Consider the following 144,179-nt stretch of genomic DNA (forward strand, 5'->3'; position numbering starts at 1 on the left):
AACAATTACACTACAGCAAAGTGTAAAATTAGTGCTCACTGTCTCCTAGAAATGATAAATATACATTCATACATATATATTTAGAAACAAACATAACGCTGTCTGCATTTATTTTTGTTTTTAATGATTCTTGCTGGACTATTACTATTATTTATTTAGGGACCAACCTGGCAGCAAAGCCCTTATATGCTTACGTTTTTTTCTGCACTGCTGCTCCACCTCTGCTGTCAACTTAGGCTACCTCAGCATTTCCATCACATACTGTTTGTATATACTGCAGTCTATAAGTCCAATAAAGTCTATCAAGTCAATCCCTAGAGTTCAATGTGGCCATAATGCAGCAGTATCCTGCAGGCTTATCAGATTTGTCCTGAAACCTACTGCAGACTCTGCTCAGCCTTCACTGTTGTGACCTTCCAATTCTTCTCTTAATCTTCTCTCCTGCAGGGACAAAGCGGTTGATTAGTTTTACTTTGTGACTGTTGACAAATGGACTTCTGACTCCTCCTTTTCCTGTACAGTATCTACTTGAGCAGCGGGGAAGTTGCCAGGTGTATCGGCCTATTGCTCTTGGATCAAGCTCCTTCGTGTGAGGGACAGATGTGGTGCCAGTTCTTTAACATTTCAATCCGCCTCTTTTTCATTAAAGTTTATTTTATAAACATAGGCTCAGTTGAAACAACAGGTGTTGCCACAATATGAAAGAAATGAATACAAATGACAACTTTAATATCAGACTCTTCAACAGTAAAGAACAAGTAAAGCTGTGTCCACACCAAACGTGAAGTGAATTTACACGTTGCATTACTCGCAGTACTTGCACAAGCAACGCGAGTAAACAACCTGCAAATATTTGCTTTCTGCTTTCGAAAATATAAGTAAGGACTACTGGCTGAATTAAATGCTCTGTTGTACCTGTTGTGGAAACAACAGAAAGCCTATTGGATGAATATCATCCATTGTTAATTTGTCATGGTCAGTCTCCCTGAAAATGAATTCAACTGTGTAAATGATAAACATAGGAACTGACACTTATTATACATTATATTATATATATACATTCATTCATTTAGTCCATCCTCTGCTCACTGACTTTTGTTCTTCTATATCTTTTGCCGCACTACACTTTTGCAAAGACGAACAATTATTTCACTTAGGTCTTTCAATTTGCTGGATTTTAAGACAAAATAATCCCAAATAGGCAATTTTGTATTCTTCTTTGCAACAAGCTCTTCCATGCATTCCCTGACATGCATGGAATGTGCGGCGCACCTGTGCGATACACACACACCATCATTAACACAAACCTGCCCGAATTTATCGTCACCCAAAAGTTGTTGGCCTGACGGTGACCGATTGGAATATTTTAGCCTATGGCCCAACCCTAGATCATCTGGACACGCACACAACCAAGAGAATGTCACCGTCTTCTCCAGGAGCTGCTTCTAGATTACTGCAGTTTCCATTGGTACCTGAAGCTGACTTTTAGGTAAATACACTTTTTGTGGGTGTCATTCTTAATGCTGATTGGCTTTCTCAACATCACATCCCAAAATTTAGTTTTGCTTGAGTTCAAATGATGCAAATTTTTCATCAATAGCGTTCATTCAGTTTGTGTCGCTTGGTGCGAGTGATGCGAAATGTGTGTCTATTCACATCTTTGCATTGACTTTGTATATAATCTCATTGCACCAAACATTTGCTTTGGGTTTGGTGTGAACGCACCATACAACACCCGAATTCTCTCAAGCCAAGTTTCTTCCTCTCTACACCTCCCTTCTTCGTCTTGTGAGCTGGTTTCACCAGACAGCCTTGGTGCCTCTGACCGTGTCCTCCTGCTCATGGATTTGCTGCACAGCCATCTTTCTTTTCCCCGATGGAGCTGCCCTACCCCATTAAGTTTCTTTGCACTCAGCTCTGTGCCCTGCTGACTTTGTTGACCTTTGCTTTCGTCTGTGTGCTGTGTGTGACTCTGACTACTGAACTACTTGTGTATTATGTACACATAAGCATGTATTATATATCATCTGTATTGATTCTCTCGAATATAAAAACAATGCTTGACAGATTTTAGCTTTTTTAGTTACATAAACCAGTTTCATACTTGGTTGTCTAAAACTTCGATCCTTGTCGTCCTCCTTAAGAAAGTAATTTTACTTCATATCCTGATGTAACCTTTCTTGGAGTCCAGGAGGAGGAAGGTGCAAATCCTTAACTAAACAATCTGCATTAGAAGAATTCTACTGCAATATGGGCAATGTACAATGGCATTTATTGGATGTGAACTGGCTCTGTAGATGTACTCCGACCTAATCTTAAACTAATATGTTGTAAAATGGATGCATTTCTGCTCTTTCATGAAGGGCAGCTGACTCCGATTTTTTCTTGTGATCATTTTACCACAGGCAGTTACATTTTGAAGCAGTAATTCTATGGTATCAATGAAAGGCAAATCCAAAATGCTTCCATACATTAGTTCCCAGATAGTTAGGTGTCCTTATCATCTGTTTCTCCATTCAGCCTTAATGAAGAGAACAAACACCTAATTAGCTCAGAGCAGCTGGACATGCTCAGTGTACCACAGTGGGTGACAAGGCCTGTTGCAAACAACAACAACAAAAAAAACATGTGTTTTTAGAGGTCACCTTTGACCTTGGATTACCAAATTCTAATCAGGTCATCCACGAGTCCAAGTGAATGTTTGTTCCAGATGTAATGAAATTCCCTGGGGCATTCCTGATTTATCTCATTCACAACAATGTGAGGTTGACCTTCGACCCCCGATATCTAATCAGTTCATCTTTGAGTCCAAGTGAATGTTTGTACGACATTTAAAGAAAATTTTCTCAAGCTGATCTTAGGATATCACATCAACAAAAACATAAATATACTTTACCTTGAATGTACATTACCTTTTGCTACCAAAATTGAATCAGTTAATCCTTACGTCCAAGTAAATCCTTGCGTCCAAGTATGAAAGAATTCCCTCTAGGCATTCTGGAAATAATGCATTCACAATGCAAAAAACGTGTTTTGAAAAGTAACAACAATGTCATCCTTGAGTCCAAGTAAATTTTTGTAGCGAATTTGAAGAAATTCCCTCAAGGCGTTCTTGAGATATCGCGTTCACAAGAATGGGACAGACGGACTACCTGAAAACAGTATGCCTCCAGCTAGTGGCTGTCTCCGGCACGGAGCATCAAAACTGATCAACATTCAGTCATGAAAACTGGAATGTCTGTATAACAATCTGACAAATAATGTAGAGCTACAACTGGATAGTGCAGATGAATGAAGGAATTAGCCTATTGCTGTTATCATCACCTCTAAAATAACAACACCTAGTGGAAAATGCTTTATATATGTTTCATAAAGACAAGAGTCCTTTTAAGACTTATGATTGGGGGTCGATTTGCAGCCCCATCTGTGGTTCTCCCAGTGTTTCTGTTTGGACGAATGCTCTGGACAATTAACAGTCAAGTCCCATGCAACGTGAGGGGAATGGCTCACTGAGGATAATGACAGATTTCTTCATCCTCTCAGCAAACAGGCTATTAACCCCTTTCTGCCAGGGCCCTCATCTCTGAGATCCACCTGTACATCAGCCAGGATTCATGAAGCACGACTAAAACAAGAGCTCAGGGGAAGACAACGTTTCTGAGGCTCTGCTACTAGTTACTGCATGCAAATGAGATCAGCTATCCTTATCTTTAATATATCTACCGAGCAACAGTAAATACAGGTTCTTTTCTTTCAATGTATTGATTTTTCTTCTTGATACACGTTGAAAGAAAGTGTACAAAGGTCTTATGAAAGTAATTAGGTGGGCCTGGGCCCTTTCAGTGTGGATGGGTAATTATTACCTGAGAAACGAAGCACTGTGCACAGGAAATCAATGATCATAAGCTCTGGAACTTAATTACAGGCAGTACAGATATTAGAGTCTAAGTTGTGTCTTGTTGAAGCTTAAATCTGCAAGAACTCTATGCAGACTTGACTCATATCAGTCACTGTGGATCTGCTCTGCCTCAGCTACAAAGAGTGGAACATCAAGGGTCTGTAGAAAGAGACTCGAAGCACTGACGACCTGATGAGATTCAAGACTCCATGTTAATCTGTTTTTTCCCCTCAGGAGGAGCACAGCTTGTCTCTATTTACAGCACAAGATCGAACAGATAACAGAAGCAATAAGGTGACGTCGACGCCTCAGGTTAGCCTCATAGTACATGTGCTATCAGATGGTATTGAGTTTTAAATAAAGGCAGGATCAGGGTTCAGTGTGGGGAACAGTCCCAGATGACCAACAAAGCTATTGTGGAATTTAAATGAAAACAACAGTTCATTACAACTTGGGTTTTGTTTTCATAGCTTTGGAAAAATGGTATCAGGCATGATAACATCAAACTCACCATAGTAACCAATTAAATTATAAACTACAGATACATTGATAAAAAAAAATAGCTCAAAGGGGGCAGCAAACTCATTGTGACAGTGGGAAGAGCTCAGGTGGGAATAATGAAATGAATGATGGCTGAATTCCATTTAGCTGCTGAAACTGTTGCACATTGGTTTTCTGCAGATGTAACCAACAGGGCGATCACAACAAGCCACTGGTCATTGTCGATCCCCTTAATGCTCAGGACACACTGGCTGCAGTTGCGCCACGGAACAGCTGCGTGGTTTTTATTTTGCCCACACCAGCATCTATTATAGGCACTATCAAGGGGAACAAGTGGGGGCTCTTGCGTTCAGGGGCAGGGGAGAGCGGGGCTGTTTAGCACCAAGGTGCAGATACATGATGAAATCACGCTAACTGTGTATCAGTGCAGGCTCAGGAGAAATTAGCACACAGCACCAGCATTCGTCCATCTCCACGGAAAGCATGAGGAAGTCAGAGACAGTGACATAATAGAATAACCCAAAGGTCTGGGTTGACGTGCTTTATCAAATGGCTCACCAATACTCCGTGAAAGGTTATTATTATTATTATCATTATTATTAATAAAACATTGCGACAATATTTTTCTAAATTGTAACCTGTAATTCAGACTTTATGCTGCACTTCAATTCTCTCTCTCTATCTCAATATAATTCAAAGGCATGAAAGTTTTCCAAAGCATCAAATATATTGAATCTATAATCGCTCTCCCTCAAGGTGGCAGGCGTAGATGGCCCGTTTTATAAAATCAAAGCTAACGCAGTAACTTCTCCTTTTCTTGACTTATGTGATTTACAAATGACACACTTTTTTTTATCCAAATAACAAGGCAAGTCATTTTAACACCATTCAGACTGACACACTGGTGCAGGTTAAACCCATGTTGGGGATCCATCTAAACAGGTCAACCCGTGTCAGCTGACACACTTTCAGGAACGTCCTCACTGGAGTTGGACAATAGTTGGATGCAGTCTGGTTTTGGTGAGTTGACGTGAACTATCCTGGACCAACAACATAGGCAAGACATTTTGGATGAGTCTACTGTCACTATCGTGATCACGCAAAAAGTTGCAGCGGGACCATCACAACATAGTTTCTCTTCAAGTTCCGTCTCTGACTTTACTTCAAATCAACAATATGTTGTCCCAGCTATTCAAGTGCTTAAATGACTTTTGCAAATATAGCATTCAATTCTACAGAGGCACAAAACACCACTGTCCATATACAAATTCTGCATGTGCCGTAAAAGTACAATAATGAGATTTAATTTAAAAACAAAAACTATATCTGTTTATATTAGCATTTCAGTTAGTGTCAGAAACAATACTAACACATCTGAGAAATGCATATGATTGGACCAATCCCATATACTGAACATGCAAGTGCCCACAGAATTTGTCAGCACTAAACTTCTAAACTTAAACAATATCTTGTCTCCTGTGTATGAAGACATACATGTATGTAACATTTTACTTGTCCATTGTTTGGCCTCCATTTGAAAGCAGGTTTACTGGAGAGTTTCTAAGCAATTACAAACATACAGAAAATCATAACCGTTGAAAGAGCTAATGTGTATTGTGTTCAGAATGCTTTCACATGTTCTGCTCATGGTTCCACATAGATTTCAATAGACCATGATGCATTACAGCCACAATCATGTAGCATTTTAAATGGTGTTGCTAAGATTAGGGAAAATGTCCTTTGTCCTCATATTCATCAAGATGTCTCATGGGTTTTGTTAAAGGGCATTCTGGGAAAGCTCAAACAGAAGAGGGTGGTTAAAGGCAGATTTTAAGAAACCAAGGGCTTTGAAAACTCACATTATGACACTTGAGTGCAAAGTAACTCCTAAAGAGCAGAGGCTCAAAAGTGTTTGGGTTTGCAGTGGAGGCATCTTTTGCGAGCTGTTTTAAATTCGACTATGTGCATACCATAATGACAAGTAGGATGTAGCCCGGGATGAAGAGGGTGATCAGCATGCTCCCGTCTCCTGGAGGAACGGACATCAAGCAGGTGGGAGAAAGGGCACGTCTTCCCACATGATTGAGGTGAGGCAGAGCGGCCATTGGACGTGAAAGTCATGTATGAGAGATCAATGGAGTGACAGGAGCCAGTGGAGAGGCACTGCATGCTGTCAGCCACGCCATGAATATTTACAGCTTCGCCTTTCTCTGTGTCCGCAGGAGCCCAGCGCACCCGCTCCTCCCCGAGTTTGACACATACAGCCTGTCATGTATGTGGAAGTCAATATGTGTCTTTGCTGAACTGACTTTAAAAAGGATGGAGAAAAAGCCTTGAACTAACTATAGTTCTCTCCTCATATCCCAGATTTAAGTTTTGAGTTGTGTTTGGGGGGACTTTTTGAAACTTGTGGGAACTATTTGATACCCTTACAAATTTAGGGGATTGTACCTTTAAAGCAGGACTGTGTAAATGTTGCTTAACAGTGGCCTACATGGCCCGAAAGTCACACATTACAGAAGTATTTATTATTTTAGAATCTTGTCAGGTACCTTAAACACAACCCAGAATATTGTAAGGTACAATGTAAAGTGCCATATATTGCGATTTGCTATATAAATAAAAGTGACTTGGTCTACATTGTACTTAGCTGGGGGCATTATGTTGCGACTCGTAGGCAACACTGTAGAATTCACTCTTCATAATCTTTGGAGTTGGTCTCCAGGTTCCAACATGTCCGCCTGAATTACTCGTATATTACATATATTTTGGGGGCCGCTGTGGCTCAGGGGATCAAGCGGGTTGTCCTCTAACCAGAATGTCGGCAGTCTACCCCGTTCGGCATAAATAAGTGTCCTTGGGCAAGATACTGAACCCCAAATTTACCTGACAGGTCTCATTGAGAAAGTGCTTCACATAGATGCACTGAATGAAAGTGTTTGTGAACAAGTGACTAGAAAAGTGCCATATAAATACAAACCATTTACCATTGTGTAGTGTGCACAGTGTACAGAAATGTGTTGCTCGTCGGAGAGAGAAGAGAGGGAGCAGAGAGAGATCTATGAGCGGGAGTGGTGGGTCAAGACAGAGGTGGGGCCCATTTTTAAAGGCCATGAATTTTTTTGTTTAATCAATTCCAAGAGAAAAACTGATTTTTTTTGTAAAAACTGTGCTTCTTACATAATCAAATAATAAATACAATTATTATAACAATTTTAAATCTTGTTTTTCAAGTCACTGCAGGTTCTTTCTGTAATAAGCCAACGTAATGGTTTTAAATCAAACTTAATCAAGGGTTGTCAGTACCCAGAAAATAACCAAAAATGTTACAATGTTGGGTTCACAATGAGTGGATGTTGAACTGAAAGACCGGATACTTTGGCTGAAGACATCTCAGTATCAACATGTTTGTGACTTTTGGGCTCAAATAGGGACCTATAATTATATAGGTGTAAATGTTACCAGGTCCAAATAATGTCTAGATCAAAGGGGCTAAAATAACGTTTAAAAAAATTCAGTTGTTGATGTATTATCATAATAACTAATCATGCATCCATCCATTATCTATAACGCTTGTTCTTTGAGGGTCGTTGGGGGAAGCTGGAGCTAATCCCAGTTGACATTGGGCAAGAGGTGGGGTACGCTGTGTGGACAGGTCGCCAGCGTATCGCCGCCCCCACATACAGAGACCAGAAACCATTCACTCTCACAATCATACCTACAGTCAATTGAGAGCCTTTGGGAGAAAACTCATGCAGACATGAGGAGAACAGCATTAATCAACTAATCCAGTTTCTATCAGAAAATGTGGAACGTTGCCTTCCTTGATTCTTTAAATTTCACATTCGACTATCATACAGCAGGTTTCAGACCAAACGGGCTCTGTCTTATACCTGGCACAGAGCAGCACCAAGCATGTGGCATGTGTTTAAATAGCAAATGCACTTGGAAAGCCTCATTGTTGGTGCATTGCTATCTTGAGGCAGCAGAATGGGATTGTGCTCTTGACCAACAACAACCTGGTCTGAAGTTAGTGTTCCAGTATTTCACTGTTATTTAAAGGCTCATTATCAAGTGAGTCATATTTATTTATACACATTACACGACACTCTGCTATCACACACACAGATGGTCTTCTCATGATTGATTAAGAAACTAAGTACAATTCTACTGAGCCATGAGCCTGGTGCAGCAAACTTTTTTCTCGAGTTAATGAAAGTGGATTTGGATGTTTCCTATCTGCACCACAAGCTTAGATTGTGTAAACAGAGCCTGCTGTTTGGAATCGACATGCACTGTGGATGTGCACATATAAATTAGTCGAATGCAATTAGCTGACACTTGCAGTCAAGACCAAGTGCAATTACCCAGTAAGGATCTCAGATTGGTTACATGCTCTTCACAGAGGTAGTTTTGTGGAGAACATAACCACCTTGTTTTCCTCTTGAAAAGAGGCCCTCATGTGAAATTGGACCTCTTGCTCAAAATGAGCCTCGTGTCTAAGCTGTGTACGAGTGGGACGGGCCTCTCGACTGAAGAGGTGATATTAACCCATTTCACATAAGAAGCCTCCTTCCTAATTTTGAGCATTTCTTAGCGGAGGAGGTGAGATCGACAGCTTCGCTGTATCGCCACTCAACCACAGATCAAAGCACCAACCCCCAACTGGATTAATGGGCCACTCTCAGGATGATTACAGCACACACACTCAGGTATACACACAGCACGCTCCATGTGAAGTGGATTTCTTCATCTTGTTTTGAAAGGATTAGCTCCTCCAGCACCCAACCAACCCACACTGTGACGGCAAACAAAAATACAGACGACACCACATCCGTGACGCTCAGTTCAGATCATCTCAACCTTGACAACATCTCAGCCTTGCACAGCTGGTGTAAGTTGGAAGCAAATGAGGGAGATATGAGGAGAAATTGAAATGTGGAACATACATCATCCCTAATGTGGAGATATATTATACAGCAGTATTTGGTAATGGCGTGTATTTATAGTGTCAATGGCTGTGTTAAAGTGACGGGAGTTATCCTGCTAAATTATGGTTCTAATCATGACCCCTGCCATCAGTAAAGCTTCACTCTAATATCACTAATGGCCAGTGTGGGTAATTGAAGCACATTAAACATCTAAGGATCCACATGATGTCTTTCAGAAAATTTATGACAATGTTTTGTTTTATGGCTTTCCACCGGTTCTTGTCCAACTTCAGTCATTTCCATAATTGTGTCTGACACACTCTTAGTTAATGTGATGCATTTGAGAACGGCACAGACGGACGCTGTGTATCTATTAAAAAGCTTAACTGCTTGTTTCTGGATGTGCCAGCGCTGCTGTAAGCTTAGCATTCACACATAAAAGCTGGATCAGGTGAATAATTTATGATTCTCATCCCTCTCTGTGAAAGCATAACACACTCTGAATCTGCTCTGAAAAAGAAATCATTCCATCGCTGCAGTAAATTGTGAGCGAGGCCTAAATTGTGCATTAGAGAAATTTCAATATGGCGTTGCATAACTTGGTAGCATCTCTGCAGCAGCTGCACTCGCTCATCTGCCGGTGTTCCCCGGCACAGGAAGAGGCCGGCCAAGTTGTCTTACACATGACAGCTTCAATCTGCTGTGGGACGGCTGAATAATTTAAAGTTCTTACGCAGGACCATCTGGTCCTACGCAGGCGTGCAAAGACACACAGCCTTCCTCAGATACCTTCAGTGACGTGAGGGTGGGATGAAGCAGCAGGACCCCTGCACAGGCAGATTGAGCTGCTTACCAGCAAAGTGAAATGCTGTGTCAGACTGACAGCTTATCTGGGAGGATACAGGCAATCAGAGCGCAAGCTCACATACTGTTGATATGACATGAAATCCATTTTTATTCCACACTCAAGTTATATGTAAGCTGAAATGCTGAATCTCTTCCTGTCTCTTACACACACACACACACACACACACACACACACACACACACACACACACACACACACACACACACACACACACACACACACACACACACACACGCTTCTGTTTGATCAGGAGATTGCAGACTAAGAGAAACATGATATAACATCATCTCCACATCGCAGGAAATGTGAGGGGGGAAAATAAGGGAAAACAAAAATGCTGTATCTGCAGAAAGCACACACACACACACAAACACACTCGTGTAAAAATGCACATACATTTTCTGAAGATAATGTTTATTCCCACACAGAAAACAAGTGCGGTGGTTGAACTTCTCACCTCACTGCAGTGATGTATATTCCAGGATGTCACAGTACGCAGAACACACCCGATGTACATCGACCTGCAACGTTTCACCTGCTGTGAAGCCCATCTTTAAAAAATAGCAGTCAGGAAAAGAATATTTAAAATTTCAGGGATCAAAAAATATATGAAAATGATTTACCCATGGGAGGCGGCATGGCTTCATAATGGATGGGTGGAGATGAGGTGTTTGGGTTCCTTTAAAGCTTATAGACCACTACACCTCCATGTCAGACTACTATATTCAACTTTTTCATTTGTCAGAATATATTCTAACCCTCTTTTCATCAGAACAGAATCATGTTCATGTAGCAAACTCAAAATAATATCATTTTTAGCTCAACCCTGGACTGTCGAATAAACGTGACCCTGTTAGAAATGTGGAAACCAAATGACTCCCGGCTGCTCTTATAGAAACTTTTAACCAATCTCCACAATGAGCTGAGCATCTTTGGCGCATCCGCCCTCCTCCCTTCTCCTCCTCCCTTCTCCTCCTCCCTTCTCCTCCTCCCGCCCTCCAGGAACCCGCCCCGGTTCTCCCAGCGCAGCCTCCTCCAGTCAGTCCGCGGTCCACAACAGCGCACCACACTGGTCCGCGGGGTGCAGGAGGACGGCGCTCCGGTACGCGTGGACTTGAGAGGAACTCCTGTTATGTTTTCCTCCACCGCGCACTGAAACCAGCGCGCACGACGGGACGCGCACTGAGTCCTTTCTGCATGTTGTTGTTGTTGCTGCTTTTTGTGCGCACCTGGCTGCTCCTGCGCGAGAGGAACCACAGACTTGGAGCCCCTTGACTTCCACACCGCCGACACTTGTCCCGCACGACCTGGACGCACAAGCCTCCGCGGGAGATGTGGAGAAGCGGCCCGACCTCCGCTGCATCCCGGCTCTTCCTTCTGACTGCAAGGGGATAGGCGCCGTGTCCCGCTGAGGATGCTGCACAGGTAAACTTCTCTTTTTTTTTTTAAAATGAAGAATTACTATTAGCCAAAATATGCTCTTTGTGTACAAGAGGCAGGATGAAACGCAGTTCAAAGATCCCTTCACATCCACACAGTGTTCAGCCAGTGTCCATGGTTAGTTTACAGTGCTCTCCATACTGCTGTGTATAATATTCATACTGAAACAACAGCCTCGCATTGTCAAGATGGAAACAATCTTCTAAACAAGAAACTTGAGTGAGCCTCCTTGCAGGGTTTGTTCTTTTGCTGCTGCAGCTCATTGATCAAACATGTAATTTCTGAAGACAATAAAAATAAATCTTAACGTGCACTCAGCAGAGTGTGACACAGCTCAAACTTACACATTGTTAAACTATTTTTCTGTGTATTTCTCTCTGTCATGAATCTCCCTCCACATCCATTGTCTGATGTTGGTTCCAGCCCTGTCACAGTGTCTGTGCAACGTTGCCACTTTCATCCTCAGATCCTCCACCTTGGTATTTCCAGAGGTGGAGCGCTGAGAAGTCCGGTGCAACACGTTTCCTGCCTCAGTGTCTAACATGCATTTCTTCCCTTGTCCCTTGTGTTGGTTTTGGTGCACTGTCTCTGGGGATTTACGATTGTCCCAGGCGACAGGTGCTATTTCCAGTGCTGCTTCCTGTCACCATTACTCTGCATTAACTATCTAAGATGGCTTTTGTAATTAGTTAACTGCCCAGAGCTCTCTCACAGAGAAAGGAGCGGAGCAATGAGCTCTGTGAGGTGTAGCTGCATGTTACAGTGCACCGGTGTAACACCTACACCATGATGGTGCTGCTTATTCCTGGAGTCTCTTCTCTCTTCCAGTTGTGCACTGTATCTGCAGAAGGATCGATAGCAGTTTGTCTTTGTGCTATAATATTGTGTAGTATAATTTATTTTACCTGATACAATCACTTTGTAATCCGAGACTGTTCTCGCCAACAAATAAATGAACAAATAAACCAGTCAATGTAAGAATCAACCAATTATCAACCCTGCAGATTATTGAAGTAGATATTAAGCAATGTCATGATTTCATGAAAAATCGGATTGTCGATAAATTCGATAAATTTTGAAATGTCTGATTCCGTCTGTTACAGTGTGGTCATATACTATCATCATTATATATGATAAAAGGATACCAGGTAGCATATACACTGTTCCTATGTGAGAACCACATACGGCTGATAAATACAAATATACACTTGTTAGATTTAAGTTTAAAGTACCAAGGTGTGATACCACAGCCTTCATGAAAGTTAGAAAATCAGTTTTTATTAAAACCTTTTTTTACAGTTGTGTTGCCGTTCTTTAGTTACTTAATGACATTTATTGATACAATTCGGGTGGAAAAAATACTGCAGCTATGTGTGTAGACCTTATGAAGCACTAGTTTTGTGTTGGATTTTGTGTTATTCTTAATGTACAGTATATCTGTTCCAAGTATCGATTACCAGTATCGGCACTGATAAAACCATATCAGTCGACCTGTTTGGTCACAAACCTGACCTGTGGATAAGGACCTTGTGACAAACATGCTGTTCTGGTAGCAGGAGTATTGCTGCCCACTTGTCCTGGAGTTGGTAGATCAGAAAATGCTCATATGAAGCATTGTTTGAACTGAGAAAAGTTTCTGAAATTCTATCATTTCTCTGGTGTGGAAAGGTTGCAGGGCGTTCACCACAGACAGCAGCGCATTTAATCACTGCTCTGTGACATTCTGTATCCTGACTCATTTGTCCTTTTGCTGTGAGGGAAAATATTCCATAACTTCAGCTTGTCACTTTCTACTGCTCTGTCCATTGTCTATAATTTATTTTGGGGGGGGGGGCGATTTTTGGGGCAATTTTGTCCTTTTATTTTCCTCATATAATGGTATTCCTCCTCAAGCTTTAACGTAGGAATTTACACTTATTTATGTCATATATAATATATATATTCATAAATGAATTCAGTCCATCCTGACAAGTCTGACACCTTTCTCTCTCTCTCTCTTTTTCTCTGGAGCTGGCACGCTGACACACACAGACTCAGCTGACGTCTCTGATCTGCTAGATATTTTTAGCTTGTCAGTGTCCATATGTTAACTTGTTTGTAGCCACAATATCAGCACTGATCACCGTCTACTGATTGTTACTTTTCTCTCTCTTTCTCTCACGCTCGCGCCAACACACACACACACACACACCGACAAACATCGTCACACACGCACAAACACAGCGTCATTGGTCACATCTGTAAACTCACACTGGGTAAAAACAACATCATTTGGTCTTCACGGACACAAATGACACACTTGATTTTTTGAATATAGAGCTGGGAAATGTCTGTGAGAATCTTTTGGCGCACTACATATTTGCAAAGACAACAAGGTACATACGTTGTGTTCTTCGACTTACTGGTTTTGTACAATGTAAAATAGAAAATAGATGATTTTGTATTCTTCTTTGCAACACGCTCTTCCATGTATTCGCTGATACTGGCGTGTACTCCTGTTCCAGTCGTCAATATTTGATCGTGTGGAACAATTTATAAAACACCTGTGGAACATCAGTAAGCTTCATTCTGCACTTCCTGTAATCTGGTGAAAACCAGAATGAGTCAATGTCTGAGCATCAAATTTAAAACTTCCCCTCTGTGAAACTTCACCTTCACCTCCTAGCATATGTGTGTCATAGAGAGTCCTGCTGCTCTGGCTGCTGTAACAGTTCCTTTTCATAACGGCTATCATCGGCTCAATTAGCTCATGAGATAAGAGCAGTTTAAAGCTGAAATAATGTAGTTTTTCTATTATTTCTAAATTGATTAAGTCAATATTATTAGATAGACATTAGGGATTCTGACAGCACAGAGTCAATTCAGCCTATCGTAGTAGTGTGAGTGTGTAAATTTGACTGACTTATGACTCTAGACATGTCGGTAGAACCTGTGTGTTCAGAGCAAACAATAATAATATATAATCATAATAATAATCACAATCATAATCATTATAGAATATCGATAGAAAAAAATGTCTGTGGTTTCATATGATCCTTTATTTCATTCTCACAGTCACTTTGCGTTCACCCATGCAACATGGATGCAGGCAGGAAATTAGCATTAAGGCGACATGGAGGAGAGTGAATGTGACAGAATAGGAGACTCTGACCGAGACAAAACAAGGAGCTCAAGAAGAGCTACTTGGTCTAAACATATATGAGAAAACTATTACTTTGAAAATGATGCTGCAGATGAGAGACACTAAAGGACAGTTGGGAGCTCATTAAAACCAGACGATTTTACCTGTGACACAACACACAATTCATGAAATAAGGATTATCCAGATGGAAGAAGACAATTAACATGAGAAAAGGTTTGAGTGACAAGTAACAATATTTATCGTCATCTGGATATGAAGCAATCTATATCAGGATATGAGATATTCATGTTGCACAGACCTAGTTAAAGGTAGGGTTGGTAATCCTGGAAAAGCTGGAAAGAAACTAGAAAATGCAAAAAACCCACCGGATGCATCCCACCCCCCCATCAGCACTCTTTTTGAAGCTACACTCCCATTCGGAACCAAATTAAATGATTGGTCATGTTGCAGTGGTGCAAGGCTTTTTTTCCCAGAAGACTTTTTTTATTGATGGCTATCTGGATGTGAAGAGGATTATAAACAAATAAGATAAAAAGTAAAATCAGAAACAACTACACTTTTTAGAGTGTTTTGTCTGTGCATAGGTGTCAGTTTGAATGTGAGATTCAAGTTTAGAAAATGTGACTCTATATATTTATTTATTTATTAATTTGTATATTCTAAACATGAATACCAACAGTTTACATGCGGATGTTATTGATTCTATTTGGTTATGTTGACTTTAGTTATTTAGCTATTTTGACTTGGTTACGTTGAGGCTAAAACCTGGTAATTACTAGAAAAGAAAACTGAGGTCACGACCTCAAGGTCCTCAACAGTAACTACACTGCTCCCACTGACTGATCACATGTACTCCCAGTTATCTGCCATCTTTCACCTCAACCCAAAGACAACTTCTGCATCACCTCGGTGTGACACCCATGCATCACAGTCTTCGCGTATTGCTCTCATCAGACGATAGCAGTAGATGAGTTCCTGACGCTCTAATTTGAGCTACCAGAGGTCACGACGGCACACACACACACACACGCCTAGCTGCAGCAGCCAGGAAGCCATATTGTCCTATTCATCTTAATGACTCCTGTGGGCAGGGCGGAAGCGGACATTGAGGAAGGGCCTGAAAACGCTCTTCAGTGACCTTCTGGGAGTAACAAATGGAGTGCCTCATGCCTCGTGCCTCGTGCCTGGCAGACGGTCCGGCCCAGCTCGGCCCGGGAGGCTGCCAACTCCAGTGAAACTGTGAAAAGAAAGGAGCGAAGGAGAGAGTAAGTCTATCAGTCGGATTTTACAGCAGCCTCTCCAGAGCATCAGTCCGGCCCCTTCCTCATGTCCGGGCCAGTTATTGCATTTCACTCACGTTCGCCTTTGCAGAGGCACTAATTGAATTCATCCAGTATTCAGGCCCACCTATACTGCACCCACACGACCTTGGTTACAGCTTCCTGGTAACTTCAGCGAGCAGGGCACATCAGTGAGAAGTGAGGCCCTGTGACGTGCTGTGTCATCACTCTAAGACTCACTAGGGTCAACCTGCTATCTCCAATTTACAAAGACGTGTTTGGGTGCCTTCAACGTGGATTAATTTCTTTCTTAGCAAGCAATTATGGAGGCGGGGGGGGGGGGGGGGGGGGGGGGGGATGCAAAGAGGAGGAGGAGGGTGGCTCTGTGGGACTGAAATCTGAGGTGGTGCAGAAATTTGTCAGGCCTCTGTGCTGACAGACACCCTTATCCAAGTCATCTTCTCGCCGATGGTGATATATTACTAAGGTGACCGTAATCATTATTCACAGACGGGTCTTCCTCTCCCTGGCACCCCTTCCTCCTGCGTCTGATCAAGTGGGTTCTATTATCCCGCCGTAATGATTTGTGGAGGTCTGTGATGCTGTAGCAGCTGAAGGACGGCGTGTTGCAGAGCCTTCCAAAACAATGCCATAACCCACATCCATTAACCATATGGGTTCCATTCCCTAGATTTGCTTGATGCAATTTCGGCGTCCTCCCACAGCGGAGCCACACTGGTGTCCTGGGATTCATTTAATTAGATGTTTTTCCTCCTCTGCTTTCTACAGCTCAGCTAACTGAAAAACACTTCTTTCAATTGAATTTCTTCTGTGGTTCAAATAAAGGCCACAGTTTAGTGTTATTTACATAAGTGATTATGAGTTTTCTTTTTGAAGAATTCAGTCGGTAAAATGTTAGAACATTGTACGTTATGATTTCCCCTGTTTGTTCAGGACAACAGCCAAACACAGAAGAATATTCAAGTTGCTTTAACATAAAACTGAAAAAAGCTTCACATTGTAGAGGCTGTTGCTAAATACTGTTGAGCTTGATTTAAAGGATTGATCATCAAAGATAATTTTCACTTGACTAATTACTAATCAAACATACTAATACTAACCTTTCCAGGATTACCAACCTTTAAAACAGGATTTGGGGCCTTTGACATTCGATCATAATTGCTCAGAGATAAACTGCAAAATGACAGAATGAAGCTGAGGCACATTGTCCTCATATGAAAGAGACATGGTACTGTGACTATTTTGTTCTCTAGTGTGTGTTTACAATGTGTCTTAGAGATGCTCTGCTGTAAGAAGCACAATGTACATAAAGCTCATTCATGTATTCATCCCTTAAGCCTTTCAATGGACTTTCTCTTCTGTGTTGTTGTCAGCTCGGTGCCAGAGGCCGCCCAATGAGGACGTCATTTTTAATGTTTTTAATGTGACTAATATTAGTGAGGACAAAACCTTTGAGCTGGACACACACACACACACACACACACACACACACACACACACACACACACACACACACACACACACACACACACACACACACACACACACACACACACACACACACACACACACACACACACACACACACACACACACACACACACACACACACACACACACACACAGAGCATATGCATTTTACAAGCATGTGGTTGTAAAATGTACATGGTGAATCACTACTTGCTAATCAAAACTCTTTAATTAGAATCAAAAATTAATCTAACAAAGTGACCAGCTGGACTCACATGAGTCGGCGGCTGATGGAAAGCTCTAAAAGGACACGTCCATGATTTATTTATTAATTCATATTTCTTTATAACTTATATTGGCTTCAGAAATTATTCAGACCTTTTCACTTTGTGCAAGCTTTGTGTTTTAGACATAGTTTTGTGGAGATTTGGGTGAAAATGGGCTTTTAAAAATTAGCTTGGAAGACACACACTGTATCAAATGATCTTAAGAGGGACTAAAAAGAAAAAAACATGAATTTTTCTTTCAAATCATGTGATGACCTGGATGCGGAGCTGCTCATGTTTTATGTTTTGTTTTCTTTGCCCTCAGTTCTCTTCCCTCTGCAGTGAATGCATTTTACAGCCTTTGACTGAAGCTGCGCTGGAGCTTTGCATGGATCCATATTTATTACTGCTGCTGTGTTTGCTCTGTAATTGACTTCTGAACACATAAATAATGACCGTGGATATCGCTCTCCTTCTCGTCCTTCTTCTCGCTGGGCCTCTCCCTCTGACTGTCCAGCCTCTCTCCTCTGTTTCACCTCTACCTCCTGTCCCTGCTGCTGCAGCCCTACACAGAGCAATACGTTTGAAACAGAGGAGTAAGCAAAGCCACAGTCCAGGTGGATGAGGTGTCTGGAAATAAAGCATCATCTCTCATCTCGCCGTGAACCTTGTTTATGGGCCCGTGCTGCTCAGTGGATGGAGGAAAGTGCAGATGTGGCCAGGCTCAGGGCTTTTATTCCCCAGGGGGCGCAGTCGTGCTGAGGATGTAAACAGTCGAGTGCTTGTGTTCAGTTTGCACGGTTAAACTCAGAAAGAGGATGAGAGTAGAGCATAAGACATACTGCGTTTTAAGACTGAGACAGATATCTGAGAGTTTCAATAATGTGATGGGACATTTTCAATAAGTGTTCACATAAGCACATAAGCACAAAGTATGAAAAAAACAATGTAGCATACAGGACATTTTATTTTAAGCATGAAAGATTGAGTTGAGTACATTTTATTTTGAAATAAATAAATTGATAACTGAAGGGCCATTTGTATTTTCCAGACGCATCTTTCTGTCCCCAGTCTAGAGCGGATGGAGTTCAATCATTTTTTTGTTGATAAATTTGTGTTAACACAAATAACGTCTTGAACTTCAAGTGTTTTGCACCATTGCCTCATTGAAGAGTTCTCAAACACACACACACACACACACACACACACACACACACACACACACATTGACTTGTCTGTCACGGTCGGACTGACCATTGGCAGCACTGGTCGGTGGCCTGGTGAACCATCTAAACCTACTTTTTCCCGCCCTCAGTAGGCAGGCAGACCTCGGACAGACACCCACCCTCTCTTGTCACTCTGCCGTGCAAGAAGTTGAATTCAACATAAATAAAAACATTTCCTGCATTGATTATTCTGTAAAATGAATGTTCATATTGTAGCATATCTGCAATCATAAATGCAAAACTGATATGTGTATGTTTGACAGGCTCATATTTATTGGTCTGGTTCTAAAAGAAAATGTGCTTGAAGAATATATATATACACTTTGGGTTGCGATATGTGGTAAGGACTGTTATATGGCCTGTGTACACAGCCCTATTGATTAAATTGGGTGCGAATCTGCTCCATACTTTGAACGTATTACTTAGAAATTCAGCTGAAAACCCTCCTGTGTGCACAGGCTTTTAGGCTTTAGATGCCCTGGGGTCCTTAGGTCTTAGAACATTTTGGCCAGTTGGTAATCCAGCTTTGTATTGTCAAATGTCTCTGATAAGCTCAAATCCACCAATATTACAGCGCCCTCATTTCTTCCTCTGGATTTCTCTTCACTCTGAGCTCAGTGTTGCATCAAATCTTGGACTGTATTCTGAATTATTTCATCCCCATTGTCGCTCTGACTCTTTCATTTCTGCCTGTACGTCTGCCACGTCTGTTACAAACCCAGTCAAGAGTGAAGAAAACTAAGACAAAAACCCTGCGGTCCTCCTGTCCTGTCTGTGCGAGTGTTTTCACCCAGCACTGTGTGTTGACCAAAAAGCTGCTGTCTGTCCGCCCCAGCTGTCTGCAGACAGACTGCGAGGCTGTGGGACCGTTCTCCCTTCCAGCTTTGGCTTCTGTTGTACCATGGCTCCCTCTCTCAAGCCATTCTCTCCAGAGAATGCTTCCTCTCTCAGTGTCAGCCCCACTGCAACCTGCTGAAACACAGCCATTAAAAAGACCTACCATTCAGGTTTTATTGACATGCCTGGACATAATGCTGCCGTGCTAAATGCAAAAATCATTCAGAATTATATTTCCAGCAGCGAGCTGATTTACTCCAAGTCATTTCAGCAGAGTAATGCGATGTCTGACTAAATGAGAGGCAGCCCCATCAAATGTTCTGTGAAGTGGGGTAATTTAGAATTGGTGGAAAAAAGACAGAATGGGACTTTTGTCTGATGGAAATTACAATCTGAAGGACAAGATCATTGGAAATAACGTTATCTGACATAAATGTGTCATACAAATTTAATCAAATCTACTAAAAGTTATATTTTCAATGGGTGAGCTTGAGGTCAAACCTTTTTAGATTGTCTCATGGTTTGTCCCAGCTGAGCTACCGTATATCTGAAGCTTTGACTGGCACACATGGTTGTGCGAATGCCGAACGTCTGGCCGTCTGTCGGTTTGTCTGCACACAGCACCATTGATCTGGGTCTGATGCTTAATTTTCTGCTGCTATCAATTAAAGCCTTTATGGGGAGGGGCTGTCGGCGTTACCATGGCCACCAATGTCTTTGGCAGTACATTGCATCCCCTGCAGGGCTGTGGATTGAGGGCTAGTATCACTGCATAGAACATTTTAAAGATTCAAAGTCTTCAGCACCTGGGGACAGTAACAATAAGCATGAAATACTTAGCAGTGTTGGCAAACGTGGACCCACCTTCTCCTCAGCTTCTTGCCTGTGTGTGAGTTTCTGAGGCTATAATGATTCTTAACGGATAGAACTGACAATCTTAGGAAGGTCCAAAAGTGTCTAGCAGGCAGGAGTAGTAATTTACTGGAGGCAAGCCCAGAGTTGTACAGTATATACTTACAAGTTATCTGCTCACACACGTTTACAAGTGGCTTTAGGATCCTGTCAAATAAAAAAACGTCTGCGTTAACAGGTTACTTCTCTTCTATTTCACACTTTATGACCAGTCATGACCTGATTTAGTGGAGAGTTTTACATTAGTGCTAAACTGAAATATTATGTAGAGATGGATCTGAGCCACTGGAAATGCATGTGCTATGCTTCCAGTAGACTCTGGAGTTTATTTAAATTTAACTCAGGCTATACAGTATGTACAACAGAAACAACCTATGGTCTATGATCTGACACAGGTCCATTTTTTACAGTACACTCCACTTTAAGTGTATTTGATTTGGCAGTGATTATACATGTGATTTGCTTAAATTCAGTCGCATTTCTGATTACTTGTTCATTAAAATGTATTCTTAAGAAGTAGTTCAAGAAATAAGGTAAAAGGTAAATGTTCTGTATTTATATAGCGTTTTCTAGACGACTCACACAATTTACAGTACAGTTTTACATTCACCCAATCACACAAGTGTTTTTATTTCAAGAACTAAATCAAAAGGAAAATATCTACTGCTAGTGGAAGGAATGTAGCCAATTACAAATGCAATGCAGATAACTGTATTCAAGATTTTGTATACACATGTACAGATACATACATATTTACAGATGTAACTCTCTTATAGATTTTTCTGCACATTTACAGATGAATGAACACATTTATTCACTTGTGTACACTTTCACATCTATGTCCACAATAAACTTGGAAAATCTATTTGATCATATTGAGAGGGGAAATGTTACAATGTGAAATGTTAAGCTGGACTCAAGGATTAGATTTTGGCGTCAAAGGTCAAGGTTGCTGTGACCTCACAAAGCACATTTTTGCCTTGTGAATGCAATATCTCAGAAACACCTCCGGGGAATCATTTCAAAGTTGGTGCAAACTTTCACTTTGACTCACGGATGAACTGATTAGAATTTGGTGGGTGAAGATCAAATATATAAGAAAAGACAACTCTGACTTTCTTTTGGTGGCTAAAATCCTAGATGAGGCCCTGTCAGGTGTCAGCTGATAAACAGTGGTCAACCTCACCCATCCTGTTGGAGGAAGGAAGCATTTGGAGTGTGTGGCTTTGTGTCTGTGGGGAGTGAAGCTGATGAGTGGTAATCTGAACCGTCTTTTGAGTGAGAAAAAACGGCTGCAGCCTCCTTCTCTCCCACCACTGAGTTATAGCTCTCCTTTATCTGATGGAGCACTTAGTCTCCAGCCCAGCCGTGTTTTCAAGTATTCTTTTCACTTATGCCAGATCGATCGCTGTGTTAATGATGAGTCATATTATTAAATGTGATGACCCGCGGCTGTATTCTATTACCTTGCTTTCATGCACGGGTCCTGTGATGGAGGTTCAAGTAGCTGCATAGAAACAGGCAGGAGCCACAGCTCAATTAAAAGAAATGTTTGCATGCATTGCTGTCAAAGAGGAGATGTTGAGCACGGTGGAAAGAGTTAATGCCACTTGAGGTGATTAATGTTTGCTTTAAACTGATGCTAAGATAAAAAACTGCTATAAGAGTGGCAAGATAATATATTTACTGAAATTAACAGTGTGCACTCGCCTTTTTAATTCATACTGATCTCATTGAGTCTATCGGGAATGGGTGGGGGGGGGGCAGTCTCTGTTCTGACCGAGGGTTTTTTATCCTCATTCATAATGTGCTGTGACAAAGCAGGATGTGACAGCACATTATAAATAGGCTCTCAGTGCTATAAGTGGTCTGTTTTTAAATTGTCAAAAATGAGATGGAGCAGATAAGCTCAACTTTCATCAGCTAAAGGTCAAAGGTCAGTGAATTTATTCACACTGACTGCCACGGGGGACAATAAAACCACAGGATGGAGACGTCTCTGCTGCTCATATGTGGACGTCTCAGATGATGCCGGAGTGGCTTTCATTTATTACCAGGCTGAATTATTCACACTATAAGAGAGAATCAAACACTTTTATTAGAGTTAGTAGTGTCAGGCTGTTATTGCTGTGGGTTCTCTTTTGATGCATGCTTGCCCTATAAACCTGAATATGGTTTAAGATTTGCTTAATTATAGATTCATTACCTTGTGTTACAATGGACTCTATGGGCCTGATCTACTAAAGGTTTGCGTGTGTAAAAACGTGTGCAAACTTGATTTCACCCGCAAAAAAACATGCAAGCTGATCTACTAACGGTGCGCACTGAGGATTGCGTGCAGAATAACACGCGCTGTCCATTTAGTACGTTTGCCTTAATGAATATGCAGTGTCGGGCGTTTCTACCCGAGTGCGCAAAATATTTGGAGGAGTAGATGCAAACACTTTAATTTAGCACAAACATTGTGATTTACAAAGCCTGGAAATAATTGCTGGGATTATGACTGTGTCTATATTTAATACTTTTGAAAGGTAGGTGCTAATCGGCACAGTGTTGCGCACAGATGGCTGCAGCCAAACAAAACTGAGCATTCACAGCCACTACAGAACAGAAAACTTACCTCAAGCCTAAAGAAAGATTTACATTGACATTCATTATGTTTTCCTATTTCCTATTACATTTTTTTTGCAAAAGCCTGCATTACAATGGCCCGAGTGTCGCGCCTGAGTGCTCGTGCCACAGAAAGTGAACTGCAGCTGCTCAATATTGGTCAGAGGCATCTCTTCCACCGGCCCCCCACCTGTTTTATTCTTTGAGTTATATTAATATTTCTTTGCTGTAGCTCCACTTCCACTAACACCTCCAATTCCATGGCATAAAAATTCGCTTTGCGCTTGCGGTCACTCTGCCCTCCGTAATGCTCCATGGCGGAAACCAGTAACGCACATTTAAATACTACTTTCAATTTAGAACTCTTTATTTGGGATCTTAGTAGAACAGGCCCCAAGAGATCAGGAAGAGAGATTAAACAGACAGAAACAGACAGTTTCAAATTTAGAGGATTTAGAGAGCTGGGAAATGGAAAAGGTCCCAGGCCAGATGTGAACCTTGAATATTGTGGTTCATGGTGAGAACTTCAAACTACGGTGGCCCTAAGGGTCAAGTTTCCTCACACAGTTCAAAGACATGCAGATTGGAGGCATCAAATTGAGTGTATATTTGAATGTGTGTTGGTTGAGTTCTGCACCAAAACTACTTATAGATGTTGCCTCATTTATTTCTATGGAGGTTGCTCAGTGAGTTTATAGGTGTGTTGAAAAAACCTTTGTGGGCATCAGCGTGCATCATGTGATCCACACAGAAGTCGTACTCGCCTACATTTTCAGTCCAGATCCTTTTCTTGTTTCGGTCCAGGTTGTACTTCAGCCTCTATGAGGAAAAGGTTCAACAAGCTCTGGCTGCTGCTCACAAAGCTTGTTTCGTATTGCTTATACGATAGTAATTGCACAGTAATGATCAGTTTGTCATTCAGATCTGTATGAATCTGTGGGTGAATGGCAAAAACTGTACTGTAAAGCACTTTGAGTGGTCATCAAGACTCAAAAGGTGCCATATAAATACAGACCATTTACCATTTTGTTTTAGCTACCCCATAACAACTTGTTATTAGCCTGACCAGCTGTGGTTGTAACATGCTGCCTGGAGATTGTGAAGCAGTTAAACAGTTAAAACTCACTTTTCTACATGTTGAAGAAATGGTTTGATAAAGTTATTAATTGATCTTTTACTTTTTACTGCACAAAAGCTGATTTACTATGTCGCAACGCCTCTGCTCTGATCACTCTGTGTGTGTGTGTGTGTGTGCGTTCGTGTATGCATGCTTACTTCTGCGTGTGTGTGTGTGTGTGTGTGTGTGTGTGTGTGTGTGTGTGTGTGTGTGTGCGTGTGCATGTGCAACCCCGTAGCAGGATGAGAGGACAGAGAATCAGGGCAAAAGTGAGCAGATGAAAATGAGGCTTTGTAATGAAATATGGCCGATTATGCAGCAACCAGGTTGGCCCAAATCAACCCTGGCACCTTCTGCAGTTGTGATAAATAAAGACCCAGGTCGTTATTGAAGCTGATAAAGTCACTTGCTAGACTCCAATGAATAGTCAGCTATATTGCCGACAGACAGACTTTATTTACCATTCCATTGATGCAGACTTTCCTTTGCTGCTGGATTTATATCTCGGCGCCAGCTCTTCCCAAAAGAAGGCAGCAGTCCTCACAGGTTTATTGCAGTCTCAGGTCAGTTCTCCAACTCTGCATTCAAGTCAGCTTTTAAACGCTCTGGGGGATTTAATAAAGGAAGTGTCAAAGGCCATGAAGGCAGAAAAGCTGGAAATATTCTGCAGTGAAAATATGAAAAACCTATTAATGTTTAATGTGTTCCACTGTGTATAGGCTTGGTGGAAACAGGCTTCCCCCTTTTTTTGTCAATTAGCTGTGTCAATAGTGATCTTGTGCAGACCTTCCTGCTTTGTCAGAATGATGGTAGATTCTAGAGGCAACAAAACTCTGAGGACTGCTTTTGGTTTTGTTAACCAGACAATGTCCTATTGGTGATGTGTATGTGCATGCAGTTCAGCACACAGAATAAAGGAGGGAAAGATATCAGCACATCATTGTGCTGTAGACTTCTCGCTGTGATATATACTTTGTGATATATATCATCTCTCACCAGTCAAGTTGCAGATGTCTGTCTACACTCATATAATACATGTAGTTAAAGCCTTTGAGGGAGTTGGATATGGACATTATTAATGATGATAGTTTTGTATGATTCTATTTGTATGTGTTTTTTATAGTTGAACAATTAATCAGACTCAGATAAACCACACAGTTGTAGCCATGACAGTGGATGATGCTTATAATATGGAGGTTTTGGCAAATTGTTAAAAATGTGTCTGCTTCACTTACGTCTTCAACCCAGCAGCACAGAGTCTATGCAGTCACCCCAGTTTCAAAATGGGAAAGTGTCTCCAAATCAAATCTGACGGTCGAAAACCAGACGCCAGACGTAGTTTATGTTGTGGTCCAGCAGAGGGCCATGTTAAAATTCAATATTAGCAATTTTTTTATCATTATTATTATTATTATTAATAAACAAATCGAGCATGTGGAGTGATGTCAACCGTACCATGCTGCAGCATCTGTGCTGTCTGACTGAGGTGGCCAGGTGACTTTGTCAAAAGAAAAAAAAGCTCTGTCCTTGGACTATGGAATTATTATTCAGCCCACCTCCATCGCCATAGTGGTGAGTAGATAATAAGTGCATTTTCATTTTTTGGTGAACTATCCCTTTAATTACACATTTTGAAGTAGAAGTAAATAATTGTTAAGAGAAGAGGATAAATATGAGATTTTTTCTGCATATTATTCAGAAATGTATTCCTGAACATATACAGTGATTGATTATGCTTCACATACAGACCTGTTTTTCCTAAGTGCAATTCAGACAACTTAGCATTTTCAATATTGCTTCTTTTCCTGTGTACTCTTGGAAAAAAAGACAGAATTGTTCAAATGTTATCCTCTTTTAAAAAATACAGCCAACTCGAGCTGGATTCCAAAATCAAAGAAAATACGATTCTTGGGTCTGCTGTCAGTTCCCCCCTTAACAAGCTGCCACTTTCCACCATATCTCCATGAAACCTTCAGTAGGGAAAAAAAATATTCAACATTATGCAACCTGTTACAATTCAGAATAGAGAAACAGGTGGGAAATGGTTCTGTGTCCCCTCAGGGCAAGACATTCTCCTCAGAATCACATACAGTGCATCACAGTACATCTATGAGTTTCTGTCACAGGATAGAATGAGGTGGAAATGTGTTTCAAGTCAGGGTACAGAACATCCTCTGGGATGTAACCTAGATGTTTTATCTGCACAGTTCAGCTCTGCTGCCATATCTCTGACTCAATACCGTTGCTCTGTTGACCTTGGGGGGGAACAGGGGAAGATGGGACACATATTAACCTGCAGAGAGAAATCCCATAAGCTCGGAGCCAGTTTGTTTCAGGTTGTATTTGCTCACACACGGGGAGAACATTTGAACGAGCACCTTGAGACTCTCTGTCCGGACGATGCTCCTCTTGGGGAAGCTCTGGTTGTATGCTAGATAGTGTAAAACCTCTGAGACTGCAATTATAAGTGCTGAAGGAAACATAGCCGGGCCAGAGTCCTCATTCTTCAGCGCTGTTCTGCTGAGTCTCTGCTTTCACTTTGCTCTCACCTGCACTAAGAGCCCTCGCTTCAGTTTTGCTTAATTCAGCAAATATATCGTGTTTTATCACCTTGCTGTAATTTACCACTTAATATGTCTAAGACATATCAATGCACGTGCTTTGTATTAGTATCATTACTCGTTGTGTGTCAAACCTTCAGCATCTCAGTAGACGGTTCTCCTTGTGAGTCAGCCCAGCACACACGCAAACAAAGTCAGTGGACTTCAGTGTTCCACATTTATGCTTCATCGTTAATACATATATTAATTAAGTATTGCTGTCGCCCTAAACGTCCCACCAAATCCCATTCAAAAATCTGGCAGCTCAATAAAGTGTTGGTTGATTCACTCCACTTTATTTCAGTTAGATTAAAATAAAGTGGAGTAAATCCTCCAATATTCACATTGAACAACCAAATCAGATTCCGCAGACTAAATTCTTAGCCGGGTTGACGGTGAGTTGGGATGTATTATTGTTGTATTTAGTTGCAGCTGGACAAGTACGCAACATCCGGTTGGTGACTCTTCCCGCTCAGCTCGCTCTCATTGGCTATAGCGGGTTTCTGTCGGAGCCGTCAATATCAATGTTTGATATTAGCGATTTGAGATCGGGGAGGCTCTGACTCAATCTGTAACATTAAGATTATTTTGTAAACTCCTCACACCTCAGGATTATTTGGGCAGATAATCGGCACCAATTTACCTCCGGTCGGGAGCACCCTGCGATTGTGTGAAGGGGCGAATCAGGTCCTAAATCTGCCCGATTATGCGTTACATCCTGTCACTATACCAGGCAGAGCTACAACTGTGCTGACATGGACACACTGCAGGAGAGCCTGTCAGAGGAGGGGCTCAAGCCTAGCCTCCACACAAGGGCACTCCAGCCTCCATGTCCCTTGGAGGCAGAGGTTTCGAGCAGAATGTGCTCTTGACCTTAACCACAGTCTTTCTTTGGCCTTATCCAAATTGTTTTAGTGCATTTATGTAGCTATACCAGCTATCCTCTGTGGAGCGATTCCCAGCTGACATTGGGTGATAGGCGGGGTACGCCCTCGACAGCGTGTCTGTCAAAGTGCTGACATTTGGAGACAAACATTTATTCATGCTGTGGGCAATTCTTAATCAACTGGCAAGTCTTTGGTCTGTGAGAGGAATCCAGTGCACCAGGAGAAAACCCACTCGGACACAGGGAGAACGTGCAGACACCACACAGGGTATTAACCCAGAACCTTTATGAGCCATGTTGTAAGTATTAGACCTATAGTAACTATGGTGCTGGAGGAAGAGTCAGCATGACAATCCTCTGGGTTAATGATTATTCATAATACATTCCATGTCGCAGTGAGATTTTGCCCTGTAAGTGTTAGACTGGAGACAAGAGACAATCCCAGTTTTTAACAAAATTACGTTTATGATAATTTTTCTTTTTTTCTTTGAAAGCAGAGCAGCATCTCTTTAATTTATAATATATGTCTTTTTTTGCAGAGTGATAAATGTGCTGCACAGCGAACGCCTGCAGTCCCAGTGGTATGATTATTTTCCACTCCACCGATCTGACTTGGGTTTAATGAGGCTGACACCTTCACGCTCCACATAATGAACCCACCTGTGACTTCACTCACTCATGCAGTTTCGATCTTAACGCGTCGGCGGGAAATACGTGCCACCGCATTGCCTCATGGACATTGATCGCGCCATGCTCTCGCTAGACACTTGAGACCTGGGACTTCAACTCTGTCAGGGGAAGGTTGGTTCTGTGAGTGGGTTTCCATCTGTCTTTCTTTCAACACATCTGTTTCTCTCTATGAAATTAGATGAAAAACCCTCTAGTTGAGTGGATTGGCCCACAGTCCGCTCATGACAAGATAGTCCTCAAAAGGTTTTATAAACAGGACTGTGAAGTGTCTCCCTGCTCATATATCTTCAGCTGAGCTCAATATTGATGTAATCATTTCTGACATCTTTATATGTCTTTCTTTGAATGTTTGCTTTGCATCCTCCCTATAACTATAGCTGATAGAGCTCATGAGATATTGGAAGAAGTGTTAACACACAAGAAAAGCTTTAACATTCATGTTAGCAGTGCCACAAGGATTTGACAAAAAGAGAAAGAAAACGTCTTCTGACAGACTGGAGGTCGCATTGTGTGACTTAGTGTTTGGAATTAATAGAATAAAAATTACCTCTGGGAAGTGCTGTATAAAGTCTGCTCAACTGTAAGCTGTGAGTGATTCTAATCACGATTCTTTAGGAATTGTTTATGAATAATTTGATCTCATTTTCGTTGTTACTACCATCATTCCTCATCTGAGAACTTTGTTTTCTTATGTGAAAAGGTAGGGAAGGTCTTCCAATTTGGTTCAAACTTTCACTTAAACCCAAAGATGAACTGTTTAGATTTTGGTGGAAAAAAAGCATATATAGAAATATGTTTAGAGAAACTGCACTGGTTGTCTGAGGCATACAACCACAGTGTGGTAATTCTAGTTTTATTGAACATTACATTACTCTCCAAACACTTCCTTTTTTCCATCCGGCTGCCGAAATCCAGCTGAGAGTAGGTGATGAAAATGTCTGTATGCGCATGCACACACAGCAGTGAATGAGTGCTTAACAAACTTTAGTCTTTCATGCCCCTATTAGAGTCTGACCTACCGTATTGTTGCACTACAGGGATGGAAGTGGTACTTCTACAGAGACACTGGAATTGACCATAAATTCTAACTTTATTTAGTAATGGAGAGTTTTGCTTGTAGTCAATGGTCTGTATTTATATAGATGCTGACACAGACTTTTCCAACACAAAGCATCACATCGAGGAACAATTTGATTATAACCCAAACTGTCCATTGCAAATGTTGTGTGCTGATATAGAGCCATGCATGAATAACTGCATTCACTGAGGAAGACTGTGAGATGAGGCTAAAATCACTGAAAGAGCTCCTCAGTGGACCCTGAGTTTCTGGGCCCCGTTTGACATAACTGCACTGATGCATGATGTCAGAGCTACAATGATAAGTCTGTTTTAATATAATTAAATTCATCATCAAAATAGTTGTGGATGGTTTCTTTTACCATTCTAATTATTTTTCAAGCAAAAATGGAGGAAGCATTTGCTGCTTTCATTTTCTCAAATGAAGAAATTAAATGTGTTTCTGGTTTTGCAATGAAGTTAATTGAATGTTTTTGGCGGTCAGACAAAATAAGACACCTGAGCTGTAGACAATTGTGACTTTTTATTGTTTTCCTGTTATTTTAAAGACCCAATGATTAGTCTAATGAGGCAATTATTTATTATTGATCATAATCACTAATTTAATGTTAACCTTAGTATATCTCTGTATGTTTTAATTCATTGGAATTATCCTTCAAGATAAAAATGAGCCTGTGATAGTATGAAACAACTAATTGCTCAATTTAATTAGAGAAAAGTCTAAACAGTCTAAACAGGACACAAGATGAGGGGAAAAGGACGAAGGTTGGTGTAAAAGCTGATTTCTGTAGCAGTAGAATATGAGTCATGTCAGGCAGAGCTGCTGTCCGTGGTGCTGAATCAGCCTCTTCAGGATCACGCTGCAGGCCACAGACACACAATGACAGGATAAGAGCTGAGGGCAGCGCGCTCAACGACTGCAATGGTTTTCTTTGCTTATCACCGTTGACAGGCAGGTATTTGTACAGTCTTTAAAAAATATTCCTAATCCAAACATGGCAGCTCATTAGCATTGTTGGTCAAATTGCTGTTACTGTGCAGAGAATGTAACATATAGCAGGCTTTGTTTAATGAAAAGACTATAGTGGGAAGGATTCTGGGGCCAACCAGCACTGCTGCACTTCCTCTCAGGCTTTTTTGTGCTCTGTACCCTAAGGCAAGGCAGTTTTATTTATCAAGCACATTTCATACACAGAGGTAGATTCAAGTTTCTGCACAGGGACATTAAAAACAAAACACAGACAAAATTTAAAGGAATCTATTAAACAACAGAAAGCAGAGTTTAACTGTATTTTGAAGCAAAATGAGACAAATTAAAAACTGTAGAATAAAAGGGGTAAAGAGAAGGTAAAATAAATAAAAATTCTAAATCTTTATAAAACATTAAAAATAAGTTTAGGTAGAAAAATAATATAAATAAAGTAGATAGAAATGTGTAAAATAATAAATAAAAATATAATAAAATACAATGATGGCATTACCTTGTACTAATAAAAAAGGTGTCAATCTGGTTTTAAAACCAATGGATAGAGCCTTTCTATAAGTAAGGCAGTCGGTTCCAAAAGCAACTGAAAGTGGCTTCTCCATGCAGACTCTACCCTCAGTATTCCTAAAAGACCACTCTCCAGTTATCTATTGGACTTTCATGTTTGTCATGTATTTAGAGGCAGCTCCATTAAGAGATTCCAACTGAGCAGTGTTCACTAAGCATGAAGATCGATGGATGAGCCTCCATTTTGTAACAAAAGTCACCATATTTTATGAAGCCAACTTGATTTTGTGTTAGTTTCATGATCTGGAATGTGATTAAAGCAGGATCCCTTTTTAATGTGTGTAGCAGTGGTGTGTCCTGTACAATAACAAACCACCGATCATGTAGGGCCCACACACACAGGTTTCCTCTGTGATATCACAGAGCATATGAGATGTGTTTTTGTTGATGATGAAGCTGTTTAACATATGGCAGAGAAGTATCTGTTTTGACAGTGAGGTGACAGGAGAAATTTCAAATTAATGTTCGTGTGCTGTTGTATGCAGCTGGAGTCACTATGTGGTTAACCAAGCTTAACACAAGAACTGTAAGCAGGAATCAGCCGATCCAAGACGGATCCATAAAGCTCCCATGAATCTAATCTACATGCAAACAGAAGACTCCTTTTAGGGTTTGACTTGTGTGGAGGAACTATTTCTTGGTAAACAGTTTCCTTCCCAGAGCCTAAGGGCCAAACTGAGCCTTGTGACGACAGGAGCAAGTCACTGTCATAATCACCGATATAATCAATATTTTCCATTTTTCTGAAATAATGTGGTTTGAGTTTCATTTTGTGCTATAATTCCATTTTAGGTCTCAAGCTTAGATAGAAGTGCATATGGTTAAGTTTCAAAAGCTTAATCCAAGTTGCTATTATTCAATAAACTCAATTCAGGTCCAAAAACATACCATCAAATTAAAGACTCAAATACACTTAGTCAAATTCAATTGCTAAAATTCAAGATATAAAAACAGATGTGAACAATGAACATGCAGAAGTTAATCTAAAATGGCTCCTGACTCCAGCTCTGTAGTTAACCTGGAGACATGACACGTATCATTCTTTTATAAAGAGAGCAAAGTCAACATATTTAAAAAAATGTCAACCTACACCTTTAAAAGCATCATGATTTTTAACATCAGGAAGTTATGTGTGTGTGTGTGTGTAGTTGTCACTGCAGGCGGTGAGGTGGAGCACACACAGATCACACAGGCGGCCGTCAGTGCATCGGTAACTTGATGTGTGGCTGTGATTTACACTCACCGCCCCCCCCCCCCCCCCCCCCCCCCCCAGCCCACAGCCGATACCCTCCACATTTATTTGTCAACACAGCAGAGCAGTACTTGATGAGTTAATCATGCCTTATTAAACCTACGGTCATAACACCGGGAGGCACTGTCCTCACATGGTGAAAAATATCCCTTTAAGCTGAAACCTCAAGTTGCTTATTTCTCATTTTTACTTAGTTTTGCTCACAGGAAGAGACCTGGTGAGAAAGTTGGAACAAACTTTCAGGCGGGGGGTTATTGCCAACGGTCTTTTGGCCAGATGTGTGCTGGCCATCTTAGACTGTATTACTTAATAGGTTTGCATCAGTCAGGCGTCAACTTTGGCTCGCATACACGCCTGATGATTTCAGCAATCTGACGTTATCACCACCTCACCAGCGAGTGCAGTTATGCCAAACGCGCCTGGCGCCTGCCAACTGGACTTCAGCTTCTCCTGCCACTTGTTATCGTTAGGCGCCGCTGTTTGCATCAGCGCATAGCAGCACAACAGATGTGATCTCTGTTCAGTGTGCGCGTTTAACGGCAGACACGGGAGATAAGAGCGTCACCTGAGTGTGGCGTGATGTTGCACCATCTCAGTTTGGATGATCAAAGACAAGAAAAACAAGATAATTGGCACTCTCCGGAGAGTCGGAGCTGCAGGGTAGATCCAGCCTGTTTCAAAACAGTAAAAATATTCTCTTTGAAATTATGCAATGCTTGAGTTTGCAATGCTGTACAGTGTGCCGCTTAAGAATGAAGCCAGAGAAACAATAGTAAAGTACTCAAAGTTTTCCCTGCACTGTAGAATAAGATGCCAGCGTTATGGAATTAAAGTGGCAAAAATACATCAGTCTTGTTAGAATCTGCTGCTTTCCTGTGTCCAAATGGAACTTTAGTTTCTGTTGTTGTGACTCGTCAGCCAACAGGAACTGCTGGATCCAGACTAATAGGACCGTACCACTTGCTTTACGTGTTTCCCCACTAACTGTACGCTCCCTCAACTCGACAGTAGTGCTGACTATTTTTCAAACTATTTCATGTTTTTACTTCTTTTCCAGTCATTGAACTACATTACAAAAAAAATTGCTAAAACTTTATGCTTGCAGAAAAACTGATCTGCTGGGCCCCTATTAAGCCTCAGTTCCTCCCCCTCTCTGTGCACAGTGTGGAGCGTTTCCTATGCTGGAATATTCTGTGCCCGCAGCTTGGCTGAGTAATTTGTAACACAAATGAATTGAGGAATATGCAGAAAGTAAGCATAATATCACCTCGTAAAACATGAAAAGTCTCCCGCTACATTTTTACACAGCCGCCTACATGCTCTCAAGAGGGCCAGCGTATTTATTATATTTATTAATGTGGTATTCATTTATTTTTCTACCCATAATATATACCGCACACACCTACAGTCAATTTACCTCCACTGCAGGATTCCAACCAAGAATGTGGTGGCAACAGTGCTAACCACTGCACCACACATGCCAGCTAATGAACACTGTGCAAATCTAGAATATCTCGTCATATCTACGATCTAATGACTACAACATCATTATGAGTTACAGACAGTCCATTTAGTGTTTAAATACAATGTACAGCCAGGTAAATTACTGCTAGCTGCCACGCAGGAAAACAGAGGCTTTTCTTCCCCGTTCTCATCAATCACAAAAAAGATTGAGTTTGAGTTCCTTATGTATATATTTTGAATCACTGTGTGTGGTCTGCAGCCTCTTAAAACAAGAAGTGACCCAGTTAGCATGGACCTTTTCTCAGAGCCCGGATTTTGATTAAAGGTCTGAAAGGCAAACTTCCCATGAAGCATTTCGCTACACAGATACTGTAACTAATGTACGTCGACACCAGCAGATGGACATAATCGCTGTTTAACAATACAAATCTTTTTGTGTAGAATTATGTTTGATTTTGCTTCCATTAGCTCACTGAGGTGAAGTAAAGTGAAGCCTGTTGGTTGAGCTGCCTTGGGCAAAGAGGAATTAGAATAAATGCATAATTTTTTTCGTTCTAAAAATCAAAACCAAAATGTTCAGCAATATTATAAATGCTTGTAGTTTTTTTCTCAGTTAATAGGGTGAAATATGCAGATGTACAGATGGGGACTGTTGTGAGCAAAACAAAAACTATCCTTAAAAAGGTAGCTTTAAAAAAAAAAAAAGATTGAATCCCATACTTTATTCCGCAGGGCCTCATCACCTCTGTTGTTGCTTTGATAACAAGCAGAGTTGAGTGGATGTGCTGCAAATCCCTGTCTTCACAAAGAATTCCTGTTCCAACATCAGACCTGGTGTGACAGCAGAAAGTCATTTACATATTCCTATGGGGACTACAGAGTTAACAAAGTGTTCTGATCCCACACTTAAAAGTTAACAGGCCCAACACTTCTGTCTCCGAGTCTGACTTCCCCACAGCTCACAGTTAATAATCGTCAGGTCTCTGGCAGGAAAATTGGTTTTAAATCGATGATGCATCTGATTATGAACTCGAGTTTTATATTTGAACAGAACTGATGCACAGTTTCTTTGTTCTCAAGCGCGCAGCCGCCTGGCTGGTCACACGGGACGTGCATTTCTCCGCTGGTCAGCCCCATAGACTGTATATATAAGGTCAGCCCGCGATTCTGCTTTCTCCGCTTGTTGTTGTACCCGTTGAATGTCGGGGTTCGGGGGTAAATGATGGTCTTCATAGCCCCCCCCCCACCCCCCACCCCTCTCTTTCTCTCTCTGTCTGTCTGCTTGTGTGCTTGTAGTGGATGGGCAGAGGGGGACATTTAATTATGTGATTGGGAAAATTAAAACTCCAGGACAACAGAAGGGGAATACAAAGTATGGGATGCATATTTGATAATTTATATCATATAAAATATGTAATTTATATCGTTTAAAATCATGGGGGGAGAGGGGGAGGGGGGAGCTGGCTCATTAGCATTTAAAGGAACAGGCACTCAAAACAGGTCACTCTGTGGAGGGCTGTTTTAGACAGGGTAAAAAGGGTGCTGTTTTATATGATCCTTGTGGTATTTTGACCAAAGTATGTTACAGACATTTCATTAAGACCCCAAGGAACCATATCAACTTGTGGTAAAATGGGCATGCTATGTCCCCTTTAAAACAAAAACACGTTAGTTTTGGACCGGACAGAGCCCCTCTCTCTGAAGGGTCTTGGTGCAATTCTTTAGTCCGACTGGCAAGTGGGATTATTGTGTTCCCTCCCGCTGACGCACCATGGGGGCCGGTTTGAAAACACCCTAAAATGTGTTTACAAGTAGAACAATTTGATACATAGTCATGTCTCCCTGTGGGCTGTCAATTGTGTCGGTTTATTCAAGCTGCAAAGATTTCCCATCTCACCCTTGCCATGTGTCAGTATCGCTGCCTGTCGATTCAGCCCCTCCAACACTTCAGCATCCACCTGCCGGCTTCGAAGGGGTTTAAAGGTCACTCCTATTATATGAATGTATTCATATCTGGGGCAAGGGATGAACACGCCAAGCTCTGATTATGTTTTGCTCCTGCAATAAACATTTTCAACGTGAGTCATCTGAATGAAATGCTATTTTCAAATTTCACATGGGTTGTTCTACAGAGGGTTAGTGATTCTGATCAACGACCAAAACTGATATGAAATATCCACAGTCAGTCAGTAAAGTGATATAAGTTGGCAGAATAGTGATATCCTGTATTCATAAGCTGTACATATGTAAATATAACACACAACACCCATATTATTGTCTGTCAAATGCATGTAAATGATAAATGGTCTGTATTTTTATAGTGATTTTCTAGTCTTGATGACCACTCAGAGCGCTTTACAGGACAGGTTTTTGCCCATTCACACACATTCATACAGTTTATGTATGGGCAGCACAGCACAGCCGGCAACAGGGGCAACTTGGGGTTTAGTATCTTGCCCAAGGACACTTCAGAATGCGGAATGGGGAAGACTCTTCCCTCTGAGCCACAGGCGCCCCAATCAGCTCCAATCATGATGGAGTAGTCAGGGCTGTGGGAGAGGTTAGGCTAGTCTAATTAGCTGAAGATGGATAGTAACCCTGGGACTACAGGCCCCTGTGAAGACTGTCAGCAGTGTGACTAGCTGCTATTAGAGTGCTGGTGTTAGCATTTAGCCTGAAGTACAGCCTCACAGAACTGTGTGCATGCCTGGAAACTATTAGTTTAGTTGTTTTCATTCATCTCAGTGTTAATGCACTTTGAATCACCTTGCATATGAAATGCTCTGTATAGATATTGTTGACTTGCTCTGCAGTGATCTCCATCAATCACCATCCTGCAGTTTACAGATGTTATGCATTTTCAAACCCTTCCCTCTCCTTGTGCTGTGGAATAGCCACTGTGAGAAGTGAACTTTGTTGATACAGGCATACTCAGAAGCAGTGCAAGTGCCTCCAGGCCCCTGCCACTCCAGACTTGCCTCGAGACACAAACCACAGCTAAGCACAGGTTAAGGAAGCTCTTTTAAGTTGCCACACATTAATCTTCTGTGCGAGCAAAGCAGACAAGCACAAAAGGGGGCTGGCTTCTCAGTTCTAATGGGCCTAAATGGGTCTAAATGTCAGGATACAAGAGCGTGTGCTGGAGCACGGCAGGCTGCTGTCATACTGGTAATAGTTGATTGGCAGGTACTGTCTGCCACAGGAGCCGGGCAATTACGTGGGCAGACTATCTCTAATGAACACTTGCAGTCGCTGTTAAAGCTTCCACGCGTGTCCTGGCAGGGGAGGGTGGCAGCGGATGCTCGTCGTCTCTGTAGATGGTTACTGTGGAGGAGTTATGAGAGGTGGTGAATAAAGTTGGTTCACAAGTTGTTCGACAAATAAAGGGCTGTAAATTAGATTATCTTGGATTGTTTAAAATCAGCCCTACCCCTCCCATTACCGTACCAACAGAACAGTTTCTTATACAGATCAACTTCTGTCAAAAATATAGCAGATTGTATTATTGTATGACACAAACCAATGATTATATTATTAATAACTACACCAAACATAATATAATCCTGCATCTCTAATTCATTTTAATGCAAGGAGTTACTTTTCCATTATTGCATGCCCCAACGTAAGCCATGCGGAGAATGAAACTCATTCGGAACAGAGCCGGATAAAATATTGAATATTGCAGATTTTAAATCTGAGAAAATGAAACCAAAAGGATCAGAAAGACCAAAACCCACCAAAGATAAGTGAGAAATATTGTCTCTCTGGGTGAACTGACTCTTTAAAGAGCGAACCTGTAATCAACACATATTCACATTATAATCAGGCTGCCAGACTTATCATCTGCACGGTAGATGAGCGATTGATTACTGACAACACTGTCCAATGTTCATTTATTCATCCGTTGCATCCCGATTATGCTTTCCCTTGCACCCTTTAAACCTCAAACCCTATTAGCAAACAAGACAATTGAGAATAGACCTGTGCTTTGACTGGTCCCGTCTACATGCCAAACAAATTACATCAGCCAAGATCATTACCATGCATTAAGTGTGGAAATCTCACACAGCTCAGACAGAGGAAGACAGAAATGCTGGATGGTTATGTGGAATCTCAGAGCAGGCCTATCTCAGACACACACACACACACACACACACACACACACACACACACACACACACACACACACACACACACACACACACACACACACACACACACACACACACACACACGAGCAGGGGGAGCATGGAGATGATGAGGAGACAGAGCAGTTGGGCTTTATCCTCAGCGAAGGCGGTGCAGTCCGACTGAAGGCTGCTGCAGGTGACAGTGTGATTGACTGCATGCCCTGTGGAAATTGTCACTGGGGGCTGAGGAATAAAGCAGAATAAGCCTGGTGCTATCGCGCGTCACCATCCCCTGTGCGGAGGAATACGCATGGCAGCCGAGTCTGACAGACGTTTTCAGCAAATGTAATGGTGCCGTCTGAGATAGTGTGGGATTACATTTTTCATTAAAGCCTGGAATGTTAGCAGCTCAGCACATCAGCGAGAGGTCACATCATGTAGTGTGATGTCAGTAAACTACACACAGCACAGGCAGGTACGGAAGGCCAGATGTTGGTCACTAGAGAAACATTGTATGGGATTTCTTTAGGGTTCTATCCAACTGCTATCACTTTGTTGTTTAGGCTTTTTTTGTATCATTTCAAATAAGCACATAAGACTGATCAGGAGGGCCAGCTCAGTCCTGGGATACCCCCTTGACCCAGTGGAGGTGGTGGGACAGGGGGGTTTGATGGCGAGGCTGGGTCTCAGGGGTTAGAACGGTCTAACATCTAACCAGCAGCTCGGCGGTTTGATCCCAGTCTTCCCCATTCCGAATGCCGAAGTGTCCTTGGGCAAGATACTGAACCCCAAATTGCACCTTCTCATAGAGAAAAGTGCTGCACATAGATGCACTGCATGAATGTGAATGTAAAACTGTTGTGTAAAGCACTTTGAGTCGTCATCAAGACTAGAAAAGCTCTATATAAATACAGACCTGACCATTTAACGTTTTTCTGATGGACAACCAGTCTCACCCTGCAGGACAGCACCACAGCAGTCTCTGCAATACATTGGTTCATGTGCAATTCATTCACTGCACATATATTCTTCTTTTTTTACACTGTATATATTAGTTTAATATTTATTTTAAGTATTATTATTCTTACACTTATGTATTGCATTATCCTATCTATCTTATCTTATCTTAAGCAGCATGCCTAAGCATGCCATATTTTGTTATATCTCAAAGCAGAATCCCAAGATGTGTTCAGACAGACATCATCAGTGTTGCTCTGTATTTGTGTTCAATTTATCCTCAACTCATCTCAGAACTCACCAGTGAGAGTCTCTCCTTTTCCCTCTTTCCTCCATAAATCTCATACATTCATAAAACTCCTTTGCATCACTTGTGCAAATCTGTGTCTAATCACTCTGTTGATATGCAACTAATGGATGCAAAAGAATTTGCAACACACTGTGTTTGTGCTGGTGCAGGCTCAGTGAGATCGCTGGAGCAAACACAGATGTTGTTGTGGTAGGATCAGATCAGATTGTTGAGTATTCCTTGTAAAGGTGTTGAATCAGAAAAAACATTGTTATAACTTTTAAAGATTTGCTTGGATATCGTTATTCATAATCATTGTTCTACAATGGACTATAACAAAATAGAAGCATAACTAGAATGGTACTCAGTAGAGTGCATACCTCCGTCTAGACACAACAGTCCCTCAATGAAACTACGTCTTTTTTGGGGTAGTTTTTCCTTACTCTTGTTGAGGGTTAAAGGCAAAGGATGTTGATCCTTGTTAAGCCCTATGAGACAAGGTTGAATTCACTTGATCCTGAGTTTTATTTCAATCTACTTATCTCTGTGAAATCAATGGAAATGTAGCAAAATGCCCTATTTTGCAATGTTAAAGAAAGTGTGAAAAAAATGGAACTGCACCAAAATGTAATGGGTTCCTCCCTGACCCATACTGCATTCGTCCACCCAGTAGTTTTTGCGCAACCCTGCCAGCTAACATATAAAGAGACAAACAAACAAACACAGAGGTATGGCAGAGGTGTAAATCTCAGATGTAAAATGAGATATCAAGCATACATTTTACTATGAGGCTAATCAATGATATGAGTTATAAGAAAAGAGAAGACAATGGTTTGGAAAGCTAGTTCCAGAGTCAGTGTGCCATGACAGCCAGGCCTACAGGTAAACAGCCAGCAGGTTCATGTCTGAGGACTTAAAGCAGCACACAGGTGAAATCTGGAGACCGACCATGAAGAGTCATAAAAGTACTCAGCAAAATCTTAAAAATCTTAGCCCTGCACTTACTCAAGAGGTAAAAAAAATAAACTCACCACTGGCTTTATAAATCTAGATCAATCTAAATTAATCTAGATGTATAAATGTAGCTGTGGTTTATAATTTTAGCTTTCCTCTGCCTCTGCTCTTCAGAGACTTCCATCTCGCCTCAGGCAGCTGATCCATCACAGATCACCGTAACTCACTGCTACTGCTGTAAAAGAAATTTACATTTACTGAAAGAAGCACTGGGTCATGGAAAGATTCATTTGAACTTGTCAGTTTTTAGGAAGGCGGCAGATGTTAGCGTATCCTCAGATATACAGTAAGGGTCCATGCCCCCATGAAACTGAAATGATTTCCCATCCATGTCAGACACTCTGTAAGTTACTGTGAAATGGAAGTGGTGAAATGAACTGAAAACCAGTAGAACAATAAATGGAAGGTAGGAAATGTATGCATGTACCTAAGCATTGCACACATGTATCTAGTTCAAATTTATAAAATGAACCTTGTTTTAGTGAATGATTTGTCAATGCATAAATAAAACTACTACTTAGACTTCCAATTTCTAGTATGAAAAGTACAGCATCACACTGTATTCATTTACTCAACTAGAGCAGTGAGAAGCAATGTAAAAGCTAAGCAGCCCTGGCCTCTCTTCTCACTTTCCAATCGGAAGTCCCTGTAGCATCCAGTCTGCCCTGAAGGAGCAGCACTGCTCAGAGGGACATTCATAATTTATCGTCTCATAAATGCAAAAATTAGCTGATGTTCTTTACAAATGTGACCGAGTGTTCACCACCCGATCCTGGCAAGAAACCACACCCTAGTAGAGAAACACACATATCGCACCTTTCAGCATTTGACAGTGCAGCGTGATTCCTCCAGTGTGTTCTCATGTTGCCAACAAATTTGTTCTTAAAAAAAAAATCTAAATTGAAATGGATTGTCTTTGCAACACCTTTACAGTAAATGGCCTGTGAGCTCATAAGGGATCAGTAAACCAGGCGCCACCTTTCACTTAGTGCCAGACAAGAGCAAATTAATCAGTTCAACCTTTTAAGTCTTTATGGAGGCTGCCAAGTAATTGTCTGCCCTCAGTTGTAAGTCTTCTACTAGTCTGGATGAGACCAACCATCTTTTATTGGCCCAAATTTAAAAGGCCGTCACATGGGACTGGGTTCATGCTCCCTCCTCAGCTGGCCGTAGGAGGGACAGCCACTGGGAGACAGATAAAGTTGGACGGTGCTTTCTTGATGAATCCCGGGCTGATGGTGGCAGACCGGGCGTTGCTCGTAGGCTGTCACTTTTACAGCTGACCTTGAGCATAGGTCCTCTCTGTAATTTATGACAAATAATGTTCTAAAGAGTCCCATTTCCAAGATTCACTGTCACTTTGCATTCAGCCCTTCCTCTGCCTCAAAAGACAATCTGCACTCCTGACAGGGCAGTCCCATAAGAAATATTACTTGGCACCTCGGTATTCTATCCAATTATGTGAAGAGGGAATTAATGCTGTAAAAAGCTGCTGTTTTTGAACAGTTATTGAAATTCTTGTACCTACGACACATTACGACTGACTGACTTGATGCAACAATACTGTCTGTGTGGAAGCCAGCATGACAGTTAAATGATGTAATCCTTGCTGAATATTCAAACCCTTCTCCAACCCAAGCATATTACGGTCACTTATATCTGTTCAAATACAAAAATACCTTTCTGATCGATTTGGGACTTTTTTATGAATGATGACAGTGCAGTACCAGTTATGCTATAGAGAGAAATTACCCTGATGGCAAAGCCTTTGATCCCCAAGCAGATACAAGCAGCCAAAATGAGTTTCCTTCACAGCTGGCTGGGCACTGACGTTTTTGATCAGTCATGATTAATGTGAGGCTTCTGATTAACTAGTTGATCTGATTCCAGCACCCATGGGAGTGGCCCATAGAGTTATATGTTGGAAGTTCAAGCGTGTGCCAAATGTGTCATTCAGATACAAGTAGTCCGAGAGCTGTGGACAGGATGTGTTGATGTGGGGGGGCAAATACAGTCCAGCTGTTTGGAAGAGTTGATGTCAACGCCACGAAGCAGCGGTTTGTCCTGATGAATCAAGGCACCACCTGAGTGTGAGCTTACATATTGAATAATGGTTGTGTGTCTTTTGCTTGTTTCGATAACTGATACCTGCCAATAACTGTGATGGACTTAATAATTATCCAACACCAGACATCCAGCTATGGACATCCAGATGGTTAGGTGCTGACGTTTTTGGGCATTTAATAAGAATGCTTCCTGTTTGCCTTGGATTTTAGAGACTTTCCAACTTGAAGGCGAGCAAGAGCAAACCAAGAGCAAAAAAAGCTGTTGGTGGACTGCATCGAAAAATGTTTTGTAATTTCCCAGGAGGAGTTACTATCACTTTAAAGATGAATTATACCTGCATTGAATCAAAGTTGTAGGTACATTATAGACATGGCATAGCCACGTATCCGATCCAGTATCTTGAAATGCATTTCCTGAGAAATGTAACTAGTGAGGTGGTCTCACACATCGTCTGCTGCTACGTCTTCTCTCTTTTCTGTGTCTGCGTTCTCAGTAAACTGTTCCGTTAATTCATTGGTTTCAACTCCAACATGATCCATTCTGTTTCAGTCGATATTGTTTAGAGTACACACGCATTGACACAGAAACTGAAATCAACTCTTTCAAACCTTGCCTTGTTGCTCATCTTGATTATCTGTCTGTCTCCAAATGGCATCTAGACAGAAGAGGGAGACATCTCTAATGACGCCACAGGTGTATTTGAATATGTACACTGAGGCTCACTGTGTTTTGACGATTATTTATTTCTGACATTTCCATCTATATTTGTTCTTCCTTTCACTTTCTTACTGCATGATTGCTGAATGCAGGCTTTTACTGAGGTCAAGGTTGTGAGCTATATTATCAAAAATATATACACAATAAATTGTCATGTTGTAACTTTATTACTTCAGCTAACTTCGGATCTGTTTATCCAGATGCACTAAAATGGAACACATCTACTATGTTCTATATAAAAGGGGTGGAAAGAAAATTTTAAAAACCCGTCGGTAGAACGGGTTTTACTATTCAATTCAATTCATCACAAACTGCAGCTTCCAAAATTAAGTTCCATTAAGTCAAATCAACACCTCTCAAACTATTTCAGTATAAAATTACAAGTGTAATTGTGACAGCATTAGTTTTAGCTCAAGGTGTATTTTCTATCATATATCATTCGATTTTTGAAGGTTCGCTCTCGTCAAAACTAAAGTGGCAAGCTCACATGCTTTTTCAGAAGGGCTTGAATGATGGAAGCAGTCAGGACAGACGCCATGCAGTTGTGTTACATGTCACATCTCAGGAGTCAGGAACACTCGCTCACTATCTAACATCACACAACAGCGGCATCATGCCAGCGTCTTTTAGGTTTAGCATCAGCGAGCACAGTGGTCATAATCAGGGGTCTTAAGTAGCAAGATGGCGGAAATCTCTGATTAATATCTATTTCTGTTTAATCTCAAGTTGCCATGTAGACTCCTCCCTTCACTAACTGAGATATCAAACTCCTGCACATGGCGCCACACAGCTCCGGCTTTGATGAATCTAGCGAGTCTCATCCATTAATAAACAATTCGTCCCGCACGGACTTCTGCTTCCCAGGGCTGCATCAGCGCATACACAGTAACTTGATGCAAGAGGGCTAAAAGTGGACTCATGTGCTGACACTGCAATTTTTCACACAACCAACCTCTCTCTCTCTCTCTCTCTCTCTCTCTCATGCTTTCTCTCTCTCAGCTGGATGCCAGGTCATGTTCTAAATTAATGCATTAGCGGTTTTGGTTTGGCTCCCATGGCCTGATGAAAACTGGTTGCAGAAGAGCGAGATCCCCACAGCTGTGGAGGAGGGATAAGAGCCAGTGGACACGAATGTTATTTGTCATTGTTAATTATTTTACTGCTCCAGCCCCACAAACAACATCCAAACTAATTAACAAACACAACTCGGAGAGCAGCTGGGGATGTCATGGACGCACTGACACAGGGGATTGTCTCTGACGTTCTTGGGAAAGAGTTTGACTCCAGAAAGCTGAATGACTTTATAAAGTAAACTTTAGTTTGGGAACAAAATTTCCCTCCTTATAATCCTGTTTTGTTTTGTTTTTTAATCTCAAGGGTGTAATTCTTTCAGTGGAAACAAGTAACTGTCTTTGTTTTGCTTGTTCTTTGCTCTATTTTTAAATGATGCTTCTCTGTGTGAAAGTTGTCTGTTAATATTATTATTATATTATTTATATTGTAACAGTTTGAATCCACAGATGCAGAACCACATTCACTGAACCCAGTGCAAGTATAATCACACACCTCATGTCTCTGGTGTCACCTGTTAGTGGCCTCCTTGATCTGTGGTGCAGGGGTTTTGATTTAGTCCTCACAGTCAGATAATCATCGATCGAAATCATGTCTGTTTTCTTCAGAAAAGGAGAGTCTCTGGAGTTCAACTCAAAAGAGAAGTCACTAAGAACAACTCAGATGATCTAAGTGGGCTTAACTTGAAATAAGAAGTTGGGAGTAACTTTGTGGTTAACTGGTTCTACGAAAGGAGGTCAGGTTTAACCCGTGGCCTGCTGCCATGGCAACTAACGCTGCAGCTCAACCCTGAGTGTTAGCTCTAACTCTGTGTGTTAGTCTCTATAAGCACCACCCTCCTCACACTATCCAGCTGAAGAAATTGCTGCACGACGTCGGAGCGGGGATTGTGGGATTTGTGGGAATTCTCCATGTTTGACAACGTCTCACGTATGATTACAGTTTTCTGCCAGAGAAAGGTGAACAAACATATATCACAGCTTGAACTATATTTTTATTTTCCTCCTGAGAGTTTACAAGAGATATAACCCTGCTGCATCCGCACCTGCACTTTTAACACAGTTTTAGATGCTCTGTTTAAAGACAGTAAAGAAGAGTGTGACTTCCCAATTCAAATGTAGATAGAATGTGTTTACATTTCATCCTGATTTGCTGCAGGTGAACTTTCCTTTGTGGTTTCAGCTCAAATTAATGTTAAAAGCAAGTAAATACATTATCATCCTCAGACAGTCTAAGTGCCTCAGTGCTTTAGAAAGAATTTCTAATAGAATCTAGGGTCAATTTCACAAATTGAGTGCATGTAGACTTTAATTCAAGTGTGTTCACTTATTATTGGGCACTTACATGTCATTCACATTACAAATGAAGATTCTAGAGAACATATGACAAAACAATCCCGTCTCTTGTGAATGTATTTTGTCAGTAATGTGTTTTGATTAACCTCCTGACTTTGTTCGCTGTAACAGTTTCACATTTCACCGTTCAACTTTCTTTAATCTCTTTGTATCCGCTCACAATTAACATGCACTCATCCTTTGTGTAATAAGTACAATAATAGGGAGTTTTTGTCTGAAAACGGTTTTAGCGTTGGCTGTTTTCATCAGTAATAACCTTGTAGTCAACAAGTAACTGTTGAGATTGGGGAAAGCGAGTCCTTCAAACTAAACAACAAAATAAAGTGTGCCGTTTTCTTGTTGCCTTTCAACACAACCCATGTCGACATTTTTCATCTAACATCCTGACGTCTCACTGCACATACTGTACTTGTTACAACCCTTAGCTCGTGTGGCGAAGGGGAACATAAAACCTGGTGTAACTGGTTCAAATAAGTTATTTATTTCACAAAAAATAAGAGTGAGGAAAACTACAAAGGAAAAAGAGGACTGTTAACCTAGAGTTAATAATTAACAACAAAAAACAGTAAGCAGAATATCTCAAGAAAACAAAAATACAAATGTACAGCACCAGTAAACCTAGTGTGAGTAACACATCAACACACCCACCCAGTTTCCAGCAGTGTAAGGTGGGGATAGTTCGACGAATGCTTGATCTTATACAAAATTCATAGAACCATTTAACAGAAACTCACAAGAAGCATGACTGGCAAGCCCAGTACAGCTACCATGGCTGGCAGGCGGTCTGGGTTTATATACACCTCAGGTTCCTGTCATCTCAGGGTTTGGTGGACTGGACCGGCCAATCAGGGAGCAGGAACTGGAGAGGAGCAGCTGGTGAAGATGAGGGAATGCCACGCCTTCCGAGCTGCAGCCAACCGTGGAGCAGGAAGGGCACACCTTTATTTACATAGACAAAACTCCACAGAAAAAGGGTTGGACACCAGAGGTGGCCTTAACTCTCGTCGAGGCAGGATGAGCACAATAACATAAAGGATGACTCTGACAGAATGACAGTGAAGACAGGGATTCACTTGGTGTGTACAATCACAGATGATGATAAAGAATAGGATCTGTCTTTGCAACAGAGGGGGAGTTCAAGATGGAGAAAGAGACAGTGTGAGGGACAAAGAATGACAGGCGGGCAGGAGAAAAAACAGGAGAGCGATCAGAAATAAAGACTGAAAAAAATCAGTCCTTTGGACTCCCAATGTGTCCCAGCCACGGGGAAACGCTTCTGTTCTGTTTCACCCATGTACAACGTTGCTGTTAATAATTAGACAGGACATGTATGCAGCCGATTCACCAGCTGAACAATCTGTTGCACACAGAGCGGTCTCGTTTTAATAATTAAAATGAATCTACTCTTGTGCATATTTGCATAAATTAAATGAATATTTGTTCTGCAAGGCTTGGCAAACACATGCCCGTCGCCGCAGCGTGTAAGCATGGACATGATTGGCAGAGTCTGATGTCCTCCAGGAGCAGTCATTTCAACACTGCGGCAGTAACACAGCACAGTTTCACTGCTGTGTGTGTGTGTGTGTGTGTGTGACCCTATCATGTGTGATTTACTGGATTTCCTCTACATGCAGCCACTTTTTTATGTGATTAAAGTGGTGCACATTGCTTTTGGGCACGCGGGCCTGTGGGGTTTGACCCCGCAGCCCCTGACCTCTGGGTTCAGCCTTCAGCGCTGTAATCACAACATATCCTGGGCGCCATCTCTACCTCTGCCTCACGGTCCCCCTTTGAGGCCAGAGCCAATGAACTGAAGCACGATATAATTCTTATTGATTGCTCGGTGCTCTGACTTCAAAATTGATGTTATCATATTCTCATAAATGGGTGTTGCTGCACTACATAACTCTGCGTGAGATAATTTATAGTCTGAAATGAAGCAGACAATCAAAAAGAAGTGGCCTGTGAATAATTGATGTGTCCAGTTTTAGAGTAATATTTTTTTCTCAGAGGCACAATTATTGCTGTGTCCATACCAGGTGGGACTCTTACTACATACATACTTACATACATAAGTATATAGTTTTAGAACAACCAATATTCTAATTTTAAACCAAGCAGTTCAAGTCCAGTAATTGACTAAATGTCTTTAAATGGCATTGTGAACTACTGGGGGAGGTTTATGGTATCGAAAATCTGAATTAGCTGTACTGACCATGTATGGGTTCACATACAAGGAATTTGACTCCGGTTTTTCATTTGCTCTCAACGGACAGAAATAGACAAATATACAAAAAATACAAGGACAACAAAAATGAAAGAATAATATAATGTTTGTGTGAAACAAGGCTTTTTCTGGGATTAAGACACTTTAACCTAAGGTGTTCCTGCAGCAGTGGATGTCGAGGAATCTTAAAAGTGGCAAACAATAGTTATTTTACTGGTTGGTCAATTAAATCGCAATTATTGTAAATTATTCACAATCATAACGAATTGACAGGAATAGTTATAATATATTATAAAGTATTTTTTTTAATTCTTTTTATATGAAAATTAAAAAAACAATTTGCCTTAATTAAAACCTTTCATGCGAACAGATTTGTACGAAGATGAACTTGCTGCATTCACCAATTTCCTCAAATATAGGGTAATTCTGATAATCTGGGACATTGTGTAATGTGGGACACCTAAGTTCCAGTCTGTTTATTTCCTGTTCTAACAATATCTAGTACTTTAATACTCTAATACTTTCAACAAACGTTACTTTACTTTACTTCACTTTATTCAATTCAATTTAATTGAAACTTACTTAACTGTAAGTTAGCATGGACATCATGTAACTGAAACCACTTCTTGTGGCTGCCAGAGATGGCTTGTCAGTTTATTTTAACAGGCTGCAAGTTGTATAATATAACAATGGACGAACGTTCTTTGCATGTATTTTTTCATCCATGTCATCAATCACCTTATTGTCACGGGACATTTTTTAAGCTATTTGAATTTCGTCCTTATTTCAGTGACACAGCACTAACAGCGTTAGCAGCAGTGCTTTAGTCGGTCACTTAATTCCATTGCTGACACTGCTAAAAATTCTAGACATTCCTCTCTGCATCTATGATCAGGACTTCAATCTGAGAACTCGTAAAGTTGTTCTCTTTACTCTTTGATGTCTTTTTCATGAATGAACACGTCCTGGGCAGGAAGCATAGCCTTATTTAGTATTAATGGAGTGAGAATTATGCAAATTCATTTACACACTTTGATGAGGTAAAAAGCCTTTGTTAAATCTGACCTGTAGTGTTTGTACAAACTTACCGTATGAACAAATGTAATGAAATGTAGGAAACGAAAACGAAAATGTTCTTTCATGAGGCCCAATGTTTTTGTCAAAATATTACAAAGGTGGTGGCCTGTGCCTGTGTTACGCTCATGGCACAGTTTGCAGATTCAGTGTGATTTGACAGTTTGTAAAGAAGTCCCTCAGCTACGAAAGACAGATATTCTAATGGCACTATGATAGATGAATACAAAGATACAGGGATCAATCATGACAATGAGTGTAAGTTTCTCTCCTCAGGTCCTTTTTCTTAGAGGAGAAAAAGGGATGTTTGATTTACAGAGCACATGCTGCAGCATAAACAACATGCTGTTTGATCTCGGTTGAACTACAGAATTTTGACCATTGTACTAAGGTGCACATTTAGTTGGGCATAAACCAAATTACTGGAGAAATTAAATTTGACCTGATGGTTAGAAAGTCATGGCATTACCAAAAATACTCAAATCTATCCACCTTCAATATCTATATTAGTCCATATAAAAATTGTCAATCACAAAATATCAACCTCACATTGTTAAAAAGAGAAACCTTAATTTTTTCAATTGTTAAAGGACACATAATATAAAATGCCGGTATGTAGTGCATGTGTACTGCAAGACAACTTAAAACACAATTTTTAATTTCAGTTGAACTTTGAAGAAATGTGTCCAACAATGAAAACACATCTTTACAAATGTCTTCGATTCAAAGTGTGGACTTCAAATACAAAACCTTCTTGTAAAAGAAATACACAACATATTCCTTGTGCATCATGCTTCAGACAGATACACAGCATGTCTTATTGAAAAATATCATGCGACTTTTGGCACAATCAGAGCAGAGCAAGTTGAAAAGCTGAAGATGACGGCGTAACAGCTGAATATAGGACAGCGGTAAATTTAGGTCCAGATTTTTGCATCTTGACCTAGATTTTGGCTGCAGGGAGATTTCACTTCAATTGGGCCTTTGTCATTGAATGTATATTACCATGCAAGAAATCTTGGGGTTTTCTTTGATTCTGGTTTAAGGTTGGATTCAGACTTCTTCTGTGTCTGATCATATACACAATTATTTCATCCTTATCTCACATGCTGCTGCTTCTAAATGCAGCTGGAAGATTCCTCTGTGGCACCAGGAAGAGCGACCTCATCTGTCCTGGGCTGGCCTATGGTCATCTGTTACCAGTGAAGTTAAGATGATTTCAAGATTCTTTTATTTGTACTACTCCACATCAGGACCCCTCTGATCTGATGACCAATAACTTCTTCCATTGTTGGCCTGAAACTGTGGAATAGTTTCCCACTCACCATTAGAATGCCCTCGCCCAGTATTCCCAAACTGATTTAAAGACGATTTTCTTTTCTTTATGGCTAATCTACCTACTAAACCCAGAAAAGTCTGTCTTTCTGTCCGTGGAATGCATATCTTGGGAACTGTTCTTCTTATCGGCCTCACACTTGGCAGGTCTTTTGTAAATGTCGCAGGGAAGTAAAGCGATTTAGACACACGACACCTTCAACATTGATAAAAAGGAGAACAGACAGGTGACTAGCACTCAGGAGCTGTCAGTGGGGGTGGAACAGTGTGCTAACGGTCCGTCTGTGGACCGAGTTCAATATCAAATAAGATCATTTTGACAACGTGATTTATTAAATTTCACCATGATGGACTGACTCAGACATTCATGGGAGTTGTTGGTGCTGATCTCCATCATGGCAACATTCAGAGCATCATTTCCTCTTTAGCAATTTGTCTTCAAAGTCAAAACACATTTGTTTTGTTGCTGCATTACATTATATTGAGCTGAATTACAGAGGTTTTATTTTGAAAACTTGTTGACTTGGGTTTGAAGATTATCTGGAGACCTCTAAAATGAAAAAAATTACAGCAGTTGAGTAAATCATTCAACTTTTATATGAGCCACACACGTGAAGAGTAATAAAGCAAATTCAGTTTCATTTTATGAAAAACATAATATACTATAATATAAACTATATCTATATCTATATCTTGATTGAGGATAAACTAGGAAGGATGAACGCAAAGTTTTCTAACTTCACTCTACACCATAGACTGTTTATGAAAAGCTGTGCACACAACGTCCAGCACACAAACCATGAAAAGTGAAAGTATATTGTAGAACTGTTTGAGGAGGACTCAGTGATAAGTAGGAGCATTAACACAGGACAAACAAACAGCCTAAACTGTCAGGTTTAGAACAGCTACTGGACTAGTTTATTCAGAATTATGCATTGTGCACTTATGTTTTCTCAAATCTATGAATGTTTATTTGATGGTAATCATTAAAAGATAATATCATAATCATATCTCTCTGTAAAGTGCTTTAACACAACATTTGTTGTTTTTACTTTTTATATTCGTTGACATTGTTTGAGTTGACAATGCTGATATTTCTATGGTAAGCTATCAGCCAATAGCATTTACCCACTCACTTATTATTAGATGGTGGATTCTTTCCTCCAGTGTGTTCACAGTACTAGGACGGACCCTCAGCCCAGTGGGGCACTGACCTCCTGATCTTTGCAGTATTAGTGCATTGCTCCCGCAAGCAGCACAATTAAGATCAACTCCACTCTCACACTTTGTACCACAGGAGGACAAGCTCTGTCTCCAGACCTGAAGGAGACCACGTTCTGTGAGACAGTTATTTGAGGACAGAGTTCCTCATGTGCAGCTTTGGCTCAGCGGTGGTCACTGTTTACACAACCGGGGTTCTGACTTTCAGATTTAAGACTCCTCTCTATCCAGGCGTCCACACACTCAGTGGGCTGGTTTTAATTAACTGAGGAGAGGAGCAATTTCACACCGACGAGTTGTGTTTTATTCTCATCTGTGGGTACATTTCAACTTAGCACGCAGTTTCCCCACTGGATGCCAGCCTCCGCGGCCCATTTGTCATGCAAACTAGAAACTGAATGAACCTTTCCCTGGGCTGAGAGCTGAATCAGTCAGTGGGTTTGTTCAGACATTTTCATGGTGTGATAGTTTGTAATTCAGGATGGGTGGAGGCACTCCATTTTTCCATTTCATTTTCTGCTCTGTGTAATCCTAATCATTTTTTTTCTTTGTACAATAGATCTAACATTTGCGATTGGCCGTTTGGTTTTAGTCTGAATTTCTCTTTCTGCATTACAGACACGGGATCTGCACATGTGCATAAAGAAGTATCCAGGTGCTAAACACCACCTCTGGCAGTCATGAGGAATAGAGGGTATGTATTGAAATCTCATTCACACGATACCACATCCGTGTCCGGCTTGGAGCCAGACAAATGTAGTGTTGCCGACATAAGAAGATTTTTATTGTATGGATCTAGGCTTTTTAGTATCTTGTATTCCAGACACTGTCCAGATGCACATGGTAGCACTTTATAAAGGTCAACTCATCTTAGTTCTCTGCGCACTGAGCAGAAGCTTCACAACACACCATGTACACAATCATGTGCAGGAATGCTGTATTTTTATAGCGATTTCTAGTCTTGATGACCACTCAGAGTGGAGCAGTTTTGCCATTCACGCTTTCGCACATATTGCATCTATGAGCATATTGCTCATAGATGCAATATGAGTATATGTCACTTCATATTCTGAAATGAAGTGACAGTTCCACTCTGCTAGTTATGCTTGCAACATGACGAGGGATGTTCGACCCCATCCAAGTCTACCTTCTTTTTACCCTGTTAAAAGGTTTTTTAGTAGTTTTCCTTACTCTTGTTGAGGGTTAAAGGACAGAGGATGTCACACCTTGTTAAAGCCCTATGAGACAAATTGTGATTTGTGAATATGGGCTATACAAAGAAAACTTGATTGATTGATGATTGATGAGCAGCACTTTGTCTATCACATAACACACTGGCAGCACAGCCATCTGGGGCAAATTGGGGTTCAGTATCTTGCCCAAGGACACTCCAGCATTCGGAATGGGTCAGACTTGGATTGAACTGCCAACCTTCTGGTTCATGGATGAACCATTCTATCTCCTGAGCCAAAGGAGTGCACAAAAGTTCTTTATCTGTGCTGACATGACTAGTCCTTGATAAAATCCTTTCCATTTACAATCCTTATACTTGCTCTGGAGGTTTTCGAATTTTCATCAGCAGTTGAAGTTTGCTTAGTTGTTATGGAAGTGACCCCTTTCAATCTTTTCTTTCTAAATACGTTTCAGATTTTTTGGCTAAAAGGCCTTAAAAAATATAAGTTTAATAATAGATTGGTTGTGTCCTTGGTGATTATTGTTAATTTGTGGAATATTCAGGAACAGTCTTTACAAGTTGTATGGTGAGGGTGGACCAACCTTGGCTTTTAACTTCTGTTTAACTGTCTTGCCTTCGATGACTTGACCTGCTGCTGCCTCGCCAGCCTGTTCTGTTAGTTTAGTTCTACCCTCAGCTAGGTGGGGGTGGAGCTGAGTGTAGGTAGACAAAGCAGTAAATCCACACCATGCTCATCCATCAATGTATGTGTGTGAGTGTCTTTGCTCTCTCGCTCCCTCCCTCTACCTCTTTCCCTCCAGCTTAGCTGAGCTATGTCCCTACTTATACACGTTCTGTGGCACATGATTAATCCTACCTCTCATATCTCTTCTCATGTGTCAGCACCTTTGCTGCTTTATAGGCTTATTCTGAAATGAAGTGACAGTTCCACTCTGAAATATCATCAAATTAAGACTGCTGGCATGTGTAAACAACACAAATATACACTGAAAGCCATAAATCAAGTGTAAGGGCAATGCCTAATTCTCACATTAAAAGTTTGTTGACCCTGTAATTTTGAGACGTTGTCTTGTGTGCTTGGGCATTTTTAGCTGATTCCACGTTAGTTATATCTCAGCTTCTCTCAGCTGACTAGTCATAGTTGATGGCATTGGTGATGCTGTATGCATTTCTTCCTGAAAAGCTGTTTTCATAAATCCCACAGGGATTTATTAGTTGTGTAGGTCACAAATAATGCCTGGCATTTGGGAAACAGTAGATGTTAACTGTAAAGATTACATATATGGGCAGAAGAATATTATATACCTAGTAACAAATGTGTCCATTTAAAATACAGTTAGCATACAAATTAAAACTATGAAAACATAAAAGAGACCATACTCAAAAATGTAATATTATATTTGTTCTGCATGCAGTACTTTAGCCTATATTACTACTTTATATTCACACATACATTCAAGTTATCTTCTAAAAGAACACAAAAACACAATATTTTGTGGGAACATTGACTGAGCCAATGACGAACCCTCTGTAGCCTACAGAGTTTGAGACAAAGTATTCTCCTGCCTTTTTTAACGAACCCATTTGTTATGTAACTTTAGCATTTTCAGACGTCTGTCCTTTCACAACATTTTAACATGGAAGATGATCCCTTGTGCTTTAACTTTGTACTGTGACCATTCTGCCCCAGTTCTTAACTATTGAGAGACTTTTTGTATTTGGACTGTTTGAGGGTTTTTTCTGTTTACTTTTGTGAATCGCTCTCTTTGGTATTTGGACTTTGCCTTTGAGTCCATCGTCTGTTATTTTGTTTGTGGGATTGTGTGGGCAATGTTTTCATATATTTAGGTAATTTGATGGTTGGTCTCCTGGAGAATTCATTCAACTCTATAAATTAATAACCCAGAAACTGAAAGTTATCATATATTATATTATATATATATATATTAATTCAGTCCATCCTGACTCTGTTCTCTCTCTCTCTCTCTCTCTCTCTCTCTCTCTCTCTCTCTCTCTCTCTCTCTCTCTCTCTCTCTCGCTGACGTGCAGACACACTCAGACACTGACTCAGCTGCTACAGTTCAAATGTATATTTAGCTTCTCAATGACCAGACATTGATTTGTTTGTAGCAACAATATCCGCACCGATCACCACATCATGATCAATACTTTTAACTAAGTCAAATCTTTCTTCATCTCTGCGCGTTCATTCATTCACTCATCCCCTCCGTACTTGCTTGACACACACACACGCAAAAAGTGTCATCGGTCACATCTGTAAACTCAGACTGGGTAAAAACAACATAATATTGTCTCCAGGAACACAAATGACGGTCTTGATTATCTGCATATAGAGTAGGGGGAAATTATTTTTCCATAATTTGCCAAGCTACTTGTTAGCAAAGTCAACAACTTAATTCACTTAGGTCCATCAACTTGCTGCTTCTGATTTAAAACCAAATAATAATCCCAAATAGGTGATTTTATATTGTTCTTTGCATCAATGGGCCCCTGTTCATGCATGCACCGTGTTTGCATGTCCATACAGACACACACATTAATACTTTGCACTTCGAGTTCTTTATTTCCTGATTTACTTTGAAGGGTTTTTCCTTGTATGTCCCTCCACTTTACTTCCTGTCCTTGTCTGGTTTCCCTCCGTTATTAAACACCTGCCCTATTAGTTTCACCCCTGTCTTGTTATCTGACATATTTAAACCCTGTGTTTGTAACTAGTTTTATATCAGAAAAATGAGGTTCCATTCTCTGATTGGAGGTCAGCATTGATACCCTCTAGAGATTATTTCATGCATGTCATTTCAGTGTTTGCTAAGTCATTGAGAATCTCCACACGCTCAGTGTTATGTCTCTCCCTCATTATACAGCGATGGGGATCTTGCAGAGCAGTAAATCCACTCTCCCTCTGTCAGCCTCTTTCCCTCCAGCGAAAGCAGCTGTCTCTCTTCCATTGATCCAGCTTCGTCTATGGCAACTGTTGCATGTTAAGTTATTGGTACTGAAACAATGAATTATTTATAGTGCCCAACCGCACAGATGTTCCATCAATCAAATAACAGTACTGACAGCATCAGTCGAAAACCAGAAAGTCAAGCTAAGTACCGGAATCACAACAAACACGAAGGATGTGTATAGATGCTAAAGAAAAACTATATTTTACTGTAATTTTGACTTTAAAGGTACTATAAGTAGGTAATCACTTTTTTTTATGACAGATGTGAGCGGAATGTAATGTCACTTTTAAAAAATCCCATCCCAAATTTCTTGGCTGCTTGTGGACTGAGTTCTATGCAGAAGGACTCTGTATATTTTCCAGGAAAATCCAATGTTGTCTTCTAACTGGGTCGTGTTTTGTTCACGAGACCAGTCCATTGGAACGCTCCCTTGTTGTGGGATGCACGACCTTGGTATGTCATGTTCATTCATGTGTATGTCATGTCACTGTTTTTATAGCTTTTATTGTTTATAGCTTTTATTGTTTTGCCCGGGATGCTTGCTTGTGCATACCTACTGAGTGCAAACACAAACGATTGCAAGCAACAGAATACATACATTATCAAGGTTTTTGTGAAGGTTACCTTTAACACCAGTCGCACAGTATTAGTGTATATCTCTGTATAGCTTTTGTCAGGCGTGTGTCACTTGAATGGTGAGGAAGGAGAGGAAAACTATCTCTGGAGCTGTGGAGATCTATGTGGGCAGCCTGCTAGAAATAAGTGAGCTGAAGACCAACCGGTGGAGGCAGATGGTAGAATCTGGTTATGCGAGAGGTTTCTTAGAGTTAATGAGTTTTTTCTCTCTACAGTCGCCAAAGTGCTGCTTATTGTAGGAACTGTTGAGATAATGTATATTATGATTTGGCGTTAAAAATTGTTCTCTGAAAACCTCATGAAGTCAAACACAGTGGATGAAATATGTTTTAACTCTCATCATACAAGCATGCACATATGGGCTCAAGATAATGCAGGTGTACACACAGGCAGGCACACATCTACTAAAATGAGGGGTGCACCTCTGAAATCAGCTATTGCACTGTGTTTAATTTATCACCTGTCAGCACAAATTTAGGCTGCCTCTGAAGGGGCTGGAATTTACATTTTCAGATTTGCCATATAAATCTCCTGCCCTCGACCCCTCCCCTGTCATCCATTATAAAGTACAGAAAATTGAGGCCTAGCTATCAATTTTCCTCATTTCCTTTTTTAAATTACTGAGATTTAGTTCAGTCTGTGTGAGGCAGCAGTGACTGAATGGCGGAGTAGGACGAGTAAAAGATTTATAGACACAGAGGTTCCTTTCAGCTAGAAAATATACAACTGGACACATCAGTGTCATAGGGTGTTAAATTTACACAGGTTGAATGAAGATTTTCTTTGTTTAGGTGAGGACACTCACTACCCTCACACCTTGTTTTGGTGTGAGAGCACATATGCTGCAACACGTTTTTGGTGTTACCTAGTGACATCACCCAAACCATATTGTACCCATCCTCCAATGCAGTGGAACCTAACCAAGATCCCTTGCAATGAAGCTGTGTCTACCTGTCTATGTTACTTATTTCATATTGGAAGTCAACATTTCAATCAAAGATCTAAATATTCTGCTCTCCAACAACATATTCGACAATAACATGACTTAATGGTTCCCCAAACTCACAGAATTTATTAAGCAGCTATTGAATTTGTTGTTGAAGCTCTGATATGAAATGATTCATGTCCTATTTCTTAATTCAAATGTTACTAGAAGCTGATAGTTGGTAGTAGTTTGAAAAACAGCTGCCATGTATTTCCCGTTTGATAAGTCTGAAAGGACCAATGTCCGCTAGTGTGTCTGTCCAGTCAGGAGCAGAGAGTTCATGTTCAAATTTTAGCGCAAGAAAAAAATCATTGCACATCTACTGTACAGTTAAACCAAAGGCCTCTCTAGACTAAAATCAGGAGGCAAACTTCTAACATGGGTTTACCAGATAAAGTATTTCTGGTCATTCTCAAAGTTTGTAAGAAATAGGATTCATTTATCCCTTCACATGTCCTTCTGCTGTTTTAGCATTTCTAATGAAGTGATCAAGCATACAGGAGCAGCCAGGCCATTGGTCTGTGGCTGTGAGGCGAGCGGGGTTTGCGAGGAACCATCATTTTGGTCCTGGTCATGACTCTGACTGCCTGTCTTCACTCATGTCTCCGTCTCCGTCTCCTGTCTAGGCCACTGGCAACAAGAAAGTGGTAATAATTACAATGACATAATTACCTCTGATTCAGTGCAAACACCAAATGCCGCCTTACACCCAGGGCGCTCATATCAGCCCCAGGGCATCGAAGGTGGCTGCCCTGTCGTGGCTTAAATCTTTCAGGGTAACTATAAAAGGCTGAACGCTCACTGCTCACACACCTTCGGGCATCCAGATATTTCACCCCCGACATAATAGAAGATGTGGTGTAGTCGGCTTATTTATGGATTGATGCCGTTCCCTTCCAGCTTGCAGGGCAGAGCTCTGCTACGGTCTAATGAGGCAGAGGACAACCTGAAATCAATACCTGCTCCCAGCACAATGGACCAAGAACAGTCCCAACAGAGGAGTCCAGTAATTAAACGTATTTCGCTGCGCATAACGTCTAGCTGGTTAAAGGTTGGAGAGCAGGAGGACTGTTTTGCAGAATTTGTCTGCATATAGATTAAGTCTATTTTTAGCTCTTACTTGTACCAGCTGTGCAGTAATGCATCTTCTGGCCTTTTTAAACTTAGCACATACAGGCTAAGTGCATTTTCTGTATTAGGCTCTGATCCCAATACTAGATCTAGCACAAATGACTGCGAGCTGTGTAGTATTTACCTTGACAAATACACGATGGACATACACTGGCCTTAGCACTCACTCACTGATAATAGTTTTGCAAAGTGGGCGGCTTTTTAGCTGAAAACAGGTGAATGCTGCTGCTCCGGACTTAGAGTGTGTCTACACAGAAAGCATTTCAGACATATTGTTCAGCCAGACCTTTCAGATCGATGGACATCCAAGATAACACCGCCCACTTTACCACTCAGTACATGATCACACTTTCATTACGAGGCAATCAGATCACTCTTGTGCTGCTTGTTACATGAATCAGATATCGATCATAGATGTATTGCAGCTTTAGTTGCCACACTGGGGTCGCTGTATAGCTTCACTCCTAGCGAGTCCAAACCTCCTCCCTTTTCTAAGAATCTGAAAGGAAATGATGTACAGCTAAATACTGCTCCAAAAGAAGGACAGACACCGATATCCATCTATTCACCATCACTGTCACTAATAGTTCTTGTCGAAACATTCAAATGGTTTACTCCCGTTTTGTGTTTACAGTGATTATTGTAGAGATGTCCCCGTTGTGCAAACGTATGAAATAAATGGAAGAAATATGCTGATGAAAGCCACACAAAAGCAATATTGGCCGGGGCTCTGTGGTTTTATATTTTTTATTATTGTGTGTCGCTGCTGGGCAGTTGAGACAAGATGCCATAATTGCAGTTGATATTAAAAGACAAGAGCAGTGTGTAAGTCATGAGAGGGACGCAGCAGGGTCATGTCAGCCAGTGTAACTGCGGTCACCCACTCTGTATACATGACAAACTCCCGCCACCGGGTTACACAGGGAACAGGAACACTCCCATAAACCACTGCTCTTCACACAAGCCCTTGACTTCAGTGCTTTGGCATAATGACAGTGTCAACATATAAGATGTGCTCACAGGACAATAACTTGAAGGAGAGAATAAAATGTGAAATGACGTCAAGCTGTTTGTATGCCACTTGGAGGGTAACTGCTGCACTGCTGAAACACCTGCTGGGCATGGGACAAAATAAAGCTCCACCATCATTATTTTTCAGCCACATTAATCTTTGGCCATGCTGATTTCAGCCTGTATTGTGCTGATGGGAGGAATCCTACAGAAAATAGAAAACAGTGTAGTTCAGAGGCCAACAAACAGGTGTGCAGCCACACAAAAGGCTTTATAGTCCCTATAGTCCCACATTTCCAGGGCCACATTTATAATATATTTGGAATTCTTGCCTTGCATCATATGCTGCTCTGACTCATTCTATTCATAGAATCATGTGCTGTGAGATGGGTGGGCTTCAATCTGGCATAGTGGTATTTTGATGTCATTGGCATCCTACTCCAGCAAAACAACTCCCAAAGCATTGCAGTTTCAAATGCATAAAATGTGCCATTCAAATGTTTAAACAAATAATTTAATCTCAAGCCTTTAAAAGTCATTTTTATGAAGAAAAAAACAACAAACGTGAATCCAGTTTTACTTGTTTTTAGCTGTTTGATATGCTCATGAAACAACTTGGTTTGCTTTGGGAAGTTGGAGCACTTTATTAAAAATGAGATTAAAGCCTCATTTACTCTGTAGGTGCTTTCGAAATGTGATTAAACCCAAAGACACTGTGATGCGTCACGTCTCAGACTGGCTGCTGGAATCACATTTACAGCTGCGCGTGATGGGACTTCACAGCACTTCATTCTGATATCAAGTCCTGGGTGTGGTTAGCTAGACATGACATCATCAGCCTGTCTTTCTGGTACTGTGAGATTTATTTACCTGAAATTCTACGAGCTTACTCTCAGATCATTCTTTGAAACTCTATATATGTGTGAAACATTCACACACAAAATATGTTGATTACTGACTCTATCACGGCCCATTAACCCGCGAAGAGAATGGAAACCATTCTAAATGGGATGTCATCTGCCTGTGTCCATTCTGAAATTCTCTTACTCTCACTTTGTCCTTTGGAGAAAATAAAATGAACTATCGATTCATTTTTCAAAAGAATAGGTTATCCAGACCCTGCACACGACAGGTGGAGGTGACTTCAGGTTTAACTCAGCTCATGCAGCTCAGAACATGATGAAAAATACAAACTAATCCATCTGTTGTGTTTTGTTAAAATGATAGAACCACACACTGTTCATAATTACAAAGTAACAGTCAGATTGACCTCATCACACATTCACTACCTCTCCTCTCTCTGCAGCTGCAGAAACACTCTGACATTACTTCATTTTATTTCTGCATCACATGTTCATAATAGTTTGTTCATCATCATTTCTTTGTGCTGACCGCAGACTCAGCCATTACTTAAAGTCACCCGCCAGTACAAAGCCTGTTTTTCTTATTGCATCCTCACAGGAATGTCAGTGTCACTGTACAGACGGATGTACTAAATGTGCACTCTGCACATTTTTTTACATTTCCTTGCCTCACAGCAAAGCCCATCATGGACCAATATACCACTGTGATGTGGAACTTAGGTGCCACCAGGTAACACACACTGAGAAAAGACTTTTCATTGAAGCAGGAGACCTCTTGTGTGTAGCAGATGACTTGAAATTACATATATGTATATTAGCATTTATTTTTTGCAATGAGGGAGAATTATTAAATGTAATTATGTCCCTGCACCGGCTACAGCCAGTGGTCTGAGCCATACTGTTTTCAGGTTAACCATGCCAAATGACATGGAATAAATGAATGGACTCAAAGATGAACTGATTAGAATTTGGAGGTCAAAGGTCACTGTAACTACACAAAGCCGTTCTTTGCCTCATGAATGTGTTAAGAACGCTTTGAGAGGATCACATTTAGCACAAGTGTTCACTTAGATCCACAGTTTAGCTGATTAGATTTGAGTGGTCAAAGGTCACGTCGAAATAGAAATAGAAACTGCACTGGTTGGCAGAGGCATACAACAACAGTGTGTTTTTTCTAATTTTAAGTATATTTGAACTATGCAATCGACTATGTAACTAAGTTATAATGCCAAGCAGAACAATTTTTTATGTCTGGGAATCCTTAAATACTAAAAGTTCATAAAGCAAAAAAGGTTTGCTGAGCAGGCATTGCTGAAAGCAGCAAGTTCAAATTGTCATTTAAATTAGATTCTTCATCAACACAAATCAACAGGATTTACAGTCCAAGTCTGCATTACTTCTTCAGTCCAGCTTTCACCTGCAGTCTAAACAATGTCTCTGCATCCAAGCACTGCAGAAGTGAGAAATATGAATAGATTCAAGTGTTCGACACAAAGAAGCATGATGTGTTGTGTTGTGTATTTATTTATTCTTTCACTGTCTCTACCTTGTGTGTTATATTGAACACTGTTGAGATTAAAAAGAGCCTGTATGTAGCTGCGCCATGTTCAGTGAGCTCTGTGTTGATGCACGAAACAACACAGACGGGTTCGTTAACGTTCGACATCTGCATATGCCATCTAATATTCATGGTCCCTACTTGCTGCAGTCTTCATTGGTGGTAACAAGGCATTTCGATTCTGTCTGCCCCCGCCCTGACGGCAGAGCTCCTGCCCTAAAAAAACACACACACACACACACACACACACATTCTATGCCTGCGATGTGAAACTGTGGATTTTGCAAAGTTAATGCACTCATATGAATTATTAATTGTAATAAGTGAAGCTTCCAGGCTTGTGTTTTATTGCAGCCTCCTTCGCTGCTCTGTGACATTACAGAAATGGCAAATGTGTCTGAGAAGGACAATAAAGACAGAGTTGAGCTTTGTTTCCTCTGTGACCGAAGACCTCTTCACACTCGAATGAGACTCCCAGTGTCTGGCTGTGTGAGGCCTGGAGCATTTTAATGGCTTCACCTTCATCTCCTGCATTATAATCTTATCAAGTGTTTATTTAAGGGCAGCAAGAATACTTTGCAGAGTCCAAAGGCTAATTGCAGCCACTAAAGTTGAAGTGTGTGTCGCTTGGGGCACTGCAAAATACTCCTGTAGATCTCCAGCACAGCCATCTTTGTCTTTTACAAAAGATGCATTATCATCTGTGGAGTGTTTCTCTGAGGATCGAGCAAGGGCTGGATTTTTAGATGGATTCTTCCCCTTATTGTTACTTGCATAAATGTTTTCTCTTAAGAAAGTTTAATTATCAGAGGCAACTACAACCCATGTCCAAACTAACAATGGATCAGATCGAGGCGGGGCAGAAGCAGCATCTGTGATTTATTATCCTTATCTGCTTTTTGAGCTCTCGCATACTCAGGTCTCTCAAAGCTAATACAAGCCTGAGTTAAATATAGTACAACCTTTTGTCAAAGACACAAAAGTACAAAGAGCACTCATATACTTCCCATATGGATTTTTACTAACTCTGTTCCAGAAACTGCAGGGTCTGGTATAGACACAACACAGACTGTAAGGTAGTCTGGGTCCTAGGTAGCAGCAGGGATGAATAAATATTTTATCATGACTGACATTCCAAGAAAAGTAACACATAGGTGTATATATATTTGGATGCATTATTAATGTAGAATCAGTATTTGAAGTGTCTATAACCTCCTGGCATAGCTGAAAATGTGTTTTTAATTTCCTGCTCAAGAATTATACACACGATTCAACCGTGAAGTTATTTAGAGGAGTAGTTGTCAAGAAATTAACTGAGAAGAAAGACAAAAATATTTATTGGTACAATGTTTCAAGACCCAATGATGAATTTGTAAAACTACTTTATCTTGGGCAACAAATTTCTTGTTGTGTTTCTGCTTATCTGATTACATTAAAAGTTACTGAAGCTGATTTATGTTTCTGTTTAATGTTTTGCACTAAACATATTATATATTCCCCTGTGCTCTAACAAAGTGCAAGTGTTGAGGACATTCCACAGTTATGCAGATAATATTCTATTATCTATCTTATTCAGACATCAAAACACAGCCATATTGTGTGATAGCCGTGTCGGGATATCAGAATAAGTCACAGAATTCCAAATTGCAAAAATGTCCCACATTGCCCGAAATGACCTAAATATTAGTGTTTTGTCACTGTGTCCTTGAGCATGACCCTCTTCTTCCTGCACCCTTCACTGTTCATCTCTCTGGATGAGTGTCTGCTGAATATAATTGAAATTCAGAGGGTGATCAGACCAACCAATCTGTGACTGACATGAGACAATAAGGTGACTTGAAGACTGCGATCGAGACAGCTCTGGTCTGGAAACTTATTTAGCTAATGTGAATAAGCTAAGAAAATAACTTTAAACCTCAAGGTTTCCTTTGTAAATTGAGACCCAATGAAGAAAATGAATTAATGCTTGAAAAAATCAGAGAAAAGAAACAACATACAAATAGCTATCTACAAAGATGTTTCCAATACATTTAGATTTATTAATTATAAAAATCTGTTGTTAGTCACAGTCCTAATCGGTTCAGTAATAATCCATCATTGCAGGAAAAGTGTTTTGGCAGAAGTTTTTAACATGTTTTTTTTAATGAGATGTTTCTCTGATTCTCTTATTTGGATAATTATTTTACAATTAGCACTTTTTTTCTTCCTAATTAATTTGGCTTCACAGTTGTTTTTTGCATCTGTCTGATTGTCTTACTGTTTGCAGTCAAGCTGTACACTAATATCTGGCTTTTATCTTCAGTGCAACAGAGACGTTCATTGCCAAGTCAAATTATTCTTTTAAATTAAAAGCCTCCAGCTCTGATCAGCAGAAATGTAAACATGACATCAGGGTCCTGTACCACTAAGCAGGATTTGCGGTTATCAGGGTAACTTTAAGTCACTTTCAGTTTTAAGTCCTACGACGCTCATTCCCTTCTTATCGGGGTAAATCACCATGGTAACGTGTGTTGTACAGCTAAGCAGGTTACGTTGGAGATAAGAGATCAACCCCTATAAAAGCACAGAGCGCTGACCAATCAATTCCTTTGAAACATGACATCACCGTTCTTAGGGGATCCCAGGGAGCTCTGTGCTTGGAGTGTTAGAGGGGTTTGGAGGAGGACAGGGGTCTTCAGAGAAATCCTTTTACCTACGCCAATGAGAGTCTTTATGAATGATTTAGGTTTTCATTGGAGGGAATGATTTAACAATGTCGGCTGCTGGAGCTCTATATATACAACTTGACACATAGGAGATATGTGCTCACAGTACCACTGACTGTCTGAATGGCTCTATGTTTCTTTGCTTGTGGGAGTTACTTGTTCACTGTGGGTGATACTGGAGGTTTCTGTTGTTTTATTTCTGCTCTTAAGTGTTCTAGAACCCACCAGGGCTGCACTCATCCACAAAATGAGAATCCTTGTAAATTACACTTTAATGTCATGGAAAAACAAACAAAATTAGTCAGAACGACTCTTGCCCTAATGAAAGGAGAGTTTTACTATAAAAACATTGAGTTACACATTCACACTGTGTTTCTTTTAGTCTGGATAATGTGTTTGTACTCCTCGTATTTTTGGTCATATGCAGTAAACACCACCCCTTCTATATGCACACGTTCATATCTATATCAGGAAAATTAGGGTTGACTTACCGAATTGATTACCAACATCGTGTTTGCACTTGGCCTTATTGCATTTGTTAGGTTAAATCAAGACAGATAACGGAAAGATATCGTGGCTGTGTTGATCTCAAATCGTAATACAGGCCCGTGGGTGGATATGCTGATTTCTGCCCACTTTACATGTTGTGAGAAAAAGTTGTGTGGCAGAAATGAAGTATTCCAAGCAGCCACTGGCCCAACAGGTCCCCCAACATCACTGAGACCAACACACTCCTCTGGCACAGTTGACATTATTTATTACATTTTTCAAAACTGACACGATATGTTGAAATCAAGAAAGAAGAGTATTGGACCAGCTGAGCATTCTGAGAGAGGGTTAACGAAACACAGAAGATAGCTTTGTCCTACTGAGTCGTGCTACTTGCCAGCACTCCAATGGAGCAGTGATCCCGGGCAGTGATAGGCCTCTGCTGAGAGAGGTGGATGAAATTTTAAACACCCAAGCTGTCATCTTTATGCAAAGCAGAGCAGAGGGCCTGTCAGAGGGAATCACAAGGTGCTTGATGGCTGGAAACAGTTAAAAGGCTTTTGCATAAGTGCTGTGTGGCTAATTAGCCGCATGCATATGTCCCACTGCAGGGCGGCTCCTACACCGGGAGCCTCCCTTGCTTCCCTCAGCCCTGTCTTGGGCAATCTGCAGGACATTCACATAGGCTTAAAACACCCGCTAACATCATATCTGCGTCAGTGTCACTTACAGTTGTGAGCAGTGGATGGACGCGCCTTGGCTCTTGATATGGTTTCCAAAGGGAGTACGCATACTGTAAATTATCCAGAGCTACACTGCAAGGATGGGCCAAGGTTGCTGCAGTTCTCACCAACAAAGAGGAGCTGATCAGAGGCCGAGCTGACAAACAAGGAGGTGAATGGTGTGAGCTCGCTGCAGGGAGATATCTCAGCAATCCCCGCAGTGTTTTCATGACTCAGAGATTCCTCACTTACACATTACTCAGCTTTAACCTCTGCCTGCCACCTCCCTCCCTCTGTTCTCCCCCAGGGCCTCTGCTAGTCCAGCTATGAAATGAGGTGACAAGATTTTTCCTGTGTGGATGGGCTGTCCCTTCTTCAGCCGTAAAAGAATAATGATTTGATTTGTGTGTGTGCGAGCGCGTGTGTGTGTGTGACTTTGTTTTACTACATTTGTGGTAAAACTGTTACAACTTTGAAGTTATAATCTTTAAAGCTGGACCAGTTTTTATTTTTACACCAGGTCAAGACTCAGCAACTCCCCAAAACTCCACACACTGATTTCCAATCCCTAATTGGAAAATAGTTATTGATGGTAGGCAATCAGGACCTTGTGTAATTTGTGATCAATTGATTGTCAGAAATATGAAATCATTTAGGATATTTCTGAGCAGAGCACCAGATTCAGATATTTCTGAGGTGTGATGCCAGGGACAATTTTTTCTCCAACAGCTCTAAATAAGTACTTCACTGGTTTATATTTAAAGATTATCAAAGCCTTCAGGCATTAAATAAAATTGGATTACCAGGTGACTGCCAAATGCCCTGGTGGGTTACGTTGGAGATTACACAGGCCTGTTTAGCAGCAGTGGGCTGTTTCCCTGCAGAATATCAAGTCATCCCCCCCCACCCTCCACCTGAGGCTACATACATAACTATGTTTTTGTTTGAAAAGCCATTAACTCTGCTACAATGGAAAAGTTGGAAAACTCCACGACTGCGTTTTAGTTTGCGCAGGCAGAAAAAGAGATGTTTGGAAACAAAGAAGAAAAGAACTGCCATTTTAAACTGAAGCAAAACATTGGAAAGTGTTAAACAGCAAGGTGCTAATTGAGATGTTCTGAAAGCATAAGAGAAATCTATGTGAACTAATGAGGCATTCATGATTACAGACTAGCTGTCCCGTGACCTCCTCATGCACTGTAGGAACCTCAGGGTGTAACATCTCCTGTCCAAAGACGTGGATCAGCTTGGTGATGTAGGTGTTGTGGGGACAGTGCATGCTGCTCACAGGTGGAGCCTCTTTCAGTGTTTTTTTAAACTTGTCATGTTTACAATTACCATGAGAGATGATATAAGAATAGGTCCTAAATTAGGCTTATATCTTCTGCTTAGTGGAGGGAGCTGTCAGCATCAGCGCTATGCAAAATAATGATAATAGTAAAAACTGTTGGTAATAGGTGTTAATAACAAATCCTGTAGGGGGGGGACACTTCATAATGAAGACACTTCTGCAGAAGCATGATGAGCATACCTTGACTCGTTTTGTTTATCGGTGTGGGAGGTAACATTTGGAGCTTGAGTGCTTACAACACTTCATGAGCTCTAACAAACCAACATAGTGTCTAGACCAGAAGCGTGCTCACTGCTCATGAACTTGTAATCCTGAGTAAATCAGACTTCAACTGAATATCTGGATAGAGAGGTTTTCAACAAACAAGCTTTTTAGAGTTATATTCTTGTAGCTCCTGCTGTCTGTACATGGTGAGGAGAGTGCCCAATGTGGGGAGCAGCATGTCAGGGTAAAAGAGGAGAACCAGAAGCCACAGAGGCAAGGTGCTGCAGGGAGTTGTGGGAATTGAGTGAAGACACGACAGGTGGCGCTCCGAGGCTTGGCAACACCAGAGGTCTGCCTGTCTGCCTGTAGGGCCACAACCAGACAACAGCAGCCCCCTGTTCCTTCCACAGCTGTAGGATGAACCTGTTAGGACACAGTCTCTTCTCTAGGCGATGGGGAGGGGGAGGTGGTTCACCAGCTGTTAGATTCACACAGCTGCTTCAGAGACCTCTCTGCTAGCAGGTGTTTGTACCTGATGTGATTCAGGGTTTCTCCCAAGAGGTGGAGAGCCCAGAGAGTCCCTCCCATCACACACATAACACACACACACACACACACACACACACACACACACACTCCTTTTCCACCGTAACCCAAGCCCTTCGCTACCAAATTCCATTAGTGCACTTAAATTGAAGATTAAAAACAGATCTTGTTAGTTAATCTTATTGGGTTGCTCTGCTAGATAAAGGTGGATGGCTCCCTCTGGGTTTGAGGTGAGTTGCAAGTGAAAAAGTTGAAATATAGTTTTTATGTCCCGGAGGCATTATGTCATATTGTCTGTCCGTCCGTCCTCTTCCTGTGAATGGGATTTCTCAAGAATGCCTTGAGAGAATTTCCTTTCCAAACATTCACCTTTCACTCAAAGATGAAGTGAGCACATTTTGGTGCCTGGCAAAGTCAAGGTCACAATCTAATGTATGTTTGTTGGGCAATAACAGGGCCTAGTTGATTACATGAAAAACAAAGTAAAGTTAATTGTTTTTTACATTATCATCAGAAATGTGAGTTCCAAAGCTCTATTTCACAAAATGTAGCAGTTACATATATAATTGCATAATTGTAAAACATTACTGTGGTACAAAGTCCAACATCATTAACTATATGCCGTAATGATATAAAAATATTTTATAAAATGAATTCTTCCATTCCTATTTTTTGTCACTTTGTTTGTCATTGCTTTATGTGTAACCTTTGTGGTAATAATAGCTGTGTTGTTCTATAGCCTTTGTAGAATGTGGTATTCTAGGTTTTACTCATAGCTCCCTGGAAGCAGGTTAATGGCAAGGAGTTGTGGGACTAAATCAAAACTGTAAAGCTCCACCAAAACAACAAGGTAAAAATGCTAAAAGGGAGTGTAGGGGGAGTAGAACAGACAGTTTATAAAGTGGATTCATCAGAGACTTTTAATGGAAAACCACTGCCTGCTCCAACTATAAAACAAAGAGTAAGGTTATGGGTGGAAAAACCAAAACAATGAACAACAAGAGTATAAACACCCTGTAAAGCTGACAGGGTGCTGCAGAGTAGGTGATGTTTTTTAAGTGGGTCAAAACAAGAACCTTACTTTGTGCAGCTTTGATAATGTTGATTGATTGAACTGATTCCCTTTAGTCCTGGTTGAGATCTGACCACAGTGTGAGCCAGTTGTGGTGTGGCAAGTCTGATCACATTTATTTTTTGAGGCTGTAAATTTATCCCAGGTAAAATGCAATGAATATATTTTCTCGTCTAGATAGTTTTGATGTCCACTTATAATCGGAACGCCTTCCTGTTTTTATAAAACACATGATGCTGTTTCAAGTGCAGTTTTTCTCACCACTCAAACCTACTTTGGGAATGTTTTATTCCATTTTGGCATATTTTTAGGACCAGAGAATCTGATGGCATGGTAACATTTAATGTTTGAAGTGGTGGAATGTACTGTGTGTTCTCTCACAACTCTTAAAAGGCTATATCTCGTCATTTATCGGAACCTCTCAAAGGAGCGACCTCGTGTTGGTCTTTGTGTGCAGCGTGCCTGCATGTGTGTGGGTTTTGTGCGCAGGTGTTATGTGTTAAAATGGGAGTAGCATAACACTCTACACAGAGCCTTGAGATAAAACAGCTGAAACCTTGTGGGGATATGTCTCCCAACTCAAAGTTTATGACTGCCGGTTTATTTTGTGTTTGAAGGTCAGAGTCGGGAGTAAAGCCAGATATATAGCTTCTGTAAGTTCTACGCTCAGTGTTGACATTCTCTCCTGTATTATTCCTTGGTTCAATGTTGTCACATCAGAGCTCTGTGAGACACACTCACAGGCTCATTGTTAAATTTAGTAATTAGCCCCTAGTGGTTGGGGATAAAATGAGTTTCACTCAGTTTTCACATGGCAGAGACCTGCCATGTGAAAACTGTCTCTATAATTTGGATTTGTGAAAACTGTCTCTATAATGAGAAACTGCCACACTCTAGAACATCCCCTTCTTCACATGCTGACAAATCTGAGTGCCATGACAGCGCTGTTATCGTGCTGCGCAAGTTTGTATTTTACTCAAGGCATAAAAGAGACAGTGTGATACACTTTGAAGTCCATCCAAATTCATGTTGCATAAGTCATATTCAGTAAACTATTCCCTGGGCATTTGTATGTTGTCTTCATTCATGTCATATCCAACATAGGCTTTAATCACCCCAGGGTGGAAATTTACAACTTGAACTGATGTAAATCTGAAGTTGTTTCTAGTGTCTTGAGTGAGGTAATTTACTGTTATGGAATTTTTTCCTGGAAGCTTCTGAAAGGAGAACTCAGGCTGCAGCTGATGTCTTATGCAGAAGATTTTAATGTGGACTTGATGCATCAAGGCGACCAGAAGGTGGAACAATATCCAAACGCTAACACAGTAACATGAGCAATTGTCAACACCAAGTCTGAATATGTCTCCCACAGCCTCCCAGTATATCTCCCTCTACTTGCGTCACCCATTCCAACAGCACATCCATGAATTGCTAGAATTGCTGTCACTCTCCATGTTACATGTAGGTGTTCGCATCCTATAGTAAAGTCTAAAGTATGCATTCCTAAATCACATTGTGTCCTTACGTCTTGCCACTGGTGAAATACGCAAAAGAGTTGAAGTTGGTGAGAGTTGAAGTTGTTGTCTCTCGCATCTGAATTAGACATGAAAGTCCCTCAATGTAGACACTACAATGTACTGTTGGTTGGTCCTTTATCTATAACCTGATCTTGGGTACTGATAGCGAGAGACAAGAGTATCTGTGGAATTCGACAGGCACTATTCACCTGTACAGATATAATATAGTATATAATATACATAATATATAGTGGCATATACAGTAATGTGTGAGGATGGTACAAAAATCCTCAACACTGAGGAAGTATACATCAGCACAAAAGAACAAGAAATAAAAAGATTCATAATTTCTTTATATTTATAGGTTAGACATTCTCAAATTCTTTGCTTTTTGTGGCGATGGTGGTAAATCGTGAGCATGGAACTCTCCAAAGTAAACCCTCTCACCCAAGGGCTGGGATTGGCACCATCCCCCACGGAACTCCTGATCATAGTTCTGTTCAATCCACGGTTTCTGCACCGCCTTGAGACTGACAAACAGTCCGCCAGATTGTGGTTGTCATGGCAAAGTAGTTAAGGTGATGAACTTCGAATCTATTCATGGGTTTGAAATCCTGTGGAAAATAGTTCGATTCTTTCAGTGTTTACAAACCAACTCCTAACCATACAGCAGTACCACCCTGGCAGAGATAGGCTATTACCAGGGGGAGATGTTGAGTTCTGTATTTCAAATACATAGATGCACACAGCATTGCAAAGCATGTTCTCTGTCACTTTGTCCTTTGTGATAACAAGAACTTAGTAAAGGTTATGCAGTTACTAACATTAGGTGCTGTAGGTCAGGTTAAGATGATCCTGGTGTACTACCCTCTGCTTCTCATGGGCTTCTCTTCTTGTCTCCTCTTTCAATTTTTCCCCCAGCTAACTCAGCAAGCAGCCAAATTCTTAGTTATTGGGGCAACAGTGGTAGAGTAGTGGGCATTGCTGCCTTCCAAGCAGTTGTCGCTGGTCATTGCAGCTAGTTTTGTCTCAAGCTCTTTGATTTATTGTTCCTCATTTTCAGAGCAAGGGTTGTGTAGGAACATTGTTTTGTTTTCCACATAGAGAAAGGACACCAAGCGGAACATGAGGAGATATTTGTTTGATTTGACTGTGTATTGGATTTGAATTTAAAGTGTATTGGATAGATTATGTAAATGCTGTACATAGCGCAATGCAGCTCATTGGTAAGGTGCTGGCTTTAAATGTTTGAGGCCTCGGGTTCAATCCACACTAGTGTTTTGTTGTTGTAGCTGAGTGGTAAGTTCGAATCCTGCTGATGGACAATTTGTTCGCTGGTTTCAGTTGTTAGACACCAACTCATACATACACCTATACCAAAAACAAAACAACAATAAAAGTGTGTGGTGCCAATCTCCACTGACATTGGACATGTGTACACTCTGGACAGGTTGCTAATGTATCACAGGGTCAACATATACAGTCAAACAACTATTGACGCTCACATTCACCAAAGTCTAATTAATCTAACCCCCTATTTGGAAAATAATGAATTTATATTCAAATAGTGTATTTAGGGGATGTTGCTCAGCTTTAGGATGCATGCTTTGAATGTTGATCAAACTGGTTAGGGGTCAACTGTGAACTAGTTTGTTTTTCATCAGTGTCAAAACGTTGATTGTGTCAATCAGTTGACAATGACGGGGGAAAAAAGCTAGTGCACAGTTGATCCTTACCTTTCTATTTTGGAAGATTATGAATTCATAAATAAAAAAAGATTACTTTCTTTATACAACAATGAAACAAAGAATCCCTCCCTTACACACACACACACACACACACACACACAAACACTCTCTCTGACATACTACCCCATGTACGTATATATATATCTTACCTTGATGTTACTTATAAAAAAAAACACATTGTCACAGGATAATATGATGGCAGTAGACTTGGAGCCTAAGGGATCTGTAGTGATGGGTGATAAATAATGTAGGTGCAATATCACAAAATGGACGCGAGTTTAGAGGAGTGGGGTGGAGGTCGGTTAAGGTTGGAGCTCTAAGCTGAACAGCAGAATCACTCCCTTGTGCATCAATAACAATAATAAGGCACATAGTGTTGAATTATTCATCGATGCTCTGCCCTCTTCATGTCTCCCTCCGCAATGTCCTCAGCTTACTCAACTCCAGCATGAACATCGAAGCGTCGCCATCCAACTTTGAAAAATGTATTTTCACCAACAAAGAACCGAATGCATAATATTTATTGTCTGTTTTTCTTACATGTAAAGGTTTTTTGATGACTGAATAACTCGATCTTTCATTGCTTTGGAGTGTGCACCAGTTCTGTCATAAGAGAACAGTTGTAAGACCGTGTGAAGTCGACTGTGGTGACGGCCATTTATAGTCACTCGCTGGCTCGCTCCACGAATAAAAGATGAACAGTCAGCTATGTGCAGAAATATCCTGCAGTTCAAACTGTTGAAGGGAAAAAAAATCCAATCTGGGTCTTAATTTTACAATTTACTACAACATTGTGTGTATGGAGCATGATAACACTACTCACCACCTCTGTTGCAGAGAGGATCAGCAAACTCTGCTGAAAATGAACACTTGAATTCAACAGAAATTACCTCAATCACCTCCTGCTGACGTTTGAAATCTCTGGGGTTGCGTTTTAGTCAGACGGGCAGGAACAGAGACTTTAGCAAACAATGATGTAGTATTGTATGTACTGTATGGATTTTTTTTATTTTAAAATGACAATTTAGTGTGGACATAGCCTGAGTCTGACAAAAGCACTACATGCTAAGCTGTTGAACCTCGACCTTTATTGTGCATGTGGTGTATTACGCGCTGCAATTACACCGCCGAAACGCTAGTAGTGGTAGAGTTTCTATGGTGTTGAGTGTCTACCTATTTACAAGTTCACTGGCGTATCTGTTTACTTCAGAACAATGGCGAGTGTTACTAAGCGGATCATGTTGGAGTTGGAGCTGATAGATGTTGAAGAGCAATTTTTTTTAAAGAGCAGCAATGAAGAAAAGGCGCTTGTTCCTTCAACTCAATTAAAAAATGGCGGTGAGACTGCCGGAACTGGGACGCCACCAAGCGGACCAATCACAGCTTTTCCAGTCTGCGTCGCCTCGACTCATAGTTACATTTATGGGGAGGTGCGTAGTGCTCTGCGTAGCGTACACGTCTACACGTAGGCTACGGCGTAGCTTCGACGCAGCAGCATGAATTGGCCATTGCCTTTCTTACTGTAACAGAACACCAAACTAACAAAGGTTTGTGTGTTTGATAAACAGAGTCAGAGCTGCAGGTTAACGGCTGCTGGGTGGGAGGAGATAGCGGCAGGTCTAATTTATATATAAATAGATCTGTAAAATACTAAATGATATAAATGTGTAGGATGACATCCAAGCCATTTCAAAGCCAGGAAGGATTTTTTTTCTATTGAAAAAAATTCTAAATGTGTAATTTTGAGGCAAAGATATGACCTTTAAGAGGTTTAATCAATGCCCGGAGAGGAAATTTAAAATTGTAATAAGGCTTTGGACATATTATTATTACTATCACAGTTCTTCAGTTCTGTCATGTCCCTGTTCATCTGTATGGATACTGTGCGCTGCTATAAACATTAGGAAATCAACAGCCCACTGTAACAGCAAAGCCCCTCTGAGTTATGTGTGAAGTGCAGGAAATGGAATTGATCTGACTTGATAGTTTTGGGCACAATGTAGCATTAGTCTCTCCAAAGATTGTTCCTGCCACCACCAGTTGTTAATACCGTTGCTGTCCTTACGACTGAGGCCCCCGGCCCCACAGCTTACAGTAAATGTGTGTGATGAAGGGGTTGGTGGTCTTCCTCCTACAGCGGTATTTTCACTGACACAATAACAGGATAGGAAGTAATCTAAGATGCTGTGGTACTTTACCAGGCTTTACCAGTGAGAACAGAGCAGTGTAGTTTGGTATTAGAATTTCACATGTTCCCGAATTTGGAAACTAATTAGTTCCTATCAGGCCTGTAAACAGTAGCACTTTGCAGTGTTTTAAATACACACAAAAAAGCCGGTCAACATTTCTCTAATTGTTTTTTTTTGTAATTGTTTTCTGCTGCGCTTCCTTCTGAGCCCATTAGCCCAGAACACTGTGTGTATGGTTGGATCAGTAATGACGTGTCAGTGAAAACTGTGTGTGTCTGTGTGTGTGTGCATGTCTGCGTGTGTGTGTGTGTGTGTGTAAATGGTCTGTATTATCTAGAGCTTTTCTAGTCTTGACCACTCAAAGCGCTTAACAGTACAGTTTTTGCCATTCACCCATTCACACCCATTTATACAGTGCATCTATGTGCAGCACTTTGGGTTCAGTATCTTGCCCAAGGCAACTTCGGCAGAATGGGGAAGACTGGGATCGAACCGCCGCCCTTCTGGACGACCGCTGAGCCACAGACGTGTGTGTGCAAATGTACCTGCTTTGCATTTCTTTCCTGTTTTGTGTGTGGTCAAAGTGAATGAAAGCAGGGTGATGTGAGACGTGTAGAGGTCAGGAGCTGAGATGAGAGAAAATGAAAAATTGACAGAGGAGTGTGATCTTTGTTGGAGTGGACTGGAATGTTAAAATGTTTGGACAGGGTTTTTTTTGGTTTTTACATTTCTGACATGAAATGCTCGTAAAGTTACAGGAACAAGGATGGAGATGGCTGTCATTTTGCTCTCCTACATTTGACACCTGAAGATTATCGACCCCCAGAGGATGATTCTTAATGATTTTTGTGACCCACTGACCTTTTGTTCAGAACTATCATTAGATCACAGTTTCCACCTGACTTACACTTTAAAAATGGAATTAACAGTGGATATTCATGGTTCTCAGATGATAAATCTTTGTCCATGGACCTCTTGACTGTTCCTCAGTCAAGTCAAATATGTTTCCATATTTTTTATACAAGAAATATCAAGTTCTAATGGTTAGTGATGATTAGTATGATATACATTGAGCCCATTCAGGGTTCAAAGAGGATAAATCAATTTAATTGTGGAATCTCCATTGTGTTAAAACTAAAACAAGTTATCGTTGCCAGGTTGGAGCATGTGTAACTTTTGCAGAACAATGGTCACCTTGGCCAACAAATGCAGGATAATGGTAAATCCTATAGCGCAGCACTAATCAGAAAACTAGTGAACTGGTAATCATAGAGCAATATATATCTAAACACTATATATCCTTGAGCAAGGGTGTTTATGAATTCAACTTTTGACTTGTAAGAGGTAGAGAGACTAATTTCTTCTTCTATTTCTTCTACTACATAGTGTCACTTTAAAACCTCACAAGGTCAATTGGCGTTTTGGCAATGCTGAACACCCATTAGATTTCCTGCATCACTGACTGTATAGATGGATGACACGTCTCCACTTCCTCCCACTCTACTAAAGAAAGCCAAAATAGCTCAGGTACATGCGCTGCCATCCTGCAGTGGTGATGTTATATCTACGTAGTAGTGATTAGGAGGGTCGAATCGCTTTATGACCTATACTGCACCCAGCCACCATGGGGCCAATCAAGGTGTATTGGCTTTACTTTTGGGAGCTATGACTTTGTCCATCTTGATGTATATATTATATATATATATATATATATACTGTCATTGTTTGGCTTATAGACAAAGCACTACACACTACATACTGCTTAATGAGCACACATTATTATGCATGCGATCTTTAAACTGAGCACTAGCATAATTCTTGCAAAAGTCCCACACTAATGTCAGCTCCCCAGAAAAAATTAAATCAGCAGAACTTTCCAAGCTCTCAAGTGGGAAAAACTTTTCAAGTGCGATTTGATTTTTCTGATCAGACACCCTGTGCCCATCTTACTGCAGGAGGATTCCCCCCAAAGAATATTACTGACAGTGAACTTCATTCTAAAGCATCTGCAGACATTTTTTATTTCCCCTGCTGAGCATTTCTGTGTTCAAGGTATTATCCCTAACATCTGTGAAAAACACTTTCTCAATGCTGCTACCCTCTGGTTGTTTGCTCATAACATGCCACTGTCTTGAAGTGTATTTATTGAGTTGATTTAGGTCACACTGTATTCATTAAGGACACGATAAATCACTTCTACACTTTCCTTTCAGGATTGATCTTACTTGGCAGGAGCAGATGTGTCAATTCTAAAGTGAGCAGCACGAAACACTTTACCAGCTCTGTAGATTAGCAAACAGTGACTATGGTTTTTCTCTTCGCTATAGTACTGCATATACTTCTCTCTAATTGTATAGCAGAGTTAAATATGCACACAAAAAAATGTGTGGCTTTGTCCCAGTGCATAGTTTATGAAAACAAACTGCTCCATAATTGATAATTCTGTACGAATCCCCCTCTTGTGCTCATGGCCTAACACAGCTTTTCTGGCTGCAGCTCCTTGACAGGGCAAACAATTAATTTCCATGTACTGTATGCTTATAAATAAGGCATAAAGAATGTGCAGGAAGTGGTACTCTCTATTCATTAGTAGGACAGAGTAGTGTCTGCAGAGAGCTGCTATGGGTCTCTGCAGGTCAAAGACTCTGGAAACTGTCTACACAGTCCAAAAGAGTTTCCACTTTAATGAGTTTGGGTGTTTAGTATTTAAAACAAGACTATGCAACTTGTGCTGAATAGAAGTGTTGCCTTAAAGGGATAGGTCACCAGAAAATGAAAATTCACTCATCATCTAATCACCACTATGCCGACGGAGGGGTGGGTTTTGGAGTCTCAGGGGTAAACAGAGTTGCAGCCGAATCCGATACAATTGAAGTAAATGGCGACATACACTTCAGACGTAAACAACATAACAGGACTATAGTCATTCATAGCCAGGGAAGCACCAGGCTTACGTTAGCTAGCAAGAAGCAAGCAGCCGGCCAGTTGTCCTTACGTCAAACTTGGGGTTTGTAGGCGTACTCAGGCTCACTGAATGCGATGGAGGGCAGTCTTTGGCCTTGATTTTTACCAGTGCAACATGCAGGTTCCAGTTTCCTGCCACAAGCGCCAGTGACCTGAGGCGCGGGAAAATGTTAGAATCTTTCGCAGGTCTTCCGCTAGGTAGCCAGTCAGTGATATTATTTACAACAGTAAAACAAACATTGTTGTACATACAAGCATATAAATCTCCTGTTCGTCCCGGAGGCGTCCCTGGGAAGAGCTTTGTCCGTCCCAAACATATTTTCTGCCGTCCCATGGAGTCCAGGGTTTCCCGAACTTTTTCAGCCAGCGACCCCCAAAATAATGGTGCCAGAGACTGGCGACCCCCACCAACCCTGGATGTGGTATATAATGTTGTGCACAGCCACGTACACGCACTATTAGGCCTATGCAAACTGGGGCATTAACACAACACAAAAGAACAACAATTCAACAACAATAAGAAATAGAATATAACCAGAATACAGGGAATCTCCCTGTATAAACAGCAGGGCTGAGTGAGCACATGCTGTAAGTAGGTGATGTCTGTGCGCGTCTGTATGCATAACGCGCACCAGACACCTTATTGCTGCCATGTGCAAAAACTTGAGGGTTATTTATTTTAGCCTAAACATTACTTTCATTTCTTAAACTCACTAATGAGATAGGTGGGCAATATGCATGGAGCAGAGCAAGTCCATTCTGGGCTCTATTTTGGAGACGGCGACTCAGAGATCATTCTCCACGTTTAGCTGCGCTCTGTATTTATTTTTTATGTTAGTCAGTGATGAGCAAGTCTTTTCGCACAAGTACGCCAGCCTTGTTAACCAGTCAGGGTCAGTGAGGTGGTCAGCGAGCTGGGATCCATGCTCCATCAGAAATATGCGCACCTCGTCCCGCAGCTCATACAGGCGGCTCAGCACATTTCCCCCGCAAGGGCAAGTCTGATATAGAGTGGAAGTGTTTTTATGTAGTAGAGCATTTTTATCGCAGTGTCAAGAATATGTTTAAGCTCTGGTGCAAGTGTTTTGCTTGCAAGAGATTCTCTGTGAATAATACAGTGTGTGAAATTTACGTGCAGCGCCACTTGTAAGACACTCGCTTTCAGTCCTGCCTTTTCCCCCAGCATCGCTCCAACCCTGTCCCGACACACACCAATACAGCTTTCCCAAGATAGTCCCTCTTCTTTTAGTTTTGTAAAAATGTCCTCACCTGTGCACGTCCCCACCAGCGCGGAGCAAAACAGCATTACGTTTTCCGTCAAAACTGTATCTGATGAAAACAAGCAGCTGGGCAGAGTTTGATATATCTGTGGATTCATCTAACTGTAAAGCATATTTCCCTTTCTTAACTCTATCCACCAGCTGGCACTTTATGTCCTGGGCCATGTCGGGGATGCGCTGGGCAATAGTCCCGTTAGACAGCGGCACTGATTCCAGCTCACGGGCAATATGCCACCTCATATGATGCCCTTCGGCTGGGATTGTCTGTTTGTTTAGTAAGGGCTTTCTTTTGGCCTTGCAACTCTCGCTCCTTCCACTAATCCGTGTCATAATAACCTCAAGGGTCAACAAAGAAAAAGGAAAAAACTGATGGAAATGTTTTTATTGCATGGTTTTATTCTAATTTCAACTCCTATTTATGTATATATTTATACAATAATGGGTTAAATATTCTTTTTTAAATTATTTAAAAATTGTATTTGGATTTTGGACGGCATCTCGCGACCCCCCGGATGGTCGGGACCCCCACTTTGGGAACCACTGCCCTGGACAACCAGACGTCCTTAGTCTTAAGCCCTGGCCACATACCTATAGGCAATCAGCCCTGTCAAGTTGCGGGTTGGAGATTTTCTTGATATTTCACCGTAGCAAACCTCTAATAGCCCTTGTTTTGCAACAGCATTACAAGAGGAATGTCAGATTAGAAGTATCCAAGAAGTCCAGTGTAGCTAATTATCATATTGTCCAAGCTCAGTTAGCATAGGTCGCTAAGTAAGAGGTGGTGATCAGGACCACACTAGCAACACAATATTAGCTGTTTGATCATGTAGACAAGGCAAAGACTTGTGTTATCTATAACCAGTAGCCAATTTGTTGGATGATAACAGGGGATGCCATTAGGCTACTTTTCAACCTAAATGACCCAATGACCATTCCCCTTCGTAACAAGCCAATTCTGCCATCACCTCATTGCCATCCCCACATCCACGAGAGAACACTTTCTAAAAAGCACATAATTATAAATACACCTTTTTTGTTAGGAGAGAAGGAAGACAACCGTGCCACTGCATACCAGTTCAGTAAGTCTGTAGCAGCAAAACACCAGAGTGTATTGAATTAAAAAAATGGATTCAACCTTTTATTATCTGGGAATAAAAAATCTTAAATTAAAAACAAAATCTTGGCTACAGTCTAAATGAAAATATTATCAAATCTCCTTGAAATACATTACACTGAAAGAAGGTGGATTACTTTAGAAGTAATGTGTACTGCCCCTTGTTTCAGAGGTATACTGGATGTAATGAAAAGCATTTATTTTCCAAATGGGACTCCACAAACAGGGCTGGCCCCTGGCTAACTGGCTTTATTCCTTTGCTCTGTCAGACTGATGAAATTGCAGATGCTCTGCTGGTCTCCCTTGTGAAGTCACCACAAGGCAATACAAGTGAAATGTTTTCCAGTCACACTGGGGTCAAAACCTCTCTCTACTTGTGCATGAGATGTTTTCGAGGATCTGATCTATTGGTAATGAGAGGCAGTTTGAAGGCTGGATTTGAGTGCAACTGGCCCTTATGTAACAGTGCTATGACTTCTGTATAGATCGGTTATTCCATGATGTGATTTTCCCAGTCACACTGTGGTAAGCCGTCAGATGTCAGATGATATTGAGATGTCTTTTCTCTGTAGAATTAACATTTCTGTACTTTTGGGGATTCGAGTTTTGGAGATCTCGATTTTGAAAGTCTAGACTTTCACTGAAGTCAAGAGGAAAACGTATACAAAAATGCTTAAGTTGTGATTGAGATATATATATATATATATATACACAGTATATGTATATATTTATATATATAAAATACTTTACCCCAGCTTTTCCTTTTTTATGCTAAATATGAGACGTTTATGTTGCACATAATATTATAATTATTATTAACAATAACAATAATAATAATAATAATAATAATAATAATAATAATAATAATAATAATAATAATAATACATCTTATGATCGGAGCTTGGAGCATAGGGATTTAGTCACTCTGCATATATATAACGGGGGCCAGGCGTTGCTGAGCTTTAAAAGTCATTAAAAGAATCTAAAGATCAATCCTAAATTGAACTGGCCCCCAAGGAAGGGAGACAAGAAGTGGAGAGAAATTATTAAAATAATATTGATAATAATTATAGTAATGATGATATAAAATAGTATAGAGTCATCAGCAAAGGAATAAAAAAAGACAGGGGAATTGTTTGATGATAAAGTACTTGAGGAGATTTTGAAAAGAAATCAGTATGATTAGGTTTTGGGCGGGGGGGGGTGGAGGGGAGCAAACGGAGGAGAAAACATGCTGTTGTTTTTGCTGTTGTTATTTGTTCTGTGCTGTGTGGGAGTTTGGCATTGGGTACCAGATTTTGTCAAATGTAGTCGTATTCCTGAAGGGAGTTGGATCATCTTTCCTCTGAAGTATATCAATCTTTTAATTTTAAACATTACTCATTAATACTATCAAAGCAGGGCTCCCATAGTACGTCAGTATATTAGATCAAATCAATCCACCACTTGCCAGAAATAGACAAATAAATGAACGTAACAAAGTGGTGTTTGGTGGATGAGCGTTTTCTGTAATGGCACTGCAGCACTTTTCCGGCTCGTGTGAACGCGGCTTAATCACTTGTAAGACTTGATTGAGTGTGTGTTAATAAACATTAGGCTGTCTCTCTTCCCCTGGCTATTAGTGGTTTATGTGCTCTGCTGTCTACAGGCTGAAGACGCAGTCCTGAAGATTGATGGAGGGCCATGCTATTCAAACAGCAGGCACTGCTGAGACAAAAGCTCTTCGTACTGGGCAGCCTCGCTATCGGAAGTGTCCTCTATCTCGTGGCTAGGGTTGGGACCTTGGATAGGTAAGTCATCACTGGCACTCTTAAGAATACTGCATATTCATTTCATTGAATCTTGCATCGTTATTGTTTTAAGATTCTCACTGGATATTGTGCGGATAATACAGCACAGGTTAAGTAGGTTCATGAAGTTATCTAAATGTACTGCTTCATACGAGAACTTAGCTGCTCTTAGAACAAAAAAGGGATATTTTTACAGGGCAGTGCCATGTCCCAGACATACCTGAGAGGTTTTCCTCGGCCTCCTAGACGTATACATACGTATACATACATCTCTGACTGTTTATTGGAATATGTTCCAAACCGTTCCCTCAGGTTGTCTACCGCGGGCTTGCTCAATATCCCCAAAACAAACTATAAAAAGTTTGTTGAAGCAGCTTTCTCCATGCACCAAAGGTTTGGAAGAAACTCCCACCACACATCAGACAAGCTTCTTCTGTTGATAGTTTTAAGAAACAACTCAAGACATATTTCTACGATCTTGCTTTTAATTAATTTTATCTGTTTTATTTTTATCTTTCATCTTTATTTGTATTTTTTCCTAAGTCTTTGTTTTATTGCTGACATGTTCTTATTGATCTCTTATTTCATGTCTTTGATGTTATTGTAAAGCACTTTGAGCTGCATTGTCTGTATGAAATGTGCTGTATAAATAAATGTATTATTATAATTTTATTATAAAGAATAAAAAAGAAATGCCTCCTGAGAGACCAATCTCAGGGCAAGAATTTCTCCAGTGGAGCAGCAGTAACAGCAGTTTATATGGGAAGACTGGCAACTTTTAAACAACATTAGGAAAAGTGATGGCTTGATTCTATGGAGTGGTGCTTTCCGCTATTTAGACAAAACATTTCACCCCACATATTTGGGTTATGTTTGGGTTCTGGCTGTTGAGAAAGCTGATAATTATCCCATGTGTCTGTGCAAAGGTGTGAGCTGGGGTTCATGAACAAGTTAGTGTTGGACTGCACTAGTCCATAATTTTTATAAAACCAACAGGTCAAATGTGCAAATGTGAAAGAAGAAGAAGTCTCTTCCTTGTAGTGACTGACTCTGACTCCGAAGCTTCCCTCAGTTTTATGAACCTTTTAAGCATCTCTAAAGATTTTGGGGGTTTTATTGCCAGCAACTTTACAGCTGCCTCCAGTCTGCTGCTCTCATCAACGTTGTTTCCAGGGTGTTTTTAGCAATAAAAGCTCTTCTAAACCCACCCTTCTCTAGCACCAGAGAGTGGATACTGGTTACAACCATATGGTAAACGTGGTGGAGCATTTAACAGCTACAGAAGACCTGAACAGAAAAGTATACTTTGCAGTGGAGTATTGGACTTATTAGCCTAGTTTGTTAGTAAGAAACAGCTAGCTAACAGAAACCAGAAACACAACTCCAAAGTATTGGCAATTTTAAAAGTGTAAATATATATATATTTGCTAACATTTGACACAACACATGATAATACACGATAATACATCACTGCTGTGTTGTCAGGTTGTGGTGAAGAAAATGTAATGATGTGGTGCCTTGTTCAAATTTGTGTACTTTGAAAGAAACATCCTCACGGTCCCCTCCTTTTCATACACTGCAAAAGGTTTTATTGAAATTGTCTATTGGATCCTAAAAATGTTATATAATAATAAGAAGAAGAGGAAATAATAATAAGAAAACTGCAAAAAGTGATAAATATTGCTTGGGAAAATTTTTGAATCATGGATAGAAAATTAAAATTAATAATGTAATATATAATTTGGGATATAGTTATGAATAGCTTCTGTAGATATGCTGCATCATTAGTATGAACCATATACTGTCGTTATCATGGCCGAACAGACAGAGAGCACACCTAGAATCTGTCTTGAATTAAAATAATTTCTAATGCAAATTAGTAAATGGCTGTTCCAGGGTGTGTTGTACCAAAAACAAGTTTCACTCCTGATTTAACCAAGACATCCCTTTACAAATGAAGCTAGGAATCCTTGTTATAAAGAAGATATTATAATATATCCTCTTTTGCTTTTTCCCTTTCAGGCTACAGCCCATTTGCCCCATTGAAGGCAGACTGAACCCCCCTGAGCCAGAGCAAATCCCTCTCCGCACCCTGCAGTTTAAGCGTGGCCTGCTCCATGAATTACGTAAGGGCAATGCCACCAAAGAGCAAATTCACTTGCACAACCTGGTACAGCAGCTGCCTCGGGCTATCATCATCGGGGTTCGCAAGGGAGGCACCCGCGCCCTGCTGGAGATGCTCAACCTGCATCCAGCGGTGGTCAAGGCTTCACAGGAGATTCACTTTTTTGACAATGACCAAAACTATGCTCGCGGAATCGACTGGTACAGAGGGAAAATGCCCTTCTCCTTCCCTCACCAGATCACCATTGAGAAGAGCCCCGCGTACTTCATCACAGAGGAGGTCCCTGAACGCATCTTCAAGATGAACTCCTCCATCAAGCTGCTGATCATCGTCCGCGAACCCACCACCAGAGCTGTGTCTGACTACACTCAAGTTCTGGAGGGCAAGGAGCGTAAAAACAAGACCTACCACAAGTTTGAGAAGCTGGCCATCGACACCAACACCTGTGAGGTGAACACCAAGTACAAAGCTGTCCGGACCAGCATCTACACGAAACACCTGGAGCGCTGGCTCAAGTACTTTCCTGTGGAGCAGTTCCACATTGTGGACGGGGACCGTCTTATCACGGACCCACTGCCCGAGCTGCAGCTCGTTGAGCGCTTCCTCAACCTACCCTCAAGGATCAGCCAATATAATCTGTATTTCAATGCTACCAGGGGATTCTACTGTCTGCGATTTAACATTGTCTTCAACAAGTGCCTGGCAGGCAGCAAGGGCCGCATCCATCCAGAGGTGGACCCGTCAGTGGTGACAAAACTGCAGAAGTTCTTTCACCCCTTCAATCAGAAGTTTTACCAGATCACTGGTAGAACATTCAACTGGCCATGATGAGCTTTGAACCTCTCAAATGAGATCCCTGGATTGGTGTTTTCTTTTTTTAAATAAAACAAAACACCTCACTTTAAGATCTCAAAAGATATTAATAGCACTTTGACTGGATTTAATACAAAAACAACATTGTGACCAAATATAAAAGGAACTTGATGTGAGTTTGTTTTTACATGTGTGAAAATAAAACAAAATGGTTTGATTGGTTTGACTAAAAGATTCAGTTCAAAGCACTTGATCTCGCAAAATAATTCACTTGTCTGTCAATGTTCCCTGCGGAAAAAAAAAAACTGTTCCAAACTGTGATTATTTTTGTTGCTTTAAAAAAAACTATCAAAACACTGACATTTATGCTGTTAAGATAAGCTTTTAGCGTGATGCTTTCTTTTCATCATAAAACTCTATGAAAAATGACATCTCATGATCAACAAAATTGTTCATTTATTCCCCATCATTGCTGTGATCGGCCCATTGGACAGTGACCTCTTCTTCTTTACCTAACGTCATTCAGACAAGGACCATCACAATAGAATAAAGTGATTCAAGTTTGGCTCAGCACCTTCCAAGCATTTTAGACTTGAGCTTGTGTTTTACTGTAAGTATGTTGTTTCTTCCCCTACAGCGTTCTCATTGGTTAGCGAAATACCTGGCAAAAAGCCATATTGAAAAAAATGTCCTGTCCTCCTCCGTCAAACCAACAGCTTATTCTTAGATGATGAATAATCTGTTTCTGTGCAGATATTTATTCTGTATCATGTGTGTTGTTAAAAAATGTTAAATTAAAAGAACATGTAGACATTTGTCAACTGATTTATTGTGTGCTGCTGTTTACGTTTTGGTATTGAAAGAAATTGTTTAATATCTTGGGAAATCAATAGGAAGACAGTTACCACTCTCCCATCTGCGTTGAGTATAGTCTGGAGGGGATCAGCTTAGCTTTTGAGCTTTGGTCAGAGCCAGGCTAGCTGTTTCACAATGATTCCAACTGGCCATGCTAAACTAAGCTAATCATCTCCTGACTTCAGCTCTTATTCATTACACAGACAAGAGAGTGGTAGTCTATTGGCCGAAACTGGATATAAAATTCCCAATAGCTGCTTTCAGACTTGCACTGAAGTGAAGATGATCTCCTGACATTCTCCGCAGGGGCTGTATCTGCATCCTTGGATGAAAAAGAGGAATTTATACATTACGACTCTGTCTGCTGAGCCACCCCGCACCTGTGAATTTTTCGCACATGTCAGAGGAGAAAATCTCCATCTATGTTGTTTATATGTGAAACCATGGGCGGCTCCTGGCATAGGCAACATAGGCGGTTGTCTAGGGCGCAAAATGCCGAGAGGGCGGCACAAGAGGCAGATTTATCATGACGTGATACATGCAATGTTAAACAATACAGTAACGTCACACCATCATCCTGTAACCCCGGGGACACACCGGAGGCAGAAGCACCGCAAAGCTCCACGAAAAGCTGTCGGCCTCCTTTCCGCGCCCCTGTTAATCAATTGGGCTGTTCACACCGGCAGCGGAGCGCCGGGAAGTGCCGCGGCTGGCTCGCGATCTTCAGCGATGGTTTCAGGGTCTGTTATCTATTTCTTACGCTCGCCGCAAGTGAATCCGGCCAGAAAACACACTGATAATCGATATTAAACGATATAAGCGGCTGCTTGCACGAGAATTGGCGCTTCCGCCTCCGGTGTGTCCCCGACGTTCACGCTGCGGGGTTAGACTGTGGTTACAGTCAAGATAATTCAAAAAAGAATAAAATTATCGGGTGCACAATTCAGAGAGTGTCGGAAAGTAGAGGAATAGTAGAGGAAGAAAGAACAATATAGAGGTAAGAATCACCACGATTGTGCACATCATCAATGTTTATTTTTGTCGACATGAATAGCTAGCTAGCTGTCAGTACAGCAGATTTTAGACTCATTTTATATTTTATAATATATTTTTATTATTTTTTATAGCCTACAATTGTGTCTGCCTGTGTGTGCATCTGTACACAGTACAAAAGTTCTTGGGGATGCATGACAATTTGCGTGTGTATGTTGGGGGCGCCAATCTGAAATCTTAGCTAGGGCTCCAACATTGCCAGGGCCGGCCCTGAGGAGGAGGATGAAGAATCACTCCCTGTTTCCCTCTACGTCACCGAAGCATGGATCCATTCTGCTTTACCTTGGACCTAAAGGGCTGTTCTGGTTGTTAACAGCACCTGGAACAGGACTTTCCACCTATGAGATAGAGACACTTTTCCAAATGATGATGAAGGATGAATAAGTTCATTTGAAAGTTTTGTCAGTCTGCTTGACACCTGTAAATGAAGCAAAGTCTGGTTTAGTTTGGTTAGTCTGATTTATTAACACACTCTCCCATATACCCATCAGTCCAAAGCAGATACGTTTTTATGAGGTGTCAAAGGTGTGCTTGCACTAGGTGTGCTTTGAATGGAATAAAACACAATAAGCAATGTATGTGGCCACTTCAAACCAGTGATCATCATTGTTTTGGTCATTGTCTCTTTTATGAGCTATTTTTCATCCTGCTTCCTAGTTGGTAAAGCAACAATATACTTTAAAAACTGGTCTACAACAAGTATTTGGAGCTCTAACAGCTTCTCATATATACACAATCTATTTCCATATTTATAAAAGGACCCGATTAATGTAACAAATGATCGTGTTTCACTGTGCTGTACCTTCTCCTAGTTTACCGACAAATAATGCTTCTTTCCATTAAAAGTGTGCGAAACTTGTGTGATGCCTGGTGCAAATCATTGTGATCGTATTATCTCATTGATCCCCCCTTTTCCCACCTGTGATGGGCCGTGCGTGACAGTGGGCAACAGGAACAAAAGGGATCGTGGACAAACTGGAAAACCTCTTATCTTTATTTATTTAAATCAACACCAAAAGCATATCTAGAATCAGTGTCAATGGTTGCTACTTTGTTCTTTGTTCTTTGTTCTTTTGACCGAATGCAAGTTCAGTCAGGCTGCCTGAACTAGCTCGCAGGCGTTGCTCCATTTCTTGTAAGGGCGTACAATACTGTAGTGCAGTGGCGGCTGGTGAAAGATATTCTTGGTGGGGCTGTGCTGTGCCATACTCAGTTTTCAGTAACCATCCCACTACGATTTAACAAAAATTGCAGGATACCAGTTCTTTGTGAATTAGTAGGTAATTATTTAGTTTCAATAATAAACGTGTCAGTCATTTTTACCCAAAACCAGATTGTTGCAACTTTGTTCTTTAGCCCGAATGCAAGTTCTTGTAAGGGCGTATAATACCGTAGAGGTACCAGAAGGTAACTCTCATGCTTCCAATACTTTTTATTATTATATATTTTTTTCTTAGAATTTTTTTTCAATATCTTGAGAGCAACAGCAGCTACAGCCCTGAGACAGCCAATCGTTCCAAGAACAGGAGACAAGCATGAGGAGTAAATTTGTAGTTCTCCAGTGGGCCAAGTGGCAGTGTGAGAAGCTGCGTGTGGACTTATAGTGTGCAGTAGTTGGTGTTTCGTTGTGTGGTGTTTCCTGTTTCCAAGGATCCTCTTCTTTTCGTGCATATTGTTTTCAATTTGGGGTTCGCTGTGTTTATTATTTCCTCTTCCGTTTTGGGAAGGGCGTTTTGTGTTCACCCTACAGTTATTTAACAAAATACTTGTTTTATTTGAAAGCATCTTACTGGTTTCTTGTTTTTTGCCCGGTTTCTTTTTTAATTGTTTGTCCCTCATGCCCTAGACGTCTTAGGGACGTGACATCAATGAAATACTCAAAGTGTATTATTTTTAATTGTGAAAGATACTTCCTGTAAGTGGCTAAAGAAATAAATTCCTTGAGAAAATACAGAGGACATAAAAGTCTCAGTATTACAGGGTCATGTATTACAGGGTTTAGAAGGTCCTCACTCCAGACTCGAGGCCCTCGATGGGCGATGTCTATCTGCATTTAAAAAAAATGATTCCACACACTTCAACATACAATCATTCCTCTAGAGGCTCTGCAGGTTTATGAATATGCAGTAGTGGTTAGTGACCATTGGTTGTACAGTACTTTTACTGATGCGGTGTGGGAAATAATTGATCAATCACAAAGGTATATACAAAATTCAGACACCACTAAAAAATGGCGAAGTCAACATATAGTGCACTATACAGAGATTAGTGAGGAATTTCGAACACCTGATCAAACTGTCTTGTGGGCAACATGCAGCCTGGAGACCAGAGGTTCATCACTGTGTTTTGAATAAAAGATCCAAGTACTTCTTCACAAAGCTAGTACCACTGTAAACGTTCTCTCCTCGTTCTTGAAGTGAAGCTGCAGGACTCCTTTGGATCTGAATGACCCTGCTGTGAAAGCTGACATTCTGAAATCAGCAAGTTTCAAAACTCCATCCTGAAACACATTCATAGACCCAGGACAAGAACTCCTGCCAGAGAGGATTTACAATGCAAAGCAGCCAGACCAATGGAAAGAAGAGTTATCATGTTGACTCATTTGAATTATTTTAGGATTTTGAATAATTCTTCCATGCATTGCTGCTGTTTTTGTTTGAGGGTTACAGCCTGAGGATATGCAATTGGGTAATGAGTTAATTCAATTTTATTTGTTTAGCACCAAATCACAAAATAGATTATCTCAAGGCACGAGAGAGAGAGAGAGAGAGAGAGAGAGAGAGAGAGAGAGAGAGAGAGAGAGAGAGCCGGTGTTACATTTCCCTAAAGCTGCACTATAACTAGTTAAGTTAGGTGTTAGTGGTGAACACTGGCACAGACAGTCCACAGAGCAGCATCAGGATGGAAGGGATCTTCATTGGTGTCTTGTGTCTCTCAGGTCAGTGACTTTCATTGTTTGTATCATGTCTACCAGGAAATCTGAATATAGAGATTCATTTGAGTCCTCATACATAACAAAAATAACTGGTTTCATCCTCAGGGTGCCTCACCTTCTCCACATGCCTCCTCCGTCAGTACCACTTTGTGCCTGATGCAATGAATTGGACTGAAGCTCAGAGCTACTGCAGAGAGACATACACAGACCTGGCCACTATTGAAAACACTGAAGAAATGAAGAAACTTAAAGACACAGTTTCCGCCGCTGGTCACAGCTCTGAGGTTTGGATTGGCCTGTACAGTCATATTGACTGGAAGTGGTCAGATGGGTTCACAGGGACTGGAGCTGAATATAGGAAATGGAGTTCTGGGGACCCAAACAATTTTAAAGCCAATCAGTTATGTGTGGTCCAGACAAAGTATGGAACATGGTATGATATTGAATGCCATGCACAGAGTCCATATGTCTGCTACAATGGTAATGATGGGCTTTATATTGATCTTAACTATACAACATAATGTATAAGATATGATTTTGAAAACCATTGTGTGATCTCAACTATCCCTCTCTTGTTCTCAAACTTAACTGCAGGAACATTAGAGGATTCTGACTTTGTGCTGGTGAATACAGCAAAGAATTGGACTGAGGCTCAGAGGCACTGCAGAGAACACTACACAGATCTGGCCACTGTGAGGAACGACGCTGACAGAACCAAGATTCAGAAATTGATAATACCTCTCAAATGGGCATCAATCGGCTTGACAAGAGATCCTCAGTTTTACTGGTCCGACGGGAGTAACTATTCATTCAGCTCCTGGTATCAGGGTGTACACCTACTTGGCTCGATGAAAGTCGTATGTGGTGTTGCAGAGAAGGGAGGAAACTGGAGATTATCTTCCTGTGAAGAAAGAAAACCATTTGTCTGCTACAGCATCTCAAGTGAGAATCTTTTTTGCATTTCTGAGTTGCTTATTTTTTATTTGTGAGGTTTCTGACAGGCCTGATCAAACTGTATTGTAGGCAACAAGCAGCCCAGAGACCAGAGGTTCCTCACTTTGTGTTTTAAATCAAAGATCTCAGTAGTTCTATCACCACATGTTTTTTTTCTCTCCTCGTTCTTTGTCTAAGCAGCAGTAAAGACGTTGGTGAAGGTGAGGGTGAAGATACAGGACTCCTCTGTGGACCTGAATGACCGTGCTGTGAAAGAACAGATTCTGAAAGAGGCAAGTCTAAAAAATCCACCCTAAAACATTAACTCATTCATAGACCCTTGACAGATGTATTACAGTTTGACATCATCAAATAACCATGAAGTGGAAGATTGAATGTAAAAAAAACTGCAGCCACAGATGTTCTACAATGCAAAGCAGCCACAACAATGGAAAAAAGAGTTATAATCATGTTGACTCCTTTAATTATTTTTGACAGATTATTCTTCCAGGTATTCCTAATGTAGATCTGCAGTTTTTCATTTGAGACCAGGAAACATAAATCCTGATTTTGGCATGATTGCTATGTGACGATCACAAAATACAAACATTCCAGCCGACAAATATCTTAGTAGCTGAGCAGTTACAGCTCCTGCCATGAAAGAGCAGTGTCCTTGTAAATATCATCTTTCCAATAAAGACCAAAAATGCCTCAAAATAAAATGTTACTTTGGGACCTGATGCAGTTTATTTTTTAATATTTTCATTATTACAACCATGTCTGAAAGAGTTTAGATATGATAATACATATTTACATATTATTATTTATATATTTATGTGCCTGGTCTCTCTATCTGACTCCAGAGCTGCAGGATTCAGACAAACAACAATTCTAAATCTTCTCCTTTTTATTATTATTATTATTATTATTATTATTATTACATGAATTATTAGTGCTGTCATTAATAACATCTTTATATTAATAATTATCACTCTTATTGTTTTTATTATAACAACTAGTCTGTCTGATCTGAAACCTGATGGAGCACAACTGTTCCTGGTCTCTCTCTCTCCTCTCTATCCCCCACTCCTCCAATCTCTCTCTCTTCTCTTCCCTCTTTACCACCCTCCTCTCCTCCCACTATCTCTCTCTCTTCTCTTCCCTCTTTTACACCCCCCTCTCCTTCTTGCCCACATTGAGTCTGGTTCTAGAGGTTTCTTCCAGTTAACGAGGGAGTTTTTTCTCCACAGTCTCCAAAGTGCTGCTCATTGTGGGAACTGTTGGGTTTCTCTATACATTTTAAAGTCTTGACCTTCTATGTAAAGTGCCTTGAGATGATGTACATTATGATATATATACGCTATATAAATAGAATTGAATTGACTAAAAACACATAACTCTTTTTCTTATAGAGCAAAGGAATCTGTTTAAAGTATTTCAAATAGCTGCCATTTCTGTTTTTCAGCTCCAGGAAAGATTGAAGGAGAAAGGACTGAGTGGCGTCACCTTGAAGTGGAAAGAAGAGGCTGATGGGACAGTTTTCCACAAGGAGGAGAAAGGTTCCGACAAGAAAAAAAAAGACTGAGCTTTAATATTTGAATTAAACTTTTATTGCATGTGCTAATGTTTCATGTCTGCACATATACACACCACTATCACTGTACCAATGAATGCTGTTGTAGAAAAACTAGCCTTTGTGTGCTTATATGCTTAAACTGTGCATCTGTGTATAAAGAGCATCAGGAACTTTATGCAGCCCAGGAAGAATGTCTAATTAACAACAGACACAGGGAGAGTCTCCATTGGAAGGAAAATGTAATTAGTTGCTAGGCAGGTTAATAATGTTACAGCTGATTATGTCTTATACTAAGGGAATGACAAAGACCCACAGCACAGGTCAAGCCCATGCAAAACAGATTTCTGGTTGCAACTGTACGCTTTCACCAGACAGCACCATATATCCAGCATAAAGAAATGTAATCATGTATGCGCCCCTTACTGGAATGATTGTTTTTTTAACCTATATTAAGTGTGTGGAAATGTAATCATTTTTAAAAATGCAGATAGACATCGCCCGAATCTAATGGAGTCTGGAGACAGGACCTTCTAAACCGAGTAAGGCCTGAAACAGAGGCCTCCAAAACTCTAATGACTAGTACATCGTGGCTGTATTTCTTTACTGTTTTAATAAAAAATGAACAAAATGCCCAATAAGCAACAGATGGAATTGAGATTTATTTCTACTTCTTTTCTTTCTAAATGTTTTTTCCGGAAGCAAGTCGAATGGGCAACAGCAGAGACGAGGATGAGCATATAAGCAGAGGGTTTGAATCTCAGACTTCAGTTGGGTTCTGGAGCCAGCTCGGGTTTACAACTTGTAAAAAAATAAACTCTACTGCATTGAACTCTGACCATCTCCAGTGAATTCTTTTGACCAACTATTGAGACTGCAGTAATAGCAAAGTGTACGTGTTGGAAAAGAAGTCTAGACTTAGCATCTGGCCCAGTATTAGACTTTTTTATCTTCAACAATGCATCCTGTAGAAGAGTCCGACCCTCATCATAAAACTGTTATTTACACTTTACAAACAAATCCTTTGTTTTCACACTCACAGGTTTGCAAAGGGGCAACAAATAACCACAGGGTTTTAAATGATTTCTGAATAATAATCACATTTAAACCCAGAAATCCAACCAGGCTGGTAAGATTAGACCATGCCTCCTGCAGCAGTAGCACTTGTGGGGGAAGACGCATATAAAATGGAATTGGAAGAGGCCACCACCAAGACTCAGTCATGAAATAAACCCCGTCCATGACTGCATTTAAAATAGATATGACAGTGTGGACTAGCATTGTGTTAAACAATATACAGTAGACAGAGCAGAGAATGGGCTGCACTTTACCTTTAATACTTTAAGTAGATTTACTTAGTAGATTTACAAGCCATAGTGCATGTTCATTTTGGGAATTGTTGGGATCCTGTTATGTTCAAGGTCTGGACCATAATACGTAAAGTGCCTTGAGTGTCAACAGTGTCATCACAAAGTGAATTCATGAAAGAGCTTAAACACAAAAATGACATGTTAATTTTCGCTGCTATGGTGAAATAACCCATTGGATTTGTGATATGTACTGTATATAAATGACACAAACAGCAGCATGTACTGTACATGTAGTCAGTGTTCAGGTTGTTGTGCCTTTCTACTGCAGTGATGGGACGTGACGTGGGTCGATCCACCTCCACCACACACTGAGATGCAGTAGCTGACAAAGCAACAGAGCCATTTAGTTGAATTATATCCACGTTTAAAAGACAAAGACAAACACAAAAGTGTGTTAAAATACAGAACTAGTTACAGGACTTAAGTGGGAATGGTTGGGTCGATCCTCTTGGACCCTGGGACTTCCACAACCCCCATATCGCTCATCTTTTTCCTTGTGTTCATGTTGTATGTCGGTGTTGTACATTTTTATGCTGTTGAGTCACCATGTTGTTTTATATTTCATTCTTAAACTAAACTAGTGTTCTGACCACCTGGCTTACCCCAACTCTGGAGAGACCCAAAAAACTCTCTAACACCATTACACCCCAGGTTCTGATTTGACCATATTCCGAGTTACTTATTTACATTTTCATTTCCAACATGAACAACTATAAACTATAATCTCATAACCTTCAAACTGCCTGATTCTGGTGTGGTGGCCTGTTATTTGATTTTTATTTTGTGCCACTGGAACAGGGCTCCGCTTCTTGATTCACACTAAGACAAAGCCCAAATCATAATGCTGCCATCGTCGATTCTGTTGCCTTTCGGTAAATGTATTCTTGTTTAAAGCAAAACGAACAAACATGTCTAATTCCAGAGTGCGGTCAAAGACTGTTCCGATGCCCCGATGTACAAACATTTCCTCCTGCTATGCTGAGAGGAAAACAAGCCTCAGTCCCCTCCCTCCTTCCTTCTATCACAGCTGATCATCATCTGATTCATTACAATAAACAATTAATCTTGTGAGAATAAATTTCATAACAAACACATCGAATTGGCTCCAACATTCAAGCCCCTAATTGCTTAGAATATAGCAATTATTAGAAAAAAAACTAATAAATAGAGTCAATATTCAAACATGGCTAATCATATTCCATTTTACAGTAAACATCAGAGTCCATACATTAAGACCATCTTTCATATTGTTCGAACTTTTCTCAGTAGACAGTTTGTTGACAGGTCTTTTTAGAACACTGGTCTTCGTCTTAACTAGGACACTATGAACTAGTCCTTTACTTCCTGGTAGGATTTTCAGAATCCTACCAATAACCCTTCTGGGAGCAGAATCATCAAGGGAACTTCTCAGCCTTCATGCACTACATTAATATCAGAGGAAGCCCTTGTCTAATAATAATGTCCCATTGTTTCTCTCAGGATTGTGTCATGTATATGTGAAGCCATTTCACACAATCAGCAAGTGGTTGGAATCACTTTTAAACCCCAGACGGTCATTTATTTGTGAGCTGATATAAAGAAAATATTCTTTCTTTCAGACTGTGTGCCACTGTTGCATGGTTGTCTGCTATAAGAAACGTTAGTCTCCTTCATTCTGTTTTAGTACTGCCGAAGCTCACTCATTCATGCATGAATTGCATTCAAGGCAATGCAGCCTACTTGCATAACACATTTCATACAGAGGGTAAAGTTAATTCACTGACAGAGCAGAGGGATGTGGTCTCACCTTGTGTATTGTTTACAATGCAGACTATTGACATTATGTCTGTCAAAACCAGTAATTTAGTTTAATTTGACCAGAGAACTTAACAGTCCCATGAGCCTTTGGATACGGTGTGACCTGCCATGAACTTGTTCATAGGAGACGACTGACTTGCTCGATGTCAGTTGATGACAGATAAGCAGATACACACACAAAGCCTACCCGGGTAGCAGGGAACATAATATTGATCACACACACAAGGACGCAAATACTGCACTTTTGGGGTCACAAATCCCCACATTTAAAGGACATGTATTCTTTATTTTTCTCTTTTATTTGGTACTTTAACAGAGCTCTATTTTTGCATTTTTCATTGTGTTCATACAACAAATCCAGTACTGTGAATGTATGTTGATTGTTGTGAGGCAATAAATTTGTCATCTGTTCAACACAGTTAAACTCCTCCTTGAGTTATTATTAAGGCAACCGCTCACGGACCTATATAGATGTTAGCACCTCAGCTTCTACCATTGGCTTAGAACTTAATGGGGCGCCACATATGTCTTTTCTTTCCTATTCTGCCACTTCAGCTCAGGGTGGCAGCGGGGCTTTCCAGATGTCCCTCTACCCAGCAGTCTCACTTGGTCATTTGTATTCACACATACAGCCCCTCCGGAGAACGTCCGCAGGATCTCTGGCGTTCAGTGCATGTCTGAAAGCAGCTTATGACTACGTCAACATTTAGTATGTGCTGTTTGTGTATAGTCTTGGACTGAAAAATGTTATTCAGTTGTGCCTCTGGTTGTGTGTTCAGGACCCACTTTCACTGGGTCTCCCAACATACTTGGACTGTGTAGTAAACACCTTGCTGGGAACACAAATGGAGTCTGACCTGTGTGGTTAACATGACATACCTGCCCTATTTAAAATGATATTCCCACATAAGAAAAAATGAGGCCAAGGATGTTGAGCTTCATCCAGAGCCCTAAAGAATTCTTTAAACATTTTTTTATACCATTAAACTGAGACACCTCTGTTGAATATGTCTAAAATGTGAAGTAATTATATATCCTGTCAGTTTAATACTTTGACTAATAAAAAGTCCATATAGACTGGATATAGCTGGAGGGGTTTTGTTTCTTTGTCTTCAGCTTTAAAATTGTCAAAGGTTTCCTGTTGGATCAAGTCACAGAACAAATTTGGGTGGGTCATTGTTTTCACAGTTTTTCTTTACAAAGTCCTTTGATGGATCATAGTCATGTTGGAAAATATCTCTTCTGCAAGCTGCTGCTTGCCTCTGTATTGTTTTAGTTTTGGGAGCAATGTTTCTTTCTGGACATCATCTGTAGAGGCACACTCAATGCTCATAGGGAACTCAGAGGTGCAAGTCTGCTTTGTTCGTCTCATCACCTCTAAACCACGTCAGTGTGAATGTCATAATTTATTCTGCTCAGCAGTTAATTTAGTTCTTTTATTCTATTTGTGTGCACTTTGAATAGTGTTTATTTTGTGTGGGACATTTAAGTTACCCGAACAAGCTCCTCCTCTTGAGACCACTCATTAGGAGGAGCAGGGGCGGCTCCTAGCATTGGCGACATAGGCGGTTGCCTAGGGTGCAAAATGCCGAGAGGGCGGCACAAGAGGCAGATTTATCATGACGTGATACATGCAATGTTAAACAATACAGTAACGTCACACCATCATCCTGTAACCCCGGGGACACACCGGAGGCAGAAGCACCGCAAAGCTCCACGAAAAGCTGTCGGCCTCCTTTCCGCGCCCCTGTTAATCAATTGGGCTGTTCACACCGGCAGCGAAGTGCCGGGAAGAGCCACGGCCGGCTCGCGATCTTCAGCGATGGTTTCAGGGTCTGTTATCTATTTCTTATGCTCGCCGCGAGTGAATCCGGCCAGAAAACACACTGATAATCGATATTAAACGATATAAGCAGCTGCTCACAGGAGAATTGGCGCTTCCGCCTCCGGTGTGTCCCCGACGTTCACGCTGCAGGGTTAGACTGCAGTTAGAGTCAAAGATGAGTCAAAAAAGGATAAAATGATCGGGTGCACAATTCAGAAAGCGCCACAAAGTAGAGGAGGAGAAGAAAGAACAATATAGAGGTAAGAATCACCACGATTGTGCACATCATTAATGTTTATTTTTGTCGACATGAATAGCTAGCTAGCTGTCAGTACAGCAGATTTCAGACTCTTTTTATATTTTTTATAGCCTACAATTTTGTCTGCCTGTGTGTGCATCTGTACACAGTACAAAAGTTCTTGGGGATGCATGACAATTTGCGTGTGTATGTTGGGGGGCGCCAATCTGAAATCTTAGCTAGGGCTCCAACATTGCCAGAGCCGGCCCTGTGTGAAACGCAAACTCCTGAGAAAGTCCACTTGTTTGGACAGCGGCTATTTTTGATGATGTTTTCATCACGCAACAGTTTGCGTTGATCTTTTTGGGTCACGGTAACTTATTAAGAAATTACCTTCAAACAACAACCAACATTGAGTTAGGTCCATTAGCTTTTCCTCTGCAATGAATATAGGTATTTTTAATTTCTACATACTTAAGAATTGTTACAATAAACACAAAAGTTTAAGTTGAATACTGCTTCAAATTAAGTTGTTCCAACTACTTTTTCCACATTATTGAAAGGATTTTTTAAGTCTTTTTTTCTTAATTTTAATAATTATGAATACAAGTGTTTAAGTTGACAACCATTTAAAAATTGTATTTGCTCCAATTAGATTTTCTTCAGTAGTTTTTAGCTTTTTAACAGTATTTGTTCTTGTAGCTTTGAAGAAATCAATTAATTCACATCAAAATTGTTTTGCAATTAACTTTTTTTTATTTTGACCTGGAGTTATGTACAAAACTCTGAACATATGTAAATGTAAAAGTCCACTCAACATATCAAAATAGTGTTTTGCGATTTGGCACTATGGCAATGGTTTCAGTCCATCGAGATCAAGGAACAGTTCCTGAGACACAAAGAATATAGATAAAGTTCCTTTGGTTTCCTCAACCAGGACGGTTGCTGTCTTGTGGTGAGATCCAGGGGTTAACTGCTGATCATCGATGATGGCAAATTTCATCACATGCCTATCAAGGCTTGCCTCAAACTCTTCGGTGTACTGGAAAGCAAATGAAAAGATACGTTAGCATGTTCAAGATAATGAACTGGATGATTACTCTACACTTTTTACACTGTCCAATAATTCAAATGGTCTAAATAGATTGCATCAATAAACATGAGTAAAATATTGTATCATGGTAAGATAACAGATGCATATTTTTTTTCTTTTATCATCAAATTTAAACAGCATGTTATATGGCCAAATTGGCCCACTTAAAGGGGTAGTTCACAGAAAAAGGAAACCTCACTCATTATCTACTCACCACTATTCCAATGGAGGGGTGGTGAAGTGTTAGAGTCCACAAAACACTTTTGGAGTCTCAGGGGTAAACAGTGTTGCAGCCAAATCCGATACAATGGAAGTTTAAAAAAATTTCAAACGTAATAAAACAGAAAAAAAACATAACATGCCTCCATACTGCTTGTGTGGTGTCATCCAAGCTCCAAGCCCCGACATTTGTATTCGACTCGATTTACAACTTGGACTTCAACCCAAGTGGTCATAGACTAGAAATATACCTTTAACAGTATAACTTAAAACGTAAAATTTTTATTGGTTAAAGGATTTTTACATTCTTTCATTAATTTTTTTCTCTCTTTGCTCTCTTTGAATGCACAACAGTTGCAGCATGTTTAAGTACTTCAGACTGATTTCCATTCAAAAATCGAACCAATAATATCACTGTTGTAAATTCAAAATACATAGACTTATATTCCAAAAAAACTTACCTGAGTTGCATCAAATAATGCAGGGCATCGCTCCATAAAGTCTTTGATTGCATGGGCCTCATAAATGATTTCTTGCCTACAAAGAGAGAACGTTGTGGCCATTTTCTTGGCAACCACTTGGGATTTTCCCCTTTTTGTCACTTCACATAAGAGGTTCGCTCTCTTTTTGTCCAACATTATCAATCCAATACAATTAATAGAAATGCCTAAATACAATGCTTTTTTTGAATTTACTTGTAATTGAAATGATACTTGGCTTGATTGTTCTCATCTTATTTTCCCAGCCTGCAGGTCCTCTGACACAGTCTCAACTGTTTGAATCCGTCCAGGCATGTTTAGCTCCTGTATCGCCCTAATAATGTCCTCGGAGTTCATGCTCAATCCGGGGGCTGCTCTGGTTTTAAGTGCTAGCTTGATCTGCCACGATTAGCTTTCTCCTTCAAAGCGCTTTTATCTTTAGGTGTTGGCATTTCTTCTTTTGTCTTTTGGCTCCTGGTGTTTCTTCTCCCACGCATTTATCCTTTTCACTGATAAATGTTGAGTTTTCGAGTTATTCTGTGGGTAAATTGCGATAGGTCCGGGAGCACGGTTTACCATGTGTCTTCTCTAGTCCATTGCAAACCGGAAGTCCCCGCCCAGGCATGTTTAGGGGACTTAAAATCCTAAACTAACTTGGAGAACAATTAAGTTGTCCGGCCAATTTTATGAAGTTACTTCAACTTAAATTTAATTTCAAATCAATTAATGCAGAAATTTGATCTGGAATTACAAACAATATTAAGTTGATGTAATTATCAACAATATTATTTCATCATAACTCAACAAAATAATGTTTGCAACTTAGAGAGTTTATTTAAATCAATACATTAGAATTTTTGTTTTGCAGCCATGCATTTAATTAAGTGGTGCTAACAAGTCCCCTGAATCACTTTTTAGAGTGTACCTTAGAATGAGCCCTCATATGTACATCCGTAGTCTGGCGTCCAACATGTTGGACTGCTATGTTTCCAAAGTAGCCCAGAATGGCCAAGGTGAAGTGCATTCATCCATTAATCCGTCTTTTATCTATACCACTTATCTTTTGAAGGCATTGACTATTCAGTTGTTTGCAACATGCAACTTCATCACGAGAAGTGACTACATCCTACACACTGAACCTTTAAATCATGTTAATATTAAACAAGTTAGAAAAAAGTCACCTCACAGGAAGAAGGTTCTGGGTTTGAAGTATTTCTGTGTGACCCCCAATAATTCCTCTACAAGGATCAAGTGAGTGGGAAGTGAAAATGTCTTGCACATGAGATAAGACATATAACCATTCGACGACGTAAGCAGACCCACTAATATGAGATTTAAAGAAAGAATTTGCCACATGGTGTTAATCTGGTCCACTTCTTGTGGACAAGTGTAGACCAGAATATAAAAAAAGATAATGCTGACATCTAGTGTTGCGTCAGAGCAGTAAATAAAGTGCTGTGGGTTCAAATAAATACATTTGCAGAGACCATAGCAAGCATGATCGAGGACCATGGCCAGGGGGGCGCTGGCCCCAGCAGAAATCGGATTGGCCTGTGAAGTGCCCCTGTCCTGTCAGGTGTCTTAAAAAACATTAAAACATAAAAAAATGTTTTAATAAACTAGTCACTTACTAAACAACTATTATGAAATCATTTGTTAACTTTTGTTAATTTTCTGAGCATTTTTTTAAGTAGGCAGTGCGTTTGAATATGGAACAATTTCAAAATATATTCGATGTGTGGCTTTGCTCAGAACTATAGAGCTACCAGGAAACAAAGGATGAATTAAATGTGCACCTTAATGAATTAGGAACTGTGTACGGATGTCGGACATGTAATTGGCCTCTGTGTGAATGGTGGCCCTTTTATGGCCCCTGAATTAGAACAATTCTACAGATTTCTCGATACTCTGATTCATAAAATAAGTAAGTATAGATTATCTGTCAGCCAAATTCTCACTCATACCTGCACATTTACTTACTTTACAGCAAAAAAACGTACCCAGCCATGATATTCTTCTCAATGAGGTTTTACCATACAGCAGCTGGCATGCAACGTGTTGCATTAGTGCCCCCTTCAGTTTTCATTCTTCCTCACTTTCCATTTATTTCTTAAGTCTTCTGTCCAGTCCCGTCTCCCTTAAAAATCTAAAGAACAGTTTTCTCCCTTGCTGACACTCTCCACGTTCTAATGTGCTTTCAACAGTGTTCAATATTGGTCCTATTTTGTGTAGTTGTTCCATCAGTCATTTCTTTCTTTATCCTGTAGATTTCCTGCATGCTGTCCGGATGTGTTCTATTGTTTCTGATTCTAGATATTGGTTCGAAAATACCCGTTGCATGTTTTCCTATCATATGAAGTGTACTGTTGAGTGAATGAGTGAATTTCCATTTTGGGGTGAACTATCCCTTTAATACCCTGCCCCTACTCCTCGACATATTGACCTCATTCTGGATTGCATAGAAATGTCTTCCTTTATTTGCTGCCACTGTTGACTTGCTCTCCCCCCCACACATCGCTGTTGCCCTCTGGTTCGGATCATTTGAGGCTGACCTCCTCAGCTCCAGCCCTGGTGTAGACATGACGGTGTCTTCACTTCCGGTCCACTTTCTAACCCCGGACTGTTAATGAGCGAAGAACCTCTATATACAAGAGGTCCGCCCCGCCCCCCCGCTGCAGCTGCTCCTCCCACTGAGCCGCGCTCCGCACCGTCTGTCGCTCCTGGTCCCTTCCGTTCATCTTTACGTCTGCCGAAGCCAACTCCAACCAACTTTCAGAAGGAGGCAAAGTACCGCAACATGGCGTACACGACTGCGGGTGGGACGAAGAAGAAGGTCTGCTACTACTACGACGGTACGGGACATCCGGAGTGTCCGAATGGAGCTCGGGCTCGGGCAGGCTAGCGCTAGCCCGCTTAGCTAGCCCGCTTAGCTGGCGCTGCCGCGGATTGAATGGTGTCGCACACTAGTTAGCTAACAAGCAGGCTAGCGTTAATGACCATCGGTAAAGTGGCGCCTGTGGTCCCTCTACGTGTTAAGTGGGTTTTAAAGCATGTAGCGAACCAAATGCACACTTTGTTTGCTTTTTACTTAAAACCAACCAGGATGTGTAAATGAACGTTAGATACGGTTAATTGTGTGTTTTTAGCTTGACGTTAACGTGCGTGTAAGTGAAACCGCACCGTGGATTTCCATCATTGTTTGAGCTTTGTATTTGCGGCCGTGCGTCAGGCCTTGTGCGTCGTGTGTGTGTGTGTGTGTGTGTGTTTTTTCTACGAACCCCAGTGAGTTCACGAAACGAAGGAGAACGTGCAGGAAGTTAAGTTTTACAGCCACATCGGGTTCAGGCCTAAGTGCTGCGGGACATTAGTGAGTGTCTGTGCCCGTTGGAGCCCAGCGACATTTTACTGGAGAGGAAACCGAGTGAGGAAGGAAGCGAACCATCGGGTCCAGTTCATTATGTTGCACTTTGAAATATAACGACCCAAATACACGAGAATCTCCAAACACAAACCCCTCCTGACTGAAAGAGACTACACATGATCTCCACTAGTGTTCTCTATGAGCCATCAGCTGGGCCTGCGCTTCTATGGATCTACTGTGGAGCAGTGCTACGAACTGTGTGTTTGATAGATAGATATTAGATGGTACTTTACTATCTAATATAGTTTACTCTTTACTTATATAGTACTTTATTGATCCAAAATTGGGAAATGGTTGTGTTACAGCAGCAGGTCAACGGCATTGCACATAAAGAGAAGTGGCAATAAAACAGTTGCGAAGAATTAAAATAGACTAAAATAGAATGTAATAAACATTAAATGTAATTAAAACTATACATACTCCTTTAGTAGATGACAACAATAAAGTACTAGAATACACAGTAAAGTACCAAAATATAATAGAACAAAGAATAAGCTTATAAACAAGAGATAAAATACAAGAGATGACAAACTATGTACAGGGGCAAAGTGTTAGAAAGCCGCCCTGCATTCATTTTGCATGCACTCCATGTTTTACAGTTCTGCAGTATGCATGCATATTCAGCCACTGTTTGAATTATGACCTTTTTAAATCTTACAAGTCGAATGTTATCATATTGGTGCTGGTCTTATTTGTTTATTTTATTTTTATTTTTTTTTCTCACTTGATTTCAGTATGACTCTTTCTTTTTAGACTAGGCAACTCAGTGTGACACCTCAAAAGGACAAGGCTGGCTAAATACTGTTTTGGTGAATTCAATTTCCATAACACCAAATCAATAAACCAACAGTCAGTTTTAATCCACTGCAGAAATATATCCATAAAAATGCATTGAGCCCTCCCTGTTTAGGTAATGTGCTGTTTAATTACTGCTCATTTGAAAAATATATAATATACTTGTATTTATTTCTTCAGTAGGAACCAATAGACTTGGGTCAAGTCAGACATTTTCACAGACTCTTCATTCGATTTTCTTGACAGAAATCTCACCTTGTGAGTCCATGTGGAAATAATGTAGAATTATAATTTCTATGTGAAACATAGTTTGATTGGCTGCAGCATGTATATATGAATAATGGTCCAGTTTGAAGTTATAGAAGTGCTCATTAGCCATGGGACTTGTTTTCAGTGGGACAGACATCAACACAATACCAATAGTTGAACAATATTGTTTTTAGACTGCACAAGACAAACGTATACTATGATCTCTGAATGTGGGCTTCAGACTATGTTTTCAATGTTTCTGTTGCAGGTGACGTAGGAAATTACTACTATGGACAGGGCCACCCCATGAAACCACATAGAATCAGGATGACTCACAACCTGCTTCTGAACTATGGACTGTACAGGAAAATGGAAATCTACGTAAGTTTCTTTACAACTTTCATTATGTGCTGTACTGTTGAAGCAGAGCGTGTAGGTGGACCAACTGCTTCATTTTTTGTTTCAGAGACCACACAAGGCCACAGCAGAGGAGATGACCAAATATCACAGCGATGACTACATCAAGTTCCTCAAGTACATACGGCCGGACAACATGCCTGAGTTCAGCAAGCAGATGCAGCGCTGTGAGTAGTCTGTGGGCTCCTTGCGAAGGCTTCCCAGCAGGCCCCCATCTAACAACTTTCTTCATTTTTGATTAATTTGTTGATTATTTCATAGCTTATTCATTGTTAAGTTTATACATTGGCAGAAAGAGACCACAATTACACAGTTCAAGGAGACTTCATCAATGTCCAGTATTGTCTAAAAAACACTTCAATTCCAAATGAATTTAGTTTACAATGGCAGAATATAAATTTGATTAAAATAACAAAAGCTCACAGTGGAAAACCTATTTATAAAATGTTCTTTTTGGTAACAGAGCTTAACTCTCGGCTGAGTCACGTTCTCCAGACTCTGTTGGCTGTGGTTCACAAACGGGTCCCAGTGTCTCTCACACAATCTTATTTAATCACTACCGAGGCTGCAGGACAGTCCGGACACCAGAGCATCCCAGCAGCACATGTTCAACTCTGACTCAGCTTTACATCTATCCCCCTGTAAACTATGGCAGGAGGAACCAAAATGATTTGCTGCACACAGGTCTACAATGAAGACTTAGAGTTAGCAAACAGATTTTGCGTGATATTGGAGAAATGGACCGACTGAAATATAATGATTGAGTATCCGACCATTCAGGCATGTTCAGCACTCCAAACACCACCCCAAAGGTTTCTGTACTTTTTAAGTACTACCTCTGAGCAGGGACCTTTTGGGAGGTGTAACGGTTTCCCTGGGTAATATTTCCTTGGGGAAATATCCTGTGTTGTGTGTCCACAGTTATAGTTTATAGGTAGATATTGATCAGCTGAGCTTGTATTTTAGCATCACCAGCCACAGCTCTGCCTGTCTGCCCCTCCAACACATCCTGTGGCTGAATCCACCATGACACCACACACAGTCCTGCTCTTTAAGGTTGTTGTAGCATTACGTTTTAGTGCAAAAGGTCAAAACAAAGTGATTACATCCATATTGCAGAGAGGATACTTTTTTACGAGACAACTTGTACTCCAAGGTGTTGATGTGGTTGTATTCAGTGGATGATCTCTCACATTTTTTTCTTGCAGTCAATGTTGGAGAGGACTGTCCTGTGTTCGATGGGTTGTTTGAGTTCTGCCAACTCTCTGCTGGTGGCTCTGCTGGTAAGTCAGAAGAAAACAGAGTTGTCTTTGCAGTAGATGTTGTCCATATATGTGCAGGCTGCAGTGTCTGTCTCTCGCTGGGACTCTGTGTGGTCACTGCCACTAACCAGAGACACTGGCCAGTATCAGCGAACACCTTCACAACTGTCATCAGATGTTTTAAATCCTGATTGCTGCTTTGAAGTACATGATTTCTTTTTTCACTCAAGTCCTGTCAACATCCAGTTAGTAAGGAGCACAGTCAGAATTGTATTTTGTCATAATATTCTATGTTCTTGTTTGACCCCAACCCTTCGAGAAAGAGGCTAATAAATAAAACAGGTTTTTGTGGAGTTTAATGAATGAAACATTGTTGGGATAGTTAGCATACTGTCATTATTCTCTCTGTAGTGGTTGTCCTTTCTGAATGATGTGTTATCTGTTGCTGAACCTGTGCTCACCATAAGTTGTAGTGGTCAGATGACTCGCTCTGTTAATAACCTTTAATCCATGGTTGGATAGCACAGTGTACAACTGTGTCAAGCTAACATAAACAAGTTCTGTACAGTCACACATTTGCAGCATGAAATCAGGGCATGAAATACACAAACTGAATCTTGTTGGGAAATGAGAGAAGTTCGTACAGAGTCATATACATTTTTATGAGACTGTAAAAAGTGTGTTCTGTGTTGTGTTCAGCTGGTGCAGTGAAACTGAACCGACAGCAGACTGACATTGCAGTGAACTGGGCAGGAGGACTTCACCACGCAAAGAAGTCTGAAGCCTCTGGATTCTGCTACGTTAATGACATTGTGCTGGCCATCTTGGAGCTGCTCAAGTGAGTGTCACAAACAGCTTGATAAAACTCAACTTTGTGAGAGGGCATTTACATCCAAACGCATGAAAGCACTTTTCTCCAAAGCATTGTCTTAGAGACCTTATTTTTCAGGTTTTGTCTTGTGAAAATACAGTATTAACCAGAGTATTTTTTGTACTTTCCTCTCCTTTATATAATATGATCCCTCTCTTCCAGGTACCACCAGAGGGTGCTCTACATTGATATAGACATCCACCATGGGGACGGAGTGGAGGAGGCCTTCTTCACCACAGACAGGGTCATGACTGTGTCTTTCCATAAATATGGGGAGTACTTCCCTGGAACCGGAGACCTCAGGGTGAGCATCAGTCTTTGTTCTCACTTAGATACGGGTCAAGACGTTTACATGAAAACAACAAGCATGAGATTTCTACTTGCATAGGCATTGAAGTAGAAGAGGATTTTATTAGTGTAAGACAACAAACTAATGTGAATGTTAAATGAATGAAAATGCAAAGTAGTCCTCTGATTAAAAACTCTAATAATTTAGTAACATGCCTGCCTGTTTTCTACTATACTGACCTCTTTATTTAGGATATTGGAGCTGGAAAAGGCAAATACTATGCTGTCAACTTCCCTCTGCGTGATGGTATTGACGATGAGTCATACGAGCAAATCTTCAAGCCTGTGAGTACAACTTTTTTTCCATTGCAAATATCGTTGACATTTTCAGATTCACACTTAAACCTGAAAGCGATGCCATTGTGGCACATGTTAATGTTGATGTGTTATTGGTTGTTTTTTCCAGCAGCGTCCACATTGCACGGAGATGGAAAAATCTCAACCTTTTTCAAAGGCAGCAAAAGTGCTGTGAGTCATGTGACTGGTGATTACATCAGACACATGCAACTAGGTGTTTCACAAACTAGTCGACTATGAAAACCACTTGTCGACACTGTGCATCGTTTGAGACTAGTTGCTCATGGAGGTTTAGCGAGTTGCAGTGATAAGGCAGTGGCATTTAAAGCAGTTATGTAACAGGGGGCGCTCTTGTTTTTGACATGCAGTTGACAAGTCATATTTTTCATGTTTGCCATTTGACTATCCCAGCAGCAGCGCTGTTTTTCTTCTCCACATAATCGAGCATTAAAGCTACTGAGGGATTTACAGTTCAGGAAATCAGTTTCTTTGTTTTGAGTCTTTTTGCCAAACTATATTCAAATATAACTGTTTAAAGGATGATGCACTCTATCTTTCAACACTTCCTGAGTGTGATTCTTCTGTGAGCCTGCAGGTGATGGCCAAGGTGATGGAGATGTACCAGCCCAGTGCTGTGGTTCTTCAGTGTGGTGCAGACTCTCTCTCAGGAGACCGCCTCGGCTGCTTTAACCTCACCATCCGCGGTACAGACGCAAAGATTAACACAAAGCTGTCTAAAAATTGCTTATATTTTCTTAATATTCAGTTTTGAAAAACAGGTTTATTGCTTAGGTTTTTATTAGTCATCGTTACATTGTGACTTTTGGTCCCCCTAGGGCACGCCAAGTGTGTGGAGTACATGAAGACCTTCAACCTCCCAATGCTCATGCTAGGTGGAGGAGGATACACCATCCGTAACGTGGCCCGCTGCTGGACCTATGAGACGGCTGTGGCTCTGGATACAGAGATCCCTGATGGTTTGTAACTGATTTCATGTCAATGAATATGAAGAATGCTAAAAATGTCAATTCAATAGGCCAGTGCTGTGTTTTTTTCAACCTTTTTTGCATCATGAGTACTGTGGCATCCCTAACTGAATGTGTTTAATTTAGGACACGTTCACACAGCTAAAAGAATGTGGCCACATGTGTTCTAGACTACCTCCAAAAATGGCCACAGTTGTTTGATCTTAAATTTAGCCCACAATGCATCTTGGGTGCATTCACACTTAACATGGCCAAAATGTGTGTGTGATACCCAGCTTTCGTGCTTGACTCCACTTCATCTACAGCTCACTCTGAGAGTTGGGGTGTTGGATGAAATTGAGGGGTCGGTGGTGAGAGAATGTTAAATGACCTCACCTCTGGAAAGAGTCCGTCTGCCTACCTTTCCACACAAGGAGCTGAGCCAGCAGACTGTCTGTTCCACTGAGTGTGTGCAACATAAAGACAGGGTTTGTAATCACAGGCTGTGGAATGGACCAGAAGTCTTCTTAATGGGATTTTAGGACATTAACTGAAGTCTCGGCTCATTTCATTTCCTCCTCCCCTCAGTCAGGTTGCGTGTCGGTTATAAACCCTCAGTAAATCATATTAACAGGTGTGATTTGGCTGCTTTTTCCGATCACTTGACACTCTATCTGCAGCGCACATCTCTTCTACAGCTGTGTTTATCCTAGTTCTCACAGATGGGTGACTCTTCTCAATGATGTCTCTGTTACAGAACTGCCCTACAATGACTACTTTGAATACTTTGGACCTGACTTCAAGCTGCACATCAGCCCCTCCAACATGACCAATCAGAACACACGAGAGTACATGGAAAAGATCAAGTAAGTGTGGAGTCATTTGATTAGTAAGAACTAAGCTGCAGTAGATTTTCAATGTATTATTACTGCTAGTTATTTAAACCTTACAGTGTATGTGGTGATAATCTAAGTCTTAGATCAAGCTTGAATGTCTGGATTTTTCTGGAGCTTTCAGTCACGTCTCATGGTCTTGATCAGTGGATTGTTCAGTGTGAGGCAGAGAAATCTCTGGTCATTGGTCGTTTGTTGAAAGTATTATTAGATGCCCTCAGCCCCCTCAATGGGTATTTATCCACATCTTCCTTTGTATGTGCTCCAGTGACCACACCTCAGCTTCTTTGACATTACCGTCCCAGCTGCTCTACTCTGAAAGTTATATAAATACAGACCATTAAAGTGAAATGTCACATTTATCTTAGAACTTCAGTCAGTTCTTTTCAGTGTATTTACGGTAGAGCAAAGAGTGTCCTCTCAGGTAGTCTGTATGAACCAAACACATACTCATCAAGTATATGGATGACAGCAGATGCTCACTTCACTTTTTAAAATTCAACTTTTCTACATCAGTATCACAGACTGCTGTCAGAGCACTTGTAACAAATATCCCTGTGTCCATGTGAAAGTGAATCTGATGGTTTGTTATTTAAACTCATCCTGAGTGACCTGAACACGTTGGTTTGTGTGAATGTGACTGTTCAGGCAGCGGCTGTACGAGAACCTGCGGATGCTTCCTCACGCTCCTGGAGTTCAGATGCAGGCCGTCGCAGAGGACGCTGTCCCAGATGACGCCATGGAAGAGGACACGGAGGATCCTGACAAACGCTTGTCCAGTAAGACGATCTCTCTTTACCCCACACTCAGTTGATGATATTCAGTAACTTATGTGCCCATGTTTATTTGTAGGAGTTCCAACATTTTATTTCGGTTTGAGTCTCCAAAGAAGTGTACTGCAAAAAGTCATTAACCCTAAGTAGAAATAACGAAAGAGATAAAAAGTGTGAATGTGATTTTTTTTTTATGAAAACACACACTGTCCATTCATAGGCGAACATTTCAGTTTACATACACAGCAGCAAAAACTAAGTTCAAAATACAAATACCACACTGTAAGCATTACTCTGTTATATATAAAAGTCTGTATTTAAACTGTTAAGTAAAACTATTAATGTATTAAAATGATCTTAAAGCATAAAAAGAAACATATCTGTGACTGTTCTGCTATCATATATTCTATCATAAGAATATTATTACTCGTGCATTAATGTACACACTGCTACACAAGCAATCTGACTGTCATGTTGTTCATCGGTGTCCTGTTGTCGTGTGGTTGCAGTTCGTGCCACAGATAAGAGGATAGCATGCGATGAAGAGTTCTCTGACTCTGAGGATGAGGGCGAGGGTGGCAGGAGGAATGTGTCCAATCAGAAGAAGGGCGCGAAAAGGCCAAGAGCTGATGATGACGACAAGGAAGCAGAGGAGAAGAAAACTGGTGGGTGCTCTCAAATTGTTTTTCAAAAGCAGTGGAAATTTTCGTTTCTACATGTGACTTATTTGTTCTCCGTCTAGTTGTAGAGATTAAAGAGGAAGAGAAAACCAAGGAGAGCAGTCCTGAGAAGACGGAGACAAAAAGGTGACAAATCTCTCTGTTTATGTTTGTTCAAAGACTTGTTTTCACACACATGTACACAAAAGATTGGTATTATTTCTGCATTTCTCCCATTTTCTCATTTCTTAATTTATAACAGCATTCAGTAGCCATGAGTTTAGGGCTGTGTTCACACCTGACTGGCCTAGACTCCCTTCACGTTCTGCTCAGAAAATGTGTCTTGCTCATCAGGCTACACTTAATAATGCAAAAGTAATAACATCTATTTTAGATTTTGGTACATTTAGCTGAAATATCAATATTCAGACATTGAATTTTGGGATTTAAAACAAACTAAGTTAGATTATGCCTAAATTCACTCTAAATGTAACTAAAAACGCATTTTTGTTTTTGATTATGAATGTAATGGACTATAAAAAATAAAATTTGAATGTCACTTGGCAGAGCTCATACCTCTGCTAAGGCCCATTAGTCAGCTTAAATTCAATCAAGCAGAACCACATTTCACACATTGATAAATATCAATGTTAAAGTTAAATATGGCCCAATGTTAAAGAAAATGAAGCTAACAAACATACAAAAACCTTGGGTGAGTTCAAATATTGTCCCCGGTGGTGACAGCTCTGCTCATGCAGTTAAAAGAAGCTACTTTCCAGCATGAGGTTGTTTATAACCAGTAAACAGATTTCTTGTGTTCATGTAAGTTTACTTTATCTCAGTATTCCAGTACACTACATCTCTATCTTTGTGTTTATTTTCCACAGAAGGTGTTTAGTCAGATTCTCAATCGCTGCTCATGTACTCCTCAGCTTAATACATGTAGAATGACTGTCAGTTGCTTGAATAATCTTTGTTTTGATGCAGCTATTGATAAGTTTGTTACGATAAAAAAATGTGACGATTTTCTGCTTTGGCCTGGAGCAGCAGGTGTGACCACAGCCTCAGCCATACTTAAATCTTATGATTACAGTTGTTAATATATTTATAGCAGAAATGTATAGTAGAATGGTTTCCTCTAATAGTCTCTCTGGAGTGTATAAATAGAAAAAAGTAGTTCAAATGTTTTCATTAGGCCAATTAATATTTTAGCTATTTCTCTTGTCTTATCCAGTGTGAAGACCGAGCAGCCCACCAGTGACTGACTGGTTCTGAGGCGAACCCTGCGGTGCTGTCCACCCTCAAGGATCCAACTCTGCCACAATTCACCGTCAGAAGCATTATATTTATTGTGACTCCATTTTCTACTTGTAAATCTCTTATGAAGCGTCAGCCTCTCTCTTTGTGTAGTCTACCAGCGGATCGCCTGAATCCACTACTTGAATTTGACGTCCTTTGATACCCGTTTGATTCCAATGTGCTTGATCTTCTGAAGGAAACTGGCTTGTTTTTAAAGAAACGGCAGGTCATCTAAAGTGGAACCTGCAGTGACCTTTGAATTTTGATATATTGCATTTGTCAATAAAACTTTTTATACTAATCTGTTAATGTGTTTTGTGGTAACTGCTGGGCTCAATGATCTGAGCTGTGTAATAACAATGTACAGCCACAGGGGGGCGCCTTGACCTAAGAGATATCTGAAGCAGCAGGTGCAATGCTGGTTGTAGGAGCCACTATTGTGTGGTTTTATATATAATTAGAAAAACACTAAAGTATAAGATGAATAAAATAGTAAAATATGCCTCACTTGCTTTTCACGGTTACATATTTAGGGAACACTCTAGTTGAAGTTGTGTTCCAGGTTATGTCACCTGTGTCTTTAAGTTGTGACAAATTGAAAAGTTTCTCCAAATCATTTGCAAATGTTCGAACATGAGCTTCCATCAGCATTGATTCCTTTTATAGCTGTCAGAAACTTTGGATGAATTTGAATCTGTGGATTAAAACTTCAGACCAGAGACGTGTATTAACTGACCAGTTTAAAAGTAAACATTTGATTTTAACGTTTAGGTTTAGGCTACTTATTGTCTCCACATGCAGAGATCAATGCTGAACCATTCAGCCGTGACTGAATACGATGATGTTTGTGATGCAGTGGAATGAAGTAGACTGTATTAAAATGGTGCACAGTCACTTCGAGGAGTTGGCTCTCTGGAGCAACTTCCTCTTTCTGGTTGGGATCTCCATTTGCAGTTTTGGTCATTGACTGGAAATAGAGTGACGCCAGCCTGAGTAGACTGACTGCTGTCTCTAAGCCTTTCACCTGCTTGCCTGTTCTCTCAAGTCTCAAACACTCACTTTCCATGTCACAGTGTCCTGCGGTCCCTTGAGTTTCACTCTGGTTGTCTCTTGTTGACAGAACAGTGAGAGTAAGGAACTGAGGAGTCTGATACCAGGGGTTGTCAGAGTCTGAGAATATGGGCCTCACCTCAGAGAAAAGCTTGAAGAAAGTCCCCCCCCCTCTCCACACCTTAGTTTACTTGCCTAGTTTCACTCAATTTGTTGAGCTGAAGCTTAAACGTATTGCTATTTAATAGACAATTGAACAAAGATAAACTAAAGCTGCTGTTTGAAATTCATTCTTTGAGTCCATAAAAAGGTCTGTGCAGGGCATTTATCAGGAAAGAAAAAAACATTTAGGCTTTTCTACATAATCTGCTTTTGATAATCAATGTCATATTTTTTCACTTCACTGAAAACTGCTCTATCACATCTGCTTTTGTCATTTTTGTTGTCATATAATAAAAGAGGGGAAATCTCTCATGTTAGGCCCTGTGACCTCTGACTTGGATATCTGAGCTACTTCACCACATCCACCTGACTGACTGTAAATGTGGAACCAGATCAGATCTCCTCTGACTTTACTTGCAGAGATTTGTGTATGTGCAAACGTAAGTGTCGTAATCGCTGATTGTTGTCGTGGTTTGGGCCCCGAAGCTCCAATGACAGGAAACTAGAAGCCTCCTGGGCAGCAGTGGCTCAGGGGGTAGTTGTCCTCTTAACCAGGTCGGTGGTCCGATCCTAGTCTTCCCCATGCAGCGTGCTGAAGTGTCCTTGGGCAAGATACTGAACCCCGAATTGCCCCTGGTGACTGCCGTTCCCATAGAAAAAGAGGTGAATGAATGTCTGAATAGGTGACTGGCAGAAAACTACTGTAAAGCACAATGAGGTAATCAAAACTAGAAAAATGCTTCATAAATACAGATAAACCATCCCTCCCCAGTAAAAACTGTCTTTTACTTGTTTTGTTACTTTATTCCATTGTAATCTTTACTGTGCAGAGCAGGGTGTGTTTGTGTGTGTGTGTGTGTAACAGCAGAATTTTCACACCCACCTCCTGACCAGACAAAACCACATCTCAGCCTAAGTAGCGTTTGTATAATCGATGTGATGACACCGTATGGGTCAAATGACACTGATGGACCTTTTAGTGATGTCAGAGAGTGTCCACCAGCCAAACTTTTTGAAACAATTATTCCTTATGTTCTGGATTTTTCATCGAGGGAGAAGATGTCATTCTAAAAAGATGTTTTATTAACTACAGTAAACACCCGAGTATTTTCATGTCTGTAACATATCAGTACGGGATGTTTTATGCTCCAGCATAAAGAAATGGTTTTCCCAGAGCTTAGACCTCAGCCTCGTCCAACACCCTTGGGATGAACTGGTTCCAGAATGTGATCGGAGGCCTCAAACCAGAGGGGCGGAGGCTGTTGTAGCAGCACATTAATGGTCACAGCTGTAGTCAACATCCACATGCAGGTGTAATGCTTTCGTCCATATGTTTTGGGCCATACAGACGTTTACCCTGTATCTTTTACAATATTCATTCCCTGGGTTTCATCTTAACTGCACAGAACCACAGGATACCACTGGTCCATTTTGAGCCTGGAGGCTCAACGGAGGCAAATTGCACAAATAAAGACAGATGCAGCTGAAATTTTATTCACATTTATTTTTGCTTTTAGTGTGCTCACAGAAAATTAGAACACCTTAAGCAGAAAAGTTTAATAGCATTTTTTGTAAGCAAAGTTACATTCCATCTCTAAGTCAAATTGGCCAAAGCTTCTCCAGTATTTACAAAAGGAAAGGAAAGAGAGAGACAAGATGCTACACAAACATACGCATCTGATAGGTTTCAGTAAATTTTGTCAAAGACCACTGAAAAAAGCATTGCCTGCTGTAATCAAAAAACATACCACAGTATATAAACAGTTAACCATTCCACTTATCACAGCTTGGTTTTTGAATTCAAAATTGCTGAAGTTCTTTTCCGGGGTGACTTTTTCTTTTTATTTCTTGCGCGTGTGTGTGTGTTGGTTGTTATCTTACAAAAAAAGAGCGGGTGGAAAAGAGAGCTGCTGTCTTCATGTGCTTCTTGAGCTCCAAATTTCATTTTGTACAATAATCACAGTTAAAAACACCCCTCCTATACATACTTACATTTTTTATTAAGGTCATAAAACCAACAATAAACAATAAAGCCTATACAACTTGTATTTCTACTGAATCACTGACTGGAACAGCTAATGAGAAGTGAAAAGCTCCTATGAGTTTATATGTCCTAAAAAACCCTAACCCTGGGATGCTTCTGTCGTCTTATCGCAGGAATGACTTAGTGTTGTAAACCGCATGGTGTATGTAGGTGTTGGTCTGATCGTTTCTTAGACTACTCTTTCCATAATAGTCTGCTGCACATTTCCCAGGACCCCTCCTCCCTCCCTGAACTCACCTCCCCCCTTCATTTACAGCTCAACCCCCTGTCTCCTTCATACCACGGGCATGGCCATACCATTTTGTTTACATTTTGTATAAAAATTCAAAAAGAAACTTTTAATACTGATGAAAAAATATATGGCAGAGTGTGGATGTAATAAATCTGCAGTACGTATTGAAGCCACCCACCGTCCTAGCCCGTCGGAATGGAAGTAACAATGGACTGAGATGGGTTTTGTGTGGAGAGGGGGATGGAAACCAAAAATAAAAAGTAAAGAAAAGCTTTAAAATATCCCTGCTTGTAGACAAGTTCTTCAAAGCCAGGACCTGGCATCACTCCCACATACAAACAGGGAAATGTTCTTTGATTATCTTTTTTTCTCCTTTTTTTCGTTTTAATTTCTTCCTCTCTCTGAACTTATTCAGCAGCCTCTGCAGCTGCAGCAGGAGCCTCCGCTGATGCTGCTTCCTGTGAGGCGGGGGCGGCCTCCTCTGTTTTGGGCGCCTCCTCGACTGTGGGCTCAGCCGGCTTCTCCTCTGCCTTTGGCTCCTCAACAGGAACGGCCTCCTTGACCTCCTCCACTGGCTTCTCTGCTGCTGCTGCCGCCTCTGGCTTGGCCTCTACCTCCTCCTTGGCCTGCTCGGCAGCAGGTGCGGCCTGCCCCTCAGCGGGTTTGGTCTCCTCGCTGGCGGCTGCTGCTGGTGGTGCTTCCTCTGTGCCCTCAGCCTTGGCCTCTTCTGTGGGTGCTGCTGGATCCGCTGCCGCCTCCTCGTTCTCGGCGCCGTCTCCCGTCTCCTTCTTGGTCTTCTTGAAAGAAAACCCGCTCAACTTGAACGACTTCTTGAAGGAGAACTTCTTCTTCTTCTTCTTGGGGGTCTCGGTGCTGGTGGAAGGCGTGGCGCCATCCTCCGCCTTCGCTGCCTCTCCCTCAGCGGGAGCAGGGGACGCCGCCTCTACCTTCTCTCCATCTGCAGCCTCGGCCTCAGCCGGGGCGGCCTCGGCCTTCTCAGCCTCCTCCTTGGGGCTCTCCTCGGCTGTGGCGCTGCCGTTGGCCTGCACCTCCTCTTTGCCGTTCTCAGCCGCCGCAGGAGAGGTGTCCCCATTCACTTTAACATGGCCGTTTTCCTAAAAAAAAAAAAAGAGAAGCAACATGTGTTACTGCCATGTACAGAGCTGGCATGGGTTCAGAACTCAACCGGGACAGTGCCACTGATGGACACCAGGGGCAGCAGACACCATCGAATCAGCAGTGCTCCACTCCACACGGCCTGGAGTCGGCTGCTAGTTTCAACTTTTCAGCGCAAATAGACGCTGGACACGGGAATTAAACGCACACAAAAGGGGCAGTCACGTGTGAGACTAAGATAATGCAACGTGTCCCCCCCCCCTTTCTCCCTGGATCTCATTCACATGCTGAGCGCAGTGCCTCCACTGGGTCGCAAGGGGTCGGTACGAGGCCGCTCCGACCGTGGAGAAGCAGCTGCTCATTAAAACAGCAGATGCTCATTAGTCCATCACAGGGCGCACACTCACTTCCTGAGCAATGGATCACATCTCAACCGGTTTGATAAATATCTAACTTTTAAAAATCGGAGGCGCTCTGGACAGAACAACCTCTCTCTATCTATCTCTCTCTGGGGCGCACCACTGGCTCAGAAACGCGCTCTCCTCCTGCGCGGCTCTCACACACACACACACACACACACACTCACCGCCTTCTCCACTTTCTAGTCGCGCATCTGTAACAAAAGGCGTGGTGCTCCGGGCGCACTCGGCCTTTTGTTGGCGGCATCTCGTCTCATTCAGCGGCTTCCAAATGACGATCGAGAGGCGACTGCACGATCCGCTTTTTCACAATCGCCCTAAACAATTCATTTTTTGGGGGGGGTGGGGGGTGTTCACCAATCAGCCGTTCAGCGCATGGCTTCGTTCGAAGCGTGTGGTTCGGAGGGGTCGACAACAAAAGCGGTTCCTTCTTCATCATCTCGAACCAAAAATCGGATTTGGTCACGTTTCTTTCATTCATCCGCGCAATTTTACGCACGGGTTTTCCGCGGCGAGGAACATTTCAAATGATCAACTGTTGCTCATTCAGGGGCCCATCAAGTATTCATTACAAAATAAAAACCAAGTAGTTTCCATTTTGTTTCAACTCTCGCCGCAGAGCGCCATTCAATCCAACCACAATTACGCACGGATTGCGCCCCCAGAGCGCGGACCCCCCCCCAACCCCCCTCCCCTCTCCCAGCGATGGATGGAAGGAGCTGGATGTTAAAATATCATTTACCTGCCCGTTGCTCTTGGTGGGTGAAGCAACAGCTTCCCCCGGCTTCTCCGCGACAGTTTCAGCCTTTCCAGCTGCCTTGGCAAATTGCGTTCCCATGCTTCGCTCCAACAAAGAAACTCTGAGCCCCCCTAAAAAAAAAAATCCGAACAAAGACCCACAAGCCTCTTTGTTGAACGCTCTTCTTCACTGCTGTCTCCCCCTCTCGCTCTCCCCTGTGCACAAAGGGAAGATTCACGGGGAAAATGTAACGCAAAGTCCGCCTGGAAGGAGCAGAGTAGTTTTTAATAGCAGGGACGCGCTGGCAGGTGAGGAGCGGTAATAAAATCCCAGATCGGCGGCCGCGTCGCTGTAGGCAGGCTGCAAAATGGAGAAATTTCCCTTGTTGCTAATAAGATGCCGAGTCCAACGCCCAAGTGCAGAGATGAATGGAGGCTCCGGGCGATGACGGCACCGCACTCACACTCGGCCAATCACAGCCGCCGCTCCGGGAAAGGGCGGGGCTTTGGGGAAAGGGAGTGAACAATAGATTGTGGCGCTGCATTCAATGTACGTCGGAATAATCACAGTTCAACCGGCTCCATTGGTTTAATTATCATTTAAAAAAAAAAAAAGGCTTTCATCATTCATTTTAAAAATGAACCAAATGGAAAGTATTCAATGTAAGAATACATTCCAGAGATATATTCGTGGTTCCTCTTCTTTGCACTCTCACTTTTATCTCCTCTGAATGCGATAGTATAAACTTAACTTGTCCTCTGTCTAACTTCCCGGAGCTATAATTTAAAACCATTTCAGTTTGCGCACAAGATGTGACATGTAGGTGTCACAAGATATTAGTTTCAGGTGTACATCTATAAACAGTGTATCCGAACAAACAGGACGGAGACAAGAGCACAAGTCAGACACACCTCACCTCTGTAGGGATTTTGTTCCCGAACTGATTATGATGCAACATGTGATGAGATCATTGTTGAAAGCGAATCCACTCAGATCCACTTGGGTATCAGGACACATTAACCCACAGACTGATTGGACTAAACATACACTCATTTGACGGTTGGTCATTGGGAACCAGGTGGACCCATTAACATTTCTAGAATACAAATGATTCCGTATGTTTCACAGGCGAAATGCTGTGTTCTACCTGAAAATCAAAATACTGAATCTGAATTCCATGGTGTGGGATAGCAAAGATAAAGTACGACTTAATTTTGTGGTGCGATATCACAAACCAATTTCAAAGTCATGATCCTTACTCTAAGCTGGATCTCTGTTTGTACAATTTTAGTTTGCCTTGAATGTAACACTTAAGACCATAGAATCAACTTATTGTGGCCACCACTGTTATGGTTTATTAGCCACACATTTCAATCGAACAACAGTATTTAACATCATTTTCATATGTTGTGAAACACTTTCAAGATGTTTATTATGATACATTTGTTTACAGAGTTTGTGCAGACCGACTCCGCCTGCCCCCTAAAGTCCACAGAAAGTCCAGAGAATCCAATGTGGGAACACAGCCGTAAATCCTCCGCAGGATTCCCCACGAGTGTGTGGGGGCGTCGATGACGCTTCTAACACGCGACAGATGCAGAAATGGGGTTAGGGGTTAGACAAAAAGAAAACAAATAGCTCAGGAGGAAAAAACGGTGCCACACAAGTAGAAGACACCAGTTGTCTGTTGATCCACCCCTCACCTAGAATTTATGGTTGTTGTGAACGGGTCTGAGCATTGTGTGAAAGGCAAAATGTGGACGACTGGACCCAATTCTCCGGAGTTCCTCTACAGGACAAAACGGCTTTAATTTAACTAACTAATCAAAAAGTAAGCTACCATCTCGCCCCCACTTTTACTTTGTCACATGCATTTGGATGGGGCCTAACACAGAATCAGAAAAGATTGAACACTGTGTAAAAAGTTTCTGTCAGGGTAGAAATAACAGTATTTTAAAAGGACAAAGATGGAGCACTGGGAACAGTTACAGTTTCTGTCAAAAGATAATAATCAAGTTTGGCTGGTTTCAGGAACCTTCTCAGCCAAACAACAGTTGAACAAGCCCCCGCTGTGTTTGCATGTGTGTGTGTGTGTAGAGGTGGTGGAAAGGTGGGGAGCAGTGGGTTGGGAGTGTGCATGGTGCGGTCTTGTAGAAGACCATGTGATGTGCCCCATGGGGAAGGTTGTTAGTGCTCAAACAGGTCCCTTAGCCCACATTTGCAATGCAAATCCAAAGAGACAGTCAATTGTCCTCTGCTGCACCGAGATGAGTGGAGCTGGAACAACCAGCCCAGCAATAGCACAGGGGGTTTCAGTTGGCTGCTTTTAAATGTTATCGACTGAAATTCAAAACAGCCCGACATCCTAACAGCGTTTTCCCTTTCTTTCCATGACCTCTGGTTCAATCACAGTCATGTAGGCGTGGTCCTGCCTGTGTGTCAATGGACAAAAATACGTGATAACATAAAGCTGCAGCTTCAAAACTTGGCCTAAAATGGTCCTCTTACCTTTTCCTCTGGCGCTTTCAACCACATATTGCGGTCTTCCTTGGATTTGACAGACTTCATCCTCTGGTCTGCTCATACACTGTATTCAGACTAAGTTTGCATTTGAAACCCGAGAGACCTCTTTTCTTTGCCAAACCATTGTCCATTGTCAACAGCTCAATAGACTCAACACCAATCTTAAACCATCCAACTATTGTTCTTATCCATACTGAATACACCATTAAAGTATTCACAGTGTAGGTTGAAAAAAGTATGTGAACCCTGAGGCTACACCCATGCTACTATGTTTTCATTTGAAAATGAATCAACTCCGCCACTGATACATCTGTTTTTGAGTTTTAAAGCCGTTCAAATGGAGAAGTTTGGAAACACGTTTTAGATTGAGAACTTCTGCGTTTTAGTCTGGACGGGCAGAAACAGAGATGTTTACAAACGATGACAATAGACACTCACAGCCGCTTGCTGATTGGGTCTTTTCATTCCCAGTGTAGCCTTCACTGATTCGTCTCTTATCACATGACCTTTTACTGGAAGAAAACAACTGGCATTAGCCTCGACCACCAAGTGTTGCTGACCCTGTTGTCTTTGCCAACAGCTGTTGTGCAGTTAATTTCTGCATTTTTACAATGATACAACTGCTTCCATGTGTTGGGGAACTTTCTACAACTAACAACCAAATGATTCCTATTTACACTAGCAAACGCACGCCCAGTGTACGTGAGCGGTCATGTGACGTTTTCAGGTGTGTTAGTAGTGACAAGTGGACAGATATGGTTTCATTTTGATACCACTGTTATCAAATGAAAACGTAGTCGTGAGGATGTAGGCTGAGGTTAACTGATTTATGAAAGTGTCTTTAAAGAGTTTCAATATTCATCAGTTAGACAAACTATAAATGCCGACTGTTAGTTATCAAGTAGGGTGGAGGGAGCATCATGAGTGGTTCTGTTTCTGACTCTGGGTGTAGACAACTCGACATCAGGGCAGCTAGAGGGAGAGTCATTTCCCTCAGTTCATCAGTGTATCTTCCAGGAAAATGTCAGGAATGAGTGTGATACGTTCACACCTGAGAATATGTCTGAGCTGAAGAAGTTCTGATTAGAGAATTGTTGCTGAACATTGTACAGGTCTGATCCACTGATACTGGAAGAGGTTGAGTTTATTGCTACCAAAGGAGGTTCGGCCAGTGATTAAACCATGGGGTTCAGCTCCTTTTCCACCAGCACTGGGAATATTTAATGGGTTAGGGTTAGAAACAAAATATTATAACTGTGTGTTATTAGTTTAAGCATAGCGTGTTTGTCTGTACTTGTGACTTAGATGAAGATCACATTACAATTTATGACCAGTTATTTCAAATGGTTAACATTCTTCTCCTTCCCACTGTAAGTCCACTTTGGTTAGTGGTTATTTCCTGTCAGTTTATTCACTGAATGATTAATCAGACCTACAGAGGTTTTCTGGAAAAAAACCCACATAAACCACCACTCAGCCAATGGAAAAATTAACTTTTGCAATAAAGGGAAGTGAAAAGACTTGAGCTCAAATCATTGTCAATTCCCTGAAAAGAAGAGGTTTCACTATCACAAAAGTGTTGACTGGGAAAGTTGTTAACCTTGGTGGGTGAAGGGTTTGAGTCCACAAAACACTTTTGGATTCTCAGGGGTAACGTGACCCCTTCTTCAGAGATAATAAAACAACAACAACAAAAATAAAAGTCCACTAGCCAATGTAGCAATGCAAACGCGCACCCCACTTGTGCCCTTGGGCGAGAGTGTGTGTGGTTTTCCGGAGTGTCCAGAGTACGTGAACACGCCTCAGAGGAGGATATCAGAGGATATTTATGTTTAAAACACAGTGTAAATGACGCTGTTTTGAGTTGAATATGAATTTCAGGGCTTCTGGACACTTGGATGACACCACACGAGCAGTATGGAGGCGTATGGCGGAGGAGTATGTTATTTTTATTTTTTTCTGTTGCTTTATTATGTCTGAAGAAGGGGTCTCGGCTGCAACGCTGCTTACCCCTGAAACTCTAGAAGTGTTTTGTGGACTCAAACACTTCACCCACCCCTCCATCGGCATAGTGGTGAGTAGATAATAAGTGAACTTTCGTTTTTCAGTGAAGTATCCCTTTAAAGACTGTCTGCGTGGACCGTAACAACCGTGTGGACCATAGCACGAGCATGCGGTAACTTGTGGTTGGTGCTCCTGTCAGTGTCTGAGGCGCCTTGGTCAGTGAATATGTTTTTAAACGTATTTTGAGGCCACAAGAGTGAGCGTGGCAACACTCTCAGCATGCCTACATGTCATAAAACCAGCTGAACTATATACAACTCCCACAGTGGCTCAAATGATTTGTGTTTGCTGCCTGTACTTGCCCGAGTGGAGGCGATGCATTTCTCAAAAGGAGGTTGTGCATAAGGATTTATTGTTGTGCTAATTACAGTATATTAAGTTTCAGATGGAAACCAGCTTTTCCCATCAGCTCAGTGATGCTGGGACACCTGGCTGCCATTGTACACCGCTGACTGGCAGCAGATGATGACATCGCTGAGACTCTCATGAGTTCCATGTAATTTAGGCTACTTGACTAGTTCTTTCTTTTTCTCTTAATGCCACTTTATACTGCATTTGTGTGGCACGTATAAAAAAAGGCGAACTATCAGAATTCTTTGCTTTTTGGAAATTATTCAGGTCCCATGTTTTGCTAAACTTAATGGGTTACATTTTATTTTGAAAATAAAACCTACAACAGAAATGCCAGAAGAACAAAAATCCCGTCATCTTTTGATTTTGGGGGGTTACTCCTAAACAGTGTTATCTCTCATCAGCATCACAGCTTCCAGTATCACAATAGTCGTGATGTGTTCACAACAATTCAGTGTTTGCCAACTGACGTGAAGTTTTAGTAAACATGTCTTTGTTTGACTGGACACAGAGCTCAGGATGGCTCAGGACCACTGGCATGTGTCCCAACAGGACACACAGAAAGTTGTCCTCATGTGTGGCCGCACAGTCCCTGCCTGTGTCACAGCTGTCTGTCTGCTGGGTGACAGCCTCTTCCATCTCCGCTCAGTGTCCTGCTCTGTTGTCCGACAACTGAAGTGTGATGCAGTTATTTAATTGCTGCCCATAAACACTTCATGTTAACCAGCAGTAATTCCCAATCTGCTGCCCTGCTGATAAAATCCTGATTTAATAATCGTCTGACACACCCAACATAAATTCAGATTAATGACAGGAGCTACAAATTAAGAGTTGACGTAAACTCGTAACATGACGTATTCTGGTGAGATCTGGTTTGTCTAACTTTACTGCACTCAGCGCGGACTCTCATTGGCTGAGTTTACTCAGTACACACAGGAACACCAAGCCAGCAGAAAAAATAATCATAGTGTGAATTCATATACATTTGTGAGTGTACTGTTGGATGTCGCTTACAGTATCTGGTTTAAATGAAATACATATATTTGAACACAAGATATTATGTAATGTTACAGATTAAACTACCCTGTAATTTATATAGTAGTTAAACTAAACTTTGCCTCAACTGTCAATATGACATCATAGTTTCTGCCACTGCAACAATATATAAGTAACATGCAGTTGCAATCATTAAGAACTTTTGACACTTGAACTGTTTAGTGCTGATCCAAATGAATCATGGCTGAGGGGTAGAGTGGTCGTCCTTTAACCAGAAGGTTGGTGGTTATCTGCATCTGCATGCCCAAGTGTCCTTGAGCAAGATACTGAACCCCTGAATGGCCCCTCATAGATGAATGAATGAAGTAATTGTTAGTCGCCTTGGATAAAAGCGTTCTGCCAAATGACATGTAATGTAATTTAATTCCATTTAGCTCCTTCAGATTCAGGCTCCTCATACTGGGATGCTTTGAAGTGTTATTAGGAATAAAATGTTTTTTTTGTACTATGACAAATCAAAGAGTCTGTTGTGAAAACGATATATACATCTGCCAAACCATTTGAATAGAACCTGGTGTATCGCACCTCACAGATACAGTACATTCAAGAAACTGCTCAAAATGTTTATTTTTATTGTACGATCTTAAAATGTATTTAACTACAATAACCTGTGTTTTACTTGTGTCATCTCTTTTACTATATATATGACCTCGTTGAGTTTTTTTTAAGTTGTATTCTCTTAATGACGTCAGTGTCTTAATATGTTCTGGTTTCAAATACATTTCATTGACAAGCACTTTGCATTTTATGCTGTGAAGGGTGTTCTATAAATAAAGCTAAATATTACCATCAACGTTAGATAATGGCAAAGTCAGTTAGTAAGGCCTCCTCAACTTGGTACAATGGTACCAATTTAATCAGCATTAGCATTAGAAGATTTAAGTATCCTATTTGTGCTGCTTCTCTGAATAAAACCACCACTGTCTGAATGTCACACGAGGTGGTAAACTGACCAAACCGGTGTTGGCGAAACTCGGCTTGTTTGATGTGAACCGTGCCTCAGGGCAGAGTCCTCTATGGGTCCTATTTTGCCAACCTGCACCCTCTCCAATTATCTGGAAATCAAATCTTCACCTGACCCGTTACCATAAGTCTTTTGACCTGACACGTTAATTAAACACACAGGCTGTCACTCAACTTAAAACTTCATCCAGATTCTACTCACTTGCAGGACATGTGAGGCTTTCAGCTGTTTTGTGTCCACACGGATACATTTTAATTTGAAAAGATAAAATGATCTCTGACGTTCATCTACATCCAGATATCCAAAGTGACTGTCCTGCTGCTTTCAGTCAGCTGCTACCTCAGTTCTGGACTGATGAGAAGTTGAGTGCTGAGTGCTTTAAGTATTTTTTTGTGTAAATCTATGACTCTTGCTTAGGGTTAATAGGGTTAATTCTCAGTTGTGTTTTATGTCTTTTCCCACACCGGAGCATTAAGATAAGCCTGTTTTTAGAATTTGTAAAGGTTATCCGTCAGGTGCCAGAATCTGCCTCTGGGTGTGTGATAATCTCACTTAAAGCAACAGATTTAATAAATGCAAAGTCAAGCAAATAAGAGGTGACCAGTATCTTGTGTCCTCAGCTGACATCAACTTGACACGTGTATTTGCTGAGGCTGCATAATAAAGATGGTGAATAAGAAACTGTGGGTCGTGACCACTATGCACACTGCTGTCTCATCACCACCAAAGATGTTTTCAGTCCAAACAGCAAGTCCCAGGCCTTTTCTTTCACGGTGTATTTCCTCAGGCAAAACCTCTCTGTGCTTATCCACTTTTACTGTCTTGGCTAAAATGTTACACCAGCCATTTAAGTTCCATACACATAAGGGACCAGAACCCAGTGTACTACCAGATTAATTTATGTACTGCTCATTCAAATGCAGCATGCTGCAAATGAACAAAGCTGATAGTTGATTAACTGAACTATCAAATCAAATCGACATTTTTTTTGTGTAGCCCATATTCACAAAGGACAATTTGACTCATCGGACTTAACAAGGTGCGACATCCTGCGCCCTTAACCTTTGAGAAGTGTGAGGACCCCCCCCCCCTCACATGCTGAGTGTAACAACATTGATGAGACAAGACAGCATCATACATATATGGAGAGGTGTATCAATGTATTTATACAAAAGAACATTTCTGACAGAAATAAAGAGACAGTTTTGAAAATTGTAATGATAGAGGTATTGCCAATAATAGAAGTATAGGTGAGTAGGCATATTGGACATGTAAGCAATCTACTTTTAATTGTAATCCACGATCGGCTGCCACCACGATCACACTCAAATAAAATCTGTTGGTGACTATCTTGATATTCGGTTCATTCTTTTTTTCTTCAAACAATAATGGCAAATATTTCATGGTTTCAGTTGCTAAAACGTAAAAAATAATTTTCGTTTTTGATTTATCTTATATCTGATTATTTTCCTGATGAAGTGTTTGGTGGGAAAACAAGACAAAAGAGAGCTTGAGACTCAGCCGTTGGAAAAGCAAACACAACTGAATGAGGTTTCAGATCCTCAGCGACGAGCTCACTCACCACAGAATATGTCTGCTCATTGTCGCTGAGAGTGTCTTTCAACCACAAGACTTCAGTTGCCTAAACGTACAAATAAAAATGATAATCGTGCTTTACTTTCTAGGAGATGTTACACAAGTGGAAAGAAATACACACATTAAATATTCTGAAGACATTGCCGTGTTTCCAACAAATTAAACATATTTTCTAATTCAAATTAGTTGTCCATGACCTAAATTTGGAAAAACTATTCTCCATGAATCAATAAGTAGAACTATTTTCATCATTGACTCGAGTTTTACAACCAGATACCAAACGTTTGTTGCGGCTGCAGCTTCTCAAGAGGGAGAATTTGCTCTTTTCTCAGTTTTGTGAGTGTGTCTGGGTTTAGAAGGTGTTCATTTTTTTTAGATTAACGGGCAGATTAATGGACAACGGAAATTATAATTTAAACGCAGCCCTAACATGAACATATAGAAGACTGGGATTGAACAGGGACACAATTGATATGAAACTGTGTTTACACAGATCAAGATAGTTTTTGTCTTTTCCTTTAGCCCAGGGGCCTCAGCCTCAAACCCTCAACGCTTTTCCTTGCTGGGGAATGTGCAGAGAACTGGGGAGAGAGTTGGAGGCACTGAGTGATAGAGGGATTTGAATGGCGTCGCACAGAACAGCAGGGAGGAGCCCATTGACCTGTCTGAAAGGGACAAGGACAGGGGAGAAAAGAGGCTCTTTAAAACTCAATCTGGCCAAGCGTAAATGTTTGTCCTCAGCTTTTCTGCTGCCATTACAGGAATGCTATTAGCCGGGCCTATTGTGCCTTGTGGGAATAGCCTGAGTCAACCTGGCTGCTAAGACTGGAGATTTGTCTACGTGCTTGGTTTACAAAAGGTATAGGAATCGAACACTCGGACCCGCACAAAAGCTGCCGAAACGTGATCTTCTTTCTCACAAGCTAAAGTTTTGTGTGAGGGGGGAGAGGGAGCTGCTTCCGCTGGCTTGTATAATTGCAGGTCTCCACTCCCCACTGTGGCTCTGGCCCCAGTTCCTGCTCCCGTCGCTTTGTTTCTTCCTCTGCTCAGGTCCCCCACCCTGACTGGGAGCATTCAGGGAGTATCTCCGTCTGTTTTGGGTGTGCCTCTGTACTCTACTACACAGATGGCGAATCAGGCACCATGCGAGTAAAACACCACGCTGGGCTTATCAGTGACTTCATGCTCCACACAGCGCTTTTATTTGCATATACCACGTGTTTGAACAAAAATAAGGGCTGCTTTGCCTTGTGTGGTGGTGGGGTGTGTGTGTGTGTGTTTATGTGTGAGTGTGTGCTGGGGGGTAGTTACTGCTCCGCCTGTCTGCTACGTTACTCATAATTAAACAGTAAACAAGTTGCCTCTGCCCACAACTGTACAATCTTATTTTAATTAAAACAACGTATATCGTATACAATTTGAAATTAGTCACTTAAGTGATTAGTTGATCCAAAGCCATTGATCTGCTGCTGTTGTAATGATCGATTAATCATGTGCCATTTTTAAAGCATAGTATATGAGGATTTTTACATAATAAACAACTGAATATCTTTGGGTTAAAGTCCCTTGCTAAGACAAAACAAGCTATTTAACATGTCTCCATGGGCTGTGGGAAATCATTGTATGTCTTATATGTATTTTCAATGATTTAGACATTTATCAGCAAAACGATCCCCGATTAACAAGCCTAACATTTACAGTTTCTTACAGCCCCTTTTAATTAGATTTTCCAGAAATCCTTTAAAAAAAATGTTTATATAAAGAAAAGTGTTGCAAACTTCATGCTTGTGTCATGTGATGCTCTGCATGCTTGTATTTTGCTGTACCGAATTACCTTGTGATATAAGGGCTTTCACATGATGTGTGTCTTTCCGTACATGTATTCGAGATGTCACATGGGACTCTCTCTGAGGCAAACCATGACGAAGATATTCTGTCGTTGCTCCACAATTTCTCTCTGAAGCACATTAACAGCAGGTTTTTATAAAGCTGCCTGTAACTGCTTAGCTTAGCTTCACACAAAGACGGGAAACAGCTAATTCTGCTCAGTACAACCTCTGAAGCTCTTTAATTGTCACGTTAGAACTTGTGAGTGTAAAACTAGCGAGACATTGTTTTACTGGGGATTCTGGCTTATTTCTTGGCTGGGACCAGTAACCTCCTGGAGCTTCCATCAGCTGCCTGGCAACAGAGCCAGGAAACAGTAATACACATTAAACTCACGTTACAACAAAATATCACTGTTGCACTTCAGTTTTTTGTTTAGATGAAGCAAGACGTCAACAGTGTGTTAATCAGTGAGCGTCGGAGTCAAGCAGTTTCCTGTTGTGTCCACTCTTTCTGCCGGAGAGTGATACCACTCCACATCGAGTGGTGTCACTGTTCTCATAGGACTCTTCTACAGACAATGAATATGTGTATTCTCAAATGCAGGTAACTGGAAAACTAAGTTAATAGCTTCCTTGGTGGAGGTAAGAAACTGCCATTGGACTTTAACAAGCTCAAGTCTAAGCATCAAGCAAACGTTTGCTACATCTGTGAGTGAGGTCAACTGCATCCCGAAAAAATGCTCCATCATTTTACTGCAGATATTCTCCCTAAACGGTCACCTGGAAGTAATAGGGGAAAGGACTAGTCCTGCATGTTCTCAAAGTGGCTACGGCTGCATCCTTTTAACCCGTCCCCAAGGCTAAGCACCTACTCCGACTCTGTCTGCACCGCACAGCCTCCTCCACAACCTGTGTCTAATAGCAGGTCACGAGAGCGTGCGAAAGTGATGAGTGAAAATCTGTATTTAGTGGTTGAGAGCAGAATAAATCATTGACAACATGCATACAGTTAGGGAGAGGAACCCACAGCTGATCCCAGAGAAGTCGAATCAATCATATGTTCTGACGTGTCTGCGCGATCATTCATCGTTCCCCCTTTAAGGATGTGATTTAAAGCAGGCGAGAGAGTGTGAGTTGTGGTGTGTGTCTGTTCTGCTGGGCTGTTGTTTGTGTGTGTGTGTGTGTGATGATAAGACTTTTGTCTGTGTGGATTGCTGTGTCAGCACAGACGGCAGCCACAGTGATGCCACTGGCTGACACATGCAGCCGGAGCGGCACGTGTGTCACAGAGTGGATGTTTAGTCTGTGCGCCACATGCCCAGCGTGTACACTGCAAAAATAAATCTCTCATAAAAGCTTTGGTACTCCCTTCTAAAACTCTCTCACAAGTTCATGTTTTTTCATTCTGGCTTCAGTGTGACGGGACACTTTCATTCATGAACGTAATCGAACGAATCACGTAACTACGTCTGTTTAAAAAAAAATCGAATCTTGATTAACAGCTATCTGCATATTAACAAAGATAAATGAAATAGCCGATAGCTAATACAGTTCAGTCAATGTGTTCCGCCTCTTTTGTTCTCCACACAGACTGTTTACCTGCAGGCAACCAAAGCTGCTCAAACCTGCTCAAATGTGATTGGTCAAACTAGAAATGGAAACCAGAAGGACCCCAAATATTGTCGCTCGCAGATAGATTCTGCATATTTACATGAACAATCTGTTTATAGAGATTAGGTTGATCATAACTACTGTAGGTGCTCATCACATCAGTTTCTTTGCTCAGATCTGCAATCAGCTTTTTTATCCTTCTGTTATAACGGTCATTGTGACCGGAGTTTTCTATCGTCCATAATAATGTGATGTCACAAGCCCAAGTTGAAAGTGCAATGCTCTATGTGGCGATGGTGGTATAGTGGTGAGGATAGCTGCCTTCCAAAAAGTTGACCTGGGTTTGATTCCCATTTGGATTTGCCGTCAAACACGTGTGTTGGGATGACAGTCTCGCTTCGTCTCTTCACACCTCCACATTATACCAAGACTGCCCACTTACGTTTCAATCAGCATAGTGAATACCAACCACTTAATTGCCATTTATCGTTCAGTAGTGTGCTGCATGCCAATTGTTAGGATAGCGAAAGCATGACCCGCCTTACCCTGATTGGCTAGTACTCGTTGCCTTTGATGGTTGGGTTAGTTGGTTTATGTTAGGATAAGAATATCAGAGTAAGCCAATCAGAGGCAGAGTAGGGCAGCTCATACCTGTGTTTGCATCCCTTGGAAACATACAGTCTAAATAAAACTATAATTATTATATTTATAATATTTGCAAACTGTAATATTTATCCAGTAACATAAGAAAACAACCCCATGACAAATAATGCACATTTTATAATGGTGGCACCCTCTGGCCTACACTATCTGCTAAATCAGCTGTTCCAAGTGACAGTTTACAAAAGAAACTATACTGGCCCACAGACTCCTTGCAAGACAAGAGAATAATCGTCCAATTTTCATGAGTGGATGGACTGAGGAATAGTTGCATAATTGCGCGGTTGTCTCACTCTATATAAAGTGTGTGGGCCACTAGTGATGCAAAATGTTAGCAAAATGCCCAGAAGTTAAGTGAAAATGTCCAAATAATATTGTCCCATTTCTGGGTGAAAAAACGAAAAAGATGTCACTGTGTATAACAAAGCTGGCCAGGCTGCTTTAAAAATAATACATAAATGGCATAAATTAAGAGTATACCCACTTCTCCAGGCATCACGACATCAGTGTATCTATTCTTTAGTCAGCGGCCATGGACCAGGAGGTAGAGAGGGTTGTCCAGTAACCAGAAGGTCTGTGGTTTGATCGTGGGTCAGGGTTAGGTACTTCTGTATGACTGGGTGAATGTGACTTGTACAGAAAAGCGCTTTGAGAGGTCTTTAAGACTGTAATGCACAATATAAATACAGTCCATTTACTATTTACAATATCTCTTTATCCACAGTGTCACTGTTCAGATCTGGTATTCATTCTGAAAATGAATAATAAATACAAATTGTCCAGAGAAATCTGATCACAAGTGGACAGTTTATCAGTTCACAACTGACATTTGTCCCCACATGTCCCCAGTGATCAGATCTCACTTCCCTGCTCTGTATTCAAATAAACACATCCATAATTTCTGTTTGCAAAGACCAAATGATGTGGTTTTCAGCCAGTCTGAGTTTACAAATATTTCCATGGTCAATGTGAGTTTGTGTTGCTATGCGAGGGAGAGATACAGAGAGGGAGAGAGAGAGAGAGAGAGAGCAGAGAAAGGAGGGGCTGAATCAATACACAGATTTACTACTAAATAAATGTATCCATTTGAAAAAAATGAAAATCATTATGTGGTGGTCATTGTTAATATAGTGGTGGTGGCCACAAATAAATCTATACAACTCTGAGATGTGTGAAAATACCTAATTGTGAAACTCGAGCACGTCAGACGATATCAGCTGAGGAGGTGGCCCCTCAATGCGTCCACACCCGTACTTACTGCTGTACACCGGTGATCAAATCCCTCAGGAGGGATGTTAATACCCGGGCAAGTGTCAAAGTGGAGACTCGTCTGGTTAGTTACACTCCAATTTCCTTCACATGGACTCGTCACAATCCCAAAAAATCCAGCATGTTACCGATCAGTTGGCATCAGAGCTGTGAGCTAGTTAACAGCTAATGTGCTTTGCTGCAAAGATGTTTTTTTCATGTGATACCTGAGGTGGATGTAGTGATGTCAAGTCACATGACCACCTCAAAAAATGTGGAAGTATTCTCCTACTTAGGCCCCTTTTCCAATGATCAAACAACACCTGCTAACATCTGGCTTCTGTCTGAAATGGGAATTTTCATGGGTTTACCTACAAATGTTGGTGTAAAAGAGGTATTTGATAAATGAACAGTGGGCTGTGGGAACTGATGGGACTAAGACTGTTAACCTAATTTGCTATAGTGATCAACATTAACTGGAAGTGAAAACACAAAACTGGAAATGGAAGAAACAACAGAAATGAGTTGGCCACATATGGTCAAGACTAAAACTTTTAACACCATCAGGTCCTAAAGGTTGTAGAGATGGAAAGACTTGTCAAAATGAAGATTATGGACAGAAAAGCATCAAAAATGAATAATCAACTGTCAGACTAAGATATAAAGTCCTTGGTTTGTCAGTGTGCTGATCCAGCCCAAGGCAGTTTCCCTCCTCAAAGTCCTGGACTGAGTTTACATGTCTGCAGTCGCTTATTTTATCGTCCTTCAACCAGTTGCTCCCAATTAATGAGAAACGCGTGGCGAGCAGCTCTGACCCTGGCTTCAGTAAACAGGACTGCTGCTGTGTGCGCTGCATCAGATTAGCAGCATTTGTAGCAAGAATGTAAGGGTCAGCAAGAAACTGGACCAAAATCACAACTGTGAACCCCCCCAAGCCTCAGTCATTTCAACTTCGAGGACCTCCTGCAGCGTCAGGCCAACAGTTTGAGCTGTTATTGGATGTCTTAAGGGTCTACTCCCCGAAATGGGCCTCATTCATCACTGTTAACGATTGCAGTAGTTTTACTGACGTGTAACGTTGCACTGGGGGATAATCTGGACCACATCACCCTGTGTGGGGACAACATATGATTATAATACAACTTGTTTTCCAAAGTGTTGCTCCTACGTGTGAATTGGCTCGAGGACACTTCATGTGGGTTTCAACATGTCACCTGCACTTTATCCTACTTTCAACTCACATCCCTTCATCCATTTTCTACCACTCACATGGTTCAGGTGTGTTTGTGATGGTATAGCCCTGACAACTTGGTTACCTATTGGCGTGAGAACCTAGATCACACCTTCTCCTTTGCAGATGATTTTAAGGCGACAACCACTTCACTACGTTTTACTTCTTAAATGTATCACAATAGCTACATTTACACCTGCCATCATGAGTTATTGAGTTAATCTAAAACAAAGAGGTTTGGAGACCGTTTTAGTTTGAAAACTCCAAGTTTGTGTTTTAGTGTGGACAGACTCATTACCAGATTATGTTTGGTAATGATGACTGAGTAACCTGCATTTGCTTCTTATTTGGATCTTATCAGTCACGTCTCTACGTCTACCAGCAGTGAATGCAAAGCATTGCTAACACTTAAGGACTATTCATGGCTCTGTGTCGAAGATACGCAGTAGTTACGTACGGGCCTACGCCATTGTGAGCTTTTATAGTTGTGCGTAGGTGTATGTGCATCGATCTACAATTACACCGCTGAAACTCTAGTGGGCGTGGAGCTAAAACGCTAGTGGCTGTATAGTTTCTATGCTAATGTGTTAAGTTTCTTCTGGTTTCTGGTCCTGTTATTTATAAATTCTCTGGTTAACCCTTCGACGAGAGCTGATAGATGTTAAAGAGCAAATACTTTTTCTTAACAAAACTGCAAAAAAGAAAAGAAAGACGTCTTAGGAGATGGTCTGTACGACCATTAAGCAAGTCTGACTTTTCACCATTGCTTTCTTTGTTCATAATAAGCAACCAACTGCAAGTAGACAACCTCTTTCTTACTCTCACCAGCACATGCATTTCATCTCAAATGCTTTACGTGTGTGGCTTTGACACACCCCTGTAGTTAGTAGAGTAAGTCTTCAGCTACCAATCAACTGTACCATAGTGATCAGTGGAGGAGTGGTTTTGAAGTCCATATTTCACAAGTAAGTGCTTCTCTGGTGGCTCTTTTTGAAGGTTTTCTTGACCTTTTCTTGAAGTTCTTAGAAAAGCTGCTGGGATGAGAGGGTGTGCTTTAGGCTCAATTATGCAGATCATGATCATGCAAGTGAGAATAATCTGAAATGCAGATCAAACTTGGCATAAAATAGTTGTCAAATGTTTGTTAATTGTTTCTTTTGCTAATACTTTTTAGCGAAGTTCTGCAGTTTGGTATAGTTAGATTGATTTTGTGCAGATTCCTGCAGGGTCAAAAAAGATGACGCCATCATAATCCACACCAAATCCTACTTCTTGTGTGAATTGATGTTGTTGTAAGTCATATTATTCTAATATTTGCAGATTCAGATCCAATTATGGCAACAAAAAGCATTATGTATACATATTTTGACTTTCCCCTCACTCCAGGCCAGCTGTTGGGCTGTTGGGGTGTATACAAAGACCTGGGCATGTGGAAGACATCAGCTGAGTAGTTTAATCTGATCCAGGTAGGTCAGGGTGGTGGGTGCCAGAGCTCCTGTGCAGGTCTGTGTATTGCGTGTTTCTTTTCATCGGTTACTGATAATCACTCAGAGGCCAGCTGGGGAGGGGTGAGGGGGATCTGAGAGGAAAGGCTCTGTGGCTGGCAGCCAGCTGGCAGCGTGCGAGCCTCAGAGGGGTTGTTTTGGGTGTTGGAGGAAGCACAGTTCCTGGATATGTGCTCCAGGCCCCAGCACTGCCCTGCTGCACCTGGTATTTTTACACCAACAGGGATTGTGGCTGTAGTTCAGCTCAGCCCACATTCACAGCACACAATGTTGTTAATCCTGCTTCAACTAAATGTGCAGCAGAAAATGATGTAATAACGAGGACCTCAGACTTTTTAAAGCTATCTGTTGACAGACTGTTAATGATAGGATAAGCACTTTTGCAGTGTTGTCAATATCCTTTGAAAGATTGTCTAGGAGAAAATCATTTAAAAATTGTTTAATGCTAACAGGCTGAGTTGAATAAAGCAAGATGCGATCAAATGTGGAAATAGATTTGTTACAGCTTCAATGTAAAATTACTTGAAAGAGACCTTAACATATCAGATGCCACCATGAGGTTACTTGAAGCAAACAATATATTTTGCAAAATTAACAGACAAACTTACAAACGAAACTAAAGGAGTTAGGGGCTTCAGCCTCATTATTATTTTCTAATGAGGAAAGATATTTTTTGTGCAGGGGAACAAACTGCAAAACAACAGTGACAATCACCGACACAGGGTGTGTAAAACAAACAGACGTCACTTCTATTATTTGGTAAGATAAGAGCAAATCAAGTTCTCTTTTGGTACAATCTTCTCGTTCATTGTGTCACCACAAAAAACCAGGAAAGGAATCCGGAATGAGGCCAGTCCAAGTGGTCTGTTACAAAGAGACACGTTCACCTTTATGTGTGGCTTATGTCGGTTTATTGGAAGGGACTTAGAACAGAAATAACTGATATAAATCTCTTGGGTTGAACTTCACACCTCTCAGGTTGGCTGAAGGGATCTAAGGCAGATGAAAAGACACGCAAGACACAATGAAGACTGTTGTTCAAACCACAAGCCAGCTCATAATGGATTGTCACAGTAAATGTGTGCAACAAATGAGATGAGGAATATGTTGTCACGAAAGGGCGCGTGAAAATAACTTTGTGTGCTCTCCAGAAGTTAGACACATTGTGGTCCCAGCTGCATGTCTTTTGGCTAAATCATATCCAGACAGAGTGCAGGTATGGACACATGTTTGCTCCAGGTGTCAAGAGGTCCTATAGCCATGGTTCTCCAATCCATTGGACCTGGCAGTGGTGGACATTGGGTTGCACTCAATATTTGGATGCCACTGATAGGATTTGAATTAAGTTATGCATGCTTTTACTTTGTTCTGGTATTTAAAAAAATAACACTGGTAGACCTGTGATTGATTTATGTTTCCTAAGAAACACCTATTTCTGTGAACCAAGACAACCATGTCAAGCTAACAAATTACACGAGATACAGAGCATGGGAAAGAGATCAGTTTGTGCGTCACACCAACATGTGATCAGTTACATCATACTTACGCACCGACATGCAGTCACCCACAACTCTTCCATATACATAACAATTTTCCACAGCAATGTTCTTCTTCTTACTATTATTTGTTCGGTTTATTGGTGAGTGGCAACCAACATTAAGGTGCATTACCGCCATCTACTGTGTCTTCTTCTTCTTCTTCAATCTTTGCTTCTCGGCCTCCTGGCTGAGATCCGTCATAAGCAATGTTCTTACCATCGACTACTCACTGGACTACAGGGCCACACTGCTTATGTCTTTGATACATGCACACCAAGATCAAAGAACAGTTTAAATTGGAACCAGCTTTCTGTTAACAATGCGGATACAAGTCCACAGGGACGCAAACAATTTCTCTGAACATCGCATGCCAGCTGTTTCATTCATCTTCACTTTTCTTTTGTTATAAATATTTGAAAGGATGTATATGTTGTTTTGGGAATTTAAATTTTTTTTTCCATTGACTTGCTTTAGAATTGCCAATGCTAACGCACATAGAGAATACATTATCTCTGAAGAAAGAACAGCAGGGTGAAAACATCCTGAATGTCTGATTAGTTGTCCTTAGTATGTTTCCTGATTTGTGTTCTCTAAGAATGCCAAGTTGTCTAGATATTAAGATAATGGAGATCCTGCAAATACACTACACTGTGTATCCATGGGATTTCATGAATAATGAATGCAAAGTCAATATTAAGCAGAATTCTAGATAGCAGCAGGAACAGGAGGAAATGATTTCCCTCCACAGACAGAAATCAATGAGCTCCTCTGCATTAGCTTCTGTTCACAGGTTTTATTTATAGGTGAAGAGATGAGATTAAAGATACAACTGATGAATACAGACGTACTACACAAGGTATTTTGTGTTTAGGGCATTCTGTGAATATTCCCCTATTGAAATAAGACTGAAGAAAGCCTTAACAAATCTCAACAAATGGCCTAAAGGTTTATCTGGTAGCAGTTTATCTTTAGAAAAAGATGTAAAAATGACCTTAAAGTTGGGGTCAGGTATATGGACTGTATTTATGTAAAACTTTTCTAGTTATCAACCACACTAGCATAGCTGTGTGGAGTGTAGCCCATAGATTATACAGAAATATTGTGTAGCCGTCGTGGTATCTCTGCTATATCACCACCATAGTTGTCAGGTGACAGGTGAATTAGCAGTGTTTGTGGATAGACCCATCAAGCCACAATCTCTGGTTCGATAATGTCAGCACAGTCATGTTGGAGATAATATAATTGGCCAGAAATGGCACCACTACGACCTCCTCAGATTCACAGATGTCAGAGCAGGGTTGGAATATTTCACAGCTGGTATCGTTCAGCACATCCTGCGACACCAGACCCGTCTGTTCACCACAGAATCCCACAGTATTTATAACCAAGTGTGGTGGATGGCTCTGTGATCTGTCCCCATGGTGTGAACAGTGGAAAATAATGTCCCTTCTGCATTAGTGTGTTTTATAAAGCAAGAAGTTCATAGAACAGTTATGGCTGACTAGCATTTTCTCATGTTTAGCATATTAGTGCTTAGCTGGCTGGTTAGCTACATCAGTTTGCCGGTTAGCCGTACGAATAGCCATTCCTGAATTAACTGGTTCTGTTGTAATCAAGTTTTTATTTGTTAGGAACACTTTACTAGCTTAATACAGATACGTGATATCATTTAGAGTTTCCGGATGTGGAAGACAATAATTTATGGCAGTTTTATCACTGCAACTGTAAATGTTTTTCATGATTTGCATCTGGCTGGCTGTACCCAGAGGCATAGATCATAGTGTGAGCCAGTGTTAAACTGAGTGACCAAAAGGCGTCACCCTCTGTACGCCCCTCTACTAGTGCAAATGTTTGAAAATGACCTTAAAGGCCAGATGTTTATACCATGTATACCAGTTAATGAGGCATAGATGGAGAGATGATACTGACTGCTCAGATGAAAATGAATAGCTTTTCAATGAGCCCTTGGTCACCTGTCTGCCCGGGAGTACAAACACAGCCACTGCATACCAAACGCCTTTATTAGGTATAGCTTGTCCTTGCATGATTATATTTATGCATGTCCATGCAACTGGCTGCAGTAGTTTGTATGTAATGTGTCATAGGCCCCGTACACACCTGGCATTAAAATGTGGCCCCATTAAAATGTGTTTTGTGTGTCCATGTGTTGTTAGTTTTGTACACACACACACACACACACACACACACACACACACACACACACACACACACACACACACACACACACACACACACACACACACACACACACACACACACACACACACACACACACACAGTGCCGAAGACAATACCATGCTTTTGCAGCAACACCGGTGTGCAGGTTAATTATCACAATTGTTTCTGACTAACTTTCTGTCCATCTACTTCTGGACTTGAAGCTCGAATCTGTCAAATATGAGCTGCTTGCTTTTTAATCCAAGGTTTTGTTTTTGGTCAATCATTGTATCTGTATGGATAATTACATTTGAAAAAGATCAGTGTCACTTCACCTGAATGCAGGTTTTGTCCAAATTGATCACATTATGTTTCAGCTACAATCAGAGGAGCTGAATCTGATGTAGTACAGTACATTCATCCATAATCTCTCTGGAATTCCTCCCACTGGGGACACACACTTTCCTCGTGTTGACTGAGAATGGACTGGAGCAACTTTTGGTGTGTTTAGCTCTAACAGCTGCAAACCTGTGGCAGCTCCTGAAAACCCCTCCTTGGCATTCCTCTCACTGAAGATAAGGAGTGATGCGGCACAGCACAATGAGCACATTATGTCCCGTCACGCTTGTTATTCCCTTTGACGGATGGAAGGAAATTCTTCGTTATGTGACACACTTGCACTGCTGCTCATGCCTGGATTTAATCCCACGTCTGCGGCCACTTTTTCGGCATAGGGGTTTATGGGAAACAGGTTGAACATGTGCCCCCCGTGCTCCGCAGATCACCAGAACTCTTTCAGTCGACTGGAATTAGACAGTTAATCTCAATTGGGTTTTTTCATCCTCGACAGGACCTCTTAGACGTCTTTCTGTTGTACTCCATCAGAGGCTAATTGTGAGCGCGGTACGACTGGGAATGTGAGCTCTCCCCCTTTTTTCACTCAAGGGCATATGTACATATTCTCAGTGGAATGCCGGAAAGGCATTGTTGTCTTCTTTTGAAAGGTCTTCCGAGGTCTATGGATGTTATGTTCCCAAGCCCTCCGCATAGAGCAACTCACAGTCCACTAATTGCTGTAGATGGAGGTTTCTTGCAAAGAATGGCAAGGATGTGGTCACAGTTGCTTGGGATTTGTCTGGACGGATAAAGGCATCAGTGGGCATGTGAACAATGTTGAAGAGGGACACAAAAGGAGCAGCTAGGAATTAAGGGACCATTAAAAATAGCACGGCTGCTGAGCTGACAGTCATTCACTTTGCTCCGGAAAGTCACTCACAAAGATAGACCTCATTGTATTAGTCATTAGACTCTGTATCTGTTATGTTGCACTTTCACTGTGCAAAAAATACAAGAACCAATATCCATAATTAAAAGTTTCTTATAATGACAAAGGGAATACTTAAGATCACTTGCGCACAAAACACGTATGTAACAGCAAAATGTAACTTTTTATATTTTGTTTTAAGACCCAAAAGCATGTGTTGAGAATTACACGTGTCAGACAGTCTTATTTACGAAGCATAATCATGGCAACAAATCATCGGATGAGTGATGTTCGGAAATATCTTTGATTTGACAGCAGCTTTTCTTCCATTATTCAGAACTTTCAGGAAGATAACCATAATGAGCGATAATGACTTACTGCCCATGCCCCCCCCCCCCCCCTCCCCCTTTTTATTATCCAAGCTGTCACAGACTCTCAATTTAAATAGGGAAATGAGTAGTTACATCATATCCAGTGTATTGGGAATAATTAGTTAAGACATCTTAAAGACAGACAGAGAACTATTAAGTCTGTGTCAGATGAATAGATGCTTTATCTCAGCTAATATTGTTTTGCTGCTCATTTCTTGTTTGCAAAAGAAGGTCTCCAGGTTTCCCTGGTGATGGGGCCTTTGCTGGTTACACAATCATCTTGTGTAAATGGGGAATTCAGTTACAAGTGACAACAATGTTGGCTGAGAGTGTCTGGCTCATGCGTCAGCAGCGTCTTTGGGAAAGGAAAAAAAAAAGACAATTTTAAAAAGAGAAACTGCCCAAGGCTGTCACAGCCGCTCATCCATCCCCATTAAATAGAAACACTACGTATTTTGGCCTTGGTCTATTTTACATCCATGCAGTCTATAGCACTTGATGGTATTTTATAACTAGCTTTTTTATAATTATGTTAAGTTGACAAGGACGTGTTTGTTGTAACCATGGTAACAAACATCAGCCTTTTGAATTTCATCAGCTCAACTTGTTCAAATACTAGACTTCATGATCACCTTTTGCACAACGTTATGCAGTTTTTCTTCATATTTAGATTATTTACTGCACAGAATGTAAAATTGGTTTACGACCAAAGACTGAATATATTGTCAACATTACTTATTCCATGACACTACAAGTGTAAATAATTTAATTTATACATTTATTTGGTGCCCCATGTTTCAAACACTAGCTAAAACTTGGCACTTACTTATGGAAACTTTCAATATAACTATAGAGCTTTATGACATATTTCATCTCATCGTTTTGGTTTAATGGCCGACAACTTTAAAGGTCTCATGTTTCACACTTATCCTGTGTTTTATTTGAAGGATTTTATATCCACACGAGGAGATATCAGTGGTTTTAAATGTGCAACAGATCTTTCAGCCTGGTTCTGAGTCAAAACCCTTCTCATCATCTGGTGATGACTGTCTATGCCGTTGCAGTATCCAGGTCCAATGCTGCAGCTCCAGTTCAGTGACTTAGGCTGCTAGACCCTCCGTGTATTGAAGCCAGCCAGCCAGCCATCATCTGATATGCAACAGTAGCAGCGGAGAGTACATATTAAAGTATTAAGGGTGCAGCAACTGACGATCTTTGACTATCACTCACCAGCCTGATATACTTGATGGTCCCCAAAGACCAACAGAAGGGGCTGGATTAGTAAAGCTGATGAAATATGAAGTTATAGGGAGAATGGAAGCAACAAACCAGGATTTAATATCTGCTCTGATGCCAGACAACTTGTTTGACAGAGATGCTTGCATGAGCAGACTATTGAGACTTATACTGAGATATTCCAAATTCTGGAAGGGCATGGAGATTTAGAGAGGTACAAGGCTTTAACTATGAAGAGGCTGCGGGGACGAGACAAGGTCAATTACTAAGAAGTTAGCCAAAGAGTTGAAGAGAAACTAGCTTAACACTTCTGAGAGGTACTTTGTCCACCAGATGTCAATGCTATTTACATCAACATAGCATTGTCAGGGAAAAGTGACATGACTTAGAAGGCATCAGTAATATTGTGCCTTTCCCAACCACTGTTAGTGGAGGCATAAAACAAAGAAAAGCTTAGAGGAATTAAACTATTTATAGGATTTTTTTTTTTGTATAAAATGTATAGAAAATGTATATGAATAATTACACCTGTCACTTTAAGGATGATTTAGAGAACACTGGCTTTAGAGGGCTGAGAGACTGGCAGCAATACTGACGCAGCAGCAGCAGGGCAAGCAAAGGGAGGGATGGGAAATGTCCTTTGCTTAAACAGACCGCCTAATAGGGTGGGTGTGTATTATAGATGATTGTGGAGAGTGAGGTATGTCACATGATGTATGTCACATGATTGGAGCAGCGCAGCTCGAGTTGGCTGCCTGAACTAGTTCCCAGGTGTCGCTCCATATGTGCTGATCATTGTTGATATTGTGGCAGAGGCCGCAAATAAATCCATGTGTGGGCACTGAGAAGAGTAAAAATACTTTGGGTTCAGTATGAAACTGCGGGTCAGACGACACCAGCCGAGAAGCTGTCCAAAAATGCAGCCCAGGACACATTAGTGGTCACACTGATAAAAGAATGTGGACAAATGCATCAAAGACCACCTCTGAATATGGTCTGAGAGATCAGATCTAAAATGTTTCCTCGATGCATCTGGGGTGAGTTCACACATGTACTCGGTCCACTTATGATCAGATCACTCATGATCATATTACCAGGTCTGAACAAGGCCTTTTATTCATCAGGTGGACAGAGGCACGGTTCCGAATGAATGCCCAGGTTGCTCGGTGTCTGCTAGATGTGTCAGCTATTGGCTACCCACATAGTAAAACTGTTTTGGCACAGATTTGGCCTACATCCCACACATCCGGCCCACATGCCGTGTGGAATGATGGCGGTTGGGCAGTCCGCTCCTGTATGCCAGATATGGGCCACAAGTAAGCCATAGCAATACTGCATGGCCCCGAATTAGTTTTGTGCTGTTTGAGCCATATTCACCATTTACTACATGGACCACTTTAGGTTCACATCCAGATTACACATTGCCTAGAGTGCCATATGTTTGCCAAAAGTGACCCACATTTCTTTGGGGATATTTTGTGTGTGCAACTTTCGGCTCACATCCATTTAGTCTGGGCCACAAGAAGGCCAGAAGTGCTGCATCATTGCCTGAAGTGGCCCACATCCGTGTGCTGTCTGGGTCACAAGTTAAGCTTAAGGGATGATATGTTAATGTTTTGTTTACACAGAATCAGTGATGAATCATGATTAAAAGGAGTTTTTGAAATAAAGTCATTTAAGAGAAACAGTACAGTTTTATATTTTAACTTGTGTTTGAATAAGGATTTTAAAGTTTCTAAAGTTAAGAGTGAAGCACTGATGTACTTCTATTGAACCTGCTCAGTGACTCAGTTAACTCCTGTGGTAACCAGTAGTTAGTCAATTATTTCCCTTGTCAAGGTTGTGAATCAGAATGACAATGGCTGCACTGTGCCAGTTTAACTGCTCCCCCATTTGCTTTCCAGCACCTAATTAGCATTTTCCTTTGAAAGGGCGACACTTAAAAGGAAGGAATCGCAATCCATCTCTCATCTGGGGCTTTTGTCTGTCTGTGGCTATGGAGAAGGAATGGGGGAATTGTTTCCTGTACTGTCAAATATTCAGCAGGGGTTTGAATTAGGTTTTGCTGATGCAGGAGAAGTGGCTGTGTGTTGCGTTTATTTGCTGGGAACACTATCCAGTCTGTCTTTGTAGACAAACAGCTGAATTGTGACCACAGTCATCACTGCATTGGGGCTTTGGACATGATGCTCACTTCGATGTCACTGACAGAGAAGAGACTTCCCTAGTTTCCACACTCCCTTAAATAGCTTTGGATGAAATCGTTCTGTCCCCTTTATGATATCTTAAAAATGTATTGCAGATATGGTCATCACATTAAACCCACCCATCTGTATACTGCAATGTGTAAAAAACAGGTCTGGATATAACAACAGATATGTCAAACGACAAAGACAAAAACCCTCATTTGAGCTACTGAAAAGAATCTGAAATAAATAAATTAAAAAGTCACCGATCAAATTGGGAGAGAAAAAGCTCAAGGTGCCGTGTTTAGGAGATATTGTGTAACCTATTAAAAACTCCAGTTTCCAGTTATAAAAGTGCATGTATAATTTCTTTCCTCTTTGTTCTCATTCTTAAAATGATACCAAACTCAAAGCCTGTGAAGTTTGTCCACTGGACCTCAATACATAGTGTCAGAATGACATGTGTTGCAGAAATATCATTCAAACCAACTTCTTGAATCCTACTGTACAAACAAAAGTACAAATACACAGATGAAACTCTCAAAAATTGAGTGTTTTTAATTATTATTATTATTTCAATTATTGTGTATTGTATATCACCTAACATGTCAGTAAAAAACAGTGACTGCAGCAGCACTCTAGTGTCACATCAAACCAGAAAAAACTGAATTCATCTGAATGCATCCAACCAGTCACATTTGCAAATTCCAAAATGCAAAATGCTGACTCTCATTTTATTTGTTAACAGCAACTACAATGTAATCCTGTAACAAAATGGTTTGCCATTTTGCCAGTGGCAAACTATTTTCTTACAGCGATCCATTTGTGTGTGAGCCACTATTTCCCAGCCACAGCTTTCACTCCTCCCCATCCTCCCCCCCAACTCCTTGCACCCTCTCTGCTGTAACTTGTGCCTCAGTCTGCCTCTGCTCGAGAGAATCCTGGTGACCTAGATTCAGCAGGAGTTTACTCCCGGCTCCAGCCCGTGCTGTTTGCACTCGGCTGCCAGCGCCAAATCCATATTGCACTCGCACATCAGCACTCTGACCCACATCTCCATGGCAACAGCTCCACAACGCCCCGGCGAGGGGAGAGAAGCATAGGGCTCCTTGAAGTGCAGAGTTCGGGAATGCTTGTACCCCCTCTTATATTGGTTTTTCTTCCTCCGCCCCCACCCTCCTTCATTCTCCCTTTCATCACTCTGCATGTTGATGAAGCATTACCAAACGCACATATGAAGACTTACTGTCTTTACAGCAGTTTTTTTTTCCCGTCTTGACGTCAACCTTTCATTTCACTGATGCCGGTGATAGATGTCAGAGATAGATTTGTCTCCTTTTAGCCAAACTGATGACTCCTGTTGCTACTCCCATCCTGTGCCATATGCTCCCTCAATTCACTGCCAGTTGCTTTTTTTCCCACCCCACGTGTTGAGCTGAGATCTGTGGTCTGCTCCCTCACTCTATCTTGCTCATTCTGTTACTCATTACAAAGCCTAACCACATTCAGAAATACTGTTTAATTTCGTTTTAAACAGAACAAAGTGTTTCGTTTGATGTTTCAATGGAACTGACTTTCATTCTGAGCCGGGCACTGGAAACAGACAGTAACGTTTTTTTGCTGTGAGCTAGCACCCCTCACACAAGGGGAAGCAGGCAGTTTGGGCCAGGCTCACATTACAGAGTTGGCCCGTATCATGGTCTTTGAGTCTCTGATCAAGAGAGCCCCTGGAATAAAACTGGCCCCTGCTTTACTTTATCACAATAACATGAGGTCACTTTACATTTTCACTGGGTGAAACCTACCCTGCCAGCTGCCATCACTCTGCTCAGATAACACCAGTGACAATCAGCACTTTGTCTGTTTCTATGTACCTGCTGTGGCAGTTTTGTTACGCGGCTCACACCCAC

General features: G+C 41.1%; 3 protein-coding genes and 1 long non-coding RNA gene across 5 annotated transcripts; 2 read left to right on the plus strand and 2 right to left on the minus strand.

Annotated features, from left to right (window-relative positions):
* The first annotated feature begins 11,210 nt into the window (after positions 1–11,210).
* Positions 11,211–85,373, plus strand: LOC117758559 (heparan sulfate glucosamine 3-O-sulfotransferase 5). 2 transcript variants are annotated; one of them, XM_034580333.1, is made up of 4 exons: positions 11,211–11,623; positions 52,116–52,191; positions 81,398–81,539; positions 83,562–85,373. In XM_034580333.1, the coding sequence occupies exons 3-4, from the start codon at positions 81,433–81,435 to the stop codon at positions 84,490–84,492; spliced, it is 1,038 nt and encodes a 345-aa protein (XP_034436224.1). In that variant the 5' UTR covers positions 11,211–11,623; positions 52,116–52,191; positions 81,398–81,432; the 3' UTR covers positions 84,493–85,373. The 2 variants fall into 2 exon arrangements, with proteins under 2 accessions (XP_034436224.1, XP_034436225.1); XM_034580334.1 differs by lacking the exon at positions 52,116–52,191.
* LOC117758561 lies at positions 73,094–92,397 on the minus strand. Its single transcript, XR_004613308.1, has 3 exons — positions 92,001–92,397; positions 87,178–87,181; positions 73,094–73,104 (listed from the first exon to the last, which is right to left on the minus strand). It is a non-coding gene; the product is annotated as an uncharacterized LOC117758561 (long non-coding RNA).
* A 9,053-nt stretch (positions 92,398–101,450) lies between these two features.
* On the plus strand, positions 101,451–111,405 carry LOC117758206 (histone deacetylase 2). The gene is made up of 14 exons (XM_034579664.1): positions 101,451–101,699; positions 103,581–103,693; positions 103,779–103,896; positions 104,938–105,012; positions 105,691–105,829; positions 106,025–106,166; positions 106,403–106,495; positions 107,103–107,211; positions 107,344–107,484; positions 108,230–108,338; positions 109,014–109,144; positions 109,648–109,803; positions 109,881–109,944; positions 111,032–111,405. The coding sequence occupies exons 1-14, from the start codon at positions 101,474–101,476 to the stop codon at positions 111,060–111,062; spliced, it is 1,647 nt and encodes a 548-aa protein (XP_034435555.1). The 5' UTR covers positions 101,451–101,473; the 3' UTR covers positions 111,063–111,405.
* Positions 111,406–113,794: 2,389 nt separating this feature from the next.
* marcksa (myristoylated alanine-rich protein kinase C substrate a) lies at positions 113,795–117,285 on the minus strand. Its single transcript, XM_034579665.1, has 2 exons — positions 116,862–117,285; positions 113,795–115,699 (listed from the first exon to the last, which is right to left on the minus strand). Exons 1-2 carry the CDS (start codon positions 116,955–116,957, stop codon positions 114,992–114,994), a joined length of 804 nt encoding a protein of 267 aa, XP_034435556.1. The 5' UTR covers positions 116,958–117,285; the 3' UTR covers positions 113,795–114,991.
* Positions 117,286–144,179: the final 26,894 nt, after the last annotated feature.

The sequence above is a fragment of the Hippoglossus hippoglossus genome, chromosome 24 (genome assembly GCF_009819705.1).
Source record: "Hippoglossus hippoglossus isolate fHipHip1 chromosome 24, fHipHip1.pri, whole genome shotgun sequence".
NCBI lineage: Eukaryota > Metazoa > Chordata > Actinopteri > Pleuronectiformes > Pleuronectidae > Hippoglossus > Hippoglossus hippoglossus.

Bases quoted from the DNA above. Each gene is read 5' to 3' on its own strand.
- LOC117758206 (XM_034579664.1), top strand. From the start codon at position 101,474: ATGAGCGAAGAACCTCTATATACAAGAGGTCCGCCCCGCCCCCCCGCT. The intron at 107,485-108,229 runs GTTTGTAACTGA...TCTCTGTTACAG, and splicing joins GGATACAGAGATCCCTGATG to AACTGCCCTACAATGACTAC. The intron at 109,945-111,031 runs GTGACAAATCTC...TGTCTTATCCAG, and splicing joins GAGAAGACGGAGACAAAAAG to TGTGAAGACCGAGCAGCCCA.
- LOC117758559 (XM_034580333.1), top strand. From the start codon at position 81,433: ATGCTATTCAAACAGCAGGCACTGCTGAGACAAAAGCTCTTCGTACTG. The intron at 81,540-83,561 runs GTAAGTCATCAC...TTTCCCTTTCAG, and splicing joins AGGGTTGGGACCTTGGATAG to GCTACAGCCCATTTGCCCCA.
- marcksa (XM_034579665.1), bottom strand. From the start codon at position 116,957: ATGGGAACGCAATTTGCCAAGGCAGCTGGAAAGGCTGAAACTGTCGCG. The intron at 115,700-116,861 runs GTAAATGATATT...TTTTTTTTTTAG, and splicing joins CCACCAAGAGCAACGGGCAG to GAAAACGGCCATGTTAAAGT.